At 45.0% G+C, this 144,179-nt stretch overlaps 2 protein-coding genes and 1 long non-coding RNA gene across 8 annotated transcripts in view; 1 reads left to right on the top strand and 2 right to left on the bottom strand.

Annotated features, from left to right (window-relative positions):
* Window positions 1–885: 885 nt before the first annotated feature.
* Window positions 886–79,718, bottom strand: LOC119783888 (laminin subunit beta-1-like). 4 transcript variants are annotated; one of them, XM_038285625.1, is made up of 31 exons: window positions 79,567–79,718; window positions 63,189–63,262; window positions 46,713–46,885; window positions 40,883–41,018; window positions 39,628–39,701; window positions 38,942–39,130; window positions 35,740–35,803; window positions 32,565–32,767; window positions 31,691–31,811; window positions 30,903–31,091; window positions 29,873–30,052; window positions 29,680–29,792; window positions 29,466–29,545; window positions 29,183–29,339; window positions 26,170–26,310; window positions 25,665–25,826; window positions 25,433–25,554; window positions 22,453–22,573; window positions 21,981–22,143; window positions 21,771–21,914; window positions 21,284–21,515; window positions 21,050–21,213; window positions 11,787–12,011; window positions 10,710–10,924; window positions 10,533–10,629; window positions 8,852–9,224; window positions 8,581–8,765; window positions 3,957–4,204; window positions 1,422–1,637; window positions 1,201–1,345; window positions 886–1,121 (listed from the first exon to the last, which is right to left on the bottom strand). In XM_038285625.1, exons 1-31 carry the CDS (start codon window positions 79,584–79,586, stop codon window positions 910–912), a joined length of 4,938 nt encoding a protein of 1,645 aa, XP_038141553.1. In that variant the 5' UTR covers window positions 79,587–79,718; the 3' UTR covers window positions 886–909. The 4 variants fall into 4 exon arrangements, with proteins under 4 accessions (XP_038141553.1, XP_038141545.1, XP_038141568.1 ...); XM_038285617.1 differs by having other exon boundaries at window positions 46,713–46,888; XM_038285640.1 differs by lacking the exon at window positions 79,567–79,718 and adding an exon at window positions 64,238–64,442.
* An 18,184-nt stretch (window positions 79,719–97,902) lies between these two features.
* LOC119783922 lies at window positions 97,903–120,465 on the top strand. Of its 2 annotated transcripts, XR_005280878.1 has the most exons (4): window positions 97,903–98,142; window positions 98,223–98,265; window positions 98,375–98,563; window positions 120,417–120,465. It is a non-coding gene; the product is annotated as an uncharacterized LOC119783922 (long non-coding RNA). The 2 variants fall into 2 exon arrangements; XR_005280877.1 differs by lacking the exon at window positions 120,417–120,465 and having other exon boundaries at window positions 98,375–98,824.
* si:rp71-17i16.5 (phosphatidylinositol 4,5-bisphosphate 3-kinase catalytic subunit gamma isoform) overlaps window positions 110,551–144,179 on the bottom strand; it is a 41,188-nt gene continuing 7,559 nt past the window's right edge. For both annotated transcript variants that reach the window (XM_038285649.1, XM_038285655.1), the window contains exons 4-13: window positions 143,264–143,870; window positions 141,387–141,452; window positions 138,477–138,702; window positions 136,119–136,213; window positions 133,844–133,987; window positions 133,673–133,763; window positions 132,877–133,007; window positions 116,388–116,499; window positions 116,112–116,269; window positions 110,551–111,535 (exon numbers count right to left, since the gene is read on the bottom strand). In XM_038285649.1, coding sequence (XP_038141577.1) covers window positions 111,278–111,535; window positions 116,112–116,269; window positions 116,388–116,499; window positions 132,877–133,007; window positions 133,673–133,763; window positions 133,844–133,987; window positions 136,119–136,213; window positions 138,477–138,702; window positions 141,387–141,452; window positions 143,264–143,870 — 1,888 coding nt within the window. In that variant the 3' untranslated portion in view covers window positions 110,551–111,277. The remainder of the gene's footprint in view (window positions 111,536–116,111; window positions 116,270–116,387; window positions 116,500–132,876; window positions 133,008–133,672; window positions 133,764–133,843; window positions 133,988–136,118; window positions 136,214–138,476; window positions 138,703–141,386; window positions 141,453–143,263; window positions 143,871–144,179) is intronic.

Below are 144,179 nucleotides of genomic sequence, written 5' to 3' on the forward strand. Positions count from 1 at the left end.
AGCATGGTGATGCCTGCCTCCACCAGCTGCTGATGATGCAGCATGGTGATGCCTGCCTCCACCAGCTGCTGATGATGCAGCCACTACTGCTCCTGATGGAAGCGTTTGGTGTGGAGTAGAGCAGGACCAGGTTTCATCAGCAGACATGAACTCTGTCGCCATCTGCTGGCAGCTTGTGCAGCTTCACCAATAATCAGACTGTTTGCTGACTCGTTTCTTATCTTCCTAAAATCTTTTGTTTTTGGTTTCCACATTTGATCTTTGATCTTTCTCTCTTGATTTCTCTGCAGGAGAAAAGTTGAGCTGCTGGAATCCGTTCCTTCCTAGTTTACTCATAATGCGCCTGCAGGGCATCAAACCTCCATCACAGATTCACCTTATCTTAGATACTCAGATGGCTTTAAGTTTTCTAACAAATAGATGAAAAATAACAAAACTGAATAAACAAAGAAAGAATATAATACACCAATAAGGAAAAAAACAGTCTCATTGGAATCTGCCTTTTTTGTACAACAAAGTTTAAACACTGAATTTTTTATCTGATGAAGATTCCCCTGCAAAAGTGTTGACCTTTTGGTGAACTCAAGCTAAAGCAAGCTTGATTGCATTTTTGCACCTGAATTCTTTGCAGCTGATTTTTTTTTCCAGATAAAATTTTAGGGTAAGGAATTAAATATGTAAAAAAAAGGTCAGATTTCAATGAGACTGTTTTTCTTCCTCACACTAACGGGGGCATCAGGGTGAGTTACAGTAAGTCAGGGTGGGTCCCCAAAGGAGCTGAAGGTCTGAGGAAGAATAAAATTTAAATCTGATATAAAAAGAGAGAGATGAGTCAGAAATGCTGGAACTTTCTACCAAACGTGACTCGGTTTCCTGGCGATGAGGACTGAGATCCCAGCATCTGGTCACTCACTCTGCTTCCTTAGCCTTCCTCAGCAGCTCCTCGGCGCCACGGATGAGCTGCGACGTCTGGTTGATGACGCTCTGGACGTTGCTGAGGTTGGCGATGCTGTCTCTGATCTGCAGGGTCATGTTGTCCAGGGCGGTTCGGTCCAGCGGCAGCCGGATGTCCAGGACCTGCTGCGCCACCTTCAGGATGCTCTCAGGGTCTGCGCCCTCCTCTGCTCAGCACACAGCAACAGAAGGAGCTTAACCTCGGTCACACGGTGTGGATTCCACCTGAGCACAGCTTCTGCTTACCTGTCAGGAAGTCTTTGATCTTCTTAATGAAATCTTTAAGATCTTTATTGCTTTTTTCAAAGTACTCCTTCTTCTTCTGGGCCTTCTCCAGGGCGTCCATGGTCTGGTTCTTCACCGCCTGGGTCTGGGAAGCTATGTCCTGAAGCTAGAACCAGGACCAAAGCAGTCACACACTCAGCCTGATGTGGTCCCAGCGGTTTCCCAACAGGAGGTTCATGTACCTTCTTTGAAACGGCCTGCAGCTCCTCCATGGCCGCCTTCACGTCGTCTGAGATCTTTCTGGCGTTATTCAGCGCAGTCAGTGAAGAGCTGGTTGTCCCGTTGCATCCCTCTCCACCACACACAAGGTTACCCTGGTCATCCCGGCAACCCAGGCCTCCACACACCCCCTCAGGGCAGCTGCCATTTTGGCTGGTATTGCTGGAACCGCCACACACCTCAGAGGAGGAAGGGAGAAGAGCTCAGAGGAGTTTGGCTGCAACGATCTTCAAGCTTAGAAAGAGTTTAGCCTTGATTAAAAAAAAAACATCTTTTTTCTTCTTATGAAAACATTTGGTGATTCATTTATTAAACAGTTTAAACCAGAATGTTAAACAATTCACAAGATTAAAAGCTTAATTTTCTCCCTTATCTATGATGTTTCTGCAGCTTCTTAAGGTTACGATCCTCATCCTTTAAGCTGGATCTTATCTTTAGCTTTGGCTGCTTCTAGAAACCATCCCAGGAACGAGAACCCTAAATATCCTGGACCTAAAGACCGCCACCACCTCAACTCCATGATAAGATATTTGGTCAGGAGATCAACATCAGATGGAGAACTGAGTTGCTTTAATCCCGACATCCTCCTTAAAAGCTCCGCTCCGTTCCAGACCGCCTGTGCAAAACAAAGTCTACATCCTCCGCGGTCTGAGTCCTTTGGAGCTCGACGCAAGCATTAGTTAGCATTCTAATAGCATAGTTACCGATCTGTCATTTCTATGTTTTTATTCAACAAACCAGATCTTCTTGATGTTCTTTTTCCTGTTTGGTTGTAATTGCAGATGTTGATCTGGTCGGCTTCCAACGGACCAGAGCTGAACCATGAATAGCTTTGCTCCGTATTGATGGTGTAGGACGGAGAAGACTGGGTGGACGGGGAAGAGCGGAGGAATGGATGTGGAGCAGTTCTCATTAATTAACATGACAGCACCTGTGCTCTGCACGATGTACGTGAGTGCGGACGCTGACAGAGAACGTAGAGTCTGGGGGTCACCCTCGTCCTGCGTTCACACCAAAGGCGTTATGAGCATCAAAAACACGTAAAGTTTGGATGCTGGATCAAACTGGTCCAGTTGCTTCGCTGCTCGGCGCTCTGGATGTTTATCTGCTCTGTTCTGTAGCTTTCAGCTAGAGAGCAGCTCCGCTTTATTTACTTTAGGAGCTGGAAAAATAGTTTGAACACATTTTTAAGCTAGAAAGTCCACCTCCAAACATCCTCTGTTCACCAGGATCCCACTAAATTATGCAGTTCCTGTTGGGAGCGTCAGACCTCCAGCATCCCGCCGGGAGGCGGCGCAGGAACCCCCCGCTGGAAGCTCTCTGCTGCGGCCAGCCTGTGGGGGATTTCCTGCTGCCGCTCGTAGCGGCTGAAGGTGAATAGAAAGAGTTTTTATGGTTTGTGGTAAAAATTGCAAGAACCAGAATATATAATCAGATATTTTTTCATCTTCAGGTTTGAAAATCTCTTGTTAATTTGAGTATTTATAAACTGTTTCTCCATGTTCATAAAGAGTGTTTTAGTGCAGCAATAATGATCAGAGCTCACCTTCTACATAACATTCCATTATTCTGGCTTTTTTTTTACTTGTGGAGTTTAAACCCTTGATATTTATTTAATTTTCCATATTCAGAATGTCTGCAGAAGCAATGACAGCTTGCAGGTAGTGCCGATCTCTCTAAATAAAGTCCTGGATCAGCTTTTCTGATTGGTTGACGCTCCGGCGTCCAGCCGTAAAACGTTAATTTAAACTCCAGCGTCAAACGCTCGGATGCACCGCTGCACCTCTTTGCATGTAAATCAGAGGCTTTGATGCTCAGTACGCAGCATCAGAGGCTTTAGAATAGTTCCCTCTGCAAAGTACAAACCAAAATCAAATTTGACGCCACAGTTATCAGCTCTGTGTGTGAAGGACACACGTCAGAGAAAGTCCTTCAGATTAGGAACATTTCACGCTCTTCCGCAGTTCAACACCGCCCCACTAGGGGACGACAGAGCTCTGACTGACAGGAGGAGGGGCCACAAAAGGTCAGTGGTAATGAAAGTGCAGAAAACCGTCTCCAAGCACACGGATTGAAAGGTCTAGTGGAAGGAGAAACTTCAGAAGAAAATGTTCATAAAGGGCCTGAGATGCATCCTTCAGAGGATGAAGCACTCGCTGGTCTGAAGGCTCAGCAGCAGCTGGAGTCATTACTTCAAGAAGAACGTCACACAAATGTATCCAGAAGATGGGCTGGAACCGCCACCTTCTAGGGTTAGGCCACGCCTAAACCGGAGGCTATGCAGCAGATTGTAGAACTGAGGAAGATGAGGGGTGTTATTGCGATGATGAAGAGTTTTTTATTCTTGGTAAACCTGATGAAGCAGCTTCTATGCTACGCTGCATAGATGCAGTAATTCCTGCCCAATTATTGAACGCATCAGGCTCTGCTGTGTTCTGATTGGATCAGAGCTGCAGATTTATCTAGGTCCCTAAAAGCAGCTTTGATGAGCTTCTTACCTTTTGGCTCAGGTGTTGCAGCTCCTCACTCAGGTTCTGGGCCTTTTGCTGCAGCTCATTCAATGACCTGTTGTGAGCGGTGGCGTTCTGAAGCAGCTGGTCTTTGGTGCTGCTCAGCAGCTCCTCTGTAACCTGTCGAGTTTGGTTGGACTGCTGGAGCGGACTCTCAGGACCCGACACCGAGGCGTTGCATTTCTCCTCCGCCTGCTGAGACTCCTGGTAGAACTTCTTCACTTTGTCAAACTGGTCTGTGGGAAAACAGCAGCAATCGGTCAAAGCGGAGTAACCCCCACACACACACACAGAATGCCGCACACAGCGCCCCCTCTGGACAGCTTGGATTCAAACTAGAACTCTGAGACTAAAGGAGGAAATGCACCAAATGTGTTCCCAGTATTGATGGAAGCAGCGCAGCTTAACGCCATATTTATGAAAACAGAAATTTACACCTGATCAGAACTTTGACCTCATGGATTAATAATCTAATCAGGGATATATGGGTTAGTTAAAGTGTGACCAGATCTAAAAGTAAACAATGTGGGACAAAGCTCACTGGGAATTAACCGGTTAAAAAACGTTCCTCAGTTTTTGTTGTGGCTGCATTTTTATTTTATTCAATTTAATCAAACTTTATTGATCTCTAAAAGGAAATTCAGTTTTACTTTTTTCATTCTATTTTTTTATCAAAATTCTTTTCCTCTTTATTTTTAGCTCTGCTTGTTCATGACGTGGGAAACTAGAGCAGCTGAGATTTCTTCTTCTGCTGGTTAAAGAGGCGTATCAGAGCAATTTAGATGTACATGTTTTTTTTATGGATCTAGAATAAATAATTAAACTGTAGACCACAGAATGCTGTCGAAAAAAGACGTATGTGTGATTGCTCCTTTTCTGCGCTAACGAGATGAAACGCCTCTGGTGCATTTTCTACTTAGGAAGGAGTTGAGCTTTAAAACTAAGCTCAGTATGATTGATAGCCTGGCCCATAGTCTGATGGTTCATAGTCTGATGGTCCATAGTCTGATTGGCCATAGTCTGATGGTTCATAGTCTGATGGCCAATAGTCTGATTGGCCATAGTCTGATGACCCATAGTCTGATTGGCCATAGTCTGATGGCCCATAGTCTGATTGGCCATAGTCTGATGACCCATAGTCTGATGGCCCATAGTCTGATGGCCCATAGTCTGATGGTCAATAGTCTGATTGGCCATAGTCTGATGGTCAATAGTCTGATTGGCCATAGTCTGATTGGCCATAGTCTGATGGCCCATAGTCTGATGACCCATAGTCTGATTGGCCATAGTCTGATGACCCATAGTCTGATTGGCCATAGTCTGATGACCCATAGTCTGATGGCCCATAGTCTGATGACCCATAGTCTGATGGCCCATAGTCTGATGGCCCATAGTCTGATGGTCAATAGTCTGATTGGCCATAGTCTGATTGGCCATAGTCTGATGGCCCATAGTCTGATGACCCATAGTCTGATTGGCCGTAGTCTGATTGGCCATAGTCTGATTGGCCATAGTCTGATGGCCCATAGTCTGATGGCCCATAGTCTGATGACCCATAGTCTGATTGGCCATAGTCTGATTGGCCATAGTCTGATTGGCCATAGTCTGATGACCCATAGTCTGATTGGCCGTAGTCTGATTGGCCATAGTCTGATTGGCCATAGTCTGATGGCCCATAGTCTGATGGCCCATAGTCTGATGACCCATAGTCTGATGGCCATAGTCTGATTGGCCATAGTCTGATGGCCCATAGTCTGATGGCCCATAGTCTGATGGCCCATAGTCTGATGACCCATAGTCTGATGACCCATAGTCTGATTGGCCGTAGTCTGATTGGCCATAGTCTGATGACCCATAGTCTGATGGCCCATAGTCTGATGACGCATAGTCTGATTGGCCATAGTCTGATGGCCCATAGTCTGATGACCCATAGTCTGATTGGCCATAGTCTGATGGCCCATAGTCTGATGGCCCATAGTCTGATGACCCATAGTCTGATGACCCATAGTCTGATTGGCCGTAGTCTGATTGGCCATAGTCTGATGACCCATAGTCTGATGACCCATAGTCTGATGGCCCATAGTCTGATGACCCATAGTCTGATTGGCCATAGTCTGATTGGCCATAGTCTGATTGGCCATAGTCTGATGGCCCATAGTCTGATGGCCCATAGTCTGATGACCCATAGTCTGATTGGCCGTAGTCTGATTGGCCATAGTCTGATTGGCCATAGTCTGATGACCCATAGTCTGATTGGCCGTAGACTGATTGGCCGTAGACTGATTGGCCATAGTCTGATGGGCCGTAGTCTGATGGCCCATAGTCTGATGACCCATAGTCTGATGGCCCATGGTCTGATGACCCATAGTCTGATGACCCATAGTCTGATTGGCCATAGTCTGATTGGCCATAGTCTGATTGGCCATAGTCTGATGGCCCATAGTCTGATGGCCCATAGTCTGATGACCCATAGTCTGATGGCCCATAGTCTGATGGCCCATAGTCTGATGACCCATAGTCTGATGACCCATAGTCTGATTGGCCGTAGTCTGATTGGCCATAGTCTGATGACCCATAGTCTGATTGGCCATAGTCTGATTGGCCATAGTCTGATTGGCCATAGTCTGATGGCCCATAGTCTGATGGCCCATAGTCTGATGACCCATAGTCTGATTGGCCATAGTCTGATTGGCCATAGTCTGATGGCCCATAGTCTGATGGCCCATAGTCTGATGGCCCATAGTCTGATGACCCATAGTCTGATTGGCCATAGTCTGATTGGCCATAGTCTGATTGGCCATAGTCTGATGGCCCATAGTCTGATGACCCATAGTCTGATGACCCATAGTCTGATTGGCCATAGTCTGATTGGCCATAGTCTGATTGGCCGTAGACTGATTGGCCATAGTCTGATTGGCCATAGTCTGATGACCCATAGTCTGATTGGCCGTAGACTGATTGGCCGTAGACTGATTGGCCATAGTCTGATGGGCCGTAGTCTGATGGCCCATAGTCTGATTGGCCATAGTCTGATGTCCCATAGTCTGATTGGCCATAGTCTGATGACCCATAGTCTGATGGCCCATGGTCTGATGACCCATAGTCTGATGACCCATAGTCTGATGACCCATAGTCTGATGACCCATAGTCTGATGGCCCATAGTCTGATTGCCCAAAGTCTGATGGCACAAGGTCTGATGGCCCATGGTCTGATTGGCCATAGTCTGATGGCCCATAGTCTGATGGCCCATAGTCTGATGACCCATAGTCTGATGACCCATAGTCTGATGGCCCAAGGTCTGATGGCCCATAGTCTGATGACCCATAGTCTGATGACCCTTAGTCTGATGGCCCATAGTCTGATTGCCCAAAGTCTGATGGCCCATAGTCTCATTGCCCAAGGTCTGATGGCCCATAGTCTGATGACCCATAGTCTGATGACCCATAGTCTGATGGCCCAAGGTCTGATGGCCCATAGTCTGATGACCCATAGTCTGATGGCCCATAGTCTGATTGCCCAAAGTCTGATGGCACAAGGTCTGATGGCCCAAGGTCTGATGGCCCATAGTCTGATGACCCATAGTCTGATGACCCATAGTCTGATGGCCCAAGGTCTGATGGCCCATAGTCTGATGACCCATAGTCTGATGGCCCATAGTCTGATTGCCCAAAGTCTGATGGCACAAGGTCTGATGGCCCAAGGTCTGATGGCCCATAGTCTGATTGCCCAAAGTCTGATGGCACAAGGTCTGATGGCCCATGGTCTGATTGGCCATAGTCTTATGGCCCAAGGTCTGATGGCCCATAGTCTGATGACCCATAGTCTGATGGCCCATAGTCTGATGGGCCAGAGTCTGATGGCTCATAGTCTGATGGCCCATCGTCTGATGGACCATGGTCTGATGGCCCATGGTGTGATGGCCCATAGTCTTATGGCCCAAGGTCTGATGGCCCATAGTCTGATGACCCATCGTCTGATGGGCCATGGTCTGATGGCCCATGGTCTGATTGGCCATAGTCTTATGGCCCAAGGTCTGATGGCCCATAGTCTGATGACCCATAGTCTAATGGCCCAGAGTCTGATGGCCCAGAGTCTGATGGCCCAGAGTCTGATGGCCCAGAGTCTGATGGGCCAAGATTTGATGGTTCAAGGTCTGATGGCCCATAGTCTGATGGCCTAGAGTCTGATGGGCCAAGATTTGATGGTTCAAGGTCTAATGGCCCAAGGGGCTAATGGACCATAGTCCGATGGCCGAAAGTCTGATGGCTCTAAGTCTATTGGCCTATAGTCTGATGGCCCAAGGTCTGATGGCCCAAGGTCTGATGGCCCATAGTCTGATGGCCCATAGTCTGATGGCCGATAGTCTGATGGCCCATAGTCTGATGGCCCAAGGTCTGATGGCCCATAGTCTGATGGCCGATAGTCTGATGGCCCAAGGTCTGATGGCCCATAGTCTGATGGCCGATAGTCTGATGGCCCATAGTCTGATGGCCCAAGGTCTGATGGCCCATAGTCTGATGGCCGATAGTCTGATGGCCCATAGTCTGATGGCCTATAGTCTGATGACCCATAGTCTGATGGCCCATAGTCTGATGGCCCATAGTCTGATACCTGCAAATCCTGAGCTGAAGTAGTTTTCCAGCTGCTCCTGTTTGCGAGATACCATGGCATTTAACTCCCTCAGTGCTGTCTCCAGGTCAACCAGGTTGCGCTTTAAGACCTCGTCTGCTCCCTTGGTGTTGTTGGTATCCTGGTTGATTTCCTTCAGATTTTGGTTGATCAGAAGAATCTCTGTGCTGAAAAACAAGGCAGGTTTTTGTTCATTTGGGGAATTTATGTATCAGAGGAGCCAAAACATTTATATGCAGAATTAGTTGCCCACTTGAGGTTGTCGATGCTCTGTCCAATCAGCTGATGGGTCGTTTCTATGTCCCTTGCATCAATTAGAGCCCGGACTTGATTCAGCTTCTGCTCCAGCTCCTTGATGCGGGCACTATCCACGCCGGGCGTGGTCCCACTCTCCAGGATCCTCTCTATAGCATCCTGTATGTGGTCCAGATCCCTTCTGATCTGGCACAGGTAGTCGTCCCACAGCTGGAAGCACTGATGGCAGCGGACGCAGTCTGGGAAGACACCCGTGAAGCCGCGGGCGCATTCATCACACCGGGCCCCTGCCATCCCATCCCGGCACTCGCACTGCCCCGTCTCTCGGTTACATTGGAGTAACTGGGAACCCAGTGGGTGGCAGTTACACTCTGAGGAAGCAGACAGACGCTTAGCAGTGATGAACACTTTTAGGTATCACCAAAAAAAAAATAGATCTTTGAAAAACGATTCAGGAAGAACAGACCCTCCTTTAGTTCAGAGGGGAACCTGAAGGTTGGTTTAAAACTGAAGAGAACGTCTTCCCGTCCATTTCTAGAACTTTCCCACATTTTGATATCGAACATCTTGTTAAAGATGGATAATTATCCTAACAATCTAAAACCTGGAATTTCTGTGAAAGTGCTCCATTTTACCAGACAGTGACATCACTCATTTAATCTGTTAGCACATGGTCCCGGGTTCGGATAAAATTATTTGGGTAAATTCTCTTTAATCTAATGCTGCACAATTATCCTACCGCCAGTGTTGAGATCAGGCTTATGTTTCCAATTTCCTGCCTCGTCTTCATAGCTTTTCTTATCCGTTTCACTTTTCAAAGCCTCCAGATTGGCTGTTTATTCAACCAGATCCCTAATATTCTGTCAAATCACAACCAAACTACTTCTGCTAGTATTCTATGGATCAGTAGGGACCAACCAGCACATGTCACTGTCTGCTCTGTCCCATTAATCCCACCTTTAGTTTCTTGTTCTAACATAGGATGGCGCTCTGCATGCTGAAAAATTCAGACCGGTAAAAAGGTTCGGTCCTCTATGTGGATATATGGAGGTAGTCGTGCTAATAAATTAAACAATAAAAATAAGCAAAGCTCATTGAAAAGTACACCCCCCCAGAGAATGAGCTGTAGTCAGATTTACAGCAGACTAAGATCTAAACCCCATCAGGATTCACGTTCAGTCAAGGTGCTGAAGCTGTTTTCTTTACCAACATTATCCTGCTATGATTCCTGACAGTCTAAATATGGTCACAGACTCACTGCAACCATGCTCCTTTGTGGCCACAATGACTGCAAACCGTTTTTTATGTTTGCAGCTGACTTTTATCTCCAGGTCTGTTCATTAGCTTTACAGGTGGCTAATATTCACCGATAAATTCAATTCAATTCAATTCAGTTAATTTCTATTGCGCCAATTCACAACACATATCATCATATCAAGGCTCTTTCATCCAGTCAGATTGATTCAAAGTTTTCTATCTAAGGAAAACCAGCTGAAAACAGGCCAAGCTCCAACATCTAGAAACAAAGGTGTTAGTGGCAGCAGCACAGCTGCAGACTGTCTCACTGAAACACTGCTGCTCCTTTAGCTTTTCCAGATCCGGATTTAGTCCGGATCAATCTAATCAAAATGGGTAAAGAGAAAACAAAGAAGCCGCTGAGGTTCTTGTCCCTGACGTACCTTTACACTCCACCTGTGGGTCCCCCCAGTGGTTCTCCTGGCACTCAGTGCACTGCTGTCCTCCAAAGCCGTGGCGACAGCGACACTGGCCTGTAAACTGTAGGGGAGAGAAGCACGCAGACGCTCAGCATGTTTTTCCTCATGTTCTCTTTGGACGCTTTGGTTCCTCCTCCTCACCATGTTGCAGTGGGAGCCCACTGAGTGCTGTGGGTGACAGTTGCAGGGCTGACAGCCTCCTTCCTGGCCGTAGTTCCAGTGGTCAGGGGCACACTGGTCACAGTTGTTCCCCATCACTGCCCCCCTGCAGGGGCAGCTTCCATTTTGACTGTCACAGAGACAGCGTCCATCGCTGCAGGCAGACTGCAGGGTGCCAGCAGGCACACAGGTGCAACCTGGGCACAGGAAGCGGACTGGGTGTTTGTATTTTCCACAGCATTGATGGTATTGCTCCAATATGCACCAATATCCGGGAAAACTTAGATAATACCTTCACCATTGCAGCGTTTAAACATACAGCATGCTAAAAACATTAATGACTAAAAACCTGCTCTGAAATATCCCACTCAATCTTTTCACTGGTTCCCAGTAGCTTTCCAGGGTCAGCGCTGCCACTGGGACAACTAGGTGGACTTGAACCCTGTAGGGAAAGCTCAGCTGCACCAGGAGGGCTCATCAGTTCCCCCCCTGGTTGGCTGTGTCTCCCATCAGAGTCTGAAGAGCATGGATGGATGTTCAAGGTGAGTCTGGGGGAGGTGGAGAGCAGCAGACTTTACCCATCAGCAGGACCAGTGACGTTCAGTGGGGATGAAGGTCTCTGAATGCTAAGAAGCCCTGCCTTCTCCATGGAGCTCAGCAGGGAGGAGACCACAGGAAGCCGGTTTACAATCGGATCCCTGTTCTAAACAGGACCGGTTCCATCTGGGCTCCTGTGATGGACCCTACAAGGTGTGGAGAAGCTGTGGTGAAGGTTGAGCTGCCCTCGGAGTGGATGGAGATCCTGCCCTGGTGCAGGAGTCCTGGAGGATGAAGAACCACTGCCTGTCCTCCATGAGCTAAATCTAACGTAACACCTCTGGAGCACCATGCTCTGGTGCACCTGGTGAAGCATGGCCCTGGGGGGTGGGGGTCAATGGAGCTGCAAAGGGAGGAGGGGCTCAGTGGGTCAGTGGACCTAAATCCAGGGTCCACTCAGCCATAAACCCATAATCACCTCTTATAAACCTTAGAGAACCAGCAACACGTATCATCACTCACGTCTGCAGTCCTTCACCAAAGCGTTGCCGTAGTAACCGCTTTCACAGCTCTCACAGGACGACCCGTCGGTGTGGTACAGACACCTGAGGCACTGCCCGGTCCTGGAGTCACACGACCCGGGGTCCAGGGGGTCGATGTTGCCGTTGCACGCGCAGGGGACGCACTGCCCGCCGGCTTGCTGTGGGTTGCCATAGTAACCTGGAGAGCACTGATCGCAGCGCGGCCCTGGAAGGAACAGACAGATATGAGGGGGTTACCGATGTGTGTCGTTAGAGTGGTCTGCAGGGAATGAACCGAGAGGTTCTGATGGGTCAGAACCGGGCCGGACCGCTGCTCACATCACTTCCTGAAGATACTGACTACAGCGGGCTCCACAGAACAACACTTCCTAAAACGCACAAAGTTTCACTTTAACAGTTTTTTTTTTACTTTGAAACCAAAAAACTTTTTTATTCTGAAAAATTGGAAAATGCTTTGAAATTATTCCAAACTAGAAAAAGACTTTAATGTTTTGAATAGTATGTTATATTCTGTTAAATATCAGTCTGTTTCATTTTCCTGCATCAGGCGGATAAACAGTCTGTTAGAAAATGTTTAAAAGGATAACAGACCTCAGACGCCCATAGAAATATACAGATAGGAAGCTGCTCTGAAATAAAGAATCAGACGGTAACTAACCCTGAAATGAGGAATCAGACGGTAACTAACCCTGAAATGAGGAATCAGACGGTAACTAACCCTGAAAGGAAGAATCAGACGGTAACTAACCCTGAAATGAGGAATCAGACGGTAACTAACCCTGAAATGAGGAATCAGACGGTAACTAACCCTGAAATGAGGAATCAGACGGTAACTAACCCTGAAATGAGGAAACAGACGGTAACTAACCCTGAAATGAGGAAACAGACGGTAACTAACCCTGAAATGAGGAATCAGACGGTAACTAACCCTGAAATGAGGAAACAGACGGTAACTAACCCTGAAATGAGGAAACAGACGGTAACTAACCCTGAAATGAAGAATCAGACGGCAACTAACCCTGAAATGAGGAAACAGACGGTAACTAACCCTGAAATGAGGAAACAGACGGTAACTAACCCTGAAATGAGGAATCAGACGGTAACTAACCCTGAAATGAGGAAACAGACGGTAACTAACCCTGAAATGAGGAAACAGACGGTAACTAACCCTGAAATGAGGAATCAGACGGCAACTAACCCTGAAATGAGGAATCAGACGGCAACTAACCCTGAAATGAGGAATCAGACGGAAACTAACCCTGAAATGAGGAATCAGACGGTAACTTACCCTGAAATGAGGAAACAGACGGTAACTAACCCTGAAATGAGGAATCAGAAGGTAACTAAGCCTGAAATGAGGAATCAGACGGTAACTAACCCTGAAATGAGGAATCAGACGGTAACTAACCCTGAAATGAGGAATCAGACGGTAACTAACCCTGAAATGAGGAAACAGACGGTAACTAACCCTGAAATGAAGAATCAGACGGTAACTAACCCTGAAATGAAGAATCAGACGGCAACTAACCCTGAAATGAGGAATCAGACGGTAACTAACCCTGAAATGAGGAATCAGACGGTAACTAACCCTGAAATGAGGAATCAGACGGTAACTAACCCTGAAACGAGGAATCAGACGGTAACTAACCCTGAAAGGAAGAATCAGACGGTAACTAACCCTGAAATGAAGAATCAGACGGCAACTAACCCTGAAATGAGGAATCAGACGGTAACTAACCCTGAAATAAGGAATCAGACGGTAACTAACCCTGAAATGAAGAATCAGACGGTAACTAACCCTGAAATGAAGAATCAGACGGTAACTAACCCTGAAATGAGGAATCAGACGGTAACTAACCCTGAAATGAGGAATCAGACGGTAACTAACCCTGAAATGAAGAATCAGACGGTAACTAACCCTGAAATGAGGAATCAGACGGTAACTAACCCTGAAATGAAGAATCAGACGGTAACTAACCCTGAAATGAGGAATCAGACGGTAACTAACCCTGAAATGAGGAATCAGACGGTAACTAACCCTGAAATGAGGAAACAGACTGTAACTAACCCTGAAATGAAGAATCAGACGGTAACTAACCCTGAAATGAGGAATCAGACGGTAACTAACCCTGAAATGAGGAAACAGACGGTAACTAACCCTGAAATGAAGAATCAGACGGTAACTAACCCTGAAATGAAGAATCAGACGGTAACTAACCCTGAAATGAGGAATCAGACGGTAACTAACCCTGAAATGAGGAAACAGACGGTAACTAACCCTGAAATGACGAATCAGACGGTAACTAACCCTGAAATGAGGAATCAGACGGTAACTAACCCTGAAATGAAGAATCAGACGGTAACTAACCCTGAAATGAGGAATCAGACGGTAACTAACCCTGAAATGAGGAATCAGACGGTAACTAACCCTGAAAGGAAGGATCAGACGGTAACTAACCCTGAAATGAAGAATCAGACGGCAACTAACCCTGAAATGAGGAATCAGACGGTAACTAACCCTGAAATGAGGAATCAGACGGTAACTAACCCTGAAATGAAGAATCAGACGGTAACTAACCCTGAAATGAGGAATCAGACGGTAACTAACCCTGAAATGAAGAATCAGACGGTAACTAACCCTGAAATGAGGAATCAGACGGTAACTAACCCTGAAATGAGGAAACAGACGGTAACTAACCCTGAAATGAAGAATCAGACGGTAACTAACCCTGAAATGAGGAATCAGACGGTAACTTACCCTGAAATGAGGAAACAGACGGTAACTAACCCTGAAATGAAGAATCAGACGGTAACTAACCCTGAAATGAAGAATCAGACGGTAACTAACCCTGAAAAGAAGAATCAGACGGTAACTAACCCTGAAATGAGGAATCAGACGGTAACTAACCCTGAAATGAGGAAACAGACGGTAACTAACCCTGAAATGAAGAATCAGACGGTAACTAACCCTGAAATGAAGAATCAGACGGCAACTAACCCTGAAATGAGTAATCAGACGGTAACTAACCCTGAAATGAAGAATCAGACGGTAACTAACCCTGAAATGAGGAATCAGACAGTAACTAACCCTGAAATGAGGAAACAGACGGTAACTAACCCTGAAATGAGGAATCAGACGGTAACTAACCCTGAAATGAAGAATCAGACGGTAACTAACCCTGAAATGAAGAATCAGACGGTAACTAACCCTGAAATGAGGAATCAGACGGTAACTAACCCTGAAATGAGGAATCAGACGGTAACTAACCCTGAAATGAGGAAACAGACGGTAACTAACCCTGAAATGAGGAAACAGACGGTAACTAACCCTGAAATGAAGAATCAGACGGCAACTAACCCTGAAATGAGGAATCAGACGGTAACTAACCCTGAAATTAAGAATCAGACGGTAACTAACCCTGAAATGAGGAATCAGACGGTAACTAACCCTGAAATGAGGAAACAGACGGTAACTAACCCTGAAATGAGGAAACAGACGGTAACTAACCCTGAAATGAAGAATCAGAAGGTAACTAAGCCTGAAATGAGGAATCAGACGGTAACTAACCCTGAAATGAGGAATCAGATGGTAACTAACCCTGAAATGAGGAATCAGACGGTAACTAACCCTGAAATGAGGAAACAGACGGTAACTAACCCTGAAATGAAGAATCAGAAGGTAACTAAGCCTGAAATGAGGAATCAGACGGTAACTAACCCTGAAATGAAGAATCAGACCGAAATGCCTGCTCCTCCCCCTGCCTGCTCTGCCCTGATTCCTCATTTGTTGACAAAAATGACTAAAATAGATTTTCGTCATTTAGAATAAGATTAAAACTAAATTGGGAAGGCAATGACTAAATATGACTAAGACTAAAATTGATTTTTGTCAATGTGACTAAGACTAAATTAAAAAAAGCTGATAAAAGTAACACTGCTTCCTAGACTCCCTCCACTAGTGCTAGCAGCTCCTCTGTTTCTATCTATTAATCAAGATCTTCCTTTTTCATTATATTCTAAAAAAGGAAACATTTTTTTTTTTTTATTCCTTCCAATATTTTCCTATTGGACTTGATTTCTTTAGTGGTAAAACTATTTTACCTAAGTTATTAATCATACAGAGTTAAAACAACAGCTAATCTCACCTTAACTTTCTTAGAACAAACTGTCCTAAAGATTTTAAACTACAGATTAGCCCAGAGTTACAGATTAGCCCAAAGTTACAGATTAGTTTAGAGTTACAGATTAGCCTAGAGTTACAAATTAGCCCAGAGTTACAGATTAGCTCAGTTACAGATTAGCCCAGAGTCATATATTAGCCCAGAGTTACAGATTAGCCCAGAGTTACAGATTAGTTTAGAGTTACAGATTAGCCCAGAGTTACAGATTAGCTCAGAGTTACAGATTAGCTCAATGACAAATTAGCTCAGAGTTACAGATTAGCCTAGAGTTACAGATTAGCCCAGAGTTACAGATTATCTCAGTTACATATTAGCCCAGAGTCATATATTAGCCCAGAGTCACATATTAGCCCAGAGTTACAGATTAGCCCAGAGTTACAGATTAGCCCAAAGTTACAGATTAGCCCAGAGTTACAGATTAGCTCAGAGTTAGAGATTAGCTCAGAGTTACAGATTAGCCTAGAGCTACAGATTAGCCTAGAGCTACAGATTAGCTCAGAGTTACAGATTAGCCCAGAGTTACTGTTTAGCCTAGAGTTACAGATTAGCCCAGAGTTACAGATTAGCCCAAAGTTACAGATTAGCCCAGAGTTACAGATTAGCTCAGAGTTAGAGATTAGCTCAGAGTTACAGATTAGCCTAGAGCTACAGATTAGCCTAGAGTTACAGATTAGCCCAGAGTTACAGATTAGCTCAGAGTTACAGATTAGTTTAGAGTTACAGATTAGCCCAGAGTTACAGATTAGCTCAGTTACAGATTAGCTCAGAGTTACAAATTAGCTCAGAGTTACAGATTAGCTCAGAGTTACAAATTAGCTCAGAGTTACAGATAAGCTCAGAGTTACAGATAAGCTCAGAGTTACAGATTAGTCTAGAGTTACAGATTAGCCCAGAGTTACAGATTAGCCCAGAGTTACATATTAGCCCAGTCATATATAAACCCAGAGTTACAGATTAGCCCAGAGTCACATATTAGCCCAGAGTTACAGATTAGCCCAGAGTAACAGATTAGCCCAGAGTTACAGATTAGCCCAGTTACAGATAAGATCAGAATTACAGATTAGCTCAGAGTTACAGATTAGCTCAGATTTACAAATTAGCTTAGAGTTAAAGATTAGCTCAGAGTTACAAATTAGCTCAGAGTTACAGATTAGCCTAGAGTTACAGATTAGCTCAGAGTTACAAGTTAGCTCAGAGTTACAGATTAGCTCAGAGTTACAGATTAGCCCAGAGTTACAGATTAGCTCAGAGTTACAGATTAGCTGAGTTACAAGTTAGCTCAGAGTTAGAGATTAGCTCCAAGTTACAGATTAGCCCAGAGTTACAGTTTAGCCTAGAGTTACAGATTAGCCCAGAGTTACAGATTAGCCCAGAGTTACAGATTAGCCCAGTTACAGATAAGATCAGAGTTACAGATTAGCTCAGAGTTACAGATTAGCCCAGTTACAGATAAGATCAGAGTTACAGATTAGCTCAGAGTTACAGATTAGCTCAGATTTACAAATTAGCTTAGAGTTACAGATTAGCCCAGAGTTACAGATTAGTTTAGAGTTACAGATTAGCCCAGAGTTACAGATTAGCTCAGAGTTACAGATTAGCTCAATTACAAATTAGCTCAGAGTAACAGATTAGCCCAGAGTTACAGATTAGCCCAGTTACAGATAAGATCAGAATTACAGATTAGCTCAGAGTTACAGATTAGCTCAGATTTACAAATTAGCTTAGAGTTACAGATTAGCCTAGAGTTACAGATTAGCCCAGAGTTATAGATTAGCTCAGAGTTACAGATTAGCTCAGAGTTACAAATTAGCTCAGAGTTACAGATTAGCTCAGAGTTACAGATTAGCCCAGAGTTACAGATTAGTTTAGAGTTACAAATTATCTTAGAGTTACAGATTAGCCTAGAGTTACAGATTAGCCCAGAGTTACAGATTAGCTCAGAGTTACAGATTAGCCCAGTTACAGATAAGATCAGAGTTACAGATTAGCTCAGAGTTACAGATTAGCCCAGTTACAGATAAGATCAGAGTTACAGATTAGCTCAGAGTTACAGATTAGCTCAGATTTACAAATTAGCTTAGAGTTAAAGATTAGCCCAGAGTTACAGATTAGTTTAGAGTTACAGATTAGCCCAGAGTTACAGATTAGCTCAGAGTTACAGATTAGCTCAATTACAAATTAGCTCAGAGTTACAGATTAGCCTAGAGTTACAGATTAGCCCAGAGTTACAGATTATCTCAGTTACATATTAGCCCAGAGTCATATATTAGCCCAGAGTCACATATTAGCCCAGAGTTACAGATTAGCCCAGAGTTACAGATTAGCCCAAAGTTACAGATTAGCCTAGAGTTACAGATTAGCTCAGAGTTAGAGATTAGCTCAGAGTTACAGATTAGCCTAGAGCTACAGATTAGCCTAGAGTTACAGATTAGCCCAGAGTTACAGATTAGCTCAGAGTCACAGATTAGCCCAGAGTTACAGATTAGTTTAGAGTTACAGATTAGCCCAGAGTTACAGATTAGCTCAGTTACAGATTAGCTCAGAGTTACAGATTAGTTTAGAGTTACAGATTAGCCCAGAGTTACAGATTAGCTCAGTTACAGATTAGCTCAGTTACAAATTAGCTCAGAGTTACAGATTAGCTCTGAGTTACAGATTAGCTCAGAGTTACAAATTAGCTCAGAGTTACAGATAAGCTCAGAATTACAGATTAGCATAGAGCTACAGATTAGTCTAGAGTTACAGATTAGCCCAGAGTTACAGATTAGCTCAGTTACATATTAGCCCAGTCATATATAAACCCAGAGTTACAGATTAGCCCAGTTACAGATTAGCCCAGAGTCACATATTAGCCAGTTACAGATTAGCCCAGAGTCACATATTAGCCAAGAGTTACAGATTAGCCCAGTTACAGATTAGCCCAGAGTCATATATTAGCCCAGAGTCATATATTAGCCCAGAGTTACAGATTAGCCCAAAGTTACAGATTAGCTCAGATATACAGATTAGTCCAGAGTTACAGATTAGCCCAGAGTTACAGATAAACTGAGTTACAGATAAACTCAGAGTTACAGATTAGCTCAGAGTTACAGATTAGCCCAGAGTTACAGATTAGCTCAGAGTTACAGATTAGCTCAGAGTTACAGATTAGCTTAGAGTTACAGATTGGCATAGAGCTACAGATTAGTCTAGAGTTACAGACTAGCCCAGAGTTACAGATTAGTTTAGAGTTACAGATTAGCTCAGAGTTACAGATTAGCTCAGAGTTACAGATTAGCTCAGAGTTACAGATTAGCTCAGATTTACAAATTAGCTTAGAGTTAAAGATTAGCCCAGAGTTACAGATTAGTTTAGAGTTACAGATTAGCCCAGAGTTACAGATTAGCTCAGAGTTACAGATTAGCTCAATTACAAATTAGCTCAGAGTTACAGATTAGCCTAGAGTTACAGATTAGCCCAGAGTTACAGATTATCTCAGTTACATATTAGCCCAGAGTCATATATTAGCCCAGAGTCACATATTAGCCCAGAGTTACAGATTAGCCCAGAGTTACAGATTAGCCCAAAGTTACAGATTAGCCTAGAGTTACAGATTAGCTCAGAGTTAGAGATTAGCTCAGAGTTACAGATTAGCCTAGAGCTACAGATTAGCCTAGAGTTACAGATTAGCCCAGAGTTACAGATTAGCTCAGAGTTACAGATTAGCCCAGAGTTACAGATTAGTTTAGAGTTACAGATTAGCCCAGAGTTACAGATTAGCTCAGTTACAGATTAGCTCAGAGTTACAGATTAGTTTAGAGTTACAGATTAGCCCAGAGTTACAGATTAGCTCAGTTACAGATTAGCTCAGAGTTACAAATTAGCTCAGAGTTACAGATTAGCTCTGAGTTACAGATTAGCTCAGAGTTACAAATTAGCTCAGAGTTACAGATAAGCTCAGAATTACAGATTAGCATAGAGCTACAGATTAGTCTAGAGTTACAGATTAGCCCAGAGTTACAGATTAGCTCAGTTACATATTAGCCCAGTCATATATAAACCCAGAGTTACAGATTAGCCCAGTTACAGATTAGCCCAGAGTCACATATTAGCCAAGTGTTACAGATTAGCCCAGTTACAGATTAGCCCAGAGTCATATATTAGCCCAGAGTCATATATTAGCCCAGAGTTACAGATTAGCCCAAAGTTACAGATTAGCTCAGATATACAGATTAGTCCAGAGTTACAGATTAGCCCAGAGTTACAGATAAACTGAGTTACAGATAAACTCAGAGTTACAGATTAGCTCAGAGTTACAGATTAGCCCAGAGTTACAGATTAGCTCAGAGTTACAGATTAGCTCAGAGTTACAGATTAGCTTAGAGTTACAGATTGGCATAGAGCTACAGATTAGTCTAGAGTTACAGACTAGCCCAGAGTTACAGATTAGCCCAGAGTTACAGATTAGCTCAGTTACATATTAGCCCAGAGTCATATATAAACCCAGAGTTACAGATTAGCCCAGTTACAGATTAGCCCAGAGTCACATATTAGCCCAGAGTTACAGATTAGCCCAGTTACAGATTAGCCTAGAGCTACAGATTAGCCTAGAGTTACAGATTAGCTCAGAGTTACAGATTAGCCTAGAGTTACAGATTAGCCCAGAGTTACAGATAAACCCAGTTACAGATTAGCCCAGAGTTGCAGATTAACTCAGTTACAGATTAGCTCGGAGTTACAGATAAACAACTGTGGATTGTGAATATAGATGTAAGCAGGGTATTTATGATAATATTTCAGAATGAAATCAAAACTGCTTTCTTCTCTCATTGAAATAAAGAGAAATGTTCCAGCCATGACACAGATTCCCATTTAGATATGGATCTGGACTTGGACCAGAACCTTCTAACATCTGACTAATAACAGCATTCTGCCTAAGGGTTGGGATTTGGCTCTACTTTTTCTAGACGTTAATCAAACAGATGGAGGTGGAGTGTCTTCACTGTGATCAGGTATAACCAGCTGAAGGGGTGTGAATACTTTTCAGTGAAACGATCAGGAACAGGGAGCTCTGATAACTCACCTGTGAAGCCTTGTTTGCAGCTGCAGATGATCTGATCAGAGCTCTGGTCTGTTTGACAGGAGAGTCCGTGGAAGTTGGCCGAACCGGGGATACCAGGGCAGGGGCAGGGGTGGCAGTGATCCCCAGAACCAAGCACCGGGTTCCCATAGAACCCATCCATGCAGCTGTGAAGAAGGAGCAGTGAGGTTCATATGTCTGCATTAATCAGGAAGGTCCAGAATCAGCCGTCCTCACCGTTCACAGAAGCGTCCCGCCGTGTTGTCCCTGCAGCCCCGGCACTCCCCTGTCTGGGGGTGGCACAGGTCTGCGTGGCCGTTGCACTGGCAGGGTCTGCAGCTGGGGAAGCCCCACTGGCCCGGTTGGCAGTCGGAGCACTGGCGCCCAGTGGCTCCCTGTCTGCAGGGGCACTGGCCTGTAACTGGGTCGCACTGGTGGCTCACAGAGCCCTCTGGGTGGCAGTCACAGGCTGGAAGAGAGAGGAGAGGAGGGCTCATTCTCTGAGAAGCATGGAGGGGTCCCAAACTCTGGTTCTACTTCTTTGCAGAAGACAAATGTTCTGATTGCTGCATGAGGCACCAATTAGAGGGTGATGGACCAGACCTGCCAATAAAAGCTGAAATCCAGGGAAAGAACGTCATCACCTCCATTACTCATCTTAGAGAATCATGTCTCCCCATCAAACCTTAAATAAAGAGGTTTTTGGTTCCAGAACCAGACTGACCAGTGCAGCCATTCACTCCGAAGCCGTAGGTTCCCGGGGCGCACTGGTCGCAGCGGCGCCCCATGACGTTGGCTTTGCAGCGGCACTGACCTCCCACCGTCTCACACGCGCCGCTGACGGAGCCCTGAGGGTCACACTGACAGGCTGCACAGAAAACAGACGATCAGGTTCTGCATTAAACGGCCACAGAGCAGCTTTGGGTCCACTTACGCAGAGCGCCGTTGTGAATAACAGCCGAGATGCTGCAGATGAGCTTGGAGCAGGTGTCATCCAGAGCCGGCATCGGCGGCATCATGAAGGAGCCCAGGCACAGGTCCTCTGATTCACTGACCTGGAAACCAGGAAGCTCGGAGTAGCTGGGGATCAAAACCAGCTGTTTGGAGAACAGCAAACACAGTTTCATGGTTAAAGGAAGTCCATCTTCAAATACAGAGATTTCCTCATGGTAAAAGGATCAGGCAGAAAAAACGGCCACAATCAGATGATTTGTTTGGATTTAGGTATAAAAACAGAAGAACTAACTGCAAGGAAACCTTTTAGACACATAATAGACCGAAATCAGCAGAGGACAGATTATCTGGATTAAACCAGAACCGAAACACCCAAAATGGCTTGTTTTGGTTAATCCCAAAAGCAGCCACCGGGGGGAGCTCTGCTGCTATTATGGGGGGGTTGGACTTACCGAGTCCACCAGGATGAAGGCAGTGAGGTGTCTGTACGCCACTCCATGTCTCTGGAACCTGATGGCCACCATGTAGCGGTTATTGGGCTCAAAGCAAAATGGGCGGGACATCATGTTGAATCTGGAAGAGCAGAGGCTGATTACTGGGAACACTGGGAGAGCCTTTAGGTCCAACATCTAACAGATGACATTTGGTTGATCAGAAAAATAAACTACCTCCTCTACAAACATCTTTACATTTGTCTATTAATCAAAACTGTTGGAGAAACAAAAAGCTTCCACCTGTTTGGGTTCAGATGGGATTAAAATAATCTCAGTGCTCCTAATCCCACATGGTTTTAGGAGCAAATTCTGCCTGAAATTACATCTGTGAGTTAAAGCAAGTTCAGCTTCCAAACTAGAAATTAATAATACAATTGTTTGTGTTTGTATGATGGAAAGGCATTGATGAATGTGTTTCAGGTGGAGCCACTATTTTAAATGTCAGCATGTCTGATTTATAGATGATTAAACACAGAAAAAAATATTTATCCTCGCCAAATAAAACACTGCAAACACCATGAAAGCCCATTAGAAGCTCTGGATGAACCTCAGACTTTATTGATCCACATCTAGACTAGAAGTCCAGCTGATCTGGACTGAATCAGTTGAAGCATGTTTGTTCCATGAAGGTTTTAGTGGGCAGAGTGCTGGGAGGAAAGGGGATTTAAAACAAGGCATTTTGTCCACTAATGAAAGAGAATCTGATCAGACAAATATTCAGATTATTGGAGACTTTCTGCATGAGGCGAAGCCTTTGATCCTCAGATTTAGTCGCTGCTTCATTAAAATTTACCAATAAAATCAGCAAACTGGATGGAAAATAAGAATAACAGAGCAGCTGATGGAACCAAGCCGGTTACATGACCTCTGACCCCTCCTTGGAAAGGTCAGAGCCTCTAGTTTCCAATGATGGCGGCCATTAGGGGGCGGGGCTTAAAATGAATGCCTGCTGCTGCATTACTCCCGCAGAGTCACACACGTCAGGTGGATTTTAAATGTTGTTTTATTTGATTACAAAGGTTTAAAACAAAAAGTATTTGTTGAAAAATTATTCTGAATCATGTTTTAGAATCCTGGCAGACCACTAACTGCTCAAACAGCTGTGACACCAAGCTGCTGATTGAAGTCAGTATTTGTAGCTGATTGGTTCCTGACAGAGGGGGGGTCTAAAGACCTCCCACTAGCAGAAGATGTTCAGACTGGTCTGGAGCTGAGTTTAACTCCACTGTTTCTCCATAGATTCACACCATGCTGGAGTCAGAGCATGTTTGGGACGAGATCCAGATTACAACCACGGCCCATTAAACATTTAACCATTAAACCTCTGGAAGGTTCCATCCCTCACAAATACACTGGATCACAAATCTATGGGTTACTGCGGTGGATTTTATTTTTAGGCCAATATTTCCACGGATAATGATATTTCTCTAAGTTCTTCCTCTCTCATGATGGCTTCCACTTTCACACCAAACTGCTCAGAGCTACAGAGGCTCCCCCTGCTGGACTGAGGAGGATGGAGAAGCACTTTGGAAATTAACTATTTCTGCTTTGGGCTTCAGAATATATATTCATATATTATTTTAAGTTAAAGATCCTTAAAATTTAAAAAACCTAAGAACTTTATCTGCATGTATCACCGACACACTAACTGTTGAGGTCATTGTTTATCCCTGATGTTCAGCCTGATTAATAATTCCCTCAATTCCTAACAGCTCATGTCCAGTAGGAACAGAGAAAACATGCAGAGGAGAACATATGCTGACTGAACTATCCCTGCTGTGTAACATGGCGATGGAACCATTATGATGTGGGACCATTTTTTCCAGCATCGACAAGAAATAGACTCTGGAGAGAGAAAATATAGAGAAAGAGTGGAGAGAAAACCTGAGATAAAAACCTGTCAGAGGCTCCAGAGGATGGAAAAGCCTCCACCTGGACCAGGATCCTGAACATCTGGGTGCATCGGGCCCCCCTGAACATCACCCCCCCTGAACATCTGGGTGCATCAGACCCCCCAGAACATCTGGCACCATCAGCCCCCCCCCAAACATCTGGGTGCATCGGGCCCCCCTGAACATCACCCCCCCAAGCATCTGGGTGCATTGGGCCTCCCTGAACATCAACCCCCCCAAACATCTGGGTGCATCACCCCCCCTAAACATCTGGGTGCATCAGCCCCCCCTGAACATCTGGCACCATCAGCCCCCCCAAACATATGGGTGCATCAGGCACCCCTAAAGATCTGGGTGCATCAGGCACCCCCAAAGATCTGGGTGCATCCTAACATCTTTAACCATAGAATCTCCTCCTTTAGAGCAAAATCTGATTCCTTGTTAGTCTGAGCCCACCTGGTGCCTCTGATTCTGTGCAGGTGGTGGAATATTCATGCATCCTCATGCTCCATAGAGCAGACAGAAAACTTTGGCTCTGATTGGGCTTCAGTAGTCATGTGACCAAATATAAAGCTGACTCTGTTTATCTATTATTTTTGGCATCTTTTGCTCCAGAAGCCAAAGGAAGTCCTTCTATGGGTGAAGCTCCTTCTCTTCTAGCTGCCATCCAGTGGTTCCACCTCTAGATATGAATAAAGATGGGTGTGGACGTCCAGCTGGTCTTTAGAAGAAAAAGGTAAACTTTTCCAAATGTATGCACACAAAAAAAATGAAACAAAGGCCCAAGTGAGTCTGTGCAGACAAACAGGAACTGGGCCCCATAGGTCCACATAGACTCCATGAACCTGGAGCCGAGGTGAAGGTTTATCTTCAGATCACAGCCTTCTCTGTTTGCTCTGCAGGTTTTCACAAGCTGACGTCCTCCTATACCCAAGTTCTCCAAACGCTGCAGTTTATTTAACCTCCTGTCCCTCACAGCTCCAACAGGATGGGGCAGGTTTAACGGACAGCTGTGAGGCAATATCTGAAACCCCCTCCTCCCCTACCTGTTGCTGTGCAGCAGCGTTTCTGTGTAGAGCTGCTCAGTTGGTAGAAGGTTTCCACATCGGAGGCTGGTGGGCAGATCCATGGAGGTGATGCTCACCACAGCCTCCCAGTCCTCTGTGGACTGAATAAAGACAGACACGGTGAGACAAACTGGGACAGACAGACTGGGAGAGACAGAGAGAGAGGGTGGGGTATCGGGGGCCGTCTCTCACAGCCCAAACCTGAACGCACCTCGGCCTCGTATCGGATCAGCACCCTGTACTCCATGGCATAGGGGATGTTGTCGATGGTGAACACCAAGCCGGCGCCATCTTTGACACGAACGAAGCCAGGCCCGGTCCAGGTGGCGCTGGAGCTGGGAGCGTGGGTCCGGTGTACAGTGGTGACATCCGGCTGAGAGGAAAGCAGACATGTTAGCAGGTACGACTCGCCGGATGTTCTGGAGGTTCTGTTTAGGACTGACCAACAGAAACAGAAATGATGTTGAGCATAAAAACCAGAAAAGAGTCTGTCTGTGTTCGGCTCCCTGATCATTATATCCCTGCTGAAAACGCACTACTTCCTGTTTGCCTATGACCTCAGCTCTGACCTCAGACCAGCATGTGGAGGAGTTCCAGAGCAGCTTTAACCTTTTCAATGACTTCTACCATCCTGCAGACTGAAACCTTGATTATTTGCTGAGTAACCATGGATGCAGGCTGTCTTCATTTGGTTAGACAGACAGTAAGAGGCCTACGGTCTGCTGGAGCTGCCGGATGCGTCTCAGTGCCGCCTGGTACTGCTGCAGGCTTGAAATGCGCCGGTGCCGCCGATGCCTCCTGGCCTGGTTGCTGAGATGCTGGATGCAGTCGTCTGCTGCCTGCGGACGGACCGGGCCCTGAGGGCGGGACAGAGGACACTCCCATCAATAAGCTCAGAGCGTGGAGGAGCTTTCTAAAGGGAACTGAGGGGAAATGTCATGTTAGTGTTTATAAATTATGTTAAATCAGAACCGTTTTCACTTTGGGCTCAGTTTGGATTTCCAACATTTAAATCCTCCTCGGAAATGATGAGCATTAGAATATATAGATATTCTGCAACAATACTCTCTTTAAATACAAAGAGTCAAACATGTTTCGTTTTAACCTACAGCTGCCAACTTTGAGTCAACTTTCCTCTGTTCCTCGGTGAGACATACAATAAAGTAACACCTAGATACTGAAGTGGTATTATTTAGTCTGACATGTACTCTGTGTTACCTGAAGATCAGAATATGGGCTTTCTGTGTGGCAGTGAATCTCTGAGTTCCTGGAACCAAACACCTGTAGTTGTTTGTGAGGGTAACTGGTGCATGTAAAGTTTATCCAAAGGGAAAATGCTCAATAGTGGTTGTGGAGAGCTGAAGAGGTTATCGCGGTTACCGAGCTCAGACCGATCACGGCACAGTTTCACAATGATATTTTAAATGGAGCTATAGAGACCATGTGAATGGAAACTTCTGAATCTGAAAAGTTTTCACCACATTAATCTCTGATTAACAGGACAGCTGAAGTCTGATTCTATGCTTCTATGCTATCCTTCTAAATATCTGGTTAGCTGCTGCTGGTAGAGACTGTCTCTGTTTTCCCTCCAAGAGCAGCTTTACAGGCTGTCAGGGCCTAAAGCATATCATCCATCTCATCTTACTGTGTGTTTCACCATACAGCTTTTCTTTCACCACATTCCAAAGCCACTGATCGTCTCACATTCCTGCTGTAGACATGTTGCAAGCTTGTCTGAAGGACAGAGACAGGAGACTGATGAAGAAAGAAGAAGCAGAGCAGTTCCTTTTAAGGCTAGGCTTAAAACTTTCCTTTTTGATAAAGCTTCTAGTTAGAGTGGCTCAGGTTATCATGATCTATCTCTATAGTTCTGCTGCTATAGGCTTAGACTGCTGGAGGACATAGGGACCCCTTTTTCATCATTCTGCTTCATTCTATCTCTATTCTCCCACTCTGCAGAATCTGTTAGTTCAATCTCTAACGTTCTGCTCTCTCTGCTTTTTCTCATAGTAGCTTCATCTGGTCTGTTCCTGTTTGGCTGTGACTCCATCCTGGAGAGAAATATCAGCTGTGCTGCTGCCATCAACACCTTTGTTTCTAGATGTTGGAGCTTGGCCTGTTTTCCAGTGTAGTCCTGTTTCTCTGACTGTGACTAACTGGATGTGCTCTCTTCATCCTCTGACATGGGAGCTGGCTCGGAGCTCGTCTGCCTGGCTGTGTGTTTCCTGGACGGGGCCGCCTGTGGAGCTGGTTGACAGTTGCCTTTTGTATCTATGCTTCTTTTTCTATGCCTGCTTCTGTCTCCTTGAACCCCAGTGGGCCTCAGCAGATGGCCGCTCACACTGAGCCTGGTTCTGCTGGAGGTTTCTTCCTGTTCAAAGGGAGTTTTTCCTCTCCACTGTCGCTACAAGCATGCTTAGTGTGAGGGATTGCTGAAGAGTCAATGAGTCGATGCAATCAGCTGGTTTTCCTTAGATAGAAAACTTTGAATCAATCTGACTGGATGATCTGGTGAACTGGAAAGTGACCTGAGATGACATGATGTGAATTGGAGCTATAGAAATAAACTGAATAGAATTTAATTGCTTCCTGTGCTTCCGATTTAAATAACGGCTGGAAAATGATTGTTATGGATTGTTGATTCTGATCGTTACATCCTCCTGATGTAAGGACAAGTGATGGCTTAAACGAGGGCGTTGTGATCCATGGCATTTAACTTGCAGGAACAGACAGTTTTTCAATGGCGGCGGTAAAACCCTCCTCAGATGATGGCGGTTCATTGTTTGCCCCTTTACTTCCTGGAGCTATAGCCAAGAAAACTGCTTTTTTAAACTGCAGACTGATGAAAAAGACGCTTCCAAGGACGCCATCTTGGTAGGTTTTTTTTTATTTCTACACTCTAAACTGCAACAGGAACGCAGCAGTAAAATCCCCAAACAAAAAAAGACTGTGGACAGGAGAGCGATGGAGGCTGAGAGGACAATGAAACCCTGTCACAGCTGTCTGCACCTCCTGATCAACTGATGTTTACTTAAAGACCCAGATGTTCTGGACGGAAATGTTCGGATCAATGGAGAAAATAAGACCTAGTCTGTAAACCTGCACGTCTACCGGAAACCATCGATGCTTGTTTTCCATACAGAGGAGACTCAGAAAAAAAACAAGATTTTGGTTTAAATTAAGACTGAAACTGCATATTTACATTTTGGTAGAAGTTGCATAGCCTTGCTAGAGCCACACTGGAGTTTAACAGGGTTCTCGCAGATTTGATGGGACATAATCATCATTTGATTATTTTTATTAAATACAAATGAGGACGCAGTGATTTGGGCCGATATCTGATCTTAAACACATAGATCTGTAGATTTATTTCCCTAGCCTGTTGACAGCCTGTTGACAGTCTGTTCCTGCTCAACACATTACACTGATCAGAGCCGTCGACCTCCCCAAGATGGCGGCAACAAATCCCGTCAGCGCCCAAAGGTGAAAGCTGCCAATGTGCGGTCTACTCTTACATTATGTCTATGGCATCAACAACTGTAACATCTTGTTGATGAGTTACTGCAGCATTTAATTTCCTTTGGGATCCATAAAGTATTTGCTGCAGCAGGGAGAACATCTGGCCTAAAAATGTCGTCTCTAAACTCTAAGATGGGAATATCCCAGAGGTTTTCTCCAGAGGGCAGGAGAGGCTGCGACCCGAGGAGGGAAAGGCGCTGCTGAGCTCACCGGCAGCGACGGGTCGGTGGTGGAGTGCCTGGTAGCTTCTTCAGCCTCGTATTTGTAGAAGTCCAGAGGAGCACAGAAATAACCAGGCTGCACCTCTGAACACTGTCGGCCGATGAGATGACTCCTGCAGACGCACTGCCCACTCTCCATGGTGCACCTTATTCCAACAGACAGAAAACAGTTCTCCATTACTGCAGGGACATCACAGACAAAGACCTTTCAATAAACACTCAGCACACGTTTGCATTCAGTCTGACACCTTAAACCCGGTTAGATCGGTTACCTGTTGTTATAAGCTCCACCAAAGTCACAATCACAGGGTCTGCAGCCACCCAAGTCATTACTGAGGCCCCAGTATTCTGGCTGTAGATGTGAGAATAGATGTAGAGAATATAGATTTAGGGGGCAGTTATCACCACTCAAACATTCAGTCAAAGTTGCTGTTCTAAGAGTCCAACATGGAGACATTAAACCTCTGAAGATTAGAGAGAACTGACCAGACACTGGTTGCAGTAGCGGCCTGTGACGTATCTTTTGCAGGAGCAGTCCCCACTGATCTGATCACATGGAGCATCCGCCATGATGACACCACGGGGGTCACAATTACAAGCTGGAGGCAAAACACACAAATTCTGATGCTGGTTTCTGCTGCAGCAGCAGCCTGAGATGCAGAGGAAGGCAAACACCTACGCTGGCAGCCCACAGGGTCGCTCTGGCTCAGCCCGTAGAAGCCCGGCTTGCAGTCGTCGCAGCGCGCGCCTTTCACGTTGGCTTTGCAGCGACACTGTCCTGCGATCATTCCCATCGATGGGTCGGTGCGGCTGTCACACACGCCTCCCTCTAACGACCCCACCGGGTCGCAATCGCAGGCTGGGGGCAAAGCAGCAACACGCGTTATCTTCATCCAGAGTCGACAATAATCACCCAAATCAAAGGTCATTAAAAAGTGTTTAAAAGTTAAAAAGGTCACACCGCAATCAGAAGAACAAACAGTAAAAACCAGAACATGAATAAAACCACGTTGTCTCAAGACTGAAGCTGAAACTTTACAGTTTCTTTCACTTTGCAGCGAGCGGTCAGAGATATGAGCTTCAGACCTGAACCTACCAGCTGATCCAGCTGCTGATCACTGGATGCAGGCTGTAGATCCTCACCCCGACAGGCTGACTCTAATGTCTGTTTCCAATTCAATTTATATATGATTATAAGGGAGTTACTCAGAGGAACTCAGAGGTTTTTGGTATGAAAAAAATCCCAAAGGAGAACACTAGTCAAAAAAAATATTATTACAGGTCATCCAATCAGTGTCAGTTTAGTTTGTCAAAGAGGCTGCATGTAGGGATTTTAAATGTCCAGCAGGTGTCAGTATTCAGTGACACAGTTTGCAAATGTGTCCTGCAGGTGATCTCCAAACCATTGCTTCTAATAAATGGGGGAACTCTAATTGTCCTTTTTATGACACAATATGTCTAGAAGAGGGAAACCTGTGCTGACAGCTGAGGGTGAATCCCTGCTCTACATCATAGAACAGGGTCAGAGTCAGATGGAGGAGAAACCAAGAGCTCCTCCCATCCAATCATTCCCCCTGCACTGCTCTGACTGTTTGCTCCTGGCTGTCTTTTAGCTGACTGATCAGTTTTGCTCTAACGGATCCGTAGAGCAGCCTCTGGGTCTGCTGAGGAGCTCAGTTAGTGTCACAGCATACAAGAGAAGGCCTCACCGACACAGACACGGGGGTCCCGGGTATCCCTGTTTGGGTCTTGGTAGTAGAACGGTTTGCACATCTCACAGTTGCGTCCCATTGTGTTGTGCAGGCATTGGTCACAGACTCCGCCGCTGACGTTTCCCGTGGCCAAAAACACGGCCATGTCGAAGTGACAGCGGTCTGAGTGGCCGTTACAGTTACACTCTGCAGGGAAACACAAGCACAGCAGCTGCACATCAGTTCATAAACAACCAGACAGCTATTTATGTTTATGAAGCAGTCGTCCTGTGGGCAGAGTGGTGAAGTGGGCAGAGAACATTCTGCAGATCAGCTGTGAATCACTTCAACCACTCAGGTCTTCAGCAAACTCTTGGCTCTGTTTTCTAGAGCAGTTTAGTTTCTATGGTCTTCAGCTCTACAACTAGGAGCCTGCAGGCCTGAAATGGTCAGAAGCTGATGGCTTCTTCTGATCATGACTAAGAGCAAAGAAATACAGGAGGAACCATGCAGGGCTCCAAGCACACGGTCACAGTGGGAGGAACCGTGCGGTCAGCATGAGTTCAGTCTGCTGTCAGTGAGCTGAGGATGAAGGAAGGATGAGCTACGCAGAGAGAACCACTCAAGGTTTCCTGTAATGGTCACTGACAGAGGAAGCACCGCTGCCAACACTGTTACCACCTAGGAATCTGAACTGTGTTTCCACGGGGATGCTCTGTAGATCCACAGCTCTCTCCACAGACTCCGCCTTCGGTGGGAATTCACCTGAAGGGACCGGGAAATATTTGTTGGTTTGGGATGTCTACCTCTGCAGGTGTGAGGGTCCTCGGACTCCGCCGGTCTCCATGGTGAGTCGTGGTGGAAATCCCTGCAGCGCTCGCAGTTCAGACCTTCAGTGTTATGTTTGCAAACGCAGCGTCCGTGGATCTAACCAATCAGAATCCAGGAGAACCACAAGTTAGCAAGGAATAACCAGGAGAAACATGGTTGATCAAAGAAAATAGGTTCATTAAGTGCATTTTATCGTAGGTGAGAGGTTTTGATGGACAGACTCCCCCCTCCTAACCCCAACCCTAAGCCTAATTGTTCAGAGGCCTGTTGGAGGCTACATCTTTGGCGGCACCTCCATGAGATGCAGGACAGCTGGACAAAGCTGGACAATCCAATATAACAAGACTCATCTTTTTTCCCTTGGCTTTTGGCACAATTTGAGAGGTTTTACTTTGTTTTATTCTTTTTGTATACTAATATGTATTTACACTCGTTTTTTTTCTATTTTATAATTTTATTGTATTTTATGATTGTGTACAGCACTTTGGTCCTGTCCGGTGCATAAAGTGCTTCATAAATAAAGTTGGCATGGTATGGTACAATGGTTTCAAACCACATCAGACTGCTGGACAGGCTAACGAGGAGCTTCTGATGGGCCCCTTACCCCCAGCCTCTAGAAAACTCTGCTTACATGTTAGCTTAGCATCCAGAAACCAGTAAGCATAAATTAACCGCACCGGCGTCCAGAGAAGCGGACAATCATGGCACGGCTGGATGGCTGCAGTTCTGATGGCTACAGGAGCATCTAGCAAAGTGCCAGTAGGCGTGTCTGTCTGCATATCAGCCTGAGCAGCCGATCCACCTCCCTGATTCCTCCTCAGGCTACAGAAAATGAGTCCATTAACCCACCATGCCGAACTGGTGGGTGTTGACCCCCGGCACTGGGGCGCACTCTGAGGCGTGTCCATAGCAGAAGCAGCTCCCTCGGACCACCAGCTCGTTGATGGCGTAGTAGTACTTCTGTAAGACGTCGTAGCGGCGGTCCAGCAGGTCGTCTCCCAGCGTGTTGAGCTTGGTGAAGTTGATGCGCAAGTTGGTGATCCGCAGAAGTTCTGAGAAGAGAAACGTTTGGAATGAACCTGATTAAAAGTTTAAATAGAAACTAACATCATAGCGTTGAGCCACATTTTGTGTTACTAGCAGAGCGACTCTGCGGAAATCCTTCATAAAGCAGCTTTTCCATCCCTGTTCAGCAGGTTGAAGCTGAGTTTGGCCAAACTCTCAGACTGAGCTCTGCAGAGTAGTTAAGGTTGTGTTATCAGGCCACACCAAGGAGTGCATAACTGTGAGACGGAGGTTAAGTGGAAGGACTGGTCTGAATGTTTTCACTGAACATTTTAAATCCTCTTTAATGTGATCAGAACTCATCTGGTTAACCGTTTCCTTCCTTGATAGAGCTGCCTGTGGAGCTAATTCAGTGTTAGCTTTTCTAACATAGAAAGAGTTTATAGATCAGTGCTTCTATGTTATTTTTTTTGTGTCTGCTTCTGTCTCCAAGTCGGCCTTGGAAGATGGCCGCTCACACTGAGTTTGGTTCTGCTGGAGGTTTTTTCCTGTTAAAAGGGAGTTTTCCTCTCCACTGTTGCTGCATGCATGCTTTGTGTGAGATATTGCTACAGTCTCTCTACATTGCTGGGCTCAAACTCCTTGATGTTCCTCTGTTTAACACTCCAGTATGATCTGATCACATTAGGCTGGTAAGGTGAAACTATAGAAATGAGGCCAATCTATGGCTGTATTTCTAGATGTGCAACCCTTTCAAAATCAATAAACTCCCAAAACAGAATCTGTCTGACAACATAGAGCATGCTAAAAAGAAGCTGATGACAAACCAAAGAGGGGAAACACCTGGATGCAGCAGAAGAGACCAAGACAACATCTGGAGCATTTTTGGCCTCAGTCGTTTATTTGATAACAACAAGATCCGATTCCTGAGAAATGTGAGAAACTAACGAGTAGAACATCCACCTGATGGTCTTTATGGTCCCCCCCCCTACAGTCCAGGGACCCTCTTACCCTGCAGAACGTATTTTATATTCAGCGATTCCTAAATCTATTCAGCATAAAAATGTTAACCAAGATGTTTCCAACATTGTATTTTATTATCGCTGAGTTACAACCTTTTTAATAAACTGTCAGATGTGCCCAATGTATTCAGGTTTATTACTTTTGTAGAAGTTAGAGGCTTAACTTCACCTTTTTACTCCACTAAAAGTAAAAGTAATGCAGGAAAAAATGTAAAGAACAGAAATTCACCAACTTCCTGAGACTCAATTTTCTTAGTTTTATAACTAATGTTAACAGCGTCCCATTTAACTTTGTATCATCTGGAAAATGATTTATTTTGGTATGTGGTGAGCAACAAGTTGGGGCAGCACCGAGTCCAACCACAAAGAAATTAATTGTCTGGATGAAACAAATTATTTTTATGTTTTTTTATTTTTTAAATACAAACAGGCTATGATGAAAATGAGCTTTAATGAAAGAAAACTAACAAGTTTATTTTTCCAATGTAAGGAGTAGAAAGTAAAACGCTTTCTAAAATATAATGACTCCAGTAAAATATAACCAAAATATCTTTAGTAAAGTTACTTTACACTTCTGTAAACTGTTGATGATTAGAAAAGAGCAGAAGGTGTAGCGAGGGGGCGGGGCCAAATGTCTGCCTGTGTCACAGTAGAAACCATAGACCTAGTATACATAGATGCTTCATTAGGAGCCAAAAAGCCTTTAGTTAAACACAACACAACCATTCACTAAGATCTGACTAAAAGGAAAATAAATAAATAAAAATGAACATAAAACTAATTTTAAAAAACAAAATTATTCCTCTATAGTTCATAATACTGAATAATAATAATATGCATTATATGCAAAATACATAAATATATAATATATATAAAATTTAATCTTATAATAATATTATACAAAACTTTGTGTTTATCATAATAATATTTAATTGCAAAATACAAAACTCTACATATTCTCATCCAGTTACAGTTTAACTAATTTTTAATCTGAATAAACGTGTGTAATCTACCCTGAAGGTAATTTTATAATTTGTTTTGTTCTTTTAAGTCGTGACATGGAAGAGATTATTGTAATATTATTTCTAACACGTCTTTCTTGTGATTAAAATGAGATCTAAGGCGCCTCCTGTTCATTCTGACGGCAGCTGTATGAACTGTGGTCCCATCCAAGATGGCCGCCCTCTAGGCACGTGGGCCTCGCTGCAGACAGCGTCCAATGAGGCGTCTAGGTTTATCATGTCTACGGTAGAAACAACAGACTGTCAGGTGAAGGATGGAGGTCGCTCAGCCAAGGTGGGACCGGACGCTTTGTCACCTTATTATGATGTCATTATTAAATTATCACAAGTTTGATGATATAATAATGATCACAAAACTAATTAAAAGGTCATGATCAGAAAATAATCAGATACAACTAAACTAGTGAACCCTTTAAAAGCTGCCTCAGACGGCAGGTTGGTTTGGGGAACTGTTCTCTTATTAATAATTTTTATTGTATTTACTGATGGAATCTTTGTCTCTTATTCTTGATTTGAAACCTTTAGAAAATTATAAAAAGGAGATGATCTGTGCTTCATAACAAAGAACTTTCAAACAAAAGGTATGACGTTAATATCATGAATGAAACCTTCAGCATCTGCAGGAGCTGCTCAGTGATTACAGCAGACTTCTGGACTGATTCTCTGTCATTCAAGATCTTTTTCTTTAGAAAATGTCTTAGCAAGATGAAGAGAAACGAGCCGGAGTCTGTAGGCTGCAGTTTGACCTATTTTGAACAGCTTCCATGGAGCTGTTTTTCATCGAGCTTCACCATGATGAATGTTTCCTCCTGTTCAGACAAGCAAACTGAACGCAGGTAGCATCCTAACAGCTGCGGTTAGGGAGCCGCCTCGTCGCAGCCCTGGCTTGTTTATGGAGAAGATAAGATGGAAATGTGAAGGTTTCCTGTTAGCCTTGTTACTGTTACGTTGTTAAACATCTTTATCTGCACTGACCTTGGATGTCCAAGCTGTAGGGATCTTCCACCGGGATGGCTGGATCCAGAACTTTGAAGATGACCTTCATCACAGAGCAGATTAGGGAAGAAATTAAAGAAAAGTTACATTAAAACTGAGACAGAATCTGCCTGAAAGACTGAGCTTCACTGTAAGGAACCTGATCAGAGGAAAAACAGAGACATGCTGAGGTGCTTTTCTATCTCAAACGGTATCCTGTCAAGGATTAAGTGAGAAATGTGCTTTTCCCCCTCCCTCCCCAATGTGGCTCCTGTCTTTCCACAGAGATAAAGGTAGCAGCCATTCGAAATTCCCACACTTTCTTTGGCTAGTCCTTGGCTGGTCCTTGGCTGGCCGAGAACTAGCCAAAGACCAGCCAAGAACCAGCCAAAGACCAGCCACAGACCAGCCAAAGACCAGCCACAGACCAGCCAAAGACCAGCCAAAGACCAGCCAAAGACCAGCCACAGACCAGCCAAAGACCAGCCAAGGACCAGCCACAGACCAGCCACAGACCAGCCAAAGACCAGCCAAAGACCAGCCACAGACCAGCCAAAGACCAGCCAAGGACCAGCCACAGACGAGCCAAGGACCAGCCGAGAACCAGCCAAGGACCAGCCGAGAACCAGCCAAAGACCAGCCAAAGACCAGCCACAGACCAGCCAAAGACCAGCCAAAGACCAGCCACAGACCAGCCACAGACCAGCCAAAGACCAGCCACAGACCAGCCAAGGACCAGCCAAAGACCAGCCAAGGACCAGCCGAGAACCAGCCAAGGACCAGCCAAGGACCAGCCGAGAACCAGCCAAAGACCAGCCAAAGACCAGCCACAGACCAGCCACAGACCAGCCAAAGACCAGCCAAAGACCAGCCACAGACCAGCCAAAGACCAGCCACAGACCAGCCACAGACCAGCCAAGGACCAGCCAAAGACCAGCCAAGGACCAGCCGAGAACCAGCCAAGGACCAGCCGAGAACCAGCCAAAGACCAGCCAAAGACCAGCCAAAGACCAGCCACAGACCAGCCAAAGACCAGCCAAAGACCAGCCAAAGACCAGCCACAGACCAGCCAAAGACCAGCCAAAGACCAGCCACAGACCAGCCACAGACCAGCCAAGGACCAGCCAAAGACCAGCCAAGGACCAGCCGAGAACCAGCCAAGGACCAGCCAAGGACCAGCCGAGAACCAGCCAAAGACCAGCCAAAGACCAGCCAAAGACCAGCCACAGACCAGCCAAAGACCAGCCAAAGACCAGCCAAAGACCAGCCAAAGACCAGCCACAGACCAGCCAAAGACCAGCCACAGACCAGCCACAGACCAGCCAAGGACCAGCCACAGACCAGCCACAGACCAGCCAAGGACCAGCCAAAGACCAGCCAAGGATCAGCCGAGAACCAGCCAAGGACCAGCAAAAGACCAGCCAAAGACCAGCCACAGACCAGCCAAAGACCAGCCAAAGACCAGCCAAAGACCAGCCACAGACCAGCCAAAGACCAGCCAAAGACCAGCCACAGACCAGCCACAGACCAGCCAAAGACCAGCCAAGGACCAGCCGAGAACCAGCCAAGGACCAGCCAAGGACCAGCCAAGGACCAGCCAAAGACCAGCCAAGGACCAGCCAAAGACCAGCCAAAGACCAGCCAAAGACCAGCCACAGACCAGCCAAAGACCAGCCAAGGACCAGCCACAGACCAGCCACAGACCAGCCAAAGACCAGCCACAGACCAGCCACAGACCAGCCAAAGACCAGCCACAGACCAGCCAAGGACCAGCCAAAGACCAGCCAAGGACCAGCCGAGAACCAGCCAAGGACCAGCCAAGGACCAGCCGAGAACCAGCCAAAGACCAGCCAAAGACCAGCCACAGACCAGCCAAAGACCAGCCAAAGACCAGCCACAGACCAGCCAAAGACCAGCCACAGACCAGCCACAGACCAGCCAAGTACCAGCCAAAGACCAGCCAAGGACCAGCCGAGAACCAGCCAAGGACCAGCCGAGAACCAGCCAAAGACCAGCCAAAGACCAGCCAAAGACCAGCCACAGACCAGCCAAAGACCAGCCAAAGACCAGCCAAAGACCAGCCACAGACCAGCCAAAGACCAGCCAAAGACCAGCCAAAGACCAGCCACAGACCAGCCACAGACCAGCCAAGGACCAGCCAAAGACCAGCCAAGGACCAGCCGAGAACCAGCCAAGGACCAGCCAAGGACCAGCCGAGAACCAGCCAAAGACCAGCCAAAGACCAGCCAAAGACCAGCCACAGACCAGCCAAAGACCAGCCAAAGACCAGCCAAAGACCAGCCAAAGACCAGCCACAGACCAGCCAAAGACCAGCCACAGACCAGCCACAGACCAGCCACAGACCAGCCACAGACCAGCCAAGGACCAGCCAAAGACCAGCCAAGGATCAGCCGAGAACCAGCCAAGGACCAGCAAAAGACCAGCCAAAGACCAGCCACAGACCAGCCAAAGACCAGCCAAAGACCAGCCAAAGACCAGCCACAGACCAGCCAAAGACCAGCCAAAGACCAGCCACAGACCAGCCACAGACCAGCCAAAGACCAGCCAAGGACCAGCCGAGAACCAGCCAAGGACCAGCCAAGGACCAGCCAAAGACCAGCCAAGGACCAGCCAAAGACCAGCCAAGGACCAGCCAAAGACCAGCCAAAGACCAGCCAAAGACCAGCCACAGACCAGCCACAGACCAGCCAAGGACCAGCCAAAGACCAGCCAAGGATCAGCCGAGAACCAGCCAAGGACCAGCAAAAGACCAGCCAAAGACCAGCCAAAGACCAGCCAAAGACCAGCCAAAGACCAGCCAAAGACCAGCCAAAGACCAGCCACAGACCAGCCAAAGACCAGCCAAAGACCAGCCACAGACCAGCCAAGGACCAGCCAAAGACCAGCCAAGGACCAGCCGAGAACCAGCCAAGGACCAGCCAAGGACCAGCCAAGGACCAGCCAAAGACCAGCCAAGGACCAGCCAAAGACCAGCCAAAGACCAGCCAAAGACCAGCCAAGGACCAGCCAAAGACCAGCCAAGGACCAGACACTGTAAAGGAGTATTTAGCGGTTGTGTTTGGTTTTTGGGATTCTGAACCTTCTGCCAGGAGGCAACAGCTGGTATTCCTTTTCATTATCATTTATTGTGGAATTTAAATGGACCCAACAACCTCTGAAGGTCCCAAACCTTTTAGCGTACCTCTCCGTTTTTAGAGGGCTCAATGTCAGAGTAGCGCTCCTCACAGATGATGTCATTATTTTGGTGCAAGCCGTTGACGGGGATGCCGGGGAAGCTTCTGGTACAGTTGGAGGCGAAGTAGCGGTAGGGACGCCATGTACGACCGAAATCAGCAGAGCGCTCGATGATCAAAGCAGCAGGGCGGAAGGTCTAAAGAGGTTTGGAAAACAGGGATATGATTAGAGCACAAAGAGAAAGTCCTCAGGGGTTAGAGGTCACCAGACGTTCAGAAATAGATTCCTCCTCGGATCTGTGCTGTGATGGCTGCGCCTAACAAACAAACCTTCACTACAGTTCAGAAAATAAAGGACAATCAGAAAGGCCAAAGAAACACTCAGCTCTCTGCCTGAGAACCAAGGATGTAGAGGGGTGGGGAAAGGTGGAGGTGAACTTCAAACCATCAAAAGTGCCGAACTGGGGGAAATAAAACTAAAAACTGTAAGTTAAGGCTAATATTTAGCTGCACATCTCAAAAACCTGAACAACCCTGTTTCTCTGTTCATTTGACCTTTCATTCTCCCATGAAGTGTTCCATCAGATGCAAACAGCAGGAACTATAAGCTCAGCGTTGATGGATGAGCAGCAGCTTTCAGCTACCTTTGTAAGGAAAAGCATTAATTTCCTGATGTAGCATCAAATGACCTTACCTTAAACTTCATGATGAGATGCGTGAAGTGGAACTCAGCCTCCAGGTCCAGCCGGATGCTGACGTCTTCCTTACCTGTGAGGAACATACCAAGAGATAACCTTCAACTACTATAGCAGATCATTATCAGATAGTGAACTTTGAAAGAATCTGTTCCACTTTTTATCTACTTCCTACACCTTAGCAATAGTACAGAGGTCAACTATTTAATTTATTCCCCTTTACAAACTGATGATTTATTGATGGGGTTGCTAGTTCTCTGCGTAATGCCTTAGACAATGCAGCCCCTTTGGAAAAGAAGATCTAAAAAGTAGAAAGCAGCTCCCTGGTTTAATGCAGAGATGCACATTTTCAGGCAGAAACTGGAGAGAAAATGGCCGCTACACGTCTGCAGGAATCCTACCGGACTTTGTCTCTGTTTATCGAAGATGTTTCCTCACCTCTCCAGGAGTGATTGTCAATTAGCTCCACTAGAATATCTATAGTTGGAACCACATGTGTCCAAAGCATTCATTTTAATTACTCCAGTTTAAATCCTACTGTTTAAAAACACTTACTTTTACTCCTGTAAGTTTAAAATACCATTTTTAAAACTACTTAAAGTATAAAAGTAAAAGTAATCAGGGAAAAAATGCTAATGCCAGAAGCTTTCCTGATCTACCCTATAAAAGGAACATTTCTCTAATTCTGGATGAAAACTTTCTTAGACTTAATTTTCTTAGTGGTGAGCAACAGGTTGGGGCAGCACCGAGTCCAACCACAAAGAAATTCATTGCCTGGATGAAACTAATTATTTTGATGGTTTTTATTTTTATTAATACAAACAGGCCATAATGAAAAGGAGCTTAAATGAAACAAAACTAACGAGTCTATTTTAAAAATGCGAGGAGTAGAATGTAAAAATAATTCCTCTAGTAAAGTATAGATAGCCGACATTTCTGCAGAAGTAAGGAAACAAATTATCTGTACGTTGTTACTTAAGAACTCTGGTTGAGGCTGATGTTCTCCCGCATCATGGCGGTCCGTCCTCCTCAGCATGGCGGCTGCTGTGGCTCTTTGATTAACGTGCTGAAGAGGGCGGACCTCCATGTAGCTGAAAAACATCAACTGCAGCCTGTTCTGGAGGAGCTGACAGAACTGACACTCTGCCCGAGATCGTGGCCACCAGGGGGCGTAACCATCAGCGCCTCCCAGCCCAGCAGCGGATCCTCCCTCTAAGGAAACATGTTCCTCTGGAGCCAACAGGGAATACGCACCATTGACCGACTTCCAGAAGGTCTCGTCCCCATTCTGGTCCGTTAGGTAGATGACATTTTCAATGCGGTGGCTGTTTCTGTGGCGCTCCGGATCGTACGGCCGCCGGGAATCACACTCAAAGCACTTGTCCACATCCTGGTGAGGCAGATATGACAGAAAGCGGTTTGTTCTGCTGATGCTGCAGCTTTTCCTGCGCGTCTTTTCACAGATAAGCCCGGATAGTTCACAGGTTAAATGTTTTAAAACTTATATTGAGATATACGAACAACTTCAAGGGCTGAAGAATTATACAAGAGCAGCAGAACCTTCATCAAATATTCATCTAACTCATCATCATCATTCATCTGACTCATGATTGGTCGCTTATCTCCCCCCCCTTTATATTCTATGCCAACAGAATATTGGGACAGTTGGAAAGAACGACCTGGAATTACTGGACACAGATGACATCATCCCAAATCTTAAAGGTCAGAGAGCGATGGTCGCTCTGGTATATTCTACAGATATCATCGTCACGATCTTTACCAATACCGCTTCTGTTCTCTAATATGGTCGAGCCGTTTAGAGCGCCGTTCTGTCTGATCATCCGACATCCATGTTAGAACGCTGCTGCCGTCTTCTCAGGGTTGGAAACTTCTCATTTGCTTTAAACAAATGATATGGTTCCTACCAGGATCCATAAATCTAGATCTAGAAGTGTTGAATCATTCACCATAATTTGAACAGAGGAAAATCTGCAGAGACGTTTTCTGGCTCCACAAACAGAACGTTTTCCCTCAGATTTTGTGCTTTTATTTTGTATTTTCTACCATTTTCTTCATTTAGACCATAAAACTACTGATTGGCTTCTCTACCAGGACAACTGATGCAGCGTACCTGGTCATTTCCCTGACAGGCTGAGGGACGCCAGTGGCTTTGATTATCTACATAACCTGTCTTTATAATTTGCACACAGGAATAAACTGAATCTGGATGAATAAGTGAACTGATCTGATCTGTAGATCAGGGGATCTGGATCGACTGCATGAAGCGGACCAGCAGGGGTTCCTCAGACGAACTTCATGGTAAACTGCTATCAGAAACACCCACCGAGACATGGGTGATTGTTACTAATCAGCCATGTCTTGGTGGGTTTGCAGAGGATGGTGACAATGATCACAGTGGTGATCTTGATATTGAATTTCTGTTGATGCAAAAGCCCGAGGGCTGCAGAAAACAGCAGCGTTACGCTGAGACAGATACATCCAGTGGGATCTGCTTCCTGATCAGTTGGCATCTCAGTGAGCTAAACTCAACCATACACATTTCTCTGATTTTATTTGTGAGGGAATTAGAATATATTCCATTATTTTTCTGCAACCTTTTGAGCTCCTTCAGTTATTTTATTAAAAATCCAAATAGAATTAGTATTTTAGGTCAAAAGATGATCAAATTTAAAGGTTTAAATGATTTTAACAGACATATTGTCAGAAGCAGGGACATCTGGATGCAGTATTGAAGGTGAGACAGTCAGTAGGAAAGTTCAAAACATTTATTAAAATAATAAAAACTGAAACAAAACTGTGGAGCTGCAAGGAGGGGGGGGTGCAACCCTTCTCTGACTCTCTGGAGGGAGAAACACAGGTAAGTAACAAACAAAGATCATCTGACAGGAGATGATAACATGAGTGAGTCACAGTTCAGTCCATCTCCTTGTAAATGGTGCGATCCAGCCGATGGGCCGCCAACCAGACGCGGCGTGCGTCGCCCAGAATGCCCCAGATGCTGCAGCCCCAGAGACCAAGCAGGAGGCCGGTCCAGGTCAGGGGAAAACGGATCAGGCAGCAACAGTCCAGGAATCCAGGAGTCCTCAGCTGATCAGAAGTTCTGATCCACCGAGGAACAGATGGATCCTTGGTTCCAGGAATCCTCAGAGCGTTTTAGGCTGGTTCAGAGGCAGAGGGGTCCAGAGGCATGCCCAGACAGACACGCATAGAAGCAGACGGGCAGGCTCGGATGCAGACGGGCAGGCTCGGATGCAGACGGGCAGGCTCGGATGCAGACGGGCAGGCTCGGATGCAGACGGGTAGGCTCGGATGCAGACGGGCAGGCTCAGATGCAGACGGGCAGGCTCGGATGCAGACGGGCAGGCTCGGATGCAGACGGGCAGGCTCAGATGCAGACGGGCAGGCTCTGATGCAGACGGGCAGGCTCTGATGCAGACAGACACGCACAGAAGCAGAAGGCAGGCTCAGATGCAGACGGGCAGGCTCTGATGCAGACGGGCAGGCTCAGATGCAGACGGGCAGGCTCTGATGCAGACGGGCAGGCTCAGATGCAGACGGGCAGGCTCAGATGCAGACGGGCAGGCTCGGATGCAGACGGGCAGGCTCGGATGCAGACGGGCAGGCTCAGATGCAGACGGGCAGGCTCAGATGCAGACGGGCAGGCTCGGATGCAGACGGGCAGGCTCAGATGCAGACGGGCAGGCTCAGATGCAGACGGGCAGGCTCGGATGCAGACGGGCAGGCTCAGATGCAGACGGGCAGGCTCAGATGCAGACGGGCAGGCTCAGATGCAGACGGGCAGGCTCTGATGCAGACAGACACGCACAGAAGCAGAAGGCAGGCTCAGATGCAGACGGGCAGGCTCTGATGCAGACGGGCAGGCTCTGATGCAGACGGGCAGGCTCAGATGCAGACGGGCAGGCTCAGATGCAGACGGGCAGGCTCAGAAGCAGACGGGCAGGCTCAGAAGCAGACGGGCAGGCTCAGATGCAGACGGGCAGGCTCAGATGCAGACGGGCAGGCTCAATGGTCGATGATTTCAGCAGGACTTTAAACAGACCTCCTCCTTTGAGCCAAGATTACGGGAATAAAAGTGACCCTCTCAGCCAAAACCCTGAAGGCTTCGCTGAGAAGGACCAGAACCCGATCAGAAGAAAAGACCCTCTCAATCCGCTGGCCGCCAGCAACCAAACACAACCTTGGAACTAAACTAAAACTAACTAAACAGACCAGGAAACACAAAACTGATCTGGCCACGATGCCTCAGGCTGAACTGAATATAAAGGAACAGACGCAGGTGGATGAGATGATTGATGATTAGAAAACCAGGCAGAGTTAGGCAGGTGTGTGAAATGAACAGTTAAGGTGAGCTATCAGGGCAGATCATGAGCCTTTTAAAATGAATAAACTATTCAGTACCACAGAGGAGGACTCATAGAAAACAGTTTGTAGCATAAAATTAGGATGGAAAACGGTCGAAGTCACAGTCTTGTCAGCGAAAGGATTCCTAGTTTTTTAGAAGGAGGAGAGTGAGGGGAAAGGGGTGCCCTGGAGAAGAGGCCTGGAAGAGGGGCTCGGATAGAGCTAACGGGGGGGTGAACACAGACATGAGGGTAAGTTGGCACAAAGAGCCAGTGGATTCCAGGGCAGCGTCTCTTAATTAGACGGTTGTCAGGGGTGATTAAGCTGCCAACAGCGACGAGGCTATGAACACATGGAATCGACTCGCTGAGCCGGGAAAAGGAAGCAAACCCACAGATCTGCAGACACGCCAATTTCTTCCTGTGTATCACGTCATCAAATCGACACACTGACCTTCCTACTAATGAGGCTCCTGCAGTTTGTAATGTAAACTGCAGAGGTGCACGGATGCAACAGGATTCAACCATAATCGTTGTTTTTCTCCAGTTTCTTCTCTACCAATGATTTTTCTTCCTTCCCTCCTCCTATTTATGTCCCATTAGTCAAGCCTGGTCAGATTAACTAAAAGCTTTTTGCAGCCTAAAGGCTGCAGCTGATTCGACAACACTTCTTTGTTGTAGGTTTACAAAAAACAGAAAGTAGTTCCCTCCTCCCTCATTCAGGTTCCTTTCTATCTCCACCAAGGCTGTGAAACCCAGATTTTGCTGCTTTTATCACCTTCTGCCAAACACTCTGTTTGCCTCTCTGCGTTTACGCCCCTTCCTCACATTTCTTTCCCATCTTAGCAGATCCTGTCTAAAACCGGTCTAAAGCTTCAGATGTATTGACTCCACGGAGGAGCGTAGCTGAAAAGTAGACTTGAAAAGGAAACTAGAAAAAAAAGACCTTGGAATCTGATCGTGATGAGAAGAAAAACACCACCTAGAGAACAAATGTCCAACATGAGTGACAGATGAATGCGGGACATTCAGGCGCTGAAAGAAGCAGGTTTTCTGCAGACATACCAGGCTGTCACTGCATCCTGGCTCGTTCTGTTATAAGTACGGGTGTCGGAAGCCAGAGCGTCAATTACATTCACCTGGAAGTTACCAGCGGTGAATATTCCAGCCCTGAAGCGGTGGAAGTGCAGGCACCGACATGTCGGAGCACGGAAACGCATGGATGTGAGGGATGAATGTAAACACGACGGTGAACATGACAACCCCCCCCCCGAGGTATGGACAGGATTCAATCCATTAAAGAAGGGAATGCTTGTCAATAAAGAATGCTGTCCAGCCTCTTATCGACTGGATTCCTCCCAGCAAGAGTAAAGCTTTCTGTATTATTCTGACTCTCCTCAGGGAGGAATTTACCATCAGGCAATACCAGGCAATCACCTAGGGCCCCAAGTTACCGGGGGCCCCATAAAACTCTGTTTACATGTAATGTTAATACAACTATTCCTTATTTCTGCACATTAATTATGTTTTTGATAAAAATCCTTTGGCTAAAATGCCATCAGAACGCTGATAATGTTAAGTGTGTCTCAGCCCCCCCCTTCAGTGTCCACCATATTGGATCAGTCCATTTGCTGCACATGTTCAGAAAGGTCCAAACAGACAGCAGCAAACCATTTGAAAACAAACCATGCAAAGAGCAGTGTTGCCAACTTAGCGCTTTAGTCGCTATATTTAGCCACTTTTCAGACCCCTCTAGCACTTTGATTTCTAAAAAGCTCCTAGCGCCAAATCTAGAGACTTTTTTCTGCTACTGGAGACTTTGGAGACAACATCTAAAAGCAGCGAACTCTGCTCTCCAGAGCGAGTAGATTGGTAACCCCGCCTCCTGCTCTCCTCTATCTTGTCTGCTGTCATGATTCATGCAGCTATTATTTCATCCAAATGAAAAATGGAGAACAGATAAGCAGATCATGGCTTGTCTACAGTGAAAAGAAGGACTGGGTTATTTACTTTGGCCTTTTTGGAAACACAGGAAGGAGCAATCAGCTAAGTGAGCTTAGTGCTTGGAAAAAATCTTTCATTCCTTTAGAGACAGCATGAAAAGTCAGCTGAGTACAAAACATAGAGAGGAAAACAAGAAGAAAAGGGACAAGAAGAGAGGGACACAACCTAGAACAGATAATGGATGTCTATTCTATTAACATTTCTACATCTGGAGAATGGGGCTGTTTGATGTCTTCTCAGATCAGAGGGGCCCCTGCCTGTCTTTGCCTAGGGCCCCACAATTCTTAAATCCGCCCCTGGCTCTCATTTAGCACAGAGAAGAACAACAATCGCAGAGTTGAAAGATAAAAGTCAGATAGAGGGAAAGTCAAGCAGAGCTGCTGGGTTAAACAGGCTGACTGTGTGTCTGCAGCTGCAGGTCCAGGTAGCTGTGGAGAGGCGTCGCTCATCAGAGACACAAACAAACAGACAGATGATCGAGAGATTAAGTGGTGAAGAGTGATGGAGGAGGAGCGAGGACAGTTTGTCCTTCCTGTAAAGAAGGTCCTATGAACAGACTGATGACCAAGCTGAGACCTCACAGCTAGAGGGACTGCTAGCTTAGCAGAAGAACGTCTGGCAGCATTCACACCCTCCATGAGCAATAAGCCCCATTTCACCCCCAGCTTTCTGCAGGTCGCTGTGCTCCTCTTCCTCACCTGCAGGTGGCTGACGATGCAGAACTGCTCCGGTACCTCCAGGCCACACGTGGAGCTGGCCGTCAGGTTGGCAGCCCGTCCAATCAGCAGGTTTCCAGTCGCTGGGTAGCAGCTTCCTTCAGTGCAACCATGGGGGGTCGAAGGCAGCTCCTGCCCCAAAGCTCCAAGAGCTGCTGCTGGGAAGATAAAAAACACACAGAGGCTTAACAACCTCAGAGTTACACAGCAAAACACTGAAATCTAAATTATTTTACTAAAATAAGTGAAAGGAGGAGGTAGGTCACCCACCAGGCAATGATTTACATTTAAAAACTACCACATTGTCTTATTTAAAGAGCATATTATCAAATTATCTCATTTTAAGAGTAAAAATGCTCCTTTGGCAAAGTATCTTATTTACCTCCTCAAGTTAGTGATAAATACACTTAATTTAAGAAATGTTTCCTCATTTCTGGATGTTTTTTGCAGATTCTCCATCCGATGGCGTGGAGGATCCACTGACCTCCACCAAAACACCAGATCACACCCTCTGCTCCGGCCTCATGGTCAGGAGGACACCCATGTCCACCCATATCTTAAATTAAGTGTACTTACCCTTAATTTGAATAGATAAATGAGATAGTTTGCCAATTAAGTGACTATTTTTACTCTTAAATAAGATAATTTGATAATATGCACTTTATGCATTTCCTTTTTCATCACTCATCGGTGTCCCTATAGCCATGTCTTAGTATGTAAAGCTTTTGAATGAAAACAACACGCGACTGACGGAGGATGGAGGAGCTTCTATATCTGATCCAGAAACAACAGAGAGGCAGACATGCTAAGGCATGATGGGGCAGACATGGATGGTTAAAGATGGAATCAAAAGCATCTTCTGTGGAAAGCAGAACCTCAGCAGTTATAGCGGTAAGAAATACCTTCACAGTGGCTCTGTCATGGTTTTTCAATACCAGCATCAGATAGTAAAATAAACAGGATGTATCACACATTTTTAACTCTAGTTATACCGGACAGCATGATCTCTGCTCCTGAAAATGTTCTATCAGATTTACTCCAAAGAACAAGAACTTCCATCTCCTCTTCTGAAGGAGAACTAAAACTTTTTCTTCAGGACCTCAGTAGCAGGCAGTGGTCCGTTCTGATGCACGTTCATTCCTCATTCCATGTCCCTGTTTGATTTGCAAAGCCTTAATGAGTAAAACTGTTCAGAACCGGCTTTAGAGCTGCAGAAGAAAACCACTGTAAACAAATCTCAGCTCCTCCCACCATTAACATCTACAATGTGCTCCGTTTCAGTCAGCATCTAGTGTCCCTCTGGTTAGACTGCCTCAGGATGCAGCTAAACGCTCTGAGAGCCGCCATGCTAGTACTACAGGTTTACCCTGGTCCTTCCCTCAAACCTCCTAACCAAACATCTCCACACTGCACGCTGCAGATGCAGCCTGACACGCTTGATCCCAAGTGGGGTCGCGAGGGGTGCTGGTGTCTATCTCCAGGGGTGAGAGGCGGGGTCTGCCCTGGACAGGTCGCCAGTCCATCGCAGAGAGTCGGTTATTTTTTCCATTAATCAATTAATAATCAGATAGCAAAATGTATCCTAAAGAATATTTTTTGCTAAATTAAACCAGGTGAAACTAAAACTTTTCCACTTGAGAAGTTCTGGATAGAACATATTTACAGATTAAAATGTTTATTTTCTTAAATACAAAATGTTAAATTTCTTTATTTACAATTTTTGGTATAATTGCTGTTCAAGGTGGGTCACTCCGTCACCTAAAAGCATCTTTGAAAGTCTCTAAACTCCAGTTAACAATTAATCGATTACTAAATTAGTTAATTATTTCTATAATCGATTAATCCAATTAACTGTTTCAGTCCTAAGTCAGAACCAGAACCTCCTTCTTTATAAACCCTCAAAAAAGGTGAGGAACCCAAACGCTTGGTTGCAGATTTACACACTTAATGAGAGCCACTGTGAACCGAACAGCGCGGCCAACTGGACTGAAACCCAGAAGAACTGAACAGTTAAAAGAATCACATCATGATATTAACCATTACTGGAGCATATAGAAAACTACAGACTGTATTTTCATGAAAATGAAGAGATGAGGAGAAACCCAGATAAATTCAGCATGGACAGGCTGGAAACACTGGACCTTACATCATGTTCCTCTGGACAGAACATACCACTGCATGACTGACCTCAGCAGAACCACTGCATGACGCACCTCAGCAGAACCACTGCATGACCGACCTCAGCAGAACCACTGCATGACCGACCTCAGCAGAACCACTGCATGACTGACCTCAGCAGAACCACTGCATGACTGACCTCAGCAGAACCACTGCATGACCGACCTCAGCAGAACCACTGCATGACTGACCTCAGCAGAACCACTGCATGACCGACCTCAGCAGAACCACTGCATGACTGACCTCAGCAGAACCACTGCATGACTGACCTCAGCAGAACCACTGCATGACCGACCTCAGCAGAACCACTGCATGACCGACCTCAGCAGAACCACTGCATGACCGACCTCAGCAGAACCACTGCATGACGCACCTCAGCAGAACCACTGCATGACCGACCTCAGCAGAACCACTGCATGACCGACCTCAGCAGAATCACTGCATGACGCACCTCAGCAGAACCACTGCATGACCGACCTCAGCAGAACCACTGCATGACCGACCTCAGCAGAACCACTGCATGACCGACCTCAGCAGAACCACTGCATGACCGACCTCAGCAGAACCACTGCATGACGCACCTCAGCAGAACCACTGCATGACTGACCTCAGCAGAACCACTGCATGACCGACCTCAGCAGAACCACTGCATGACCGACCTCAGCAGAACCACTGCATGACCGACCTCAGCAGAACCACTGCATGACCGACCTCAGCAGAACCACTGCATGACCGACCTCAGCAGAACCACTGCATGACGCACCTCAGCAGAACCACTGCATGACTGACCTCAGCAGAACCACTGCATGACTGACCTCAGCAGAATCACTGCATGACCGACCTCAGCAGAACCACTGCATGACCGACCTCAGCAGAACCACTGCATGACCGACCTCAGCAGAACCACTGCATGACTGACCTCAGCAGAACCACTGCATGACCGACCTCAGCAGAACCACTGCATGACTGACCTCAGCAGAACCACTGCATGACCGACCTCAGCAGAACCACTGCATGACGCACCTCAGCAGAACCACTGCATGACCGACCTCAGCAGAATCACTGCATGACTGACCTCAGCAGAACCACTGCATGACTGACCTCAGCAGAACCACTGCATGACTGACCTCAGCAGAACCACTGCATGACCGACCTCAGCAGAACCACTGCATGACCGACCTCAGCAGAACCACTGCATGACCGACCTCAGCAGAACCACTGCATGACTGACCTCAGCAGAACCACTGCATGACCGACCTCAGCAGAACCACTGCATGACTGACCTCAGCAGAACCACTGCATGACCGACCTCAGCAGAACCACTGCATGACCGACCTCAGCAGAACCACTGCATGACTGACCTCAGCAGAACCACTGCATGACTGACCTCAGCAGAACCACTGCATGACCGACCTCAGCAGAACCACTGCATGACCGACCTCAGCAGAACCACTGCATGACTGACCTCAGCAGAACCACTGCATGACCGACCTCAGCAGAACCACTGCATGACCGACCTCAGCAGAACCACTGCATGACTGACCTCAGCAGAACCACTGCATGACTGACCTCAGCAGAACCACTGCATGACCGACCTCAGCAGAACCACTGCATGACCGACCTCAGCAGAACCACTGCATGACTGACCTCAGCAGAACCACTGCATGACCGACCTCAGCAGAACCACTGCATGACTGACCTCAGCAGAACCACTGCATGACCGACCTCAGCAGAACCACTGCATGACCGACCTCAGCAGAACCACTGCATGACTGACCTCAGCAGAACCACTGCATGACCGACCTCAGCAGAACCACTGCATGACCGACCTCAGCAGAACCACTGCATGACTGACCTCAGCAGAACCACTGCATGACCGACCTCAGCAGAACCACTGCATGACCGACCTCAGCAGAACCACTGCATGACCGACCTCAGCAGAACCACTGCATGACCGACCTCAGCAGAACCACTGCATGACCGACCTCAGCAGAACCACTGCATGACGCACCTCAGCAGAACCACTGCATGACCGACCTCAGCAGAACCACTGCATGACCGACCTCAGCAGAACCACTGCATGACCGACCTCAGCAGAACCACTGCATGACTGACCTCAGCAGAACCACTGCATGACCGACCTCAGCAGAACCACTGCATGACCGACCTCAGCAGAACCACTGCATGACCGACCTCAGCAGAACCACTGCATGACCGACCTCAGCAGAACCACTGCATGACTGACCTCAGCAGAACCACTGCATGACTGACCTCAGCAGAACCACTGCATGACCGACCTCAGCAGAACCACTGCATGACCGACCTCAGCAGAACCACTGCATGACTGACCTCAGCAGAACCACTGCATGACCGACCTCAGCAGAACCACTGCATGACCGACCTCAGCAGAACCACTGCATGACCGACCTCAGCAGAACCACTGCATGACGCACCTCAGCAGAACCACTGCATGACTGACCTCAGCAGAATCACTGCATGACTGACCTCAGCAGAACCACTGCATGACCGACCTCAGCAGAACCACTGCATGACTGACCTCAGCAGAACCACTGCATGACTGACCTCAGCAGAACCACTGCATGACGCACCTCAGCAGAATCACTGCATGACTGACCTCAGCAGAATCACTGCATGACTGACCTCAGCAGAACCACTGCATGACCGACCTCAGCAGAACCACTCCATGACTGACCTCAGCAGAACCACTGCATGACTGACCTCAGCAGAACCACTGCATGACTGACCTCAGCAGAACCACTGCATGACTGACCTCAGCAGAACCACTGCATGACCGACCTCAGCAGAACCACTGCATGACCGACCTCAGCAGAACCACTGCATGACCGACCTCAGCAGAACCACTGCATGACTGACCTCAGCAGAACCACTGCATGACTGACCTCAGCAGAACCACTCCATGACCGACCTCAGCAGAACCACTGCATGACTGACCTCAGCAGAACCACTGCATGACCGACCTCAGCAGAACCACTGCATGACCGACCTCAGCAGAACCACTGCATGACTGACCTCAGCAGAACCACTGCATGACCGACCTCAGCAGAACCACTGCATGACCGACCTCAGCAGAACCACTCCATGACTGACCTCAGCAGAACCACTGCATGACTGACCTCAGCAGAACCACTGCATGACTGACCTCAGCAGAACCACTGCATGACCGACCTCAGCAGAACCACTGCATGACCGACCTCAGCAGAACCACTGCATGACCGACCTCAGCAGAACCACTGCATGACTGACCTCAGCAGAACCACTCCATGACCGACCTCAGCAGAACCACTGCATGACTGACCTCAGCAGAACCACTGCATGACTGACCTCAGCAGAACCACTGCATGACCGACCTCAGCAGAACCACTGCATGACTGACCTCAGCAGAACCACTGCATGACCGACCTCAGCAGAACCACTGCATGACCGACCTCAGCAGAACCACTGCATGACTGACCTCAGCAGAACCACTGCATGACTGACCTCAGCAGAACCACTCCATGACCGACCTCAGCAGAACCACTGCATGACTGACCTCAGCAGAACCACTGCATGACCGACCTCAGCAGAACCACTGCATGACCGACCTCAGCAGAACCACTGCATGACTGACCTCAGCAGAACCACTGCATGACTGACCTCAGCAGAACCACTGCATGACCGACCTCAGCAGAACCACTGCATGACTGACCTCAGCAGAACCACTGCATGACCGACCTCAGCAGAACCACTGCATGACCGACCTCAGCAGAACCACTGCATGACTGACCTCAGCAGAACCACTGCATGACTGACCTCAGCAGAACCACTGCATGACTGACCTCAGCAGAACCACTGCATGACCGACCTCAGCAGAACCACTGCATGACCGACCTCAGCAGAACCACTGCATGACTGACCTCAGCAGAACCACTGCATGACTGACCTCAGCAGAACCACTGCATGACCGACCTCAGCAGAACCACTGCATGACCGACCTCAGCAGAACCACTGCATGACCGACCTCAGCAGAACCACTGCATGACCTGACCTCAGCAGAACCACTGCATGACTGACCTCAGCAGAACCACTGCATGACCGACCTCAGCAGAACCACTGCATGACTGACCTCAGCAGAACCACTGCATGACCGACCTCAGCAGAACCACTGCATGACTGACCTCAGCAGAACCACTGCATGACTGACCTCAGCAGAACCACTGCATGACCGACCTCAGCAGAACCACTGCATGACTGACCTCAGCAGAACCACTGCATGACCGACCTCAGCAGAACCACTGCATGACCGACCTCAGCAGAACCACTCCATGACTGACCTCAGCAGAACCACTGCATGACTGACCTCAGCAGAACCACTGCATGACCGACCTCAGCAGAACCACTGCATGACCGACCTCAGCAGAACCACTGCATGACTGACCTCAGCAGAACCACTGCATGACCGACCTCAGCAGAACCACTGCATGACTGACCTCAGCAGAACCACTGCATGACCGACCTCAGCAGAACCACTGCATGACCGACCTCAGCAGAACCACTCCATGACTGACCTCAGCAGAACCACTGCATGACTGACCTCAGCAGAACCACTGCATGACCGACCTCAGCAGAACCACTGCATGACCGACCTCAGCAGAACCACTGCATGACTGACCTCAGCAGAACCACTGCATGACCGACCTCAGCAGAACCACTGCATGACGCACCTCAGCAGAACCACTCCATGACTGACCTCAGCAGAACCACTGCATGACCGACCTCAGCAGAACCACTGCATGACCGACCTCAGCAGAACCACTGCATGACCGACCTCAGCAGAACCACTCCATGACTGACCTCAGCAGAACCACTGCATGACCGACCTCAGCAGAACCACTGCATGACTGACCTCAGCAGAACCACTGCATGACCGACCTCAGCAGAACCACTCCATGACTGACCTCAGCAGAACCACTGCATGACCGACCTCAGCAGAACCACTGCATGACTGACCTCAGCAGAACCACTGCCATGACCGACCTCAGCAGAACCACTGCATGACTGACCTCAGCAGAACCACTGCATGACTGACCTCAGCAGAACCACTGCATGACCGACCTCAGCAGAACCACTGCATGACCGACCTCAGCAGAACCACTCCATGACTGACCTCAGCAGAACCACTGCATGACTGACCTCAGCAGAACCACTGCATGACCGACCTCAGCAGAACCACTGCATGACTGACCTCAGCAGAACCACTGCATGACCGACCTCAGCAGAACCACTGCATGACTGACCTCAGCAGAACCACTGCATGACCGACCTCAGCAGAACCACTGCATGACCGACCTCAGCAGAACCACTGCATGACCGACCTCAGCAGAACCACTCCATGACTGACCTCAGCAGAACCACTGCATGACTGACCTCAGCAGAACCACTCCATGACCGACCTCAGCAGAACCACTGCATGACTGACCTCAGCAGAACCACTGCATGACCGACCTCAGCAGAACCACTGCATGACCGACCTCAGCAGAACCACTGCATGACCGACCTCAGCAGAACCACTGCATGACCGACCTCAGCAGAACCACTGCATGACCGACCTCAGCAGAATCACTGCATGACCGACCTCAGCAGAATCACTGCATGACCGACCTCAGCAGAACCACTGCATGACGCACCTCAGCAGAATCACTGCATGACCGACCTCAGCAGAATCACTGCATGACCGACCTCAGCAGAACCACTGCATGACCGACCTCAGCAGAACCACTGCATGACCGACCTCAGCAGAACCACTGCATGACCGACCTCAGCAGAACCACTGCATGACCGACCTCAGCAGAACCACTGCATGACTGACCTCAGCAGAACCACTGCATGACGCACCTCAGCAGAACCACTGCATGACCGACCTCAGCAGAACCACTGCATGACCGACCTCAGCAGAACCACTGCATGACGCACCTCAGCAGAACCACTGCATGACGCACCTCAGCAGAACCACTGCATGACCGACCTCAGCAGAACCACTGCATGACGCACCTCAGCAGAACCACTGCATGACGCACCTCAGCAGAACCACTGCATGACGCACCTCAGCAGAACCACTGCATGACCGACCTCAGCAGAACCACTGCATGACCGACCTCAGCAGAACCACTGCATGACCGACCTCAGCAGAACCACTGCATGACGCACCTCAGCAGAACCACTGCATGACCGACCTCAGCAGAACCACTGCATGACTGACCTCAGCAGAACCACTGCATGACCGACCTCAGCAGAACCACTGCATGACCGACCTCAGCAGAACCACTGCATGACTGACCTCAGCAGAACCACTGCATGACCGACCTCAGCAGAACCACTGCATGACAGACCTCAGCAGAATCACTGCATGACCGACCTCAGCAGAACCACTGCATGACTGACCTCAGCAGAACCACTGCATGACCGACCTCAGCAGAACCACTGCATGACCGACCTCAGCAGAACCACTGCATGACGCACCTCAGCAGAACCACTGCATGACGCACCTCAGCAGAACCACTGCATGACGCACCTCAGCAGAACCACTGCATGACCGACCTCAGCAGAACCACTGCATGACGCACCTCAGCAGAACCACTGCATGACGCACCTCAGCAGAACCACTGCATGACGCACCTCAGCAGAACCACTGCATGACCGACCTCAGCAGAACCACTGCATGACTGACCTCAGCAGAACCACTGCATGACCGACCTCAGCAGAACCACTGCATGACCGACCTCAGCAGAACCACTGCATGACGCACCTCAGCAGAACCACTGCATGACCGACCTCAGCAGAACCACTGCATGACTGACCTCAGCAGAACCACTGCATGACCGACCTCAGCAGAACCACTGCATGACCGACCTCAGCAGAACCACTGCATGACTGACCTCAGCAGAACCACTGCATGACCGACCTCAGCAGAACCACTGCATGACCGACCTCAGCAGAATCACTGCATGACCGACCTCAGCAGAACCACTGCATGACTGACCTCATCAGAATCACTGCATGACCGACCTCAGCAGAACCACTGCATGACTGACCTCATCAGAACCACTGCATGACCGACCTCAGCAGAACCACTGCATGACCGACCTCAGCAGAATCACTGCATGACCGACCTCAGCAGAATCACTGCATGACCGACCTCAGCAGAATCACTGCATGACCGACCTCAGCAGAATCACTGCATGACCGACCTCAGCAGAACCACTGCATGACCGACCTCAGCAGAACCACTGCATGACTGACCTCAGCAGAATCACTGCATGACTGACCTCAGCAGAATCACTGCATGACTGACCTCAGCAGAACCACTGCATGACCGACCTCAGCAGAACCACTGCATGACTGACCTCAGCAGAATCACTGCATGACTGACCTCAGCAGAACCACTGCATGACCGACCTCAGCAGAATCACTGCATGACTGACCTCAGCAGAACCACTGCATGACTGACCTCAGCAGAACCACTGCATGACTGACCTCATCAGAATCACTGCATGACCGACCTCAGCAGAACCACTGCATGACCGACCTCAGCAGAATCACTGCATGACTGACCTCAGCAGAACCACTGCATGACTGACCTCAGCAGAACCACTGCATGACCGACCTCAGCAGAACCACTGCATGACTGACCTCATCAGAATCACTGCATGACCGACCTCAGCAGAACCACTGCATGACTGACCTCAGCAGAATCACTGCATGACTGACCTCATCAGAACCACTGCATGACCGACCTCAGCAGAACCACTGCATGACTGACCTCAGCAGAACCACTGCATGACCGACCTCAGCAGAACCACTGCATGACTGACCTCATCAGAACCACTGCATGACTGACCTCAGCAGAACCACTGCATGACTGACCTCAGCAGAACCACTGCATGACTGACCTCAGCAGAATCACTGCATGACTGACCTCATCAGAACCACTGCATGACTGACCTCAGCAGAATCACTGCATGACTGACCTCAGCAGAATCACTGCATGACCGACCTCAGCAGAATCACTGCATGACTGACCTCAGCAGAACCACTGCATGACCGACCTCAGCAGAATCACTGCATGACCGACCTCAGCAGAATCACTGCATGACTGACCTCAGCAGAATCACTGCATGACTGACCTCAGCAGAACCACTGCATGACCGACCTCAGCAGAATCACTGCATGACCGACCTCAGCAGAATCACTGCATGACGGACCTCAGCAGAACCACTGCATGACTGACCTCAGCAGAATCACTGCATGACCGACCTCAGCAGAATCACTGCATGACCGACCTCAGCAGAACCACTGCATGACTGACCTCAGCAGAATCACCGCATGACCGACCTCAGCAGAACCACTGCATGACCGACCTCAGCAGAACCACTGCATGACCGACCTCAGCAGAACCACTGCATGACCGACCTCAGCAGAACCACTGCATGACCGACCTCAGCAGAACCACTGCATGACCGACCTCAGCAGAACCACTGCATGACCGACCTCAGCAGAACCACTGCATGACCGACCTCAGCAGAACCACTGCATGACCGACCTCAGCAGAACCACTGCATGACTGACCTCAGCAGAATCACTGCATGACTGACCTCAGCAGAATCACTGCATGACTGACCTCAGCAGAACCACTGCATGACCGACCTCAGCAGAATCACTGCATGACTGACCTCAGCAGAATCACTGCATGACCGACCTCAGCAGAACCACTGCATGACTGACCTCAGCAGAATCACTGCATGACTGACCTCAGCAGAATCACTGCATGACCGACCTCAGCAGAATCACTGCATGACTGACCTCAGCAGAATCACTGCATGACCGACCTCAGCAGAACCACTGCATGACCGACCTCAGCAGAACCACTGCATGACTGACCTCAGCAGAACCACTGCATGACCGACCTCAGCAGAATCACTGCATGACTGACCTCAGCAGAATCACTGCATGACCGACCTCAGCAGAATCACTGCATGACTGACCTCAGCAGAACCACTGCATGACTGACCTCATCAGAACCACTGCATGACTGACCTCATCAGAACCACTGCATGACTGACCTCAGCAGAAGCACTGCATGACCGACCTCAGCAGAACCACTGCATGACCGACCTCAGCAGAATCACTGCATGACTGACCTCAGCAGAACCACTGCATGACCGACCTCAGCAGAACCACTGCATGACCGACCTCATCAGAACCACTGCATGACTGACCTCAGCAGAACCACTGCATGACTGACCTCAGCAGAACCACTGCATGACCGACCTCAGCAGAACCACTGCATGACCGACCTCAGCAGAACCACTGCATGACTGACCTCAGCAGAACCACTGCATGACCGACCTCAGCAGAACCACTGCATGACTGACCTCAGCAGAACCACTGCATGACTGACCTCAGCAGAATCACTGCATGACTGACCTCAGCAGAATCACTGCATGACCGACCTCAGCAGAACCACTGCATGACTGACCTCAGCAGAACCACTGCATGACTGACCTCAGCAGAACCACTGCATGACCGACCTCAGCAGAATCACTGCATGACTGACCTCAGCAGAACCACTGCATGACTGACCTCAGCAGAACCACTGCATGACCGACCTCATCAGAACCACTGCATGACCGACCTCAGCAGAATCACTGCATGACTGACCTCAGCAGAACCACTGCATGACTGACCTCAGCAGAACCACTGCATGACCGACCTCATCAGAACCACTGCATGACTGACCTCATCAGAACCACTGCATGACTGACCTCAGCAGAAGCACTGCATGACCGACCTCAGCAGAACCACTGCATGACCGACCTCAGCAGAACCACTGCATGACCGACCTCAGCAGAACCACTGCATGATGAACCTCAGCAGAACTTAGAACCGCAGTGTTCAGTCGTGAGGCAGTTTAGCAGTGAAATCCGCTCTACTGTGAATAAAGATTTAAAGATCTGGCAGGAATAGGAAGAAAAAGTGACTAAAGGCGCCTCAGGGTATTTTCCTTCACTCACAGACATAATGCAGCGGATTAAACAGCATGAATCATCCCACATCAAAAGGGTTTCTTTAAACCAATCAGAACCTGGGATCACATCATTAACTTTATACCACAGTTATTTGACTTTATTAACCTGGTTTCACTTTGTGAAGAAGTCACACCTTTCCAACACGATGAGGAGGTGCCAGGTGAGGTCAGGTGAGGTCAGGTGAGGCCAGGTGAGGTCAGGTGAGGCCAGGTGAGGTCAGGTGAGGTCAGGTGAGGTCAGGTGAGGCCAGGTGAGGTCAGGTGAGGTCAGGTGAGGTCAGGTGAGGCCAGGTGAGGCCAGGTGAGGCCAGGTGAGGTCAGGTGAGGCCAGGTGAGGTCAGGTGAGGCCAGGTGAGGCCAGGTGAGGTCAGGTGAGGTCAGGTGAGGTCAGGTGAGGCCAGGTGAGGCCAGGTGAGGCCAGGTGAGGTCAGGTGAGGCCAGGTGAGGTCAGGTGAGGCCAGGTGAGGCCAGGTGAGGCCAGGTGAGGCCAGGTGAGGTCAGGTGAGGCCAGGTGAGGTCAGGTGAGGCCAGGTGAGGTCAGGTGAGGTCAGGTGAGGTCAGGTGAGGCCAGGTGAGGTCAGGTGAGGTCAGGTGAGGTCAGGTGAGGCCAGGTGAGGCCAGGTGAGGTCAGGTGAGGCCAGGTGAGGTCAGGTGAGGCCAGGTGAGGCCAGGTGAGGCCAGGTGAGGCCAGGTGAGCCTCACTTGGATAATTTAGATTCTTATTCATCCATTACATTTAAACCACTGTTACAGACATTATTAAGAACATCTACATGAGGGACATTTTACTGTATTTTATTCTGTTTTTCTATTTTTAATCATTTTTAGATCATTTCATCTTAATATTAATTCATAGCATTTAATTATTTATAGAGATTTTAAAACCCTATTTTTCCTTATTATGTAGACCAGGCGTTGGCCCCACAGCTGGTCCCTTTATATGATTCAGAATAAGTTGGAAGAATGGGCCCTACATGGCACCCAACCCTGACCCACCTCCCACCCCGGGTAAATGCCTTGCTGGATTTCAGGTCCAAGGTTCAGTTTGAAGCATTTCTTGAATTCCATTGAAACCTTGGCCGTGGCCTTCCAGCTGGAACGGCCGACATCAGCATGGAGCAGCACTGCCCCCCCCTGCAGGTACAACCCCCCCCTGAGGTACAGCCCCCCCCTGCAGGTACAGCCCCCCCCCCCCTGCAGGTAAAGCCCCCCCCTGCAGGTAAAGCCCCCCTCCCACAGGTACAGCCGCCCCTCCCCTGCAGGTAAAGCCCCTCCCTGCAGGTACAACCCCCCCCTGAGGTACAGCCCCCCCCTGCAGGTACAGCCCCCCCCCTGCAGGTAAAGCCCCCCCCTGCAGGTAAAGCCCCCCTCCCACAGGTACAGCCGCCCCTCCCCTGCAGGTACAGCCCCCCCCTGCAGGTACAGCCCCCCCCCCTGCAGGTACAGCTATCAGCTCTGAATTGAACAGTGAGAAATGAGCATCCTGCAGCCAATGGTGAGACACGCCCTGATCAAACAGAAGAACAGAGCAGCGGTGCAGATCTAGGTCACTTTAAGCTTGGCTCAGTGCTGAGGCTCTTTAGCCCCTCCCTCCTATCCCTATTAGAGACCATTTCCTCTGACCTCGGTCCGTCTGTACCACTTTACACCCCAGGTTGATCCTCTGGTCCCACCTAAGGCCCAGTAAACTAACTCCACATGGAAGAGAAGGAAAGATCCTCCTGATCTGTTTATCGCCTGAACAGAACAAACACGACAAGCAGCAACATGATCCAGTCAGACTTCATTTCACCATCATTTAGTTTAACATAGAAGAAGAGAAGCAAAGGCCAACCTTTTTATTGTGTGGGAAATTAATTACATTTCTAACTGAGTGCCGTCATTTCAATGTTTGTTTTGCATCACTTTAACTTTCACCACACAGGTTTCTGTTGTGGAGCTGGGGGGGTCCATCAGGTGTGCTGTGATCTGCTCTGTCTAGACAGGCACCCCTCTGCTGCTCTCATGAATTAGCCTCAGTTTTAATCACCGGCTGAGTTTATGTTTCCACACAGACCACACACACAGAGACGGAGCCCCTATTAGAAGCTCCAGCTCTACTTTAGGATTTCTGCTCGACCCAGATCCATTGGAACAAGGAGGTCATATGAAGGCTCAACCTCTGAGAAACTCCCATGAACTCATTGATTCAGATCTTTAGCCTCTGTGACATCAGAAATGGATCCATGAGGAGCGCACTGGAAGTCTAGGCTGTGTGCTTCGTTAGCCCGTTTCTACAGAAATCTGCGCATCACTGTCAGATAACCATCTTCAATCATGAAGCAGGAAAGAAAGATGGTTGAGATCAGATAACAGTCAGGATTATTGGCACTGATGCTGCCAAGATCTACATCTATGCTGCTATATGTTTACACTGCTGGAGGACATAGGGACGCCTTTTCATCATTCTACCTCTATTCTCCCATTCTGCAGTATTTTAATTCAACCTTAAACTATCTGCTCTGTGTTTTCTCATCATAACAGCTTCATAGAAGAAAGAAGGTCTGATATCAGCTGACAGTGAATGATTAGAAGAGGAAAACCTTTGAATGTGCAGGAAACCAGTAGGCCTGCCAACATTCCCCTTTTCTTTACTATATTTATTTATTTTAAGCGCTTTTTCTTTTCTTCTTCATCTGGAAGAGGACCAGTGGACACCATGAAGGTCCCCAGTGGAGAACTGGTCCCAGTCTGGGCTCAACAGCAGCTGTTATACCATGAATCCCAATGATGGATCTGAAACAACTTAAAGAAATTCTCCACCAACCTAATAGTCCTGGAAAAAGTACTTAGATGTCATAGAGGAGGCACTTCTGGTTGTTCTAGGTCTAGAGGGGCGTGCTTAAAGCCACCTGGTCTGTCAGACAGTGATTACAGAGCAGCACGTGCTTCTAAAACGGATGAGTGCAGGAAAAGTCACATGTAAATACCCCCTAAGGCATGAGGCTCGTGCACACAGCAAGAATGTAACAGCAGGGGCAAAAGTCCCTCATTAGGGACGGGATTCCAGGTGTCGGTGGGCTGGACAGAACTTCTGGTTCTGTAGCTGCCGTGGAGACGCAGCAGATGATTGTTCCAGGTATTTGCACCAACATCGTTTCCACATAAGTCCAACTTCACCTGATTTTTTATTGAAGCTCCGTGCTTCGGTCCCCAGAGAGGCCTTCCTCATGCAGTCAGTGATTAACCAGAGCTGACCCAGAAAGGTGTGAGCAGGTGACTTTGATAAGCTGAGCACACGCCTTCCTGCCGGGCTCAGTTTGAGCTGCCGTCAAGAGGAAACCTGCAGCGTTTGATTCATCCGATGCATGGCCCTGTCCGTCCGTCCCTCTGTCCGTCCCTCCGTCCGTCCGTCCGTCTGCCCACCAGAGCTCTGAGTATCTGCCTTTTCCTGACCTCCTAAACTCTCTCATGCTCCGTGGCTCTGAGCTTCAGCAGTGAGAACAAAGCTGCAGCCTGAGACGCTGCCTTTCCATGAACTTTGGACGGCAAAACTCTGAGCAGCAGCTCAAGTCAAACTGAATCCTGATTGTAGTTTTATCGTCCCTAACATTAATATTCAATTAAATTCTGTTCAGCTTATTTATAATTCACATCATGTCACTTTATAGATCCAGATCAACCAGATCATCCAGTCAGATTGATTCAAAGTTTTCTATCTAAGGAAAACCAGCTGATTGCATCGACTCATTGACTCTTCAGCAATCCCTCACACTAAGCATGCTTGTAGCGACAGTGGAGAGGAAAAACTCCCTTTGAACAGGTAGAAACCTCCAGCAGAACCAGGCTCAGTGTGAGCGGCCATCTGCTGAGGCCCACTGGGGTTCAAGGAGACAGAAGCAGACATAGAAAAAGAAGCATAGATACAAAAGGCAACTGTCAACCAGCTCCACAGGCGGCCCCGTCCAGGAAACACACAGCCAGGCAGACGAGCTCCGAGCCAGCTCCCATGTCAGAGGATAGTTTGATTTCCTCTCTGATCAACAGTGGATCATCATTAAAGTTCAAACTGAAGATCTGAATCCATAATAATCCATAATAATCCATAATAATCCATGGACATAATAAAGTGTCACATAGTCTCCAAAAGTTGATATTTAAAGCAAACCCAGAGCAGGACATGGATCAGCGCTTCTCACCCAGCAGCAGAAGGCCGATACAAGCCGTCATCATCCTGATCGCCCTGCGGATGGAGATCACACCGTTTCTCTGTCTGCAAAACACAAAAAGGAAGCAAGAAACCAACAAATCAACAACTGATTGCAGTAAAAAATATAAGTGAATGTATTTCTTTAATGAATGCTTTCTGGATTGTTGATGGAACGATAAATAAAATCAACAGTGGAATGAAAACAGTGGAATGAAAACAGTGGAGAAAACGAAGAAAACGGGGAAAGACTTTGTTAAGAAGGAAGAGATGCTCTGATGAGCAAAAGCTCACAATGTTCCTTTAATCACGAAACACATGATGTATCCAGAGAATCCAGCAGGTATATCAGCTTTGATGCATTTATTACAAGATATTTAAAAAGCATAATTATGTCATTTATTTCTGATAGATTCAGAACTACATCAGAAGCAGCAGCTCATTATTCCGCTTTAGGTTTGGGAACAAAACGGCAAAGAAACCAGGAATCAGTCACAGAAAAACCTGAAGAGCCTTTTGTTTATCAGCTAATTTGGCTTTAATGAATGTAGATAAAATAAACAGAAGTAAAGTCATATCTCAGCAATGATCAACAGAAAATCAGGGCATGTTTCAGCAGAATTATGTCAAAGAACAGAGAGCTGAATGAAAGAGGAGCAAGAAACCATAATTATGAAGCTTTTAGCTGATGACAACATAATGTTTATGAAACAGGCAGAATGAGCCGTTATCCACACAGACATCCAGAAATACGTTGTTCATAGGAGCAACTTGAACACGATGCAAACTGAACTTCAGCATGAAAGGATAAGTCTGAGTCACCATTTCAGAAGAACCAAATGTGCCATGGGACCTGCTCTGGTCCTCCACTGAACTAAAGGAGGAGAAGATCTACAGAGGAAGCCTTCAGCTTTGCTGGATTTCAGCAGCAAACAGACTCAAACTTCACCTCCAAGCGACCCACAGCCGTGGTGACAGCACAGGGTGGCCTTTTAATCCTCCACCTGCAGCAACGCCGTAGTCCATTACCTCCAGACTCACCTCGCTCTCCGCTGCGTGGTCACAGCTTCTCCCGTCCTGACCTCTGCCTCTCACTGCACCTGTGCAGACCGTCTGTGCAGACTGTGGACCCGTCTGTGCAGACCGTCTATGCAGACTGTGGACCCGTCTGTGAACGTTACGCCTGCATGAACATGCGGCTCACTATGTGCCCCAGAATGTAAAACAAACTTCAGAGCATAACTGGCGGCAGCAGTGTAAAAACAGAGGGAATGCTGCGTCCAATGGGAGCGCAGGGCGCTGTACGGGACCCAGCCCCCCCCTTGGGGCTGAATGGGCAGCCATTCTTATTCTAATTCCTCTGTCACTCTCTGTGCCGCTGCCTGAAAGAGGGGAACGGTCTCCAGGCTGTAGGAATGCACCAGCCTTTCTTCTAGACCCTCAAAGAGCGAAAGGCGAGCGAGGAAGAGGAGGCTTGACAAAACCAGGGAGATGAAGTTAAATGAAGAAGGAGGAGAGAAACTAGCAGCAGAACTAGAATGAGAAGAGATTAAAAGATGAGCTAGACTCAGAGAGATAAAGAATCCAGCTCCCCTGCTTTCTGAGGTCGTCAGGGTCAGAGATGGAGGACGAGTTTTCAGCTTCACTTCACTTATTCAACTAAAAAGGTCTAAAAATGTGCAAAAAGTTTTCAAAAATGAGTTTTTTTCTGAATGAACTGAGGAACAGTGAGGGGGGGGGGTTACCATAAGGCAAAACTAGGCAGCTGCCTAGGGCCCCACGTTCCTGGAGGCCCCACAAAATTTCCTTTTACATGCATGATTAATACAGCTACTATTTATTTCTGCACATTAATTATGATTTTCATAAAATCCGTCTCAGCCCCCCCCCTTCAGTGTCCACCATATTGGATCAGTCCATTTGCTGCACATGTTCAGAAAGGTCCAAACAGACAGCAGCAAACCATTTGGAAACAAACCATGCAAAGAGCAGTGTTGCCAACTTAGCGCTTTAGTCGCTATATTTAGCCACTTTTCAGACCCCTCTAGCACTTTGATTTCTAAAAAGCTCCTAGCGCCAAATCTAGAGACTTTTTTCTGCTACTGGAGACTTTGGAGACAACATCTAAAAGCAGCGAACTCTGCTCTCCAGAGCGAGTAGATTGGTAACCCCGCCTCCTGCTCAGAAAAGAGAGGCAGGGAAGAAGAAAGGAACTAAACAGTGAAAATGGAGATGAACTGATGGAGGATCTGATCCATGATGGGACAGAAACCTACATCAGAGGTCAGCAGAGCATCTGTGGGGCACAACACTTGGGCGGAAGCTCCAACAGCGGTGTGGTCACTGAGGAGAGAGCTGATTGGCAGACAGCAGACGGACAGGTGAGGGACAAGGCGGTCCAACAAAGGTCCAGCCAGACTGTTCTGTTAGCATTCAATGATGATTTTAGGGCTGCAACTAACGATTATTTTACAAATTGATGAATCGGTTGATTATTTTTTCCATTAATTGATTAATAATTGGATAGATAAAGCTTCTAGTTAGAGTGGCTCAGGTTATCCTGATCTATCTCTATAGTTCTGCTGCTATAGGCTTAGACTGCTGGAGGACATAGGGACCCCTTTTTCATCATTCTGCTTCATTCTATCTCTATTCTCCCACTCTGCAGAATCTGTTAGTTCAATCTCTAACGTTCTGCTCTCTCTGCTTTTTCTCATAGTAGCTTCATCTGGTCTGTTCCTGTTTGGCTGTGACTCCATCCTGGAGAGAAATATCAGCTGTGCTGCTGCCATCAACACCTTTGTTTCTAGATGTTGGAGCTTGGCCTGTTTTCCAGTGTAGTCCTGTTTCTCTGACTGTGACTAACTGGATGTGCTCTCTTCATCCTCTGACATGGGAGCTGGCTCGGAGCTCGTCTGCCTGGCTGTGTGTTTCCTGGACGGGGCCGCCTGTGGAGCTGGTTGACAGTTGCCTTTTGTATCTATGCTTCTTTTTCTATGTCTGCTTCTGTCTCCTTGAACCCCAGTGGGCCTCAGCAGATGGCCGCTGACACTGAGCCTGGTTCTGCTGGAGGTTTCTTCCTGTTCAAAGGGAGTTTTTCCTCTCCACTGTCGCTACAAGCATGCTTAGTGTGGGGGATTGTATTTGAGTCAATGAGTCGATGCAATCAACTGGTTTTCCTTAGATAGAAAACTTTGTATCAATTTGAATGTATGATCTAGTTGAACTGTAAAGTGACCTGAGATGACATGATGGGAATTGGAGCTATAGAAATAAACTGAATAGAACGGAATTGAAAACAAAAGGTTCTTAAAAATTTTTTTTACGAAATGAAACTAGATTAAACTAAAACTTTTTCAATTGAAATATTCTGGATAGAGCATTTTATAAACATATTATATATATTATGTATATAATTAATGCTGTAAGCAGAGTTACAGTCACTATTCTCCAGTTAACGATTAATCACGATTAATCGTGATTAATCATGATTAATCACGATTAATCTGATTCAGTGTTTCAGCCCTCCATGATTTAAAACATCTCAGATAAAATTTTGGGCGGATTTTGTTCCAGCTGCTCCTGCGGTTCTGTGACCCGGAACGACACGGCTGAATCTGGACCAGTAAAGCCATCAGACTGGAGCTGAGCCGGACCAGTTGGTCCTGAGCAGAACCAGTAGGCTGTTAGCAACAAGCTGCCGGTTGTGAAGCTAATGCTTCATATCCAGCCTGATCCGTTCGACTTTTGGTGGATTTGGGAGCAGAACTGGAGACGGAGGATGAATGGGGATCCTGAGACATTAGGTTTAGCTATAGGACACTGGATTATGTGGTTTATCATAAGAAAATACTAATTAATGGGGGGGGGTTGGTAGTCTATGGGGACCATATGTAGTGGATGAGTCGGGTGTCCTGGGACGACATGTTCGTGGCCACGGTTGGATGGCAATCCATTGAAATTATTATGATAAAAACTATTGCTGTGTGACTTTTAGAGTTAGTTTAAATGTCCTGATAAGGTGACATCATCGGTCTGTGTGCTAACACCTGAGCAGGTAAAGCTGGGGCCATGTTCATGCATGTGTGTAATTCAGCAGAGAACAAAGCTGCTTCTACCTTCAGCTCTGTGCCGGCGTGACCTTTGGCATCTGCTGTAGTTTGGACAAGGCGGTCTCAATGTGTCACTGAGCAAACAGAGACCAGGAGGACGCTGCCCGCACAGGCCCAGTACATCAGCACTGGGAACAGCAGAAAAAGATCCAATAAACATTTTACACCAAGAGGAAGTCACTTAAAGCTTCATCACACATCGGTTCTCTGCACTGATTTCAGATCTGAGATGATTTTACTGCTCATGTAGCAGGAAATATGTGCTGGTGATGATCCCTCTTTTCTTCTTCTCTGGTTCTCAGCTTTAGGAAACGTACATTAACTCTGGAAATGTACTGTAACTGCATTATGGAGTGACATCATTTATGTCCTCCGAGAGCCTCCGTCCCACTGGCCAGAAATCAGCATGTGAAACACGTCATTAGCAGGACAATCACCTCCATCTTATCCTACTGCTGAATGAATGAACCGTATTCTTATATACTCTATAAACGTTGTTTATAGAGGGAATAAATTAATTATCAGGAGCTGCTGCTCTGAAGACAAAACTTCTAGCACAGAGTGAACAGACATGTTTATTGATATTCTTTTAAACACGCAGTTTTTTTATGTGAACAAATGAAGTTCCGTTCAGGGAATCTGATCCCAGAAGATACAGGAAAGCAGAAGGTTCCCCGCCCTGCAGAAGGTTCCCCGCCCTGCAGAAGGTCCCCCGCCCTGCAGAAGGTCCCCCGCCCTGCAGAAGGTCCCCCGCCCTGCAGAAGGTCCCCCGCCCTGCAGAAGGTCCCCCGCCCTGCAGAAGGCATCAGCAGACACATCAGCAGCGGCTCAGACAAAACAAGGCAATCTGGAGACTCTAGTCCAAACATAGCAGAGGAACCATATCCTCCTAAACCAAAACATGATAAGCCAGACTCTGTGTGCGTTTGTCTACAGAATTAGCTGCTGGATGTGATGTAAACAAAGCGCAGAAACAGTCAATGTTCTGTAGGACGAGGCTGGACAGAATCCTGCTGTAAATGAGCTCTGCTCTTTATTAATCATTAATACGACCCAGTCAGAGGAAGAGGCCATAAGGGGCGTTCAGTTCTACCAGGAAAAAACTAGAAGGAATGAGAATCCTTCAATGGTTGGACTGCCTCTACAGGTACCCACCACTCATCTCTATTCATTCACATTCATATTGGTACTCCCCACTGCCACAGAGACGCGCAGTAAAAATGCCTACATGTGAAGCATTTCACTGCAAAAACAAGCAGTTTGCAAAGATGCTTCACTGTCAATCTCACTGGAACTAACGGAAAAATTTATTTACAGTAGCAGCTAGGGGTGGAACGGTTCACAAAATCCACGGTTTGGTTCGGTTCACGGTTTCGTGGCCACGGTTTTCGGTTCGGTTAGGTATATGTTTATTGTTACACCGAAAAAAATAAAAATAATAAAAATTACAGATTTTTTTTTTTTTTATGAAATTAATCAAAAAAATCCAAAAAAATTAATGAATTGTAATTATTTTTAATGATCCGCGGAAACCTGGCTTTGGTCGACATACCGCCACCTTCTGCTCTGGAGTGTAAACGCTTCGCCTATGAGAAAAAGGAGCAGCGCATGAACCGAACGAAACACACGCGAACCAAACCGAGACAGTCGAACCAAACGGTTCGGATGGTTTTCATAACTCCCAGCAAAATCCCCTCCAACTTCCAGCCACTGGCTTTCTCATGGGCGTCCATATTTTTTACTCTGACTCCAGCCTCTGACCTAATTACAGGGTCTGACCAGGAGATGGCGCTTCTCTTAAATGGGTCCTGGAATGCAGAACTGAGTTTCCATTGTCATACATGAATAACGATAGTTCAGGGGGTGAAACGGACGTACAGAGAAGTTCAAACAATCAACTCCTCCTTTCTCGGCAAATCTCACTATTCTAAACTTCCACCATAAAACGGGAGAATCCAAACGAAGCACTGAGCTGACGTAAACTCTGGGATGTTTCCTTATTTGCTTCTGGCCTTGACTCTTGTCACGTCCCGAAATTGACATACAGACCAGCCCACTGGTTTACTGGAGGGGCATGTATGAAGTGTAGACTGCCGGGCCGCTGACTGGACCGGACCTCAGCAGGGAGCCATGGGCCGCCCGTCCTCAGCCGGAGGAGGGGTGCTGGGGGCTGGTAAGGCAGGCTGGGGGAAGCACGGATCCACCTATGTCCAGGCTGCTGTCACTTGGACGGGTTCGGTCGCTCCGTCCCGCGCTGGCTCCCTGCCCCCGTCTCCGTTCGACTACGTGCTGCACTGTAGTCAACCACAATACCAATGTTTAAATTCCCCCAGACTTTCTTTAGGTCTGAAAAGTAGGACATGTCCTGGAAAAAGAGGACGTCTGGTCCCCCTACCATATCAACAATCTGATGTTTCAGTAAGTGAGTGCTTGTTGCTATGGTGCGTCTTTGCTCAGCAGCTTGGCTCGTTGTAAACCAACCAATCAGAGCACAGCTCATCTAAATATTCATGATCAAACCATAAAAGGAAGAAACCTGTGGTTTCATTCTAGGGCTTTTAACCAGGCTGCATTAGAGCTCATAGAACAGCTAATATTTAGCCCAACCAATGTTACACACCCTATTAGAGACCTGAAGGACCAGATACCCTATAGAATCATTCTATCACCCTATTAGAGACCTGAAGGACCAGATACCCTATAGAATCATTCTATCACCCTATTAGAGACCTGAAGGACCAGATACCCTATAGAATCATTCTATCACCCTATTAGAGACCTGAAGGACCAGATACCCTATAGAATCATTCTATCACCCTATTAGAGACCTGAAGGACCAGATACCCTATAGAATCATTCTATCACCCTATTAGAGACCTGAAGGACCAGATACCCTATAGAATCATACTATCACCCTATTAGAGACCTGAAGGACCAGATACCCTATAGAATCATTCTATCACCCTATTAGAGACCTGAAGGACCAGATACCCTATAGAATCATTCTATCACCCTATTAGAGACCTGAAGGACCAGATACCCTATAGAATCATTCTATCACCCTATTAGAGACCTGAAAGACCAGATCCCCTATAGAATCATTCTATCACCCTATTAGAGACCTGAAGGACCAGATGCCCTATAGAATCATTCCATCACCCTATTAGAGACCTGAAGGACCAGATACCCTATAGAATCATTCCATCACCCTATTAGAGACCTGAAGGACCAGATACCCTATAGAATCATTCTATCACCCTATTAGAGACCTGAAGGACCAGATGCCCTATAGAATCATTCTATCACCCTATTAGAGACCTGAAGGACCAGATACCCTATAGAATCATTCTATCACCCTATTAGAGACCTGAAGGACCAGATACCCTATAGAATCATTCTATCACCCTATTAGAGACCTGAAGGACCAGATGCCCTATAGAATCATTCTATTACCCTATTAGAGACCTGAAGGACCAGATACCCTATAGAATCATTCTATCACCCTATTAGAGACCTGAAGGACCAGATGCCCTATAGAATCATTCTATCACCCTATTAGAGACCTGAAGGACCAGATACCCTATAGAATCATTCTATCACCCTATTAGAGACCTGAAGGACCAGATGCCCTATAGAATCATTCTATCACCCTATTAGAGACCTGAAGGACCAGATGCCCTATAGAATCATTCTATCACCCTATTAGAGACCTGAAGGACTAGATACCCTATAGCAGTGGTTCCCAAAGATTTTCTTCTGGGCCCCCCTTTGGATTACAATAAGATGTCCAGCCCCCCCCACCCCCCCCCCCCCCCATAACCCCCCGACCCCCCAAAAAAATAAATAAATAAAATAAACTGGGCACACACATCGTTCAACCAGATATAATAAATCTATACACATATTTTGTTTTCAAACTCCACTGAAGTTTATTTCACACTTCAGGTTGCAACAAAACAAACTACACCATCTTTACAGTGGAACACTTTTGTGTAACTGTATTTTTTTCATAGTTCTATACTGTAGATTAGAAGAGGATTCTTTGTTGTCTGTGTTATTTTAAACATATTTCTTTTTTTTTTATTTGTAACAATATTTAACTTTGCTATAATCTATACATAAAAAAGCCTCTGTGCAAAATGGAGTGAAAACATTGAACAGCTCCCTGAGAGTTTTTTCTTTGTACTTTAATCCTCCCATCTTTTCAATGGCTGTAATGAGCCTGCTTTTTGCTGTAGATCTTCTCAAATCTGGGTTGCAGTGTCACAACTGTCCATTATGCTCAGTCAAGCAAGCGCTGTTTTTTTTTTTTTTTTTCTTCACTCATACCGCTTCCCGCGCCCCCCCTGCAATGGCATTGCGCCCCCCCTAGGGGGCGCGCCCCACACTTTGGGAACCACTGCCCTATAGAATCATTCTATCACCCTATTAGAGACCTGAAGGACCAGATACCCTATAGAATCATTCTATCACCCTATTAGAGACCTGAAGGACCAGATACCCTATAGAATCATTCTATCACCCTATTAGAGACCTGAAGGACCAGATGCCCTATAGAATCATTCCATCACCCTATTAGAGACCTGAAGGACCAGATACCCTATAGAATCATTCTATCCCTATAGAATCATTCTATCACCCTATTAGAGACCTGAAGGACCAGATACCCTATAGAATCATTCTATCCCTATAGAATCATTCCATCACCCTATTAGAGACCTGAAGGACCAGATACCCTATAGAATCATTCTATCACCCTATTAGAGACCTGAAGGACCAGATACCCTATAGAATCATTCTATCACCCTATTAGAGACCTGAAGGACCAGATACCCTATAGAATCATTCTATCACCCTATTAGAGACCTGAAGGACCAGATGCCCTATAGAATCATTCCATCACCCTATTAGAGACCTGAAGGACCAGATGCCCTATAGAATCATTCCATCACCCTATTAGAGACCTGAAGGACCAGATACCCTATAGAATCATTCTATCCCTATAGAATCATTCTATCAGCCTATTAGAGACCTGAAGGACCAGATACCCTATAGAATCATTCTATCAGCCTATTAGAGACCTGAAGGACCAGATACCCTATAGAATCATTCTATCACCCTATTAGAGACCTGAAGGACCAGATACCCTATAGAATCATTCTATCACCCTATTAGAGACCTGAAGGACCAGATACCCTATAGAATCATTCTATCACCCTATTAGAGACCTGAAGGACCAGATACCCTATAGAATCATTCTATCAGCCTATTAGAGACCTGAAGGACCAGATACCCTATAGAATCATTCTATCACCCTATTAGAGACCTGAAGGACCAGATACCCTATAGAATCATTCTATCACCCTATTAGAGACCTGAAGGACCAGATACCCTATAGAATCATTCTATCACCCCTTTAACATCCACAAATCATGACAGAAAGAATATATTAGAACAAAGATTGATGTTTAAAATCAAATTGTAGGGGACCAGCCAAGGACCAATCAAAGAAATTGGGTACATTTGAATGGCTAGTACTGTAAATGCTGATGGATCCTATAGTTTAGTCTGTAGACTAACATTAGTCTGGCTATCTCAGACTGACTGGAAGACATTGACTGAGTTAGACGCTGACAGTGGGTCTGAGGTTAGGAAATAGAAAGTAGAGGAAATAGAAAGTCATTCTCTGTGAAATGTTTATGTAGTAATTCTTTCTTAAGTGAATGATGATGTCATTTTTCTAGAGTTTGGTTTATTTCTCATTAGAAAAAGTCATGAGCTGAAATATATTGCAGGTTATATGGATGGAAAAAACAAGTCAAACATTTTTAAAGATGAACAGAAACAGCATAACAGTTAATGCATCATTTATGTATAATTTGCAAATAGGAAAATACTATAGAATTAACAGACATGTTATTCTGTTAGGATGTTAAATCTTAAAAAATATATGTAAGATGTAATTAGCACAACAATGTCATCAATCCGTGTTTATTACATGAACATCATCAATTTATCACTTTTGGCTCATCTGTATTATTCTGCTCCACATTAATGTTATTGTGATGGATTGTATAATATGTTATATTACCTGATTTATAGGCTTCATAGTGACTCTGCAATGTGATTGGCCGATTTATTTATTCTAAGTTAAAGTTAATCTACTGATGCTGTGAAACAGCCAGTCTGTGTCAAACTGATGAATTTATCTTTATTTTAAAAGTCCCTGAAAATGAGAACATCCTGGTTGTCCGATGCTGTAGCGCACAGATTGTTCACATTGAGACCGGTCTAACTAGGGAGTACCAATATGGCGGCCGGTGGCTTCACTTCAACCCTGTACTGCCAAAGAGCAATCAGCAATCAGTGAACAGAGATCAGTGGAGTCCACCAGGAGCTGAAGATGCTTCCTGCTAGCAGGCCGTGTTAGCAGGAACACTCCTCTGTGTGGAAGATCTAACTGAAGGAAGCAGACCTAAAAGGTGAAGCTGTCGGCACTTCCTCACACAGAGAACATGAGAGCAGCCGATCAGCGGCCATCATGGTTCTAACCTTCCACTCCTGGGGGGGCCTCACGGTGCTGCGGGGCCACAGGTTACACAGTCTTCTTCTGGACATGATGGGAACATCTACAAACTGCTAGAGGCTTCAAACCAAGCCCATCTGTAGCAGGTTCACCTTCTGGCATGGACGGGTCGCGAACCAGAGCGGATCCAGAACCCAAAGAATCCGAAAGGATGAAAACCGAGGGGAGCTGGACCACCCAAACGCAGAGATCAAGACTTCAGTTTGAACAAAGAAAACTCTTTCCTTCAGACTTCCTGCTGATCCTCTACACAAATGGAAGGATTGTTTGCTGGAAGCCAGAGGAAATCTGATAATTCTGTTTGGATTCATGCCTAATATCTGCCTGCACAGACTAGGAGGGACCCCTGGAGGGCTGGTCTCCACACCGAGCTGCACACTTCCTGTTTTTCACCTGCTGTATGCAAACATACGACCTTCAGGGATGATTGATGGATTAAAGGTGATAAAGAACAGGAGATGATTCAGCCTTCAGCTCATAGAGACAGCTTATAGGCAAGATTAACCCCTTCAGCTCCATTCATTAACACACCATTAATAAAGACCGCCTGGTTTAAAGCTCCTCTAAGTTCAGGAGAACCAGGAGGAGAACCAGGAGGAGAACCAGGAGGAGAACTAGGGGCAGAACCAGGAGGAGAACCAGGGGGAGAACCAGGAGGAGAAGTAGGGGCAGAACTAGGAGGAGAACAAGGAGGAGAACAAGGGGCAGAACCAGGAGGAGAACCAGGGGGAGAACCAGGGGCAGAACCAGGAGGAGAACCAGGGGGAGAACCAGGAGGAGAAGTAGGGGCAGAACTAGGAGGAGAACAAGGAGGAGAACAAGGGGCAGAACCAGGAGGAGAACCAGGAGGAGAACAAGGAGGAGAACCAGAAGGAGAACCAGGAGGAGAACAAGGAGGAGAACCAGGGGGAGAACCAGGGGCAGAACCAGGAGGAGAACAAGGAGGAGAACTAGGGGCAGAACCAGGAGGAGAACCAGGGGCAGAACTAGGAGGAGAACCAGGGGGAGAACAAGGAGGAGAACTAGGGGCAGAACCAGGAGGAGAACCAGGAGGAGAACCAGGAGGAGAACCAGGAGGAGAACTAGGGGCAGAACCAGGAGGAGAACCAGGGGCAGAACTAGGAGGAGAACCAGGGGGAGAACAAGGAGGAGAACTAGGGGCAGAACCAGGAGGAGAAGCGGGAGGAGAACCAGGAGGAGAACAAGGAGGAGAACTAGGGGCAGAACTAGGGGCAGAAATAGGGGCAGAACCAGGGGGAGAACCAGGAGGAGAACCAGGAGGAGAACTAGGAGGAGAACCAGGGGCAGAACCAGGAGGAGAACAAGGAGGAGAACAAGGAGGAGAACCAGGGGGAGAACAAGGAGGAGAACTAGGGGCAGAACCAGGAGGAGAACCAGGGGCAGAACTGGGAGGAGAACTAGGAGGAGAACAAGGAGGAGAACCAGGGCGAGAACAAGGAGGAGAACTAGGGGCAGAACCAGGAGGAGAACCGGGAGGAGATCAAGGAGGAGAACAAGGAGGAGAACCAGGGGGAGAACAAGGAGGAGAACTAGGGGCAGAACCAGGAGGAGAACCAGGGGCAGAACCGGGAGGAGAACTAGGAGGAGAACTAGGGGCAGAACCAGGAGGAGAACTAGGGGCAGAACCAGGAGGAGAACCGGGAGGAGAACAAGGAGGAGAACCAGGGGCAGAACCAGGAGGAGAACAAGGAGGAGAACAAGGAGGAGAACCAGGGGGAGAACAAGGAGGAGAACTAGGGGCAGAACCAGGAGGAGAACCAGGGGCAGAACTGGGAGGAGAACTAGGAGGAGAACAAGGAGGAGAACCAGGGCGAGAACAAGGAGGAGAACTAGGGGCAGAACCAGGAGGAGAACCGGGAGGAGATCAAGGAGGAGAACAAGGAGGAGAACCAGGGGGAGAACAAGGAGGAGAACTAGGGGCAGAACCAGGAGGAGAACCAGGGGCAGAACCGGGAGGAGAACTAGGAGGAGAACTAGGGGCAGAACCAGGAGGAGAACTAGGGGCAGAACCAGGAGGAGAACCGGGAGGAGAACAAGGAGGAGAACCAGGGGCAGAACCAGGAGGAGAACCAGGGGGAGAACAAGGAGGAGAACTAGGGGCAGAACCGGGAGGAGAACAAGGAGGAGAACTAGGGGCAGAACCAGGAGGAGAACCAGGGGGAGAACAAGGAGGAGAACTAGGGGCAGAACCAGGAGGAGAACCAGGGGCAGAACCGGGAGGAGAACTAGGGGCAGAACCAGGAGGAGAACCAGGGGGAGAACAAGGAGGAGAACTAGGGGCAGAACCGGGAGGAGAACAAGGGGCAGAACCGGGAGGAGAACTAGGGGCAGAACCGGGAGGAGAACAAGGAGGAGAACTAGGGGCAGAACCGGGAGGAGAACAAGGAGGAGAACAAGGAGGAGAACTAGGGGCAGAACCAGGAGGAGAACCAGGGGCAGAACCGGGAGGAGAACAAGGAGGAGAACAAGGAGGAGAACCAGGGGGAGAACAAGGAGGAGAACTAGGGGCAGAACCAGGAGGAGAACCAGGGGCAGAACCGGGAGGAGAACTAGGAGGAGAACAAGGAGGAGAACCAGGGCGAGAAAAAGGAGGAGAACTAGGGGCAGAACCAGGAGGAGAACCGGGAGGAGAACAAGGAGGAGAACAAGGAGGAGAACCAGGGGGAGAACAAGGAGGAGAACTAGGGGCAGAACCAGGAGGAGAACCAGGGGCAGAACTGGGAGGAGAACTAGGAGGAGAACTAGGGGCAGAACCAGGAGGAGAACTAGGGGCAGAACCAGGAGGAGAACCAGGGGCAGAACCAGGAGGAGAACCAGGGGGAGAACAAGGAGGAGAACTAGGGGCAGAACCGGGAGGAGAACAAGGAGGAGAACTAGGGGCAGAACCGGGAGGAGAACAAGGAGGAGAACTAGGGGCAGAACCAGGAGGAGAACCAGGGGGAGAACAAGGAGGAGAACTAGGGGCAGAACCAGGAGGAGAACCAGGGGCAGAACCGGGAGGAGAACTAGGAGGAGAACTAGGGGCAGAACCAGGAGGAGAACCAGGGGGAGAACAAGGAGAACTAGGGGCAGAACCGGGAGGAGAACAAGGAGGAGAACTAGGGGCAGAACCGGGAGGAGAACAAGGAGGAGAACTAGGGGCAGAACCGGGAGGAGAACCAGGAGGAGAACAAGGAGGAGAACTAGGGGCAGAACCGGGAGGAGAACCAGGAGGAGAACTAGGGGCAGAACCGGGAGGAGAACAAGGAGGAGAACTAGGGGCAGAACAGGGAGGAGAACAAGGAGGAGAACTAGGGGCAGAACCGGGAGGAGAACCAGGAGGAGAACAAGAAGGAGAACTAGGGGCAGAACCGGGAGGAGAACCAGGAGGAGAACTAGGAGCAGAACCAGGAGGAGAACTAGGAGGAGAACAAGGAGGAGAACTAGGGGCAGAACCAGGAGGAGAACCAGGGGCAGAACCGGGAGGAGAACTAGGAGGAGAACTAGGGGTAGAACCGGGAGGAGAACCAGGGGGAGAACAAGGAGGAGAACTAGGGGCAGAACCGGGAGGAGAACTAGGAGGAGAACTAGGGGCAGAACCGGGAGGAGAACAAGGGGCAGAACCGGGAGGAGAACCAGGAGGAGAACTAGGGGCAGAACCAGGAGGAGAACTAGGAGGAGAACAAGGAGGAGAACTAGGGGCAGAACCAGGAGGAGAACCAGGGGCAGAACCGGGAGGAGAACTAGGAGGAGAACTAGGGGTAGAACCGGGAGGAGAACCAGGGGGAGAACAAGGAGGAGAACTAGGGGCAGAACCGGGAGGAGAACAAGGAGGAGAACTAGGGGCAGAACCGGGAGGAGAACAAGGTGGAGAACTAGGGGCAGAACCAGGAGGAGCATCAGGGGGAGAACAAGGAGGAGAACTAGGGGCAGAACCAGGAGGAGAACCAGGGGGAGAACAAGGAGGAGAACTAGGGGCAGAACCAGGAGGAGAACAAGGAGGAGAACTAGGGGCAGAACCAGGAGGAGAACTAGGAGGAGAACTAGGGGCAGAACCAGGAGGAGAACAAGGAGGAGAACTAGGGGCAGAACCAGGAGGAGAACTAGGAGGCGAACAAGGAGGAGAACTAGGAGGAGAACTAGGGGCAGAACCAGGAGGAGAACTAGGAGGAGAACTAGGGGCAGAACCGGGAGGAGAACAAGGAGGAGAACTAGGGGCAGAACCAGGAGGAGAACAAGGAGGAGAACTAGGGGCAGAACCAGGAGGAGAACTAGGAGGAGAACTAGGGGCAGAACCAGGAGGAGAACAAGGAGGAGAACTAGGGGCAGAACCAGGAGGAGAACTAGGAGGAGAACTAGGGGCAGAACCGGGAGGAGAACTAGGAGGAGAACTAGGGGCAGAACCGGGAGGAGAACAAGGAGGAGAACTAGGGGCAGAACCAGGAGGAGAACTAGGAGGAGAACAAGGAGGAGAACTAGGGGCAGAACCAGGAGGAGAACCAGGGGCAGAACCGGGAGGAGAACCAGGAGGAGAACCAGGGGGAGAACAAGGAGGAGAACTAGGGGCAGAACCGGGAGGAGAACAAGGAGGAGAACTAGGGGCAGAACCGGGAAGATAACAAGGAGGAGAACTAGGGGCAGAACCAGGAGGAGAACCAGGGGCAGAACCGGGAGGAGAACTAGGAGGAGAACTAGGGGCAGAACCAGGAGGAGAACAAGGAAGAGAACTAGGGGCAGAACCAGGAGGAGAACCAGGGGCAGAACCAGGAGGAGAACAAGGAGGAGAACTAGGGGCAGAACCAGGAGGAGAACAAGGAGGAGAACTAGGAGGATCTCCTCCTGTTATTTTCAGGCTAACAAGCAGATTTAGTATTTAAGAGGCCATGAGAGGAGAGAAGGAGAACCTGAGAACCTCGAAGTTCAACCAGATGGAGATCAGGAGATGGAGTCCAGCGCTGAACCAGATATTTCTCCTCCAGATTATTTTCCCATGATGCAATGAGGAAAGTGTTAACGGGCCTCCAGGTCTCTCCCATCCTGTAGACCAACACCTCATCATCTGGACTCCATTGTTTGGATGAACAAGTAGGAAGCAATTAGCTGAAGTTGATCTAAAACATCCTCAGTTTTTCTCTGAAATGCATCGGAAATGATTGGAGCAGCTCTAATGAGCAGCCAGGATGTGTCTACTGATTATTCCAGAGAATAAAGTCAGCAGACATCCTCTAGGTTTGGTTAAAGCTTTAAGAACAAACAGATCAGCTCCATAAATCAATACCCTGCTTTTCTGATTTCCAAAGACCAGCGACTTTTATTCTGAACAAGAAGAATCCAAATTAAGCTGGATGAAAAAGATGAGAAGCTCTCCTCAGCTGTAATAAACCTGAGCATAAATCGTTCAGTGACTGAACTTTGCTCTGACTGCTGCTCCACCAGGAGCTTCATCACAGAAACACCTTCTAGACCCGCAATTACAAACATGTTGGCATCTTTAATCCTTCTTTCTCCTCTAAAAACCTGCCGGACTCTGCGCTCCCAGCAGCGGACTGGTTCCCAGTAGAAAAGGTGAGAAAGCGGAGAGCAGGTTGAAACGCAGTGAATGTGCGGGACAGAGTCCAGCGGGAGGAGCCGCTCAGCTCCTCCCGCTGGACTCTGCGGAGCCACAAGCTCACCTGTCCTGCTGGATGTTCATCTGATCAAAGCCTCCGTCAGACTTTCTCTCCTCTGATCTTCTTCCTCTTTAGCTCCTCTAGACTCTGACCTGGAGCCCAGCAGGAGACCCAGCCTCCTCCCGCAGGAGACCCAGCCTCCTCCCGCTGGAGGCTGAGTCTCCTCCTGCAGGAGGCGGGTGTTCAAAGCTCACCTGTATGGCCTGTCTGCCGGAGGAACGATGGCGCCCCATGTGGTGATGTGAGGAAACAGCCGCTGAAACAGATGAAGTTGGTCTGAAGCTGATTATTGGATGGTCAGCTGCTCCCTCCTCCCACCCGCTGTGCAGCATCAACCTTTGACTACAGCAGTGCGGCTCACAGCGTTTCCTCAGCATCCAACAGTTTTCCCACTGACAGCTATACAACCATTGTTCAGATACAGTCCCATGGTTCCCCCTGGTGGTCTAAATCCGAATAACCCATAGCAGGTCTAACATTAACATATTTTATTTATTTTTTCTTTTTTTTTCTTTTTTAAGTTTTCACAGCTTTATATAAACATCAACAAAAACAAACACATAAATAAATAAACAAACAAACAAAAACAACCCACCCCAAATCAACAAGGAGCACTGCGGTGTTCACATAAAAGAGAAAGAAAACAAAAAAAAAAGAACATACATACATACAGCCCACATACACAAAATACAAACAGACATGGTTCAAAGTGGTCCACACTGTCGGATAACCAAATGTGTAATCTATTGAATAAAAAAAAAAAAAAAAAATAGAAGAGAGAAAAAATCTAAAAAAAAGAAAAAAAGAAAAAAAAGAAAAAAAACGTAATTTACAGTTTCTGTAAAAAAAGATTGTACCGGGTCCCATATCCTTCGGAATTTGTCCGACTCTTGATGAAGGTCACAAGTCAGTTTTTCAACTGCGACAATAGCAGACATTTGTGATAACCACATATCGACTGTAGGGGCTAGTAATGCTGACCACCTCAGTAGTATACATTTCTTAGCCAGAAATAAGAGAATTACAAGCAAATGTTTGGTATCTACATTAAAGAAAATCCCTGAAGTGTGATTAAAAAGACAGAAGGAGGAAGTTAGTGAGAACTGTTTACCAATAATCTCTTGTATCACCAGATGAACTGCCTTCCAGAAGATTTGAATATAGTCACAAGACCAAAAAAAATGAATAAATGTGCCCTTATGTATTCTGCATTTATGACAGAGATCTGAAGCATCAGGAAACATTTTACGAAGGCGAACAGGTGTGTAATATGTTCGATAGAAGAATTTAAAGTTCTGCTCGTGTATAGAAAGCGAAGTGCAATTAGGGAAAACCCCATCACAGATTTTCTCCCAATCTGCTGGATTGAACGTCAACCCCAGATCATACTCCCACACCAGCTTCATGGCATCATAACCTGAGGAGTCAGAGCCAGATAACAAACTATATATTTTAGATATAAGTCCCTTAGAAGATTTGGTCAAAACAATTGTATTCTCTAACTCAGACAATTTTATACGTAGTTTTCCTGTCCTCCTGAAAGAATTCACAAAATGACGAATCTGTAAGTATTTATAAAAATCTCTATTAGAAATATTGAAATTAGCTTTAATTTGTTCAAAGGGTTTAACAGAGTCAGAATTCAATATGTCCAAAATATTTGACAGTCCCTTCGATGACCATTCAGACAATCCAATGCTTCTAATTTCTGCTGGTAAATCTGGATTCAAAGTCAACGATGACCAAGAGGAGAGGGTGGAAGAGATATTAAGGTATTTCTTCACATCTCGCCAGGCCAATAAAGTATTATAAACAATAAAATTACTTTTGAGATGAGGTATTTGATCTATGCCATTTATAAAGAAAAGAGAGTTAAGATTGCTAGGGAAACAAGATTGGGATTCCAAATCCAGCCATAAAGAGTTCCCTCCATTCATAAACCAATTAGAAATGATTTTAAGTTGTGCTGACCAATAATAAAGCTGCAGGGATGGTAATGACAAACCTCCAAGGTGTTTTGGCTTAGTTAATATAGAGAACTTGACTCTTGGGTGTTTGTTGTTCCAGACAAAACGAGATAAATGAGAATTTATTGATTTGAAGTGTGCAGGAGATAGATAGCAGGGAAGGTTTTGATATAAAGAGTTCAGTCGCGGAAGAATGTTTATTTTTATAGTGTTGATTCTCCCTAAAAGAGAAGTTGGCAGGGGAGCCCAGAGCCCATTTTATTAAATCATTTTTTATCTTTTGTATTAAAGGAGAGTAATTAGTCCCAAAAAGATTATTCAGATCAGGTGTGACAAAAATACTCAGATACTTGAAACCTTTTGTAGACATTTGAAAGGGAGATTGCGTGAGACTTTCTGGGGGCATGCTGAAAGGGCTGGCGACAGACTTTCCTAAATTGATTTTATATCCTGACAATGCACTGAATGTAGTCATAGATTCCAGAGTAGCTGGAATTGATTTCTCAGGGTCACACATATACAATAGTACATCATCTGCAAATAATGAGATTACGTGGTTTCTACCGTCTATATTTATTCCAGATACATCTGGATTTGTCCTGATAATCTCGGCCAAAGGTTCAATAAACAATGTAAACAATAAGGGTGAAAGGGGGCATCCCTGCCTACAGCCCCTATGGATCTCGAAGGGCTCAGACATCAAGCCATTAACATATTTTAAAGGGACTTTAAAATCTTATGAAGATGAAATTGAACCATCAGCAGCATAATGTTTATTATCTTGAAATAAAGATAAAGTTTTTTATCCGCTTCAGTAAACTGGAGAGGTGGGGGGATATTTAAATGATTTAAATAATTTATAAATTTATGATTTATCCTTTCTCTATAGAATACATTCATATTAATGTGCATTTAACTTTTTTTTTACTTTTTTAATATTTATAAATAAATAAAATAAAATAAAACAGGAGACCTTTCCCAGTGGCTTTTTTTTAAAAACAGTTATATATAGCATGCCTGATTTTATCAATTTTGAATTTGTAAACAGTGTTCAACTGGAGCCCACCTATTGCCCATGCCCATGTAGGGAACACCGGCTTTTTTGAGCAGGTTCTTCACTGTTTGGACGGCACTTTCTGCCTCGCTGTTGCTCTAAGGGGTTAGTATGTGGGGCTGCCGGTTACATGTTCAAAACAATAATCACTTGCAAAGGCTTTAATTTCCTGCCCAGTGAATTGTGGCATGTTGTCACTAATAAGTGTCTCTGGAATGCTTTGACGTGCAAACATTGATTGGAGGTGTATGATGACATTTGCAGAGCGTGTGGAGCTGAGTTGGGCAATCTCAACATAACGAGAGAAATAGTGAATAACTAGTCAATAAGTTTTGTCCTTCAGCATGAAAAGATCTGCACCTACTTTCTGCCAAGGCCTATCAGGTAGTTGGGTTCCCATTAGGGGCTCTTTTGGGTTAGCACTCCCCTTAATGCCTTCTCTGCATTTGAGTATCAGTTCTCTAATCTTGTTGCTCAGCTCAGCCCTCTCCCTACACTTCACTATGTCTTGGTGTCCCTTGTGTATTTTCCTGCAGCTGGTTCCTATCTGGCCATCCCTCCACACAGTACTTTATCACCTGCGCACAGCCGCTGTCGTGCTGCGGCTGTTCGCAAAGCTCCGTCAGGTATCTGTCACTGGTTGGGAGGTGCTCCATCACCGATTCGACGTAGATGTTTGTGTCCTCCATCAGGTCGTTGTCACCACTTGTCACTGCATTTGTCAGTGGTGCACATGAGAGTGTGTCAGCTGAGGTGAGGCTTTTCCCAGGCGTGTGGAAGGTTGTGTAGGAGTATCTCATCAGACGCTTCCTGAATCTTTGAATTCTTGGTGGTAAAGTTTCCAGAGCCTGGCTTCCTAGCAGGCTTACTAAGGTTTGTGGTCTGTTTCGAGTTCAAAGTGCACTCCGAGAATGAAGTCAGGTTGGGGAGGAACTTGCTGGTTCACCATCCCCAGAAAGCTACAAAGCTTGATGATGTTCGTTGGCTTTCTCATGCCTTTGATTGCCTTTGTTTTGTCTGGGTATGGTTTCACCCCCTCTGCTGAGATGATTTGCCCCAGGAACTTTACCTCTTGTCTTCTGAACTTGCACTTGGCCATGTTTAGCATCACACCTGCCTTCTCTGCCTGCTCCAGGACTGCATGCATGGACTCTGCTGTTGTGCTGCTCCTTCGTCTCCCCCCAGATGAGGATGTTATCGACGTGGCAGGCAACCTCTTCCAGGCCCGCCATGACTTCTGATGTTATCCTGTTCTGGAAGTGCTCCGGTGCGGAGCTGATCCCGAAGGGTACCTTCTTTAAGTGGTACCGCCCGAATGGCGTGATGAAGGTAGTGTACAGAGCTAATTCTTTTGAAAGTGGTATCTGCCAAAAGCCCATGTAGGCGTCAAGCAGGTGAAGTACTTAGCCCCTGTTAGCATGCCTAAGGTGTGTTCAACCGATGGCAGGATGAGGAGGAGTACCAGAAAGAGAACCTTTCCCTGCATGCTGATTCGTTCATTTGTGTCCCTGTGTATGTCCTTTTGCTTGAATGGCATTGAATTCCACAGTTTTCCTTTGCTTTTGTGTAGTGCATCCACAGCTACTTTACTAGAAGCGCTCATCTCCCCCCTCAGGTCCTTCTGTTGGCGCCGCACTTCCTTCGACTGCCTAGCCATGGTGATCTCTTCGGCGAGAGTGAGATGGCCGTCGAGCTGCTTTTTCTGAGACAGTCCTGAATCTCTAATGCCCACCACCAGTCTGTCTCTTAAAAGTTCATCATATAATGGACCGTAACTGCAGCTCTGTTCTAATGCATAAAGTGCCCGTGAGGAATGCATCGACTGATTCTGTAGGTTGTTGCACCCTTTGATTAAATTTCCATCCATCCATCCATCCATCCATCCATCCATCCATCCATCCATCCATCTTCCTCCACTTATCCGGGGTCGGGTCGCGGGGGCAGCAGCTTAAGAAGGGAGGCCCAGACTTCCCTCTCCCCAGCCACTTCTTCCAGCTCTTCAGGAGGAACCCCAAGGCATTCCCAGGCTGAACAAGAAACATAGTCTCTCCAGCGTGTCCTGGGTCTTCCCCGGGGCCTCCCCCCGGTGAGACGTGCCTGGAACACCTCACCAGGGAGGCATCCAGGAGGCATCCTAACCAGATGCCCAAGCCACCTCAACTGGCTCCTCTCGACATGGAGGAGCAGCGGCTCTACTCCGCGTCCCTCCCGGATGACCGAGCTTCTCACCCTATCTCTAAGGGAGAGCCCATCCACCCTACGTAGGAAACTCATTTCAGTCGCTTGGATCCACGATCTTGTTCTTTCGGTCATGACCCAGAGTTCATGGCCATAGATGACCGGTAAATCGAGAGCTTTGCTTTTTGGCTCTGCTCTCTCTTCAACACGACGGACCAGTACAGCGCCCGCTTCACGGCCAATCCGCCTGTCGATCTCCCGCTCCCTTCGTCCCTCATTCGTGAACAAGATCCCGAGATACTTAAACTACTCCACTTGGGGCAGGACACCCCCCAACCCGAAGAAGGCACTCTACCCTTTTCCGGCTCAAGACCATGGTCTCGGATTTGGAGGCACTGATTCCCATCCTGGCCACTTCACACTCGGCTGCGAACCGATCCAGCGAGAGCTGCAGATCACGACCTGATGAAGCCAATAGGACCACATCATCTGCAAAAAGCAGAGACGCAATCCTAAGGCCACCAAAACGGATCCCCTCAACACCTTGGCTGCACCTAGAAATTCTGTCCATGAAGGTAATGAACAGACAAAGGGCAGCCCTAGCGGAGTCCAACCCTCACCGGAAACGAGCCCGACTTACTGCCGGCAATGCGGACCAGATTCTGACACCGGTCATACAGGGACCTGACAGCCCGTATCTAAGGGCCCGGCACCCCGTACTCCCGGAGAACCACCCATAGGGCCCCCCGAGGGATACGGTCGAACGCCTTCTTCAAGTCCACAAAGCACATGTTGACTGGTTGGGCGAACTCCCATGCACCCTCCAGGACCCTGCTGAGGGTGTAGAGCTGGTCCAGCGTTCCACGACCAGGATGAAAACCACACTGCTCTTCCTGAATCCGAGGTTCGACTATCCGACGGACCCTCCTCTCCAGCACCCCCGAATAGACCTTGCTGTGGAGGCTTAAGAGTGTGACTCCCCTGTAATTGGAGCACACCCTCCGGTCCCCCTTTTTGAATAGGGGGACCACCACCCCAGTCTGCCCATCCAGGGGGACTGCCCCCGATGTCCATGCAATGTTACAGAGTCGTGTCAGCCAACACAACCCTACAACATCCAGCACCTTGAGGAACTCCGGGCGGATCTCATCCACCCCCGGGGCCCTGCCACAGAGGAGCTTTTTAACCACCTTGGCGACCTCACCCACACAGATTGGAGAGCCCAGCCCAGAGTCCCCTGGCCCAGCTTCCTCAATGGAAGGCATGTTGGTGGGATTGAGGAGGTCTTCGAAGTATTCCGCCCACTGACCCACAACATCCTGAGTCGAGGTCAGCAGCACACCATCCGCACTATAAACAGTGTTGGTGCTTCACCGCTTCACCCTCCTGAGATGCCGGATGGTGGACCAGAATCACTTCGGAGCCATACACAAGTCTTTTTCCATGGCCTCTCCAAACTTTTCCCACACCCGACTTTTTGCCTCAGCAGCCACCCGAGCCGCATGCCGCTTTGCCCGCCGGTACCCATCAGCTGATTCCAGAGTCCCACAGGCCAAAAAGGCCTGATAGGCCTCCTTCTTCAACCTGACAGCATCCCTCACCGGAGGTGTCCACCAACGGGTTTGAGGGTTGCCACCATGACAGGCACCGACAACCTTGCGGCCGCAGCCCAGATAAGCCGCCTCGACAATGGAGGAACGGAACATGGTCCACTCGTACTCAATGTCCCCCACCTCCCTCGGGATGTGTTCAAAGTTCTGCCGGAGATGAGAGTTAAAGCCCCGCCTAACAGGGGACTCCGCCAGACGTTCCCAGCAGACCCTCACAACACGTTTGGGCCTGCCAGGTCTGACCGGCATCCTCCTCCACCACCGGAGCCAACTCACCACCCGGTAGTGGTCAGGGGAAAGCTCCGCACCTCTCTTCACCCGAGTGTCCAAGGCATACGGCCGCAAGTCAGATGAAACGATGACAAAGTCGATCATCGAACTGCGGCCTAGGGTGTCCTGGTGCCAAGTGCACATATGGACACCCTTATGCTGAACATGGTGTTCGTTATGGACAATCCATGATGAGCACAGAAGTCCAACAACAGAGCACCACTCGAGTTCAGATCGGGGTGGCCATTCCTCCCAACCATGCCCCTCCATGTCTCACTATCATTGCCCACGTGAGCATTGAAGTCTCCCAGCAGAACAAGGGAGTCCCCAGGAGGGGCACCTTCCAGTACTCCCTCTAAGGACTCCAAGAAGGGTGGGTAATCTGAACTGCTGTTCGGTCCGTAAGCACAGACAACAGTCAGAACTCATCCCCCCACCCGTAGGCGGAGGGAGGCTACCCTCTCGTTCACCGGGGTGAACCCCAACGTACAGGCGCCGAGATGGGGGCAACAAGTATGCCCACTCCTGCCCGGCGCCTCTCACCGTTGGCAACTCCAGAGTGGAACTATGTCCAGCCCCCCATGAAGGTTCCAGAACCAGTACCATGTGTCGAGGTGAGACCGACTATTTCTAGCCGGAACCTCTCAGCCTCACACACTAGCTCTGGTTCCTTCCCCACCAGCGAGGTGACATTCCACGTCCCAAGAGCCAGCTTCTGCAGCCGAGGATCTGACCGCCAGGGTCCCCTCCTCCGGCCGCCACCCAACACACATTGCACCCGACCTCTATGGCCCCTCTCACGGGTGGTGGGCCCATGTAAGGGGGGACCCATATTTCCTCTTCAAGCTGAGCCCGGCCGGGCCCCATGGGTAAAAGCCCGGCCACCAGGCGCTCGCCATCGTGCCCCTCCTCCAGGCCTGGCTCCAGAGTGGGGCCCCGGTGACCCGTGTCCGGTCAAGGGAACACTGAATCCTTTGATTAAATTTAGTTCATAAATCACATTTTTCTTCGGGACGAAGTATCCATCAAACCCCACCTTTACTGCGCTGTATTGCAGGCGCTGCTGCTGGGTTAGCTCCAGCCCTCTCAGCACGTCATCCGCCTCATCGCCCATGTAGTAAACTAGCGTGTTAACTTGTTTTGCATCGGAGGAATTGTTCAGGTTACTGGCCAGTCTGAATCGTTCAAAACGACGAATCCACTTTTCCCATTCTGTCATGAAACGCAGACAGATGGACCCAGTATTCAAGGAGAGACAGTCAGTAGGAAAGTTCAAAAAGTTTATTAAATAAAGAAAACTAAGTGGAGCTGTGACTTGCGGACACTGTAGGACGGGGGGTGGGGGGGGGGGTGGGGGGGGCTCCGCCCAATCTCAGACACTTTGGTTTAGCAGTTCAGTCCTTACCCCTTGAGGGGGGTGCAATCCAGCCAATTGGGCTGACAGCTGACGCGGCTCGCATCACCTAAGGTGTCCCTACACTTGCAGGATACACGTGCAGGATCAGAATACCCTCGCAGGATCGGCTTCCTGCAGCTACGGAGGAGTTGCAGGAAGCCGATCCTGATCAGGAATACATATCGGGCTGGAACGGACAGAACAGGATGCAAATCAGGCAGGAACGGAACAGGTGGCAGGATCCAGACTTTCAGGCAAAAACAAGCTCCCAGATAGGTTCAGAGTCTGACAGAGTTCTGAAGCGTGGCCAGACGGACACACACAGGAGCAGACAGGATCAGGTGCAGATGAGCAGGCTCAGTGGAAGAGGGTAGCCGAGACAGGACGTGGAACCAGAACTTGACGCAGGACTTTAAACTGATCTCCTCCCTGGAGCCAGGCTTACTGAGATAAAAATTGAACCTCCCCCCATATACAGCAAAAAACCCAGAGGACTCTGCGGGGGAGGAACAGTGGATGATCAGGAGACGAGACAAAGACAAAACCCTCTTTCCACTGGCCGCCAGAATCCAGGACATGAACCTAGAAATTAACAGCCTGAACAGAACGACTAACTAAGAACAAATGATCATCTGGCCCCGAATGCTCAGGCTGAACAGAATTTAACCTCAAAGAAACAGGTGATTGAGGCAGGGAGGGAAAATGACAGGTGAAAGGAATTACTAATTAAGGGAGAGCAAACAGGCCAGATCATGACACATTCATGAGGTTTGGAAAAGTTGAATGGTTCTGGTGGCTTGATGGTAAACGTTGCGCTTGGGATAGCAGCTTGACCTGTACCACTTGGCATGTTAGCCACTCCTCATTAGCCACATGCTGATCTGTAACGTTAGCACCCCTGTGGTCCCCAGGAGCTTCGATGTGCACCCGTTGGTCTCGCTTATGCTCGCTCATCCTTGCTAAAATTTGTTTCCGTCGTCTGGAACTGGATCCCAGCATTCACGCTGTCTCTTGTCCGCAGGTCATGAAAGCAACCACTTCTGACACCATGTTGTGTGATTCAATCAAACCCTTGACTACAGGATTGCAGTTCACAACGTTTACTCAGCATCCAACAGTATTCCCACTGACAACTATACAACCAACGTTCATATACAATCCCGTGGTTCCCCCTGGTGGTCTAAATCCGAATAACCCATAGCAGGTCTAACATTAACATTGGTCAACAAATTTTCGAACCAAGCACTCTTGAGAAACAAAAATTAACAAATTCCTTCTCTTGTGATCAGCTAAAACGAAACTAATATAAAATCATGACAATAGATAACATCTGTGAGGCACACTTGTTTTTATTCCATTTCAAGACTTTTTGGGAATTCTCTTTATGAGCTTCCAGGTCATGTGACCAATGTGGAATTGTTCTATTACATTGGTCTGATGAATCACACTCATTTTATTCCATTTTAAGCCTTTTTAGATCTTTTTTAGATTTTTTTTTAATAATAAAATGTCTTTATATTTTGTCAATAGCTTCCAGGTCATGTGACCTATGTAGAATTGTTCTACTACCCTAGCCTGATAGGGCACACTCATTTTTATTCCATTTTAAGAGTTTTTATATTTTAAAATATTTTTAGAATAAAAAAATACATAGTTTTTCCATAGCTTCTAGCTTCATGTGACCCACTGACTCAAATGCTTTGTGAAATTGTTGTACTACCTTAACCTGATGCGGCACACTAATTTTTATTCCATTTTAAGCTTTTGTATAATTTTAAGATTTGTTTTCATAACACAATGTGATTTTTCTTAAACAGCTTCCGGGTCATGTGACCTACTGCCTCCAATTTTTTGTAAAATTCTTCAATTACATTAGCCTAATGGCGCAAACAATTTTTAATTTCTTTTTTTTTTTCATTTAAGTCTTTTTATATATATATTTTAAAGATTATTTATAATAAGAAAAAGTGATATTTTTTCAATAGGTTCCAGGTCATGTGACCCACTTACTCCAAATCTGTGTGAAATTGTTCTGCTATATTAGCCTGATGAGTAACACTCATTTGCATTCCATTTTAAGCCTTTTTATATTTTTAAGATTTTTTTGTAATAAAAGAAATTGTGGTCGGCCGTTTTTTAAAGATTTTTTTTATATTTCTCTTCTGTTTTTTCAGGTCATCTGATGAGGAAGGTTTGTGTTTTTGTTGATAAAATGAAACATTAACATTTTAAGAATTGAGATAAGGCTCTGTTGTCTTGTTAAGGTTTTTGTGATTTTATGTTCTATTCTATTTTATATTTCTGATACTTTAAGGTGTTTATTGCCCTCCCTGGTGGGGCACTAATCATCTTCCTCTTCCTCTTTGTACATAGTAGTTTAGTTTAGTTTAGTTGAGTTTCACTAGTGTCAGGGCTCCTTTCTGTGTGCTTTGTTTTTGTGTTGTTCTCACTTCCACCAGCAGGAGGCGCCTGGTTCTGGTCCGCCTCCTCACACACCTGCTGACGGTTACCTCATTATCGGAGCATTCTTAAGCTGCTGACTGCCACTACCTCGACGCCAGAGTGTTTGCCAGTTTTTGGTTCTCTAGCCAAGCTGAGTTTTGCTGAGTCAGACTCAGTTCTTTTCTCCCTGAGTTTTAACTTTGTTTTTTGTCTTTGCCTCTCGGCAGGACGTCATCCTGCAAACTGGACCTTTTCGGACCTCTTCTCCCAGGAGGGATCAACTGAGCCTTAAACTGAGCCAGGGATTCAAACAGGAGGTTTGGATCCAGTCTTCTTTGAGGATGTTAAAATTATTCTCTGAGCAAGGGAATCATCTTCACTACGACCTGTTCAAGTACAGCAGGAAATCTCAGTGGCAATCAGCGTCTCCGCCCCCCTACACCGGCCGAGTTCTGGGTAAACCCTGTTCCGCCCTCCACCGAATCAGAAAAACCAACACACAGATTGGAGTCAAGGATCCTTCTCTTCTCTGGAAACGTGAGTCAACAACCAGATCCTCTGCTTCAAATCATCGAATCAAATTTCCCACTGAGCCTGAACTAATCGTCTGTCTTCCCCTCATCTTCCAGTTCTGGCAAAGCAGAGTTCAGGGAAACTCTGCACCGAGCTTAACATCTTCAATAAAATCCGTCAAACTTTTTATCCGTGTCTCTCTGTTTGGACTTCTGCATTTTGGGTCAGACGTTTAATTAAATCACGACAACTAGTTTTAGTTAAGGGTGTTAAACAGAAATATGTTTATTTTGGAGCTGAATGATTTTTGTTAATAGAATAAATAGAATTAACTGTTTGACCATGATTTGAGCTCAAATAGCTCTTTCATTTATTGTTCTAACGCACAGCAAGTAGGGCGCATGTTCATAAACAATATATAACAGCGGAAATAATATCTGATTAAATAAGATATTTACCACCCCTACTGGGGAGGGAAATAAACATCTTAAAGTTTCAGAAATATAAATTCCCAGATCTCCCAACCTGGATGGGCATTGAATATAAAATCACAACAAATTTGATCCCATCCAAATGAAGTGACTGGCTAATCAGCTTCTTTTTCAGAGACTCTGGTCCAAAGACTATAACTTCTGTTTTGTCTGCATTCAGAAGCAGAAAGTTAAGAGTCATCCAGGTTTTTCTGTCTTCAGACATGCCTGTAATCTATGTAATGGGTTAGCTTCATCTGAATTATAGACAGATATAGCTGGGTATCATCAGCATAACAGTGGGAATTATTCCCATGCTGAGCATATATTTGGTAAAGAGAAATGGTCCTAGCACTGATGCCTGTGGTACTGCTCAGGTAACCCTGGAGCCAGAGGAATATTTATTCATCAACATGCTCAAATCTGTCATATAAATCAGATTCAAACCAGCCTAGAGCTGTTCCTTTAACTCCTACATGATTATCAAGTCTTTGTAAAAGAATATTATGATCAACTGGATCAAATGCAGCACTGAGATCCAACAGGACGAACACAGATACAAGTCCATTATCTGAGGCCATGAGAATATCATTAGTGACTTTCACCAGAGCTGTTTCAGTGCTATGATGAGCTCTAAAGCCAGACTGAAACTCTTCAAAAACTTAATGGTGTAAGTGGTCCAAACATTTTTTGGCAATTACTTTCTAAAGAATTTTAGATAAGAAAGGAAGATAAGTATACAGTAAGTCTATACTTTATGGAGTCACATTTATTTCAAAACTCCCGCAAGTAAAATAAACATTCTGGCATGTATGTTAAACTACTTCTGCGTATGGATTATGTAGTACCGCACAAAAAATCACAGACAGAGACACCGGAGCTTTGAGGGGAGGAAAAATGCTCTCTGCGCGTGCCAACTCCTCCCACACAGGCTCCACATCATGCTCTGGATCTCACATTTCTTTCCAGCGGCCAAGCTCAAGGAGGGCTGCGCGTCTCCCCTTAGACTGATTTTCTCCTTGCATGAATGAAAATGTGTTTTGATAGGTTGGTGGAAGACAAACCTCTACTGTAAGCCTACTTCTGATTGGGCCTCCTTAAATATCATCACACTGGAAGTAGTGTATTTGACTGACAGCTCATCATCCATAATTGAAGATGACAGCTGGAGGCGGGATGATGGTGGAGGCTTCTCCAACATTTATGTAAGTGGAATTCACAACTGTTCTTGCCCCCAAAAAAGCAAAATCATTCCTCGTGGAATAGTGCTATCTTCGAATAAACATAGCATGACATACAATAACACTAATTCCCATGTGAAAGTTACACCATAATAATTGACCAAGTCATCTGGGTCAAGTGACGGTTTCTTAAGCAGAGGTTTAATTCCAATTCAATTCAGTTTATTTATATAGCGCCAAATTCACAACACATGTCATCTCAAGGCACTTTACAGTTCAACCAGATCATACAGTGAAATTGATACAAAGTTTTCTATCTAAGGAAAACCAGTTGATTGCATCGACTCATTGACTCTTCAGCAATCCCTCACACTAAGCATGCTTGTAGCGACAGTGGAGAGGAAAAACTCCCTTTGAACAGGAAGAAACCTCCAGCAGAACCAGGCTCAGTGTGAGCAGCCATCTGCTGAGGCCCACTGGGGTTCAAGGAGACAGAAGCAGACATAGAAAAAGAAGCATAGATACAAAAGGCAACTGTCAACCAGCTCCACAGGCGGCCCCGTCCAGGAAACACACAGCCAGGCAGACGAGCTCCGAGCCAGCTCCCATGTCAGAGAATGAAGAGAGCACATCCACTCAGTCACGGTCAGAGAAACAGGACTACACTGGAAAACAGGCCAATCTCCAACATCTATAAACAAGGGTGTTGATGGAAGCAGCAACCTTAAAAGCTTTAGGTACATATCCCTGTAACAGAGATAGATTAATCACATCTAAAATGGAGGAGGAGATCAAAGGGAATACCTCCTTAAATAACCTGGTTGGAACTGGATCTAACATACAAGTTGAAGGCTTAGATGAAGACAATAGTTTTGCTAACTCCGAAAGTTCAACAAAGCAGTCTAAACCCGGTTCAGATTCCATGACTACCTCAGATGCTGCCCCCCCCTCCAGAGACAAACCAATCGTAGATAGAGGAGTTTTAATTATCTTATTTACTTTAATTTACTAATAATAAAATCAATCTTATTTAAAAAAGAATCCCATAAAATCATTACTGCTAAGAGCAGGTGGAATGTTGGTTTAATGGTTCAACAGAGCTATGGCTCTTGGTGTTGGCGACTGTATTCAAAAGAAATCTAGGACTAGTCCATTAATGAGGAGAAATATGCTGCTCTTGCTTTATGGAGGGTCATCTTATACAGCAGTTAACTTTTTTTCAGACTAGGTAGGATTCCTGTAGGGATGTAGTACACCATTTCCTCTCCAGTTTCCTATCATTTGCATGGCTCTGCATTAATCCTGGGAGCCAGATTTCTATTTTCAAAATGTACTTTTTCAAAGTGGCTGAATTGTCTAAGGCAGTACGCAGAGAACTAGTAACCCCATCAACAAAACCATCAACCTGTGAAGAGGAATAAACCAAAAGTTTGCCCTCTGCAGCACTGCTCAGCGACACAGAGGAGAGAGAAAGCTAAACAGCTTCTTTATAATTTATAACTGTGCTATCTGATAATGATCTACTAAAGTGAAACATTCTGTTCAGGGAGGAGAACTCTGTTAAAGTAATCCTGACATTTATTAAAAAGTAGTCAGAGAGGACAGGGTTGTGAGGAAATACTGTTATTTCATTCTATGCCGTATGTCAGCACAAGATCCAAAGTATGAAGATGAGAATCTGACTATTCACATTTTGAACAAAGTGAATACATTTAAGGCTGCACTTAAGATATCATCTTTAATGTCGACATGGATCAGTCCTCCACTATGATGACCCTGTCAATATTCAACAGTTCTGTGGCTTTGCGTTTTGGATGAAGGAAACTAAGGGTTGGATGTTCAAAAGAGTTGTAATTATTAACTGCCTTTGAAGTAATCAGTAAGTCAGACTGAAAGATTGTTGCTACTCCTCCTCCTCGCCCATAATTTCTGGGTATGTGAAAATTTAAATAACTAGAAGGAGTTGCCTGATTTATGCACACATAATCCTCTTGCTGCAGCCAGGTTTCTCTAAGACAACATCAATCAATGTAATTATCCCAAATCAAGTCTTTCATAACAACTAACATACTTTTTAAAGAGATTTTATGTGAAATAATCCACATTTAACAGTGTTAACTTTTCCCTAATATGAATTATTTTTTTATTAGATTATCATGATTTACTACTTTGGGAATCTTTTCTAATTTATTTGATTTTGATCATGGGCGAGACACTGGATGGAGAAATGAGTGGGTAACAGTAGCGAAGCTGCACAGAGGTGTGTCAATAATAATAATAACAATATGTTTAATTCAATGGTGCCTTTCTGGACACTCAAGGTCAAAGATAAAAACACAATGGCAGAAACAAAGTCAAAACACAGAATAAAACCATTTAAAAAATACAAAGGCTGGGACAGGGAAATTAATATTAAAGACAATAGGCAATTTAAACAGATGAGGTTTGAGTTGTGATTTGAAATGGAGAAGTGAGTCCGTGTTTCTAAGTAGGGCTGGTAAAGAGTTCCAGAGGCGGGGGGCACAGCGGCTGAATATTCCACCCCCCTCAGTGGTGAGACGGGCTGAAGGGACAGACAGATGTAGAGCCGATGAGGATCTGAGATCACGGGAGGGGGTGGGAACATCCAGGAGGCCTGACAGATATGGGGGGCAAGGTGGTGAAGGTGGAGGGCCTTGAATGTCAACATGAGAATTTTAAATCGAATCCGGAACTGCAAAGGGAACCAGTGGAGCTGTCGGAGAACCAAGGTGATGTGGTGGATTTACTTAGTTCTTGTTAAAATGCGGGCAGCTAAGTTCTGGACCAGTTGCAGTTTATGGAGTGATTTTTGAGGAAGGCCAAAGAGGAGAGAGTTACAATAGTCCAGTCGGGACGCTGTGGACCAGGATGGCAGCAGTGTGTGGAGTAAGGGAGGGGCAGAGGCAGTTAATGCTTCCCAAGTGGAAGTAGGCAGATCGGCTAATGTTATTAATATGGGATTGAAAGGATAGGGAGCTATCAAGAAGGACACCCACACTCTTAACCTGGGGGGACGGTGAGATGGAGGAGCTCTCAATAATAAGTGGGAAGCTGTCTGTTTTGTTGATTTAGTGCCAATAAGGAGAACTTCTGTTTTGCTACTATTTAATTGGAGGAAGTTGTTGGTGAACTAGGCTTCTGTTTCAGAGATGCAATCTGTGAGGGACGCATGCAGAAGAGAAAACAATGGTGTTGTGGTGAGGTAGAGCTGCGTGTTATCGGCATAGCAGTGGAAGTGAATTTTAATTTATGGAAGATACTGCCAAGGGCATGGAGGTAGATGATGAAGAGGAGGGGCCCCAGGAAAGAGCCCTGGGGCACACCTGAGGTAATGGGGGAGGGTGGATTTCAGGGTCTTCAGTTGAATGAACTGAGTGCGACTAGAGAAGTAGGAAGTAAACCAGTCCAACGGAGTGTTAGTGATGGCAGTCGAAGAAAGTCTACTGATATGAGTGGAGTGACAGATGGTATCAAAAGCTGCAGTCAGTTCGAGGAGGATGAGGATGGTGACTCATCCAGAGTTAGATGCCATGAGGAGGTCATTGGGGGTTTTGATGAGTGCTGTTTCAGTGAGTTGCAGAATGTAGCTGGGAGGCAACTTTTTTTTCAAGAATCATGGAAATGAAGGGTAAGTTGGAGATAAGATGGAGGTTGTTGAAGTTAATCAGGTCAGCACCATGTTTTTTTAACAATTGGGAGATGGCAGCAATTTTTAAAGGTATAGTGACACTTCCAGTGGTGAAAGAGGAATGGATGATAGAGGAAATGAGGGGTCAAACTGTGACTCTGCTTTCTGGTCTGCACCATGGGATTTAGGGGTGGAACGGTTCACAAACTCCACGGTTCGGTTCACGGTTTCATGGTCACGGTTTTCGGTTCGGTCCGGTATATGTTTATTGTTACATGAAAAATAATAAAAATTAATGAAAAATAAAAATTTATGAAATTAATGAAAAAAATCCAGAAAAATATTGGATTGTAATTATTTTAATGATCCACGGAAACCCTGGATCATTTCCGTATGTTTTGCTGCTTTGAATTTAATCATCTGGCGCATGCTCTCTACCATCTCCAAGGAACTCAGAGGGGAGCGGACGGGAGCCACAGTGGAGGCTGTAGGCTTTGCTTTGAGCAGCCGGTCTGGAGCACAGCGGGGCGGAGCGCTGACGGAGTATGAGGGATTTCGGGGTTAGCATGACATGTTGATCGTGTTGCTGTTAGCATAAACAAAACGTGTTGCACAATGCTTGCACACTGTTGCACTTTTATCCACTGCACTTTTATCCACCGCTTTCTTCCCGCCGTCATCGTAGGTCACTCTAAATGCAAAGTGGTCCCATACAGCAGACCTATAAAGTGCTGCTGGCGCGTCTTCCAGCTCCTGTTCTTTCCCACTCACCATACCCACACAATTCTCCACAACAACTGATTTTTTTCTGCTACACCCGGCTGCGCTGCTTCGCTTCTTCTTCTTCTTGTTTACTACTGGTGGTTGGCTTTGGTCGCAGTACCGCCACCTTCTGCTCTAGAGTGTAAACGCTTCACCTATGAGAAAAAGGAGCAGCGCATGAACCGAACGCAACACACGCGAACCGAACCGAGACAGTAGAACCGAACGGTTCGGACGGTTTTCATAAACCGTTCCATCCCAAATGGGATTTCAGGGTTTTTGGAGGACTATAATACATTTGGCCATCATCAGAGCTCCAGGGCATGAAAAAGCTTAAAGCAGCTAAAAAAACAGTAATTCAAGTTTTAAGAAATAAAAAAATAATCTATATAATGTTATAACTACAAATATAAATTACAAAGTGATCACATGGCTTGTATTGAAGATTCATAAATTAAATTGGGACGTCATTTTAGCTTTCTTGATTATGTGTGAATATATATTTGATAAGAGTCCAAATGTAACTGTTAGGGTTCCAGTTTGTGGGGTTTTTTTTTTTTTTTCCTTTTTCAGTGTCTCCGTGTATCCACCAGATGGTGCCATTGTTTCTCTGTTGGCCTGGAGGGCCTCCTCCTGCTCTCAACTGCTCACACCTGCAGCTCGTTGGTCATCACCGTCTGAGGAGTATATAAGCAGCAGACTGTCACCATCTCCTCGCCAGAGTGTTTGCTAGTATATGGTACTCTAGCCCCTCTGAGTTTTGCTGAGTCAATTCTTTGAGTTTTCATTTTTTCTGAGCTCTCAAGCGCTAACCTAGTTTCTCTCTTGTTAATCTCCGGCAGGATTTCTACAGATCCACCGGATAAGCCTGGTCCTTCTAGCCTTGGAAGGAACTCTCTTGTTACGCTGAAAAAAGGAAACAATTCACCTTATTAGAACGCCGTCCAAGTCAGGAAAACAAGTTACAGTCTGCTCCGCTGCTCCTCAGGACCACCATAGTCTGCCTTTCTGTCCTCCAGCAAGTAAACTCCATAACAGTGCAAGCCTCCACAAACAGGAACCTTTGAGCAACCGCAAAACCTCTATAGTGAGTCCTTGTCTAGCAATTTTTCAGTACCAGCCGGTTTTCCCACGGATCTTGAACTCACCACTCTGATCTCTTCCCAGAGCTTTCGCTTCCGGTCCACCAGACCGCTGGATTTTCCCCAAGGTGAGAAACCAGTTATTTTTGTCTCTCTGTGCCCCAGTGTTTTCAAAGCATTTTTTTTTTTTGTTTCATTGTAAAGCACTGATGGCGGCCTTTATTCTTATGCCGCTAGGCCCAGAAGCTCATGTACTTCCTGCGGAGGATGAGGAGGGCCCACCTGCCCCCCTCTTAAACGGAGGTGGTGGACTCAGATTCTAGCTTCCAAAAGCTTACCATTCAGTTATTGAGATGATTCCTTCCAGGTATCACCTCACCCCCCACCCCATCACAGAGGAACAAAGTACCTCCTCTCTTCAGCCAGGTGAACAATCCCACCTTTAATGACCGACCTTCAGAATCATAGACAGGTTTCAGATATTACAGGCTAACGATGGAACCAGACGACCCGCTCGTCAGTTTCAATTGGCATGTTTCCGAGCAATACCAGGCCTCGTCTATAAAGCCTCAAACTCTCTGCGGTTCCAGACTTTGAGTTGGGAAATCTTCCTGGATGGGAAGCGAAACGTCTTCAAACCAGTGGCGGCCGGCCCATAGGGGGCGCTGGGGCACCGCCCTCCCTGATAAGAAGAGAAACGTAAAATATATTTTTAGACATTAACTCATAAATGTCAGTTTTACTCTCTAGACTGTGTACCTATAAGCAAAACAAATTATATAAACTAAATTTCCCTACCTACTGTCATTCATTTGTGGATTTCCACAGACAGACTCCTACCGTCTCTGTCTTGGGGCGCTGATCAGACTGACCCACATGTACAGAGAATCTGTCAATCATGTACTATTGCTAGGTGAATTTAATGGCCAATCAGCGTCTCAGAATTTTATGGTCTTGGGGCTCTGAAAATACTGCCCTTTAACAGGCTTTTGCACCCAATACACAGGTGCAGACATTAGAGGGAAGATGGAGAACGTAACGAGCGAGATGCAGCTTCCACCAAATTCGGTGAGATCCTTATTTATCTACCCGTTTGCCAGAAGAACATCCCTGTTGTAGGATATGAAAATTTCATGTCATGGTTATTGTGACGAATCCACCTCGTCACTTAAAATAACCTCTGTAACTGTGCGTGCCACACACATTCCTGTTGTACTGTGCTTGTGAGGACCAATCCGCTCGCGCTGAGCCCAGTAGCTCCATTAACTTAAAACACACAAGCTGTTCTGGTTACCTGCTGGCGTATTGAGGGTGCACACTTAATATTTCAGTGGGGTTAGCCGTGTGTGTGCGTGTGTGTGTGTGTGTGTGTGTGTGTGTGTGTGTGTGTACGTGTTTATGCTACGGGGACTTGTCATCTTCAGTCTGGCAGCGTCTTTGCTGGATTCAAACCCAGTTTGGTGTAATTGAATAAGTCAATGAATCTGTGTAAAGGAATTAAGTTGTAAAAATGATTTGTTTTTGTACATCAATTGTTTGTGGAGATAATATATGGACAAAACTGATTTATGAGAAGAAATCAGAAATAAGAGAGCCTGAGGGGAGGGGCTTAAACTATTTAATGAGGGCTGTGGGAAGAAGAGCGGCCATTTCTGTTTTCTGTTTCTTTGTTCCATTGCTGGTAACTGGAGGGAGGCTGAGGCCCAGAGGATCTTGTACATGTTTAGTTTCTTTTGCACCCTGTTTTGAGTTTTTGAGCTCAATAAATCACCAACACCGGTAACCCGACTGAGACTGCATTCTTGGAGTCCAAAGAACCCCGTCACAGTGACCCAAATCATCACTGTTACTGTTATTATACAGTACATTAAATCATTACTGTTAAATTGTATTTCATTTCCAATTGTTTATTTGAATTCTTATTCTGGATTAGTTGGAGACATACACTAGGCTATATCAGCCCCACCAAAAATATTTTTCACCAGCCGCCACTGCTTCAAACCTTGGAAACCAAGTCCAGTGGATTGTTTTTTAACTTTTAAGGAATGACAAAGACCGACAGGACTATTACGCTGACAGGGGGCAAGGTAAATTATATGGTCAGTCAAGATCAGCACATGATGTTCAGCGCCCTCCAGCCAATGACGCCACTATTCTAGAGACAACTGAATGGAGCGAAGCTCTTGGTGTCCTAAGTCATAATTTCTTTCAGTAAGAGTGAGCTTTTGAGTTAAAAAGGCACAGGGATGCAGTTTTGCATTGTCATGACACTAAAAACCTTTTGTTACAAGTTTCTTATTGTTGAGCTTTTCTCCTCCTGTGGAGTCGCTGCGTACTTAGAGACATAATCCATACACTTATGACCATCTTGTTCTGAAGCAGGTTCTTTAATTGAAGACGGGATGTTCTCTGAGTGCTCAATAAAAGGAAGAGACAAAATCATTGATATAAGAACAAATTGCAGAGGATAATTTACCTTAGGTATGAATGAACGCTGCTATTTAAAACAGCAGTGGTCCAGATCTTAAGCTTTCTATCGATTTATCAAAAAGAATTTCCCATGTCAGGATGTTACCTGCGACCTGTCTTCCTACCTCTAAAATAAACATAGATGGCTCTATTGATTAAGTTTTGGAATGTCCCCCAAGCTGACTTGCACAGGATGTTGATAGACATGCACACAATGAGCAATAGCCTTAAATTAATCCTTAAAAAGAAATTAACCTGCAGTCGTGATATGAGACAATGCTGAAAAGGGATTATTTTATGCCCCATAAAATAACTTCCTGGGGGATTTCGCTGACAAGAGCAACCAGTGGTGCTTGAAGCTTTCCACCAATGACTGATGGCCTCACTTTTTCATGGATCCCACAGAATATTTCCAATTGGATTAGAGCTCTCAGAGTTTAGAGAAAAAGCATGTTTTTCAAATGCAGATTGTGAATGCTTCTCCCTTTCGATAGGCAGTAGGACTATAGGTGTCTCTACAGTCAATGTTCTCTCAAATCTAAATCAATGTCTCTGCTGCAAACCAAATCAGAAACCAATTCAAGGATCTCTGAGGGTCACCTTCTATCATCCCTCTATGTAAAACATCTACGTTTTAAGACTTGTTTCTCACAAAAGACCTATTACTGTAAATAAGACTGTATCAAAGCCATGATATCTACAATTAAAAAAAAGACTGGATAAAAGTCTCAGGATGTCTATCTGCTGTGAAATAAAACCATTTATAAGTGAAAATTTCTGCCTGCTATAAAAAGGGATACGAGTCATGATGTCTGCCTTCAGTAAGACTCGACAAGATAAAACACATCATGGCTATCTGCTTTAAAATATCTGCATAAAACTGATATTTGCTGGCTGCAGTATAAAAACAGATAAATGTCCTGATTTTTCCTGCTAAAACGAGACTAAATAACAGACAGGATAACTTTCTGCGTTAAGCTAAGATTGGATCAGTTTTAATCAAAATCAGGGATTTAGGAGGATTTGTTCCTAGTCAAATGAAGTTTTCTAGACCAGCACACCAGAAGGCCACCATTTTAACCAGATACTGAACTGTGTACATTGTTTTCAAGTACAGGACAATGAAATTCCCTCTCTGCATTTAACCCCTTCCCTTAGGGAGCAGCGGGCTGCCATTGTGCCGTTCCCAGGGAGCAGTGTGGGGTTAAGGGTCTTTGCTCAGAGCGTCAGTCCGTGGGGGTGGGGCTTAAACTCAGAACCTCTTGATTCCAAGTGCAATGCCTGAACTACTAGGCTGCCAATCCTCTGACAAAATCCAGGTCATGGCCTTTCAATTCAAGACTAATTTGTGGAAACGAGATGTTGCTTAACTTTTTAGCTTCTGACCCATGTGTTGTACCAGAGTCCAGTCATGATCCACAGTATTAATTGAGTGGACAATCATTTTGTAAAACTTAACAATGGGTTAATATTACAAGCAACAGGAGCAAAGCGACACTTTATGTCTTCAACCACTGTGACAAAGAGGGTGAAGACATCGTTTGGTCAGAGCTCAGATAATCTTCAGTTAATGTCTGGCTTGTTAGAAATAGCCCGTCTTTTTAGTCTATGATAATTTGCTCTCCTGGCTTTATTTAGTTGCATTTATACAGAAAGTTTGGAAGAAGAAGCATCTTTTTAATATGGCTATAAACACCAACACAGTGTCTTAAGAAAGAGGTTTCTCCAGATCCGGTGGAAGACAGACCACTACAGAACATCCTTCCTGCCTACAGCCATCTACACAAACAACCACTGGTTTAAAAAAGAAGTCAATTACTGCAACATTTATTTTCCCTTTGGGATTAAAACACTATCTTTGAATTGAATTTTAATCAGCTCACCTGTGACAAGAAAGCATTCTTATTTCTCCTTTAGAAGTGTCAATCTGTGCATTCTATAGTTTGTGAGATCCTTAACTTCCTGCATTCATAGCTTCCTCTTTAAAGTTGAGGTTGGAGGAAAGAACCAGGTAAAAATGGGGGAAAGAACCTAGATGACTGTATCATATTTTATATCTAGTTTTTAGACACTTATGTGGAAAACTCTCAGGAAACAAGTGAATAAATGGTTTGACAATTGAATTGAACAAATGATGGAGAAGATTGAGCTTAGTGACAGCATCAGGGAATCAGCCAGGAAACTCTGAGGGGGGAGACAGCGTTGGATGAGGTTTGCCAGGAACGGGGTAGAGAAAGAACTGAACCAGTAAGGAAGGACGGCAGTGGGTTCCTGAGGAGAACTGTCTATGGAGAACTGCCTGAGTTGATGTTCTTGGAGCCAGCTGGATAGAAGACGGTTGAGGCAGGAGAAGGACCAGGATAAGGACCAACGGCACGGGCAGGAGTTGCTGGGCCGACTGAAGTGCAAGATGTTCTTATGGTAGTGGGGGTCAGACGACACAGAAACCTTAGCACATGTGCCAAGCAAACAAGTGAAAACTCTGTCATATATCACTTTAATGAAAAGCACACCACCGATACAGCTCCTCTGTCATCTGGTCGAACGCTGCAAAATTATATTTGAAAAGTAGAAACTGTATTGATGCATTTGAATACTCATATTTAAATAGATCAACCAAGGAAGAGAAAGTCTTTTTCCCATGTGGGATCATTTTGATCTTATTGCAGAGAATAGATGATTATTCTGTCCTTATTTCAACTTTTCATTAGTTTACTTTCTGATTATTCATATATTCCTTTCTGTAGAATATATGAATTAGTTTACATGCATTAACTTTTATTTCTATTGCAGGGGAAATGTAGGATTTGGTCCCTGGTACTGTATTAGTTTAACATCATAGTGCCTGGTATGAGAGAGAAGGTTAACATTCCAGTGATGAACTGTGGTAATTCCAGAAAGCAGGCGATGGAGGAGGCTGTAGTGAATATGATCATTACAGAGAGCGGGGGGGAGGAGGAGGATGGGTCCTAAGAACTGCTCCAGCTGCTCCACCATATTGGAATCGGTGTAACACAAACAAGGTCTATGGATATTATGTGCTTTTGTTGAGTTTTTACGGCACTAGCGGCTTGTTTTTATGGACAGTAGGCTGACAGGAAAGGGGGATGAGAGGGGGGTAAACTTCGCATTGAGGACTAAGGCCTCCGTACATGGGTCATGTGTGCTAAGCACTGCGCCACCAAAGCACCTCCATGTGCTTTCTGCTTCTAGCTCAACCTCTATGAATTAATTTAAGGAGTAAAAAATACAATATTGAATGTATTCCACTTAAGATCAATGGATGGAGAATGCACATCTATGGCAAAGGTAGCTGCATGGATGGATGATGAATGGATGGATGGAGGATGGATGGATGGATGGATGGATGATGGATGGATGATAGATGGATGATGGATGGATGGATGGATGATGGATGGATGATAGATGGATGATGGATGGATGGATGGATGGATGGATGATGGATGGATGATAGATGGATGATGGATGGATGGATGGACTTACAGATGGATGGATGATGGATGGATGGATGGATGGATGGATGGATGATGGATGGATGGATGATGGATGGATGGATGGATGGATGGATGATGGATGGATGGATGGATGGATGGATGGATGGATGATGGATGGATGGATGGATGATGGATGGATGATAGATGGATGATGGATGGATGGATGGATGGACTTACAGATGGATGGATGATGGATGGATGGATGGATGATGGATGGATGGATGGATGGATGGATGATGGATGGATGGATGGATGATGGATGGATGGATGGATGGATGATGGATGGATGGATGGATGGATGGATGATGGATGGATGGATGGACCAACAGACTGATCCTCCTGTTAATATTTCAGTCAGTTAAACTGCCTCTCTGGAAAGAATGTCTAAAGTTTAGTTATAATGATGTGAGGAAAAACTCAAATATCCATTTCTTTGTCTTTTTGTTGTAACAATCAGAATTAATACCAAAAAAACTCTCCAAACCATTTTAGAAGGTTTAACGTCAACATCAACCTTCAGCATGCAGCGCCGTTGGATCTTAGCAATAACAACTCTTCAATAGAAATGTTCCCCTGTTGAGGTTTGGGACTCAGCACCAGGGGGCACCCTCTCCCCACTGGTTCAGGAGGCTAATGGCTAGGCTGCAGCTGGCATTAAAAAAAGGTCATTTTAAATGGCTGTGCTGGACGGATTACTCTAAGCAGTCACCCACATTATCCACCAAAAGAGTCCAGAGATGGAAGCCATCTTCATAGTGCCACTTCCAAATTTACTGGGATGCAATCCTCAGTCTTGTAGAAGACCAGAACTGTCTACTTTGATTAGTCCGTGGGCTTTCTTTGAAGACGATGGATGACTGCCTCCTTATTCTACAAAAATCAACACAGTAAACCTGGAAAATTGAACTTTTTCTGCAGCATCAAAAGTTAGGAGTCAAACAAAAAAACGCGTATTATAGTGGGCCAGGGCAGAGAATAGATATTTAGTTTTATTGAAGACTTCTTTCAATACAATTTATTTATTCACAACACGTCCTCTCAAAGCACTTTACAGATCAACCAGATCATACCATCAAATTGATTCAAAGTTTTCTATCTAAGGAAAACCGGCTGATTGTTTTTCTTTAGATATAAAGGAAAACTATTAGCTTGCATCCATTGATGGATGGATGGATGGATGGATGGATGGATGGATGGATGGATGGATGGATGGATGATAGATGGATGATGGATGGATGGATGATGGATGGATGGATGGATGGATGGATGGATGGATGGATGGATGGATGGATGGATGGATGATGGATGATGGATGGATGGATGATGGATGATGGATGATGGATGGATGATGGATGGATGATGGATGGATGGATGGATGGATGGATGGATGAATGGATGGATGATGGATGGATGGAGGATGGATGGATGGATGGATGGATGATGGATGGATGATAGATGGATGATGGATGGATGGATGGATGATGGATGGATGATAGATGGATGATGGATGGATGGATGGACTTACAGATGGATGGATGATGGATGGATGGATGGATGGATGATGGATGGATGGATGATGGATGGATGGATGGATGGATGGATGGATGATAGATGGATGATGGATGGATGGATGGATGGATGATGGATGGATGGATGGATGGATGGATGGATGATGGATGGATGGATGGATGATGGATGGATGATGGATGGATGGATGGATGGATGGATGATGGATGGATGGATGATGGATGGATGGATGGATGGATGATGGATGGATGGATGGATGATGGATGGAGGATGGATGGATGGATGGATGGATGGATGGATGATGGATGGATGATAGATGGATGATGGATGGATGGATGGATGGATGGATGATGGATGGATGGATGGATGGATGAATGGATGGATGGATGATAGATGGATGATGGATGGATGGATGGATGATGGATGGATGATAGATGGATGATGGATGGATGGATGGATGGATGGATGATGGATGGATGATAGATGGATGATGGATGGATGGATGATGGATGGATGATAGATGGATGATGGATGGATGGATGGATGGATGGATGGAGGATGGATGGATGGATGGATGGATGATGGATGGATGATAGATGGATGATGGATGGATGGATGGATGATGGATGGATGATAGATGGATGATGGATGGATGGATGGATGGATGGATGATGGATGGATGATAGATGGATGATGGATGGATGGATGGACTTACAGATGGATGGATGATGGATGGATGGATGGATGGATGGATGGATGGATGGATGGATGGATGGATGATGGATGGATGGATGATGGATGGATGGATGGATGGATGGATGGATGGATGATGGATGGATGGATGGATGGATGGATGATGGATGGATGGATGGATGGATGATGGATGGATGATAGATGGATGATGGATGGATGGATGGACTTACAGATGGATGGATGATGGATGGATGGATGGATGGATGGATGGATGGATGATGGATGGATGGATGGATGGATGGATGGATGGATGGATGATGGATGGATGGATGGATGATGGATGGATGGATGGATGGATGGATGGATGATGGATGGATGGATGGATGGATGGATGGATGATGGATGGATGGATGAGATGGATGGATGGATGGATGGATGGATGGATGGATGATGGATGGATGGATGGACCAACAGACTGATCCTCCTGTTAATATTTCAGTCAGTTAAACTGCCTCTCTGGAAAGAATGTCTAAAGTTTAGTTATAATGATGTGAGGAAAAACTCAAATATCCATTTCTTTGTCTTTTTGTTGTAACAATCAGAATTAATACCAAAAAAACTCTCCAAACCATTTTAGAAGGTTTAACGTCAACATCAACCTTCAGCATGCAGCGCCGTTGGATCTTAGCAATAACAACTCTTCAATAGAAATGTTCCCCTGTTGAGGTTTGGGACTCAGCACCAGGGGGCACCCTCTCCCCACTGGTTCAGGAGGCTAATGGCTAGGCTGCAGCTGGCATTAAAAAAAGGTCATTTTAAATGGCTGTGCTGGACGGATTACTCTAAGCAGTCACCCACATTATCCACCAAAAGAGTCCAGAGATTGAAGCCATCTTCATAGTGCCACTTCCAAATTTACTGGGATGCAATCCTCAGTCTTGTAGAAGACCAGAACTGTCTACTTTGATTAGTCCGTGGGCTTTCTTTGAAGACGATGGATGACTGCCTCCTTATTCTACAAAAATCAACACAGTAAACCTGGAAAATTGAACTTTTTCTGCAGCATCAAAAGTTAGGAGTCAAACAAAAAAACGCGTATTATAGTGGGCCAGGGCAGAGAATAGATTTTTAGTTTTATTGAAGACTTCTTTCAATACAATTTATTTATTCACAACACGTCCTCTCAAAGCACTTTACAGATCAACCAGATCATACCATCAAATTGATTCAAAGTTTTCTATCTAAGGAAAACCGGCTGATTGTTTTTCTTTAGATATAAAGGAAAACTATTAGCTTGCATCCATTGATGGATGGATGGATGGATGGATGGATGGATGGATGGATGGATGATGGATGGATGGATGATGGATGATGGATGATGGATGGATGATGGATGGATGGATGATGGATGGATGGATGGATGGATGGATGATGGATGATGGATGGACGATGGATGGATGGATGGATGGATGGATGGATGGATAATGGATGATGGATGGATGATGGATGGATGGATGATGGATGGATGGATGGATGGATGGATGGATGGATGATGGATGGATGGATGGATGGATGATGGATGATGGATGGATGGATGGATGGATGATGGATGATGGATGATGGATGGATGATGGATGGATGGATGATGGATGGATGGATGGATGATGGATGATGGATGGATGATGGATGGATGGATGGATGGATGGATGATGGATGATGGATGGATGATGGATGGATGGATGATGGATGGATGGATGGATGGATGGATGGATGGATGATGGATGGATGGATGATGGATGATGGATGGATGGATGGATGGATGGATGGATGATGGATGGATGGATGGATGGATAGATGGATGATGGATGATGGATGGATGATGGATGGATGATGGATGGATGATGGATGGATGGATGATGGATGGATGGATGATGGATGGATGGATGGATGGATGGATGATGGATGGATGGATGGATGGATGGATGGATGATGGATGGATGATGGATAGATGGAATGATGGATGGATGGATGATGGATGATGGATGATGGATGGATGGATGGATGGATGGATGATGGATGGATGATGGATAGATGGAATGATGGATGGATGGATGATGGATGATGGATGGATGGATGGTTGGATGGATGGATGATGGATGGATGATGGATGGTTGGATGGATGATGGATGATGGATGGATGGATGGATGATGGATGATGGATGGATGATGGATGGATGGATGGATGGATGATGGATAGATGGATGGATGGATGGATGGATGGATGATGGATGATGGATGGATGATGGATGGATGGATGGATGGATGGATGATGGATAGATGGATGGATGGATGGATGGATGATGGATGGATGGATGGATGGATGGATGGATGATGGATGGATGGATGGATGGATGATGGATGGATGGATGGATGGATGGATGGATGGATGGATGGATGATGGATGGATGGATGGATGGATGGATGGATGATGGATGGATGGATGATGGATGGATGGATGGATGGATGGATGATGGATGGATGATGGATGGATGGATGATGGATGGATGATGGATGGATGGATGATGGATGGATGATGGATGGATGGATGATGGATGGATGGATGATGGATGGATGGATGATGGATGGATGGATGGATGGATGATGGATGGATGGATGGATGGATGGAGGATGGATGGATGGATGATGGATGATGGATGGATGATGGATGGATGGATGATGGATGGATGGATGGATGGATGATGGATGGATGGATGATGGATGGATGATGGATGATGGATGGATGGATGGATGGATGATGGCTGGATGGATGGATGGATGATGGATGGATGGATGGATGGATGGATGATGGATGGATGATGGATGGATGGATGGATGGATGATGGATGGATGGATGATGGATGGATGATGGATGGATGGATGGATGGATGGATGATGGATGGATGATGGATGGATGGATGGATGGATGGATGATGGATGGATGGATGGATGGATGATGGATGGATGGATGGATGGATGATGGATGGATGGATGGATGGATGATGGATGGATGATGGATGGATGATGGATGGATGGATGGATGGATGATGGATGGATGGATGGATGGATGATGGATGGATGGATGGATGATGGATGGATGGATGGATGGATTGATGATGGATGGATGGATGATGGATGGATGATGGATGGATGGATGGATGGATGATATGGATGGATGGATGGATGATGGATGGATGGATGATGGATGGATGGATGGATGATGGATGGATGGATGATGGATGGATGATGGATGGATGGATGGATGGATGGATGGATGATGGATGGATGATGGATGGATGATGGATGGATGGATGGATGATGGATGGATGGATGGATGGATGATGGATGGATGGATGATGGATGGATGATGGATGGATGGATGGATGGATGATGGATGGATGGATGGATGATGGATGGATGGATGGATGATGGATGGATGGATGATGGATGGATGGATGATGGATGGATGGATGGATGATGGATGGATGGATGGATGATGGATGGATGGATGATGGATGGATGATGGATGGATGGATGGATGGATGATGGATGATGGATGGATGATGGATGGATGGATGATGGATGGATGGATGGATGGATGGATGATGGATAGATGGATGGATGGATGGATGATGGATGGATGGATGGATGGATGGATGGATGATGGATGATGGATGGATGGATGGATGGATGGATGATGGATGGATGGATGATGGATGGATGGATGGATGGATGATGGATGGATGGATGGATGGATGGATGATGGATGGATGGATGATGGATGGATGATGGATGATGGATGGATGGATGGATGGATGGATGATGGATGGATGATGGATGGATGGATGGATGATGGATGGATAGATGGATGGATGATGGATGGATGATGGATGGATGGATGGATGATGGATGGATGGATGGATGATGGATGGATGATGGATGGATGATGGATGGTTGGATGGATGATGGATGGATGATGGATGGATGATGGATGGATGGATGATGGATGGATGATGGATGGATGGATGGATGATGGATGGATGGATGGATGATGGATGGATGGATGGATGATGGATGGATGGATGGATGGATGGATGGATGATGGATGATGGACTGATGGATTTAAGTAGGAGTCTGGTGTTTTCCACTGTCGGCAGGCAGATTCTTTATTAATCCCAGTTGTTGAGTTACATCAGAATCAGAGAAGGAATTAAAAATAAAAAAACAAGACGATCCTTTTTCACAAATACTTGCATTACTTTGAATAATAGAATACTTCTATACCTTTAATATTTGACAGAGACTCCATGCGGGACCAGACATGGACATTGTTCTTGTGGAGCTTTTCTTGGGTTAGCCTGAAGTTCTCACAGTAACAGCCTGATCAGCCAAAGGTTAATGATCATTGCCTGTTTGGTTTTATTGGCCTTTTATTTTTAATTTTCGTTTTTTAACTCTGACCATCAAAGTTTACATAAAACACGTCTCATCTTCTCAGGCTGATAGCCACAGTGACAACAGTTAATCACAGAGAGGGTGAGAATGCAGAGCTGTGGACGCTCGCTAACGAAACACAGAAAACACTAAAACAAACAAAATATCTGATGGTCAAGAAGATAGATACGTAGAAATAGATGTGCAGGCTGGTCATCATAAACATCTTTCCTGAGAGCACAAAGAGAAGAGAGAAAACCTATTTACCTAGGAATTTATTAATGAGTTACATGATGATGAATAAACCAGCCACACCAGTTAGACATGGCGCTGATAAACATGCATTCCTGTATGATGAAACAAGCGGGTAAAGTGGGAGAACAACTGCATCAAAGAAAACTCTGGAAACCAATCAGATGTTCTGTTTCTCCTCCTCCTGGCCAGGCTACTTGATGCCGGCCACCATGTGGATCCACCAGTTGGCCTGCACCGTCCAGCCCAGATTTTCACACTCTGAAATCTTTTCCAGAAAATGCGCCTTGGCCTGGCCTTCACTCTGGTCCTCCTGCAGCGCCTCCCGCAGGTAGCGCATGTCTTCGGCAGCGCTCAGCTCCGGGATGCCCGTGAGCAGCATCAGGGAAAAAAGAGTGATGAGCAGACGGGAGTGGGAGCGCAGTAAGAGGTACGCCTCGGAGCAGGTTTCCTAACAGGGACACAGTGAAAAGATGGACAGGATGCAGTAAATAAACGGCTATCAGTATCAGCCATTATATGCATTTCTATATGCATGTCACTGAAAAACTTCCTCTGACATTGACGTCTCGTCATTAACTGGAATGGTTTTAAAGCTAATCGTCCTGCAGGCCAGTGTGTTTGAGTTTTCCACCTGCCTTTAAGTATCCAAAGGTGTCCCTCAAGGTTCTATCCTAGGTCCCCTTCTTTTTATAATCTATGTTAACAGTTTAATTAAAAATGTCCCGCATGCTAAATTTATTATGCTGTTGACACTTTCTTTTATTCTTCAGCAAATACAGTTAAATGTGCTTTGGTTAACCTACAAGCAGCTTTTAAAGTGGTTCAGTGCAATTGGGGCGATCGGAAGCTATGTTATGAAATCTAAAGTAATGTTTTTCTCCAATTATGAAAGTTTAGCTAGAAAACAGTCGATGTATCACATCATTACAGTAGCAGCCATTCAAAATGGCCCCTCCCAGTCTAAAGCCACTCAAATGGCAGCAACATCCCCTCCAACTTCCAGCCACTGGGCTTCTCATGGCGGCCATATTTTTTACTCTGACTCCACCCTTTGACCTAATTACAGGAGATGACACGTCTTTTTTTATTTTAATGTCCACAAATCATGACAGAAAGAATATTTTCGTACCAAGATTGACGTTTAAAAAAGGAATCTTAGTGGACAAGCCAAGGACCCATCAATGGAGGTGGGCAAGTTTTCAATGACTGCTGATGTACTTTTCAAGGTCATCAGATTAAGGTTGGATTACAGGATACATTTCTAGGCTTGATCATTAATGATTCTCTGGGTTTTGGTCCTCATACTGTACTCAACTGAAGCTGGGTTTTTATTTTAGAATTAGACCTTGCTTATCTTTTGAGACTAGGAAACGTTTTGTTGCTGCAGCTTTTTGCCAATTTTGGAATATGGTGACATAATTTCCATGCATGAATGTTCTCACTGGTTGCCTAGTCTAGATTCTCCGTGTCATGGAGTATTTTTACGTTTCATCCCTGGTCTGGGAGCCTTAACTTACCATTGTGTTCTGTATGCTTGCGTTGGTTGGACCGCCCTGCCCCCCCCCCCCCCTTAGCTTTTACCTCTGGTATTTTTACATTTATAAAGCCATCAAGGGTTTACGGTACGGAAGAGGATTAGGGCCACTATAAAAAAAGTGAACTGATTTTTAGATATTATTTCAGTTAAAAATGGGAAAAAGTCAGTATTCTGACCTTTTTCTCAAAATTCTGACTTTAATTCTTAGAATTCTGATTTTAATTGATAGAATTGTGGATGTTAATGCAGATGGGAGCCATGAAGGCAGAGATGTGGAGCACTCAGCTTCACTGACAGAGATGTGAGATGTTTGGGAGAAACAGGAACACATTGGTGGAAAATGATGGAATTAGGAGAGTTTTTCCGTCCCTGAGGGTCCCTGCTGATGCTGTTTGATTAATGGAAGAACAGAAGGTGATTAAAACAATAGAGCTGGACTCTGAAACAGACATGACTACGGCTGGATGCTAACATGCTGGTTAGCTGACGGATTCAGTCAGAATTCTGAGATTAAAGTCAGAATTGTGACTTTTTTCCCATATTAAACTAAAATACTATTTAAAAATCTGTTAATTTTTTTAGTAGTCATAATCCTCTTGTGTAGCAGAATGACTGAAGGTTGAAGAAAATAGTTTCTTACTCTAAATCAGTTTCTACATTTTTTTGCAAATATTTTGATAAATATTAGGCAGTATTTTATTTCTATTTTAAAAATCATGGCTGTGTTTGTTTTATTGTTCTTTAGCTTCCTGTCTATGTTGTATATTAATTGGTTTTGATATCTTTAATATTAGTATGTTATTTGGCCAGGTCTCTCTTGTAAAAGAGATCTATAGTCTCACTGAGACCCACCCTGATAAATAAATAAAAACATATCTGCTTATGAAAGGTGAATTTATGGGCAGCAACAGACTAGAGTTTGATCTGCAAACCGCTGGGTGAACCAATGACGTCTCATTTAGTTCATAGAAAAACTGTGACTTAAAAGTGTATCAGAGCTTCTCCTCCTGCCTTCAGCCTGCATGTTGTTTCCATGGTGAAACGCAGTCAGTTGGACTATGGATGAGAGGGTTCTAATTATTGAACTGCCATCTAAATGTCCAATCAGAGCTTCTCTTTTAGTCCCATTAGCACAGCTGGATGACAGCAGCCTCAGTCTTTGCTACAAAGCTCAGATTATGACAGCGCTCTCTGGTCCTCAGCAGGTCCTCCCTAGTCCGTTTTTTTTTTTTTTATTAACCTATTAAGTCAAGTCAGCTAAATGCATGATTCCCAGTTGATCAGAGATGTGTGCTGCTGGTGCATCCTGTGAGCATCCAGCTATCTGCGATCAAACAGCAATCCTGCTGCCTGCGCAGCCGTCTTATCAGCTTTCTGACTAACTGTCGCTGGGCTGTTTCCTCCTGAAGTTTAGAGATGATGAGTTTGAGCTTAGAGCATCGCCTGGTACAGAAGCTCAGTGCTGCCTTCTTTTCCTCCTCTTCATCAGGCTCATTTGGTTTTATTGATAACTCAGTCTATCGTACGTTGTAGCAGCAGAAGAAGTGTTTGGATCAGGAAGGAACAGCGCTCCCTCGACCGAGTGCTGATTGTAGGAAGCTGAAGAACTTTGACTGATCCAGTAACACCGCAGCCCTGAAGCTGTTACTGAACTAAAGACTTTAGGGGCTCAAAGGAGCGCCTTCACAGGTCCCCCCTGCCAGCAGCTGTTAGACATTAGTACATCACTGCTCCATTAGGTGTTCACAGCATTTCCTGATTTTCATGCAGATATTCACATGTTTTTATTTTAAAACCCTCATTGGAACGTTTCTTTGACCCTGATTATAGCATTGTTAAAAACTGCATTTCCTAACTTTATCTTACTGCTGGTTCCATCTTCTGTTTAGTGGTGGAAAATAACAAAGTACATTTACTTGATTACTGTATTTCAATATTTTTTCAAGTCTCTTTACTTTACTTGAGTATTTTCTCGGGGCGGTGTTTATAGCTTAGCTTCGTAATCCGCTGTTGCTGATTTTATTTCTTGAAATGTAATTTAAACATGGCAGATAGCAGCACTTAGGATCACTGAGATTTGCATGACGTTCCACAGATGTAAGGAACGCAGGGCAGATATTATTCCTGCTTTATAAATCTTATCAAGGTGTTAGTTGTTGCTATGTTATTCAGTAGGATGAGTTCTCAAAGCAGAGCTGCAGTTTCTTTGTGGTCATAGATTCAACCTTAAACATCAGTTTCTCTTTGGATAAGAAATTATAATCAAAATAGCTTTCCTTATTTTTCAGGGTTTTTTCATGTAGAAGTTCTTTCCAGGTGGTGTAGAATCTGTAACAGCTGATTCTATACATAAATATATCAGGTGGTTTCTGAAAGTTACAGAATCTTTAAAGGAAAAGTCGCTCATATTCAGAATTCAAACTTCTGAAAGTTCTTTAAATCTGAAATGATTCCATCCTGTTCAATAAATGATCAGTGCTTTTAATTCAGAGTAATTTTCATGTGAATGTGCTTTACTGGAGGCATCCATGTTTGTCAAAGAACACTACTGCCACCTACTGGTTAGTGACATTGTCACGGTGCGGTATCGGCTGTTGATCAAGTCCCAGTGCTGTATCTGGTGTTTGTCACAACGCGCTATTATCCAAGTCATCTTGAAAACATTCTTCTTCCAAATGTTGGCTACATATTACGGGTTTTTTCTCTGGCCAGAAGTTCGATGGCAAATCCTCCCTCTTCAAGTTGGCGATCCAACGACCAACCCGTCCGTGGAGGATCAGGAACCAGAAAGGTGGAATAACTCTTTTTTTCACTTTTCCCCGATGTATTCCAGCATCCAGCTGCCATGCACGTGGGCATTGTCAGTTTCACTATAGCTCTGGTGAATTTCAATGGTGAAGTCCTCTGGAAATCTTCAATAATTGTTGTTGATTGCAGATGTGTCTAGTAGTTCCCATTGATTTAGCTTGGAAAGCGGGGAGAATGGCGCTAGGCTTACCGCACCGTGACGTCACTGCTGGAAGATGGCAGGAGGGAGGGGCTACTATATTTGGGGGAAAATGGCCGCTCCCAGACTCAGTGATCGCAATGAAAATTATTGTTTTTATTCTTATACAGATTAAATCTATATTCATTAAATCACCGTTTTAGGTCTAAATAATGATCCATTGATTATTCCTGCTGAACAGACTTTTCCGGTCAGAAATGTGCTACATTACTTCGTCCACCACTGCATCTGTTAACGACATGAATGGTGTTATTGCAATACTTTCATTTATTTGATCATTTAGATCAAATAAACAGTCAACTAGTACTTTCATACGTCCAACAGATTCTTGCTCTTTACTACGTTATTTAAGCTTTTATTACTTTCAAAAAGCCTCTCAGCTGTTTATAAAATTATGTTCCTTCTAATAAAGAAAGTTGAAACACACCAAATGATTTATTTTAATCCATGCATCCAACCACACTTTCACACACTACATACCCTGAAGCGCTGAAAGTAGAGGCTGTTTCGACCTTTGACCCTGCCCATCACGTACAGGAAGTCGGGGGTGAGGACAAACGGTGCACGCTCCCTGCTCACTCCAAGGAAGAGCTTCCTGTTACCCAGAATGTGACCGAAGTCGATGTGGAAGAGGTTTCCTGTAAGGAGGACATCAGAACGGTTTCACCCCATTCGTCAGTTTACGTTGGATTAATAATCTCCTCATTCAAAAATGATAAACATGAATTATTGCAGATCAAACCAACAGCTGCAAACCCTGGTCTGTGATCATGATGTTGTCATTGTGTCTGTCTCCTATCCCCAGGACGTAGGTGGCCACGCAGTATCCTGCGCAGGACTTCACAAACCGCTCCACGGCCTTGTAGTGCTGCAGTCAGATAAAGACCATCAGTCTAACAGAAAACATTTCCCTGTTCAAAGCTTCAAATTCAGGACAGCAAAGTCAGACTTTTTATATAAATCACATTAAATACCAAATATTCATAGACGATGAAACTCCCTGTTTAAACCAAGTCTACAGACGTCCACTTGCTCTGCTTGCAGCCTGTATTAAAATCTATGTCAATATTAAAACGCTTTAGTTACATTTTTATATTCAGATAAAATTAAAACCATTGAAAGACATCTATAAATCTTGATCATTCTCATGAGCAGCCTGAAATACATGTTTTGTTTTAATGTAAAATTAGTTCCCAGCACAGAAATAATCTGTCCTTTAATAATGTTACAGTGAAACATAATAGGAGTTTATTTTCACAATCCTAAACCTATTTTCTATTAATGTATACATAAATTCAACACTTTTCCGTTCTAATTAAACTGTTAATATTTTGATAGGATGTAAATTATTGTTTAAAGTTAATCTATATTTAATTTTTTTACATTCTGATAATTTTCCCTTTGTAGAAATTTTACAATAAAAATGCAGTGAGAATGCAATTGATACTTTTGCATCATTTTAAAGCTGGTATGAACTTTTATTTGTTGTTGAGGAGTTGAGGGCCCAATATCAAGGTCTTTCCTGGGGCCCTAGATTCCTGGTGCCCCCCCCCCCTGCTGCCAGCAGAGGTTTGTTCAGTTGTACACTGCAAAAACAATCTGAAATCAAGTAAAAATGTCTTAAATCAAATGTATTTACCCTTAATTTGAGCAGGTAAATAAGATAGTTTGCCAATGGAATTAGTATTTTTACACTTAAAATAAGATATTTAGATAATATGCACTTGAAATAAGACAATGCAATTGATTTTTCTTATTTTAAATGTAAATTGTCTTGTTCCATTGGCAAAATGTCTCATTTGTCTCCTCAATTCAGGATAAAATGCACTTATTTTAAGAAAAAATGACTCATTAAGATTTACATTTTTGCAGTGTAATCAGACTCTCATCACAGTATTTCCCCCATTATCATTTTTGGGAGAGCTGAATGACTTTCCTGCTGTGACCCGTTTACAAGACCGAATTAAACCGAAGAAAAAAAATCTAAGAATGGATTCACAATCAACCAAATACTTTTTTCAGAGTTATATATGACTGGATGGAATTGCATGCTGTGCTTTGTGTACCTCTAAGCATATCGGACCAATTAATTTCATCTTGTTTGGAACGCGAGCTGCTGGACTTACATCGTTTATTCCAATCTTCTTGGGATCTTTTATTTCCTGGTGGATCACCTCAATCAGTGGTCCTCCTAACTGTCAATCATTCTGGTGATATGTTTACGTAGGCCGTCCTACGCGATCGTCCCATTAGCTAGCTTTCTCTGCACATGCGAACTTTCAGGCGTATATCTGTGGTGAGTTACGGTTTCAGACGGTCATTGAAGCTCACCTTTCTCACCGCCGTTCTTTGAAAATGGCCGAGGGGCAGAAGAGAAAATGTGTCTATGAAGTTTGAGAAGAAAAGAAAGGCCTCAGAGGAGGCAGATATATCCCAGAATGCTTTATGCGGAGAGCTCTCCTTGCAAAGCATTATGGGATGTGCTGTCACAGCGGCCAACTGTGGCCATAGGTTGTCTACATCCGACAGCGGCGACTAATAACATCTGTCCGACGGGTCAGTTTGCTATAAAGTCCACTATATAGTCCCCGCTGTGGGTGGACTCAGTTAGCTGGTATGAGTTATGAGAACAGCGTATTTTAAACAGGGCGTGCACGAGGAGAAATAGGCTTGTGCTTGTGCATAAGTGGATAGGGCGGGTCTTTTGAAAAATCCTCCATAATACCTTTAAAAGGTGTCTGAAAAGAAGATGCCCAGCTGGTGCTGGTTCCTCTCTGCATGTTTTTAAAGAAAGCTGTCGCCCTGTAATTAAGCAATGATCTGTGCTGATGGTTTAATAAGATTCAGCCTTGGTGCAGATTACAATGAACCTCTTTCAACGCATTTCTGCATTCTGCTTGTTTTCTTCTTAACAGCTCAAACGAATGGTTTAGCTCATTACCACTAGAAATGTCAGGTTCCTCCCTTGAGTCCATCTTTTGAGTTTTGGCGGCGATGTGGATAGAATAACTGCGTCTTAAAGTCAGACTTGAAAGGATGCTGTTGGAGGCCTTTGGAGGCGATCTCATCATCTGGTCCAGGTCGTTCTGTGGAGCCCTATCTCCTGCTGTGTCCACTGATTTAAAGGTCTTGTTCTTCCTATTGATGCAGTCCTTTAGTCTCTTTGCAATATGCAGCTCGTTAGGGACCTGTCAGTGTTTGCATGTGACTGAATTCTATGAGGTGCCCCAGGGACATAAAACAGAAATAACTTCATATACACATATTAAACTCTTCCATATAATATACTGAAAAACATGCATAAATACTAGTGAAAAGCTCTCACATAAACTAGTGAAAAATAACCTACTCAAAAGCTCTCATACAAAGTAGTGAGAACTGGTGAAATGCTTTATCTTTCATACATACTACTGAAAAGCTTTCATACACGCTACTAAGGCTGTGTTCACACTGCAGGCCTTGATGCTCAGTTCTTATTTTTTTGTAAAATCCGATTTTTTTGCGTTGCCGTTCACATTTCCAAATATATGCGACTAACGTTCTCCTGTGTGAACTGCAGTCATACAACGCAAGTGCCGCAAGCACAGTAGATGACGCAATGATGTCACAGGCCAGCGTGCTCTGTGTTTACAGAAGTAAACATGGATGGTAGCGCCAGAACATTTTTATAAGGGCGGCCAGGCAATAACCAATGTACACTGAGGGGGGGCCGAGTGGATAGGGGCCAGAACCTCACGGTCAAGCCAAAGATAAGGCTAGCGCTACTTTCCTACAGCCTTTACTAACATATAGATGCATACATTTAAACATCCCTGCTTTCTAGATAAAAGGTATATTGGATCGAATTCTTTCAGGTTTGAGTTCTGGGGAAAACATCTTTTCCATTGTCATTACTTAAACCTTAATCATTCTGCAAAAAATTGATATTTACAAGCACTAATATCTAAATAAATTGATTATTTAATAGGTTTTTACTAAAATTGTTGTTTATCTATGATTTCACTGAAGACTCCTGGATGACTTGCAGGGAAACATAATTTTCTCTTTACCCCATAAAACATTAAATCTGTTTCTGAAAAGTGGATGAATTTTGTACTTATCATCTCTAATGTTAGTATATTGATGTGTATAATTAACCACAGTGTTTTTGTTGTTAAGAAGTTATAAAGGCATGAAAAATTAGTGAGTAATATATATTAAAAATTAAAATGAATCTTTTACTTGAGAGTATTACATCTGCCACCATCCACGTTAGAGGGGAAGAAAGGATAGAGGTGGCCACAGGGGGGTGCTATTGTTTGGCTAAGGGTGGCCATGGCCACCCCTGGCCCCCCATCTAGCTCCGCCCCTGCATAAAAAATATAATCTTTTCAAGTTAGTTAAAAATAATTACTGCTTCATACCAAGACGCAAAATAGTGACCTTTGTCGGGTATTAATGGCGTTCAGGTCGGATTAATGCGACCTGGACGTTCAGAGACAGGCTTGCATTTGAAAAGATCAGATTCATATCGGATTCAGGACCACAGAAATCTGGATCGCATTGGAAAGAATGGGATCTGTGTTGTTCAGACTGCCATTAAAAGATCAGATCCAGGTCGAATATGGGTAAAAAAATCGGATTTGGGTCACTTCAGGCTGCGATGTGAACGTAGCCAAAAAAGCTTTCATACACACTTCATACAAACTACTAAAAAGCTTTCATATATATGACTAAAAAGCTATTTTTGTTAGGAATCCAGTTTGTGTGGGTTGTGTTTTTTGTGTTTTTTCCCTCTACCACCAGGTGGCGCCTGGTTCTCGTTGGCCTTCTCACACACCTGCGGATGGTTGGCTTATTAATGCAGGACTCTTAAGCTGCTGACTGCCACTACCTCGACGCCAGAGTGTTTGCCAGTTTTGGGTTCTCTAGCCAAGCTGAGTTTTGCTGAATCTAACTGAGTTTTTGTCAACCTGAGTCTTAACCTTGTTGTTTTTTGTCTTTGCCTCTCAGCAGGAAGTCATCCTGCATACTGGATGTTTTGGACCTTACCCCCCTGGAAGGATTGTCTGAGCTTCTACTGAGCTGGGGATTCAAACTGGAGGTTTGGATCTACCTTTCCTCAAAGGATTGTTTGAGCTTCACACTGAGCAGCTGATTCATCTCTACAAGAAACCGTTCAAGTACCATAGGAAATCTAAGTGGCAGTCAGCTCCTCCTTTCCTCAAGGAAACACCTCAACCTGGGTAAACCCTGTCCGCCCTCCAACGAGCAAGTCAATTACTGGAACAACCCACACCTACTGGATTCAGAGATCGACACCTTTTCTGGAAACGTGAGTCCTGTTGCCTTTATTCCCTTGTGCAAATTGAATCTCTAATTTCCCACTGAGCCTGAACTAACCACAGGAACTTTCCTCACTTTTCAGTCCCGGTTCGCCAGTGTTCAGAGCAGCACTGGACCCATCTCTACCAGTTCTCCATAAACCTGTTAAACCTTGCCTTGGTCTCTCTGTTTGGTTTCCTGCATGTGGCTCCGATCTTTGCATAAAATCATAACACGTTCATATATATTACTAATAAGCTTTCATATATCATATTAAAAGCTGTCATATACACTACTAAATAGCTTTACTAATTAGCTTTTATACACACTACTACAAAATTTCCATATATATTTCTAATAAGCTTTCATATATAGTATTAAAAATCTTTCATATATATTACTAAATAGCTTTTATATATATTACTAAATAGCTTTCATATACACTAGGTAAGCATTTAAACAGAAAATAGATTCCATGAAGGTCATCAAACAAACATTGACATTTATTTAACCATTTTCAATTTCAAAATATCATATAATAAATATTTTAAATCTTATATAGAAAAATAATGATACCTTCAAAATTCACAGGATTTGTTTATTTTTTCCAAAGTTATGGGAGGAACGAAAAATGTCAGGTGGCTAAAATATATGGTTCCCCTCACATGACAGCAAATAATGATCAAATGTGACCAAATCCACAGGTTTTGTTGTTGAGGAGAGGAAAAAGCACAGTTAAAGATTTGCACATAAATTAATGTCTCTCCAGTTCATGGAAGGGGAACAGATTATTTCAGTCAGCATAAATATAGGGTTGCTCCTCATAACTCTGGCAAATACGGAGCAAATGCAACCAAAATCACAGGATTTGAAGGTAAATTAATTTGTTCCCATGTCATGGAGAGGGAACTGATTATTTCAGTCAGTTAACATATATGATTCCCCTCCTTTAATTTAGGCAATTAAGTATCAAACATCCCCAAATACACTGAGTTTAAATAATCTGTTCCCCCTCCATGTTATGGAGGGGGAACAGATTATTTCAGGCAGCTGAAATATCCATTCTCTCCTCGTCTTATATCATTGGAAAGAAACAGCAACTGTTTCCAAATTCTCAAAGATTGTTATGTCTGATATATGTTATACTAGAAATGTCCTTAATCCAGTAATCTGTCATATTTTAGATTAGAATGGGATTTACCAGAAAGTCTACACTCTCATCTTTGTAGGAAATATAAAATGTTGTGCCCTGCTATTCAGCCAGTTTCCATCCTCTTATTTTATGCTTCTGTGATGTGTTCAGCGGATAGCTGAGTGATAATTGATAATTATATTTGATCAAATTTCGGCAGGAGATTGCACAAAATGTACGGAGCTAACTGGAATGAGCTGAGGAATGACATTCCTTCCTGTATCACTGAAATGTCTTCTGTTTCAACTGAAATATGCACAAAGCTTTTCAATAGCATGTTGAAAGCTTTTCAGTGGTATATATGAAAGCTTTTCAGTGGTATATATGAAAGCTTTTCAGTGGTATATATGAAAGCTTTTCAGTGGTATATATAAAAGCTTTTCAGTGGTATATATGAAAGCTTTTCAGTGGTATATATAAAAGCTTTTCAGTGGTATATATGAAAGCTTTTCAGTGGTATATATGAAGGCTTTTCAGTGGTATATATGAAAGCTTTTCAGTGGTATATATGAAAGCTTTTAAGTAGCATGTATGAAACCTTTTCAGTGGTATATATGAAAGCTTTTCAGTGGTATATATGAAAGCATTTCAGTTGTATATATGAAAGCTTTTCAGTAGCATATATAAAAGCTTTTCAGTGGTATATATGAAAGCTTTCCAGTAGCATATATAAAAGCTTTTCAGTGGTATATATGAAAGCTTTTCAGTAGCACATTTATAAAAGCTTTTCAGTGGTATATATAAAAGCTTTTCAATAGCATGTTGAAAGCTTTTCAGTGGTATATATAAAAGCTTTTCAGTGGTATATATAAAAGCTTTTCAATAGCATGTTGAAAGCTTTTCAGTGGTATATATGAAAGCTTTTCAGTGGTATATATGAAAGCTTTTCAGTGGTATATATGAAGGCTTTTCAGTGGTATATATGAAAGCTTTTCAGTGGTATATATTAAAGCTTTTAAGTAGCATGTATGAAACCTTTTCAGTGGTATATATGAAAGCTTTTCAGTGGTATATATGAAAGCATTTCAGTTGTATATATGAAAGCTTTTCAGTAGCATATATAAAAGCTTTTCAGTGGTATATATGAAAGCTTTCCAGTAGCTTATATAAAAGCTTTTCAGTGGTATATATGAAAGCTTTTCAGTAGCACATTTATAAAAGCTTTTCAGTGGTATATATAAAAGCTTTTCAATAGCATGTTGAAAGCTTTTCAGTGGTATATATGAAAGCTTTTCAGTAGCATATATAAAAGCTTTTCAGTGGTATATATAAAAGCTTTTCAATAGCATGTTGAAAGCTTTTCAGTGGTATATATGAAAGCTTTTCGGTGGTATATATAAAAGCTTTTCAGTGGTATATATGAAAGCTTTTCAGTGTATATATGAAAGCTTTTCGGTGGTATATATGAAAGCTTTTCAGTGGTATATATGAAAGCTTTCCAGTAGCATATATAAAAGCTTTTCAGTGGTATATATGAAAGCTTTCCAGTAGCATATATAAAAGCTTTTCAGTGGTATATATGAAAGCTTTTCAGTAGCACATTTATAAAAGCTTTTCAGTGGTATATATAAAAGCTTTTCAGTGGTATATATATAAAAGCTTTTCAGTAGCATGTTGAAAGCTTTTCAGTGGTATATATGAAAGCTTTTCGGTGGTATATATGAAAGCTTTTCGGTGGTATATATGAAAGCTTTTCAGCAGCATATATAAAAGCTTTTCAGTGGTATATATGAAAGCTATTTCAGTGGTATATATGAAAGCTTTTCGGTGGTATATATGAAAGCTTTTCGGTGGTATATATGAAAGCTTTTCAGTGGTATATATGAAAGCTTTTCAGCAGCATATATAAAAGCTTTTCAGTGGTATATATGAAAGCTTTTCAGTAGTACATTTATAAAAGCTTTTCAGTGGTATATATAAAAGCTTTTCAGCAGCATATATAAAAGCTTTTCAGTGGTATATATGAAAGCTTTTCAGTGGTATATATGAAAGCTTTTCGGTGGTATATATGAAAGCTTTTTGGTGGTATATATGAAAGCTTTTCAGTGGTATATATGAAAGCTTTCCAGTAGCATATATAAAAGCTTTTCAGTGGTATATATGAAAGCTTTCCAGTAGCATATATAAAAGCTTTTCAGTGGTATATATGAAAGCTTTTCAGTAGCATATATAAAAGCTTTTCAGTGGTATATATAAAAGCTTTTCAATAGCATGTTGAAAGCTTTTCAGTGGTATATATGAAAGCTTTTCGGTGGTATATATGAAAGCTTTTCGGTGGTATATATAAAAGGTAAAGCATTTTACTAGTTTATATTAACAGTTCTCACTACTTTGTATGAGAGCTTTTCAGTAGGTTATATAAGAGGTAAATGTTTTCACTAGTTTAGTTTATGGCAGACTCCACTTCTGGACATTAGAAGTTGTTGATGAATGCGTTTACTAACAGGGGGGCAGGAGGACGATCAGACCTGCTTCTAGATTTGCACAAATAAGTGGAGGCAGAAACACGAGGGGTGCAAATCATATCCAGAAAGCTAAAATCGTGGACCGCTCCTCCACAGAAGATGAAACTAAGCTCAACACAAGTCGTGTTCCTCAGAAACCTCAGCAAAGAACGCCAAAAATATAAAAGATCTGCCCCCTCCCCTATTCCTGTCAGGTGACTTTGAAATAAAGAGATTGCTTCCTGTCAGGGAAGCAGCAACAGGCTCACTTCAACAGATTATTTTGTTTACTAAGTTTAAGGATGTTTGTGAAATGATCCAGCCTTTAATCAAAGAGTACAAGTTTGCAAACCTTTACTTTCTAGACTGAGTGCTGTGCATGGGTCTGTGGACTCTCGCCTTTAAAGGGACTGCTGAGCATGTAGAGGAGGCCAAAGCAGGATTATGTCTCAGGGGCAGAGGAAAGGAAAAGAGGAGGGTTGTAGCGGCCAGGAAACGAGCTCAAAGTTAGCTCTAAGGTTCCTACGAAGCGGGATGGGAGGCGGATTCATGCAGGGCGTCTTCTTGCAGTGACATGGCGTTGCTTTTTAACTGATTAGCTCACATGGTGTAAAAACTTCCAGTGATTATGAAGGAACCAATCGTTGAGTAAAGCTGATGCATCCTTTAAAGTAACACAGCCGGTGGACATTTTGTCATATTTTGGCGCTGATAGCTGGCTTGATTGCTCATTTTATTCACCTTTTTAGCTCTGCCCTGTTTCTCATCACTGCTCATCTGATCCACCTACTCCTGCTTCCATTTAAACTCCTTGGTCCCAGCCATCAGTTCCAGATTATTGTTGAGCCTTTGGTATTGAGAGTTTTCTAGTGTTTCTATAGTGTTCTGTTTGCCTGATCCTGAATTGTTTCTGTATTTGGACCTTTGAGCCTGCCTGCACCTGTCTGATCTGTTTGTCTGGCCTGTCTTTGGACTCTTGTTGAATCCTTCTGTTGGACTAAATCTGGATCTGCCTCTAGACTTTGCCCTGTGGATTATCATGCCCTATCAGCACTAAGTCGCCCAAATATCCAAGGCAGCGCGTTTCACTCTAGTGAGCTTCATGTTCCTCTGCTACTGGTTTGGCTTCCAGATAGACGAGTCCCAGTAGCGCCATCTCACTGCGGAGCTGAGTCCCACCTGGTTTATAGACGTACAGTGTGAGCAGGTAGATCGCATCAGAGCGTCGGGTCGCACAGCGTGAGAACAAACATCCTGAGCTGTGAACTCGATAAAAACGAGCTGTAGATCGAAAAAATTTCAGTCTATTCCCGGCTTTAGAGACTCACGTGTTCCTAATGACCTCGGTCCGATTATTGCGGTCACTAACCTGTGTTTCTCTCTGATAGACATTGTTGTTATAGACTCTAGCCTTTGATACAGTGGATCCACAGCCTGCTTCTCTAAATAAATGTTTGAAGTTTTTCCACTTTTGCCTGAACTCTGGGTCCCTCTCTTCTGAGTCTCCACACATTTAGTCTTTAATGAAGGCAGCAGTGGTGAGGAAGGACTACATACAGTATGTCGCTCAGATTTCTGATTGTGTCTTAAAGGGTCAGAAACCACCTGCTCTACATTGTTTGGCCCAGAACATGAGGAGAGTTTATGGTTGTTCTAACAGACACCTGTTAATCCTGGAAATAACCATGGATTTGACATAATTTACATTTATTGGTTTTTAAATGAATTTCTTCCCACATATTTGGATGGTGGATTAAGCAGAGTTGGGAGGGACTGCATCCATTTACTGGGTGAAGGAAGGTCTTCCTCATGGATGTCACCTGGTGACCTTATGTGTGTTTATAAGGCCCTCATCAGCCAGCAGGTGGTAAAAGCCTGACCTCAGCCTCACCTTTCATCACCTGGCAGGTGTTCCTGGTGGAAAAACTAAATGTCCCACCGGATATTCATGAATTTATGACAAACTATTTTAACTTGTTTATGATTTTCAGATCAAGCTTACTGGGAGAATAATGGTGGAGTTGGAGACCAGATTTCTGGGTCAATGCTGGTAACATGTGAACATAAAAATAAAAACAGGCAGGTGTACGGAAGCCCTGAAAGGCCAGTTAAAAAAAAAATCCTACTTCTGATGTTAACAATTTTCATATTTTTTGTGTTATCTAATATTCTGAGACACTGAATAAAAACTTGAACTGTTTCAGTATGTGTGTAATAAATGCATATGATCTAAAAATTTCACTTTTAGAAAGAATTTACTGAAATGAATAAACCTTTTTGTGGCGTTCTAAGTGTGAAACCAGCTCATGTATATCACCACTTTAAATATTAAGTTGTTTAATAAGAACAGCTATCAGATTGAGGGGAATGGTTTCTTCAGTCTGATCTCACTAGACCCCCAAGGGGGGGCCCATGGATGGTGCTAGGGCCCCCCCCCCAACCACTCATTGATGCTGATTTAGAGAAAAAAATACAAATTTTATGTTATATATTCTTGAGATGTTTAGTTTAGTTTAGTTTAGTTTATTTAGGATCCCCATTAGCTGTAGCAAGCTACAGCTATTCTTCCTGGGGTCCAACAACAAAACATGAAATAAAAAAAAAAATTACAAATGAAATAAAATTATGTGGACATTAAAACAACATTTCCCATAATCTATACATATACATATATACATACACACATATACAGATACATATATACATATACATACACTATATTGCCAAAAGTATTTGCTCACCCATTCAAATTATTGGAATCAGGTGTTCCAATCACTTCCATGGCCACAGGTGTATAAATTCAAGCACCTAGGCATGCAGACTGTTTTTACAAACATTTGTGAAAGAATGGGTCGCTCTCAGGAGCTCAGTGAATTCCAGCGTGGAACTGTGATAGGATGCCACCTGTGCAACAAATCCAGTCGTGAAATTTCCTCGCTCCTAAATATTCCACAGTCAACTGTCAGCTGTATTATAAGAAAATGGAAGTGTTTGGGAACGACAGCAACTCAGCCACGAAGTGGTAGGCCACGTAAACTGACGGAGCGGGGTCAGCGGATGCTGACGCGCATAGTGCGAAGAGGTCGCCAACTTTCTGCAGAGTCAATCACTACAGACCTCCAAACTTCATGTGGCCTTCAGATTAGCTCAAGAACAGTGCGCAGAGAGCTTCATGGAATGGGTTTCCATGGTCGAGCAGCTGCATCCAAGCCATACATCACCAAGTGCAATGCAAAGCGTCGGATGCGGTGGTGTAAAGCACGCCGCCACTGGACTCTAGAGCAGTGGAGACGCGTTCTCTGGAGTGACGAATCGCGCTTCTCCATCTGGCAATCTGATGGACGGGTCTGGGTTTGGCGGTTGCCAGGAGAACGGTACTTGTCTGACTGCATTGTGCCAACTGTAAAGTTTGGTGGAGGGGGGATTATGGTGTGGGGTTGTTTTTCAGGAGCTGGGCTTGGCCCCTTAGTTCCAGTGAAAGGAACTCTGAATGCTTCAGCATACCAAGACATTTTGGACAATTCCATGCTCCCAACTTTGTGGGAACAGTTTGGAGCTGGCCCCTTCCTCTTCCAACATGACTGTGCACCAGTGCACAAAGCAAGGTCCATAAAGACATGGATGACAGAGTCTGGTGTGGATGAACTTGACTGGCCTGCACAGAGTCCTGACCTCAACCCGATAGAACACCTTTGGGATGAATTAGAGCGGAGACTGAGAGCCAGGCCTTCTCGTCCAACATCAGTGTGCGACCTCACAAATGCGCTTCTGGAAGAATGGTCAAAAATTCCCATAAACACACTCCTAAACCTTGTGGACAGCCTTCCCAGAAGAGTTGAAGCTGTTCTAGCTGCAAAGGGTGGACCGACGTCATATTGAACCCTATGGATTAGGAACGGGATGTCACTTAAGCTCATATGTGAGTCAAGGCAGGTGAGCAAATACTTTTGGCAATATAGTGTATATACCCATATACATAAACAGAAACAATCCAAACTAATCAAAACAAACTACAAAGCACAGCAAGTGAAGAAGACAGTCCTAATCATGTTTTACCTCTATATTTAATAAATGTTCTTTCAATGATTTTTTAAATTTCCTTAAATCAGTTATCGGTTTAATGTAATTCGGCAGTAAATTCCATGCTTTCATACCTCTATACATAACAGTTCTTTTTAGGGCATTTGACTTTACTTTAGGCAAACTAAAGTTTCCTTCAGTCGCATGCCTAGTCATGTATTCGTGATTTTCTGAACTAAAAGTAAGGTTTGTAAATAACATATAAGGTGTTTTTAATACAGATATGTTTCTAATCATAACAGTCAATGAGTATGAAAGTCTGTCTTTAACCAACAACCAGTTTAACTTTTTATGCATTGTTATGATATTTGTTCACACTTCAATATTATTCGGGCAGCTCTATTTTGTACATGTTGTAGTTTATTTAGCATCTCTCCTGGGGCATTTGACCAGACGACTGGGCAGTAATCCATATGAGAAAAAATCAATGATTGGATTATCATTTTAAGAATATGTGGGGACATAAAGGTTGCATGTCTTCTTATGACTGGGATTCCTCTACCCATCTTTGCAATCATGTTATTAATATGTTTTCTCCATAATAACGTGTTATCCACCGTCACTCCCAGAAGCTTGGACTCATGCACATTCCTTATCGAGACGTTATTGATATTAATATTCAATATATGATTACTGTTTACGTTGTAATTTGACCTCACAATCATGCTGTTAGTTTTTGCTGTATTCAATACCAGCTTATTTGCTTTCACCCATTTATCCACTCCCACTAGTTCGTTATTCATAATAATTTCTAATTCATTATTTGTTCTTGCTGATGTATATATAGTGGAATCATCTGCATACATAATTATTTTAGTTCTTTTGAGTATGTATGGTAAGTCATTAGTAAATATTGAAAATAATAAAGGACCCAGGCAGCTCCCTTGAGGTACACCACATGTTACAGTTTGTTTTTCAGAAAATGCACCATTAAAATATACCGTTTGTGACCGGTTAGTTAAATAACTGTAAAACCAAGTAAGTGCAGATTGTTCAAAACCATAGCAGGAAAGTTTTTCTAATAGCAGATCGTGGTCAATTAAATCAAAAGCAGCTGAAAAATCTAGAAACACAACTCCCACCATATCTTTCATTTCAATACTCCTAAGCCAGTCATCAGACATACTAATTAGTGCTGTTGCTGTAGAATGAGCCTTTCTATAAGCATGTTGAGAGTGACAAATTATGTTATTAATCGACAGATAATTATTAATTTGTTCATATACTATGGTCTCTGTTATTTTTCCTAACACAGGTAGTAGACTTATCGGACGACTATTTGAGCTGGAAAAGGGCAGTTTCTTATTTTTCTGTAATGGGATTATTTTGGCTGTTTTCCAGGCTTGTGGACACACTGAAGACATAAAACTTAAATTAATAATGTGAGTAATTACAGGAGCGATTTCATCAGCAACCAATTTGAGAAGTCTGACATCCAGTTCATCAACACCCGGTGGTTTATCTTTGCACTTTTTCAGGCAATCCTTTACCCTCTGCAAGTTAACCATTTCTAATTTAAACTTGGACCTTTTCCCTTTCATTATTTCATTTCTTATTAATAAGTGAGATATTTCATTACTTAGGTTAGGCATATTTTCTCTTAGTTTTGCTATTTTACTAATGAAATAATTATTTAAATAATTAGCAATTTCTCTAGATCCAGTTATGAAGCCATCATTTGTCTCAAGGAATAATGGATGCGTTCTATTTTTCCTACCTGTCAAATCATTAACTATCTTCCACATTTTTTTGCAATCATTCCCCGCCTTCTTTACTCTATCTTCATAATAATTCTTTTTTTTCTTTTTATTTAGCTTGGTCACAGCGTTTCTTGTTTTCCTATAGAGGCACCAGTCTTCCTTATTCCCAGTTATAATTGCAGTTTTTTTCATTTGTTCTCTCATTTTCATAGCTTCTTTCATTTCTTTGTCCAGCCAGGGTGTTTTCGATGTTCTGACGGTAAACCTTCTCAAAGGTGCATGTTTCTCAATCACAGGTAGAAATAAATCATCAAACTTTGACAGTGCAAGCTCAGGATTTCTTTCAGTCAACACTTTAGACCAACATATTTCTCTCACATTGTCAACAAAAGAATAAGGATTGAAAGATGCATATGATCTCTTAAAAATTATTGTAGGTCCTTGCCTATCTACCTTATTGTTTTTTTCTACTATAATCAGATTATGGTCACTGCTTCCAATTGGGACCGATGATATCTTGTTAACTGTTTCTGGAGAGTTTGTAAAAATGTGATCAATACATGTAGCTGTTTTAGTACCATCTTGTTTTACACATATTCTTGTTGGCTTTTGATCAAATCCACCTGCATTTGCTCCAATTTGTATCTTATTCTTCAGTGGACAGTTATGAGCAAACCAGTCAATGTTAAAATCTCCAAGTAAATAGACATCCAGACTCACATTCATATTAGCTAACATTTCACAGATTGTGTCAACATATTCATTGTTAGAACTTGGAGGTCTGTAACAGTAGCCTACTACTATAGGCTTTCTGTGAGGAAAATAAACTTGTAACCATAATATTTCAATATTATATTTCATCATGTCAGTACACATTTTTACAGGTAAATGATCTTGAATGTAAAAAGCTACTCCACCACCATATTTATTTCTATCGTTTCTATAAATGTTGTAACCCTTTATATGTAATTCACTATCTTCAAAGGAGGAGTCTAAATGAGTCTCAGAAATAGCAAGTATCTTTAGCTTATGTTCTTCTAACAATTCAGCTATATCATTTGTTTTGTTTCTTAGACTGTTTATATTTATATGTGCAATAGTTAGTCCACTTTTTAGTCGCTTGTGTTGGGATGTCATTGCCATATATTTTAAGAAGCAGTCCTGTAAGCATATTTCCGTTTATTTATCCTATCTTGGGGTGCTGGTACGAGGTCGGATTATCAGTTTGTCGTGTCTGAGATAAGCTATTTCACCCTTCTCACGTGCAGCTTTCAGTTTTGGCATGAGTTCCTTTCTTTTTATGTGCAAATTAAATATTTAATCTTTAATGACGAGTAAAGAAGTTTCATGCATTGTCAGACTGGTGACATATTTCCACCCTGGGGGGCATAAATCTTCCTCCATAGACTCTGGTTAAAGTGTCCAGTGCAGACGCTCCTGTTCAATGCTAAAGATAGGAGCATCCTGGGAAGCAGCTCTCCTGCACCCAGAGCTGAAAGCAGCTTTATTTGCTCTCCATCTCCCTCCACAGCGCTGACGTCACAATCGTCTGTTAGAAAGTGCAGCTGATTGACAGGTTTATAGGATTATTTAGCAACAAGGCTAGGCTAACTGCATGTAGCGAGGCTAACTGCATGCAGCGAGGCTAACTGCATGTAGCGAGGCTAACTGCATGCAGCGAGGCTAACTGCATGCAGCGAGGCTAACTGCATGCAGCGAGGCTAACTGCATGTAGCGAGGCTAACTGCATGCAGCGAGGCTAACTGCATGTAGCGAGGCTAAGGCTTTATCCTGCTTTCCCTGCCTCTTTTTCAAATATCAGGATCTGAGCCAGCCTGGATAAAGACGGCTAGGACTGATTTAAAGCACTTTGCAGAACATTTTAGAATGATGTTTATTGTTGTTGGCGTTCCTATAAATATACTGCTGTAATACCTTAGTATGCATTTGATTGGTTTTTGGTATAAGTCTATTTGGAAGTTATAGACCCCCTGAAATAAAGTCCACCAGTTGCCACTGGTCAGTCCCTATCATGACATTTTGCAGACATGCAGTTTGCCCTCCGGTTGCCCAGACCTGAGGCATGCTGACAGTGTTACTGACTGTCCATCAATGCAGCAGAACAGCTGGTTGAACAGATGTTAACTGCCTTACTGACAGGCAGTCTCTCTCTTTTTCTCTGAAATAGTGGATCGAACCAAAGGAGCGTTTGAGTGGCCGATGCCTTCTGTATCTCCAGGAGTTATGGGGCGTGAGAAAACCCACACATGAAACCCACCTAGCAGCCCTTATTTATGTATTGATTTATCGCAACACCTTCCACCTCTGTGCATGTGTCTATAATTATATTAGAAAAACACTTTTTCAGGGTTTGTAACAAAACTTTGGCAAGGAAGACATGTAGGCTTTATTGATTAGGAAGTGCTCTGGTTCTCTGAGCTGCTGAACTTTTTCACACAATCCTTCCTCTGGGATTCAGATCCAATGAGAAGAACTGTGGTTGCTGTAGGAAAGATCTGACTCACTATTTCCTGCAGGGGACACTTGGACCTGAGCCACTCGAACAGAGCGTCATTCCTGAAGGTGGCAGTCGTTCCGCCCAGGCTTCTCTGAACAGCGGCAATGGTGGCTGCATTCCTCACGATTTCAATCATTCCTGAAGGCAGAAACCTTTCATTAAGGAACTAATCGATTTTATGGAATTGAAATGTCTTTAAAGCTGAAATAATCAAAAACAAGCTCTTTAAATGGTAACCTTGAAAAAGGAATCTGTCTCTGAAGGGATCATGTTTATGAAGCTCCTGCACAGACTGAGCAGTTTGGTGATTTCATTTTGTTCTTTTATTTACATTTTAAACCAATTAAAGGAGAACACATTAAAGACATGAAACCAGGGCTGCAACCAATGATTATTTTGATAACTGTTTAATCTGGCAATTGTTATTTCTATTAATGGATTAATATTCAAATAGCCAAAGGTTCCGTATAGAGGTTTTTTTTTTTTATTAAATTAATCCAGGTAAACTAAAACTTTTTCGACTTCTGGAGTTCTGGACTGACGGGGGAAAAAGTGTTTTTATTTTCTTAAATGCAAAATATTTAAATTTTTTACAATTTTGGTATAATTACTGTCCTAATTGGGTTTGTCAGCTTAAGGCATGTTTTACAGTCTCTGTACTCCAATTAACAATGAATCGATTACTAAATAATTATTTTAATAATACATTAATCTCCCTTTCCTGAATAAACGAGTTCAGATCAGTTTAAGCAAACAGGTTAACAAAGGGCTTAAACTGCAGAGAGCGCACATGCTCAGCATACCAATGTTGTGTCCGGTGGAGATGCATCCATATGGAATGAGGTTGAGGTCCAGAGATTTCTCCTGCCATATGGACTCCATCACCACCAGGGTCTGAGGCAGAAGGGTCTCATGTTCAGTGATTCAGAGGAAACATGTGAGGCAGAATCAGGAGGATCTCTGGTCTGTCTCACCTGGATAACTAGCATGTCCTGCCTCAGGTCGTCTCCCTCTTTGAAGATGATCCCTACTGGTGTGTTGGAGGTGGGGGATGGCATCGGTGAAAACTCCAGCCAGAGAGGCTTCTTCTTCGAGGCCATCACTTTGCATCTGTCCAGCTGCATCAGAGGAAAAAGATCCAGTTTATTTATTTGGCTCCAGTTCAACATCTCATTTCATTTCACCGCAAAACTCCTGTTTCCAGCATCTTATCCCCTTTGGTGTGCATCATTATTCACTGTTATATGCAGCGACCGCTGCTGTAATATTTAAAGGTTGATTGACTAAGTAGGCCATTAAAATCTTTATACCTTCACAAGCACAGTAGATATCACTTCAATATCAATTTAACACTGAAAATAAAAAAATGAAAAATTTTCCATTTTAAAATCTAAATTGTTTTTGAAGTAGAGAACGACAATCGTTCAGTTTGGTTTATAGATAATTTCCTGATTCCTATATTTTCTCAAACAGCTGAACTGATGGTTTGTTATTTTCTTTCTTTTTTCTGTCTTAATGTTGGCAGTGGGCTTTAGGCTGCCCTGCAAGGCTTTAAACCTGGGTTTAACCGGAGACTAAGCCATTCTCAAGCACATATCAAGGAGCTCATTTTGAGCCTGGATCCAGATTTATTGTTGATTCTGTTCATGGTGGAGAATCCTGCTTCACAGCAGCAGGTTGAGCCAAACATCCTCTAAATGTTCAGGCTCCGCTCCGGTCCGGCCAGGTCAGGATCCGCTTTGCAATCGCACCAAACAGCAGAAAGAACGACGAGAAGATCCGGTTTGACAAATTAAAATATAGTAACAACAGATCAGTAACTACAAATTAGAGCATAATTCTTCTATATTTAAAAAAAAACTAACCGCGTTTATTTCAAAGATTGGATAAAAGCTATTGGTTCTTAAACAGACCAGGAAGCAGATTTCTCATCTCCATCAGAAACTGAACATCTGCTGGATGCTGATGGGATTATTTAATCTGTCAGATTAAAGGCATCCATGTTTGTCAAAGAACACTACTGCCACCTACTGGTTAGTGACATTGTCACGGTGCGGTATCGGCTGTTGATCAAGTCCCAGTGCTGTATCTGGTGTTTGTCACAACACGCTATTATCCAAGTCATCTTGAAAACATTCTTCTTCCAAATGTTGGCTGGATCTGATTGGCATGCTATGGGAACATCAGACCCGGGTTCACCCGCTAAATTACGTGATACCATTGAACGCAACATACAGATGTCAACACACCGTGCAAGTCACTTCTGATCTAACAATCAGAAACAAGTCTGTTTACATTCCATAATAGAGAAACAAAGTTCCCTGACTATATCCTGGCTTCCTTCCATGTTGTTCTCCATTGTTTACTCCCCTGATTCTGTCTTCTTCGAAAAACTACTTCAGAAATGTAAACTGAACATGAGTATTAGTTCTAGATTTCTACCACTTAATATAATAAAAATATATACCAACAAGGCCTACAGTAGTACTGCCTTGAAGAGTTGCCTCGATGGCAAATCCTCCCTCTTCAAGTTGGCGATCCAACGACCAACCCGTCCGTGGAGGATCAGGAATCAGAAAGGTGGAATAACTCTTTTTTCCACTTTTACCCGATGTATTCCAGCATCCAGCTGCCATGCACGTGGGCATTGTCAGTTTCACTATAGCTCTGGTGAATTTCAATGGTGAAGTCCTCTGGAAATCTTCAATAATTGTTGTTGATTGCAGATGTGTCTAGTAGTTCCCATTGATTTAGCTTGGAAAGCGGGGAGAATGGCGCTAGGCTTACCGCACCGTGACGTCACTGCTGGAAGATGGCAGGAGGGAGGGGCTACTATATTTGGGAAAAAATGGCCGCTCCCAGACTCAGTGATCGCGATGGAAATTATTTATATTTTTTTTACTGATTAACACTAAATTCATTAAGTCACGGTGAACTTATTAGTTTTAGGTATAAATAATGATCCTAATATTCATTGCTGACTGGACTTTTCCTTTAAAAAGAAGCACATTGGGTCTTTATTCACCTGCAGCAGGTTGTGTAGATTAAGATGTTGAAACCAGAGCCTGACTGAGTCACTTTAACACATTCAGAGCTGAGATGTTTTACTATATGAAGTAAAACTAGGGACTGATTAAAGGACATGAGCCTAAAAACAACAGAGTAAGGATAAAAACAAAACCACAGGACCAAACACTGCGTATTCAGAACGTCATCTGAGCTCTGAGCAACCACTGTAACCAGACCTACCAGCAGGACTCCAGCCTTGATGCGGGGGTCAAAGGGCAACAGGAATTCATTGGGCAGATTGCTGTTCCTGAGGAGCTCCTGCAGCCTTTGTGGAGCTGAGAAAAGACACAAATGAAGACACAGATTCATTTTAGAGATGAACGTCCCGGTAAAACGCTGCATGCCTTAGAAACACCTGCTGACCTAATGGGCCAAACAAGAGGAGAGATCATCTCTGCTGTGCAGCAGGTGTGCAGCAGGGATTCACCTTCGTAGCCATATTTACCAGACTGAGACGGCTTTTTGTTTCCCTCTCAATATTAAGAAGTTAAGAAAAATATCTGGAAAAGGTACAGCTTAACAAGAACTTCAGTTTATTTATAGTCTGACAGACAGATAATTTGATCAAAGAATGTTTTATATATCAGAACATTAGAAAAGAATCAGAAACATTTCAGGTTCCCTAAAGATTTAAACATTTCCTGCAATGTAAGGCGGTAAAGAACAGAGTCTACCCTGTCATCCTGTGTCTAACAGAGAGGAGCAGTGGGAGGTCCCAGTGGGACAGCCCTGCTGGGACCCACTGGGAGAGCAGCCAGGTCACGGTGCTGCCGGGTCCGAGTTAAAAAGGACCAGATCCATTTAGGAAAGTAAAAACCCAGAACCTAAAGAGGTTTCATTTGATTTCATCCTCATGTTCAAATCTCACAGCATGAGACCTTCCTCTGACGCAACCCCCCACCCCAACACACACCCCAACAATTTCAGAAGAAATTAGGAAATAAAAAGTCACCTGTCAACAAGTAAAATGTGTCGGACTTGTTTTAGTCAGTAATCAGATTCCAATCAGCAGAGTGTTTGTGTAGATCTCCGTCTGCATAGACGCTAAAATAGGTGATTTTGCATATCAGAACAAAGAGAACAAGCTGAATCCAGCGTTCCCTGAAATGGTTTGATGATGTTTTCCTGCAACAGAACCTGTTCAGCTAAACATGAATTCCTCTGCGCTTCACATAGCGCCGAGGAGACTCTGGAAACAAGATTCAAGATCAAAGCTTGAGCAGCAGTGGACCATGAAAGGCATGGAGGGGGTGTGCAGCTAGCGCAGAGGTCACATGACCCATCTACGGAGGCCTTAGTCCTTAACACGGCCGACCTGGCGTAGATTCTTGCCTGTGGTCCTTTGCCGCATGTCTCCTCCCCTCTCACACCCCCTTTCCTGTCAGCCTACTGTCAAAAAAATAAGCTACTACTGCCGTAAAAACTCAAAAAAAAAAAGGCATGTAGAGAAATATCAGCTGTGCTGCTGCCATCAACACCTTTGTTTCTAGATGTTGGAGCTTGGCCTGTTTTCCAGTGTAGTCCTGTTTCTCTGACTGTGACTAACTGGATGTGCTCTCTTCATCCTCTGACATGGGAGCTGGCTCGGAGCTCGTCTGCCTGGCTGTGTGTTTCCTGGACGGGGCCGCCTGTGGAGCTGGTTGACAGTTGCCTTTTCTATCTATGCTTCTTTTTCTATGTCTGCTTCTGTCTCCTTGAACCCCAGTGGGCCTCAGCAGATGGCCGCTCACACTGAGCCTGGTTCTGCTGGAGGTTTCTTCCTGTTCAAAGGGAGTTTTTCCTCTCCACTGTCGCTCCAAGCATGCTTAGTGTGAGGGATTGCTGAAGAGTCAATGAGTCGATGCAATCAGCTGGTTTTCCTTAGATAGAAATCAATCTGACTGGATGATCTGGTGAACTGGAAAGTGACCTGAGATGACATGATGTGAATTGGAGCTATAGAAATAAACTGAATAGAATTTGATTAACCGTGAGAAAAACGTCCTGGAAATTAAACTGGACCATTTCCTGCCACATAAGGAAATGAACACAAGAGAAAAAGCTGCTGTGCAGCATCATAGGCTCATTTATGGCTGTTTGATCATTTTCAGCCATTAAGGTTCAGAAAAGAGGAAACAAAGATAAAAGAATATTTATCTGTTAGTTTAACTGCATTAGATTCACTCAAACTCTTATTAGCTCAGCCATCAAAACCAAACTATATGTATTTTTATTTTATATAAACTGGAAACATTTTTAATTCAAAATTATTTATCTTTCCATATTTTATTGAGTCTTCAGAGTATTTAAAGAAACAATGTCTGATTTTCCGAGACACCTAATGATCAAACTGCACTGTCTAGTCTACATATATCTTTCACACAGCAGTCATTTCTCACGGTTCTATGCTGACAGCGATGAAAGATCCTTCAGCTCTGTTGGATTGTGGGATTTTTCCTTTCATTGAACAGAGGCCATCAAATACATAAAATAAGGACTTAACGTAGTTTATTCTATGTGCAACAAATCTATCTAACGATAAGTTTCACTCTGTGCTACCTGAGGAAGGGAGATCTGTTTTGTCTGGGTAAAGCCTCTTGATGACCATGGCGACTTCCTGCAGGGCCTCCACGGCTTGGACCTGCTTGGTGAAGCTGTCGATCATGTTCTGACCGCATCCCAGGAGGTAGGCCTCCAGAATCACCGCCATGCGTTGGCGGAAGTAGGGACACCCTGCAACCTCACTGCGCACATACCAGAAGAAGAAGTGGCCGATTCTTTTGCTCTGCAAGGAAAAAAAGAAAAAGAAATGAACAATGTCAAAATAAAACTCCTGGGAAAAAGTCTTATATGTAAAACAGTAAATATTAAACTCAGAGTCCCTCCAAAAAATGTTATAATCAATCCTCTGGACTTTGTTTCCAGGTTTGAAGACGTTTCTCTTCCATCCAGGAAGATTTTTCAATCCAAAATGTCAGAAATAGCGTTTAGTTCCAGGTTTTATCCAGCAGCCCAACAAAGCCTGGTTTTAGTTTAGAAAACATGCAAATAGAAACGGATGAACGGGTCCCCCCCTTTGGAATGGGGGTCGTTTGTTTGTTTTGTTAGTCTAAACAAAAACCAGGCTTTGCTTTGGTCCACTTTATAAAACCTGGAACTCAGAACTATTTCTGACATTTTGAATAGAAAAATCTTCCTGGATGGAAGAGAAACGTCTTCAAACTGGGAAACAAAGTCCAGAGGATTGATTTTATTTTCTGGACTGACTCTGATCTGGATGACTGACAATCTTCACCAACATCTTCCAACTCAGAGCTTTTTGAATCGTAAAACACTGAAAACGTCCAACAACGCTACACTGAACTTCTAATACTAGCTGCTTTAAAAACAGGAAGCTGCCATCTCCCTTTTCAACAAGTCACAGTTAATATTTGCTCTTTTCCAAACTGATGTTCAGGGACAGCAGATAAAGTTTAGATCTTTTATTAGAAATGAATGCAGAGAAATACTGAATTTAATTAGTTTCCTGTCATTTAAACAACAAAGATGTTCTGAGAAAACCTTCGCTGTGATGCCAGACGGGCAGCAGCCAGAGGACTGATTTAACTTCAATTCTTTACAAAACATTGTTATAATAAATGTAGTCTCCAATAAATAACTAAAGCAAAAACATTCCTCAAAGTTTGTCTTTTTATTGAGCCTTTTTACTCTGATAAAATCCAATGATTAAAAAACATTAATGTTGATGTTCTTTATGTAAATATCATCATAGATAGTTATAGCAAAGTTTTTTTCACGGCGTGGAACATTTGCAAGTTCACACACAGAGTAAATAACCCCACCCCCCAGCCTGCTAACCCCGCCCCCACAAAGCTCATCATAACTGAAGCTGCAGGAATAATTTGATGGAATTATGCAGTGAATATAAATGTCAAATGTTCGGCAGTCAATTATCAGACTTGAATAGAAACTCTGGGGATGTGAGGGATATTTAAAGAGCCTGGGGGAGAAAAGCACGGGTTTCATTCTGACCCATGGGGGGGGGGGGGGGGGGGGGGGAGAAGAACCTGAGCAGCTCCATAAAGAGAAGTGTTGCCATTTTACTGACATACGTCTGAGTTCAGAAGCTGCATTCAGCAGAAACCTTAAATGGAAACAACATTCAGTCCATTTAAGGTCTATTATGCCACATAGATTATACATAACATGAGGTCTTAACTGTAAAACAGCATCTAGTTTCATAGAATCAGTTCAGAAAATCTAAGTTCTGCTGCTGAAATGCTTTAGGAATAAAAGAAAGCTGCAGGAGCTCCATCTCAGAATCTAATTTACATCTTTTATTCTGCCGCTCTCTGCCGTTCGTTTAGAAACCCACTGGATAACTACGGCCTGTCTGGAAAGTTTGCTCTAAAAAGGATTTTTCAGCAAAACTTTCTTTTGAAAAGTTGAACCTCGTTGAACTTCTTAACGTTTGCAGTAGCGTTAAGACAGCCGAGACCAGACCAGAACGCTGGTGTGCATCAAACTAAAAGCTTCATCTGTGTGCACAAAATGTGGTTTCTATCCGTCTTTAATTTACTACAAACGCCTTCATCAGTGGTTTTATAGACAGCTGATTATTTTACGCACAGTTAAGAAATTATTTAGACAAAACCCAGCAACAAATGTAAGACAGGACAGCTAAAAACGATCAATATGTAAAGATCAGAGATTAATGCTCATCCTGACTGATTTACCACCGCTGAAATTTTTTTTAATATAAATAAGATTTGTTTTTTTTATAAATGCGTTTGTTTTTTAATTGAGGAGGTCAGTGAGACACTTTTCCAATAAAAATGCACTGCAAAAACAAACTAGAAATAAGTAAAACAATTCTTAAATTAAGTGTACTTTAATTTAAGAAGGTAAATGAGATTATTTGGAAATGGAATGAATATTTTTACTCTTAAAATAAGATCATTTGATTATATGCACTTGAAATAAGACAATTAAATTGTTTTTTTCTTATTTTAAATTTAAATTGTCTTGTTCCATTGGCAAAGTGTTTCACTCGCCTCCCCAACTCAAGAAAAAAATAATTTCTTTATGTTTAAATTTTTTGCAGTGTAAGAAAAAAACAACAACTGCATAGTTTTATTTCGGCTGCATACTATCAAATTATCTTATTATGAGACTAAAAATACCCGTTCTATTGGCAAATCATCTTATTTACCCGCTCAAATTACACTAAATTTCATAATATTTTGACTTATTTCTAGATTGTTTTTGCAGTGGCCATCTTTTGAAAACTATGTTTGAATGAAGAGAAGATAAAAACCTCCTTTTCCCGTCTCAGCAATGATCGTCCATCTCAGAGCTCAAGCTGAAGCCTTCAGTGAGCAAACAGAACAAAGGTGCTGCAAGCGCAGCACATAAAATGTTTTACAGCTGAAAGGAAGGCAGAGTTTCAGCTACAGATGTGTGACTCACCCGCAGAGCTCGTTGAATGAGGTACCGAGCCAGAAAACTGTCGTGGTACGGCTCCACTTTCAGCGTCTGTGAATGCAAAGTCCACAGAAGGTTTGGGTCACCTAAAGCATGTTAGTGTGTTCAAATCAAGGCGGATGTTCTTATAGCCAACAAAAGAATTTATAATTCCAGCGACAAAGAGAAAAACAGTAAAACAGGCTGAAATTTGCTGACGGGATAGAAAATATTTGATCCTCTGCTGTTTGTAGAGGAGCTGCTAACATGTCCTTTAACTGAAACATGCATGGAAAGCTGTTCAACCAGCACCCATGAAATGAAACCACTTCCAACATAAAAGGATTCATTTCTGCTCTTGTTACCACCGTCAGTGTCGGATGTGGGATTTTATGTCATAGATGATTTATTCAGTCCTGTTTAACTTGTTATTCCTGAATAAAGCTATGTGCTTCAGACCTGTGAGTTTATAGCTCTGATTCTCAGAGTAAATCCAGCTTCTTCTATGAATGAGAGAACAAACAGAGTGAAGCAGACAGAGAAACACCTCAGAGTGCCGAGGGAGGTCAGACTGGGCGGGTACAGCAGCTCATGCAGAAGGAAAGGGTGAAGCATCTGAACTGAGGGGTCAGCAGAGCATTAGCAAAGCAGCCAAGATGCTCATGGTGACTCTGGAGGAGCAGCTGAGATGGAAATCTCAGGTGCAAGGACTTGGATGACTATTAATTGATCAATAAATCTGTCTTTTTAAGGAGGAAGGGAAAGAAGGGGGTCATTCAGGACAGCAGTCTGAGAGAAAGACCTTTGGAGAGAAAGATGTTAAGGTCAGATGAAAGAGAAACTAAACTTCCTGGTTTATGTGTAAAATGCAGGGAAAGCTAAAGCCTGCTTTATGCTCAGAAACAAGGTCATCTGTGTGTGTCGCAGTTAATGCAGATATGCCCCCCCCCCCTCCGCAGACACATTGGTGCACCTCCCCAAAATGGTTGGTTATCGCGGACGGGGTTATCGCGGACAGTGTTAACGCGGATGGGTTCGCAGGGAGGAGAGAAAGGAGGCCTCTGATTGGTCAGTTCTCCATCCACTCTACTCTATGCGTATTTCCTGTTTGGTCCCTAATGGCAGAAGCTCTGGCTGTAGCTCCGCCCACAGCGCCTGGCTCACCTCGGACTCTGTCCCAGACGCCGTGCAGGACGCTAGTTTGTAGCTCTGAGCGACGGTCTGTTGGTTTGAACCCGAAGCCAAAACACGCAGCGCCACGGCTGGTCTTTGGGGAACGCTCACGGTGAACTGTGTGTCGTCCGCCGTTGGATGAGGGGTTGTAGACGGCGAACAAGTTCGTCAAACCGACACACGGTCACCATTAATCCTAGCTAGTTGGTGACTGTCCTTCTTGCGTTGCGGCGTGGAATAACAGTGCAGATCACGCTTCAAAACTGGGCATAAATCAAAAATATCTCTGTTATACCTGCGACAAGCTAACTGTGACACTCTGCTGCTGCAGTACAGCCATTATCCCTAAACATGCTCACATATGGTGTTGGCAGCATCATGCTGTGGGAACAGAGAAGACAGGAAGAGAAATGGATCCAGAAACTGGTGGAGACGGTAGAAGGCTGGAGATGGAGTTTCCTCTTCCAGCAGGTCAGCAGATCAATCAGTTCAGAAATACTTCATTCAGGGAAATTAGTTCAGTGAATAATCAGCGTCACCATCAGATGTTTGCTTGGTTTGTTTCTGATATTAACTCCCAATAAAAGACATTTCATTCTGTGTCTGAAACCAAATGGAAAAGTATGTAGAAGTACTAATAATGCGCACTGCTGCTGTGTTTGCTGTTGCTATGGAGGTTTTTATGGTTGACATGAAGATCTCAGACATACCTGCACCAGCTGCAGCAAATACTTGAGCACATCATCATTGGGCAGACTCTCCAGCCTCCGCACTGCAAGTTTCCTGACAATCTCATCAGGGAAATCCGTACTCAGCAGCTCCAGCGCCACGTGCACATCCAGCTCCCCAGGATCCCACAGTCCCAGGAGCCAGTGCACGTCCTCCACCATTTTGCGATCTAACCAATTAATATCGCGTAAGAAGTGGGGGAGGTTCGAGGCATACTGGACACTCTCCTCTCTAAACCTCCTGAGGTGGTCGCCCTTGGTGTTAAAGACTGGCGATGGGGACCTCCGAGTCACGCTGTCCGTCTCTAAAGGAAATGTCCCCTGAGGGAAAAGAGAGCCGGTGCTGGCGGTGGATTTATGAGGGAAAAGGCCTGAGGTGGGACTGCCAGAGCTATCGCTGTGTCTAAAGGTGTTTGGGAGAACCACGGGGAAGCTGTAGCGATCCAGGAGGAAGCTGATGGCCATGGACTCATCTATATGGGGGTTAGTAGCAGAGGACAGTTTGTCTGCTTGGTAGGTGATGGCTCCATCTTCCAGATCCGGGTAGGACCACATGTGCAGAGTGTAGGGACCCTGGCTGAGGACAGACCTGGTGGAAAAATCAGAGACTCTTTAGGACACATATGAACAGTGGCATTAAATGAATGATGCTTTCTATGGGCAACAGAGGCATCAGATGCAGCAGTTTGCTTTGGAAGCAGAGGGTTCAAATCATGGCCTGTTGGCCGTTCTTCTCCTTCTCTCTCTAATCCCTTTTCCTGTCTGTCTACTTTAAAAAATTAAAAACTGAAGCCACACTAGAACCTTAAAATAATCTTTAGGGAAAAACGAATCATCCTTCAGCATAAATACTTCGGCATACAAACAGATAAGAGGGAAACACAGATAGTGTTTCCAT

The sequence above is a fragment of the Cyprinodon tularosa genome, unplaced genomic scaffold (assembly GCF_016077235.1).
Source record: "Cyprinodon tularosa strain WSP-4 unplaced genomic scaffold, ASM1607723v1 ctg1055, whole genome shotgun sequence".
Lineage (NCBI taxonomy): Eukaryota > Metazoa > Chordata > Actinopteri > Cyprinodontiformes > Cyprinodontidae > Cyprinodon > Cyprinodon tularosa.

Excerpts from the sequence above, each read along its gene's own strand:
- LOC119783888 (XM_038285617.1), bottom strand. The coding sequence starts at position 79,586 with ATGAACATCCAGCAGGACAG. Across the intron at positions 29,340-29,465 it reads GGTGGAGCTTATAACAACAG|GTGCACCATGGAGAGTGGGC; the intron begins GTAACCGATCTA and ends TGTTGGAATAAG. Across the intron at positions 10,630-10,709 it reads TGGGCTCCCACTGCAACATG|TTTACAGGCCAGTGTCGCTG; the intron begins GTGAGGAGGAGG and ends TCTCCCCTACAG.